At 42.1% G+C, this 122,803-nt stretch overlaps 2 protein-coding genes and 1 long non-coding RNA gene across 9 annotated transcripts; all 3 read right to left on the bottom strand.

Annotated features, from left to right (window-relative positions):
• Window positions 1-21,649: 21,649 nt before the first annotated feature.
• Window positions 21,650-50,627, bottom strand: NDNF (neuron derived neurotrophic factor). Of its 7 annotated transcripts, XM_087736535.1 has the most exons (7): window positions 50,567-50,627; window positions 49,869-50,114; window positions 49,459-49,529; window positions 46,094-46,160; window positions 25,788-25,973; window positions 24,631-24,755; window positions 21,650-23,703 (listed from the first exon to the last, which is right to left on the bottom strand). In XM_087736535.1, the coding sequence occupies exons 4-7, from the start codon at window positions 46,111-46,113 to the stop codon at window positions 22,310-22,312; spliced, it is 1,725 nt and encodes a 574-aa protein (XP_087592661.1). In that variant the 5' UTR covers window positions 46,114-46,160; window positions 49,459-49,529; window positions 49,869-50,114; window positions 50,567-50,627; the 3' UTR covers window positions 21,650-22,309. The 7 variants fall into 7 exon arrangements, with proteins under 7 accessions (XP_087592661.1, XP_087592663.1, XP_087592662.1 ...); XM_087736537.1 differs by lacking the exon at window positions 50,567-50,627 and having other exon boundaries at window positions 49,869-50,188; XM_087736536.1 differs by lacking the exons at window positions 49,459-49,529; window positions 49,869-50,114; window positions 50,567-50,627 and adding an exon at window positions 46,311-46,408.
• A 5,866-nt stretch (window positions 50,628-56,493) lies between these two features.
• LOC148051588 (uncharacterized) lies at window positions 56,494-63,557 on the bottom strand. Its single transcript, XR_015700146.1, has 5 exons — window positions 63,334-63,557; window positions 62,229-62,316; window positions 61,535-61,670; window positions 61,014-61,229; window positions 56,494-56,716 (listed from the first exon to the last, which is right to left on the bottom strand). It is a non-coding gene; the product is annotated as an uncharacterized LOC148051588 (long non-coding RNA).
• Window positions 63,558-63,636: 79 nt separating this feature from the next.
• On the bottom strand, window positions 63,637-122,309 carry TNIP3 (TNFAIP3 interacting protein 3). The gene is made up of 13 exons (XM_087737780.1): window positions 122,189-122,309; window positions 114,343-114,428; window positions 104,796-104,925; window positions 93,967-94,053; window positions 92,468-92,554; window positions 91,263-91,328; window positions 89,806-89,937; window positions 85,826-85,954; window positions 80,184-80,300; window positions 77,026-77,151; window positions 74,839-74,997; window positions 71,380-71,440; window positions 63,637-64,471 (listed from the first exon to the last, which is right to left on the bottom strand). Exons 1-13 carry the CDS (start codon window positions 122,189-122,191, stop codon window positions 64,440-64,442), a joined length of 1,215 nt encoding a protein of 404 aa, XP_087593906.1. The 5' UTR covers window positions 122,192-122,309; the 3' UTR covers window positions 63,637-64,439.
• Between the last annotated feature and the right edge of the window lie 494 nt (window positions 122,310-122,803).

Raw genomic sequence — 122,803 nt, 5'->3', positions numbered from 1 at the left:
TAATAATGAACCACAAGTAACAAAGAAAATTATGAGGCATAATATACAATTTGAACTGTCGTAAGCTTAACACAGAGCAATTCTTGTAAGTTAGATATTCTTAATTCCTTCTTTCATTATCTTACTTCCTAAATCAAGATACCTTTAATATTTACATAGTAAGTCCTTTTACATGTTATCTTGCAGACTACTTCAAACTGACTTAACAGAGGATGCCCTTCATACATCTTGCTTTCCTGTAGTTCTGCTTTTTACTTTAATTGCTTGGTCATACATCGAGTTAGTTATGCTTGGTTAATATGGAGCTATAAAGCTTTCTACGTCTATCCTAGGGCATATCCACAGCCTGCACAATGCCAAGCAGTTCAAAAAAATCTCACCCCTCCTCAAAGAGCAAACACTGAGCTATAACTCATTTGCAGTCTAGCACAGAGAAACTGAACGTGTTGACCCACTGTTTCTATGTTGTTCTCTGTAGTTGCTTGTTTAGAACTACGTAGAACACCAAGGAGAAACACAAGGGCATCCAACAGCCCTCAGATTTTAAGCCTAGTGGTGTCAAGAACTATTTACATAACTTCCTTGGAAAGAGAAAGAGGTATTTTCAGAAGAAAGCTCTTGTGTAGTCATGGAAGCTGCTGTGCCCCAAGTGAAATTCCATGGCAGGAATCCACGTGTGGTGACAAACAAAATAGTTACAAGAGTTGTTGTCTGGAGTTACAATACTTGTTGCAACATCATACCAGAAGCATGGTATGATACTCCCTCCACCCAAGGAACAGCTAATTAAGGCTCATACTTAATAAGTTAACATGTCACATTCTAAGAAACAAAGATTTAAGACAAAAATGGTCTTCAAGATTCCAGAAGTAAACATGCCAGCCGCTGAAGTATGCAGCTGCTTAGAAGGAAAATGTGTTCTCCAGAAGAAAGGATAGCTTTTCATAGCTAATCCCTTGTTTAGATGGTGTAGTATCATCCGTAACGGTTTTCAGGGACTTCGCATTTCCTTCCTTCCTTCCTCCCTCCCTCCTGCCCCTCAGGCAGTTGGACTGAAATCAGAGGTGCAAATGTTTTTGGTTTGTTTTTTTGTTTTGTTTTGTTTTTTTTTTTAATCCTTTTAAGAGTTCCTTGCATCCTTAAGTATTAAAATATCAGCTTTTCAGCATCCATAGCAATACCAGAATTTGATTCTGACAGCTGACAGATCCGAGAAAGGGTGATGTTCATGGTAATGGCTCCCCCTTCCCAGTTTGTACATTCACTGGTCCACAAAACATTTCTGCAGTGCAGATTAATCAAGTTCGCAGCTACTGGTTTGAAAACTTCCTTCCTGGATCTACATATCTCCTTTCCAGCCCCATCCACTTTCTCTTAACCCAGGAAGATCAGGAGCAGCACTTTAAAAGCAATCTTTGGCTTACATGGATTGTACCCCATTTACAGGACCCTTACAATATTGTCAGACTATTTCCTCTTTGTTCATGTATATCTGAATATTTCCAGTGTGCAAGTAATGTTTAGCTTTGACCAGGTATGCAAAGGTTTCGGTCAGATATTTCCCTGGAATTTGCCAAGCCCATTTCTCTGACTAGGTACAAGGTCACTAACTTTGTATGGGGTCATTGTTCTTTTTTCAGTGTAAATGACTTCCCAGACCTTCTACACTGCAGTATCTGGACCAAGATGGAAGAAGGGCTTCGCACTTTCCTCATTCTGTGTTGACGTTTTCAGGAAGCAAAAGGTTCAGCTTGCCTAATGACAGAATTTGAGGGGAAGACGAGAAGAACAGCATATAGACCTCTCAGGGTTTTTTGTTCTTTTCTGAGTTGTATAGAGTTCACCCTAAAAATTTTTTTTTTTTTTTAAAGTACTCCATTCCCCAAAGAAACCAACTAATATAGATGGGAAAAAAGCTCCCCTTCTTGAAAGCCAATAGCAGCAACTACTGTATACAATACTGACAAGCTGAATATGAAACCATGTTGCTTTAGTCCAGCACATGCAGACACAATGACTCTCCTATTGTTTCTGAAAACAAATCCAAGAAGTGTAATACTCTCAAATGAAAGATTTAGAAACAGAAGCAGCAAATTAACTAGCAGAGCTTAGTAAGAGCTGTGTATGCCTTTAAAGTCTGCCCTACTTTGGGGACAATGGCACCCTTGCTACTAGTAATCAGCAGGCACAGTGACTCTAAGTACCTGGAACAAATTGTGTTGACATGGAGTCAACTGAAACCATATGTTATACTACCAACTAAAAACTCAATCTCTTAGATCTAAGACCATCTACTTTCCTAAACAATGAAATGTGCCTTTTGTAAATATGACAATAAGCCCCATCTACTCAGTGTCTCAGTTTTTTTTTTCTTCCCAGTTCTAACAGTGTTTGTTTTGTCTGTATTTTCTGGTGATCTGAAAAACTTAAGCTATTCTTTCCCTAATGCACTTCAATTCGCTGAGGAAAATTCCTTTCAGAGCTATTTTTAAGGACTGCTTTCTTTTTTTGCGGCTTGTTTTTTTTCTACACCGATTCTTTCAGAGTTTTTTGAATTCAGTAAACATTCCAACTGAAAAAAAATATTTCCCCACCAAATCTCTCTTCTAATCAATGCACAGTTGGCTTTTTGATTTGTCTGTAAACCAATGCAGACTTCTTGTGTTGCGATACTCAAGGTCATGCAAAGCAGTAAATGGTAAGATTAGTTTTTAAACTTATGTCTCTTTCTTTGCTTACAAGTACAGAGTAGTTACTGTCAAAGTTTCTTTCTCAGATATTTGAAGTCCTGGAAGTTAGCTCCAAGATTTCAGAACTAAGAATTTTCTCCTTCCCCTTTGAAAATATTAAAATACATATATTTGTTTGCATTTCCATTCCCAAGCTGATTGCGTATTAAGTGTTCACTCCTATTGTTTCAGAGGTTTTTAAACTAGAGTGTAAAAAGAATTCTTAAGACAAAATATTAAGTGAATAAGTACCAGATTAAGCTAGTAATTCAGGTTTCATAGTGATGTATTAAGTATTGACCGCTTGATCCACATCCTACGGACCTAAAAGCAGCACAATATAATTAGGCTGTAGTAGATTTTTGCTGCTATCTCACATGACAACTTCAAGTAAGCAATATAGGAAGGACATCTAAACAGCTAGTAGAAAGTGGTTAAAAATGCTGAGTAGCAGCAACTCACTTAGACTAGCAGGCTCTGCCCTGAGCCTTGTAGTGTTTACATTTTTATCTTGACAAATTGAAGGTGTGATCTGATAAAACAGGTTGCAGTTTAATAATGAAAAGATTTCATAGCTACAAAACAGAAGTGAGAAGGATAGAGAATACAATTGGTATACTCATGTTATGCGCCAATATAAAAGAACCCAGAAAAACATGAACTTAGGGAATCTTGGAAATTCAGAAATCGGAGCACAAGACTCCAAAATACTTATTTTAAAACATTTAGCGTAAGCCATCTCCATTATTTTCATTAGCAACAGGAACTGACTGAATCACTTTATGCAGCAGCAAATGAACTCTTGGGCCACATCCTTACGCATTCTAGAAGTGTTTTCCTCAGCTCAGTGATATCCTGTTTCAGCTCAAGAGTGACTTCCTAAACTGATCTCACCCACCCTGTTTTTCCTGTTAGCCCCTTCAGGATCAGCTCACCCTTTTTTTTTTTTTTCCTTCATCAATGGAAAGTGACTTTCCAGATCCAGCTTCTCCCTGGTGAGCTACCTCCTTCAACCCTAACCATTCACATACATGCCCCATTGCATAAAGGTCATACCTTCTCAGGCCCCATTTCCCATTAGGCCTTGCACTGAGTCGATCATATGCTCCTTCGGGGAGCAATATGTCTTAAACTTACCTACTTCCTCTCCTACTTGCAACCTAATCTTGAGAGGGATCTTCATGTAAGACGAGCTTTGTCACCACGCCGATTCCTACTCTCTGCAACTATTTTTATTTGTTGAAATAACATAGAAATTAGGCTCCCTTTCAGTACCTGCTCTGTGCCTGTCATTGAACTCATCATATTTGGCAGTCCAACCACACAATAAATTCTTTATAAAACCTTGAAAGAGTTTTAACGCTGTGAAGTATTTTTCCACCATTCCTGAACAGGACATGGAAGCTGGAACACCGTGTTGGTTTTTCCTGTAGCAGGAAGACAGCTGACTACTGTACTATGAACTTACATTGTTAATATTATTATAGCAGATGGATGGCAACTCTTATTACTGACCTCTGCCTTTTATGTCTGCCACAGGGTATTGGATATTCATATTTTCATTTCACCATGAATCTTTAGCACTCCACTACATAGAGTATCATGAAGCTGCTACACAGAATGCTTTCAAATCCTTGGAGAATGGCTACATACACGCAGAAGATATTTCTCAGAACTGCCAGCTACGGAAAAATCACTTTGGCACTCTAAGCACGTTTTCAAAATCTGTCCTGTCCTTTGCTCAGAGGCTTGTCTCAGGTCATCTTTCACATAATTATTATGCCTTTTGGCCTCACCGTCTTCCTCCCATTCTCAGAAAAACAGCACTTGAGTTACCTTCTTTTCAACAGCATGAATGTCCACTACCTTCTACCTTTCAGTATTCTCTTTAGCTGTGTCTGAACCACCAGTGGAGGGCTTAAGCCCCCTTATTATCCTCACTACATACTTGTTAGTTTCTTCCCCAACTGTGAGCTGGAGCAATTTAATTCCCCGGGTCACACAAGAGAACAGTTTGCTCTAAGGCCTACAGGAAACAGGAACACAAATAGATCTACATCACTTAGTTGGCGAGCTAAGCCTAATTCCCAGGTCCACCTAAGAGGCAATACTTACATAGTTTTAATCATCTTAGACCAGATCCCACATTCAAGTATTACCTTCTTGCACTGCAGCCTGCATACCTGCTACTTTCCCTTCCAACCCCTTTCCAGCCTCTTTACTCACATCTTGCCTTCATTCCTGCTTCATTTTGGCATTTCTAGTACTCCTTTCTGCTGGAAAAACACCCTCAACTTTTAGCCACCGAATACTTCCCCTCACCACCCTTCAAAAAATTTAGAACTCTTTTTCCACGAATCCTTCTCAATGCACCACTGGTCTCACTGCCAGCACCACTTCAGTCTATCTTGTAGACTTTGAATTCAAAGAGATCACACATTTCAAGGACCAGCACATGCCTCCAGTATTTACAGAACCTGATTCCCCCCCGCTTTATGAAGTGTTGCGTTCCAGCTATCAATGGTATTTGACCCGAGATATTAGACAAAAAAGCCAGGTGGCCAAACCATTAGGGGTGGAGGCAGTAGATTTGAAATGCAAAGAGAATTCTCATTGACTTCAGGGGTCTAGTATCTGGGAGTAGTGTTTAGAAGGCTGTTGAATTTTTTTTTTTTCTGGGTTTTGGCTATTTTTAGAACAGCTGAAATCAGCACACCACATAATTTGAGGTGTATCTCATAAGAGGCGATATGACATTCAGCCCCATAAATGGAACGTTGTTTCTTTCAGGTTTTGAATCCTGTGCACAGTGCAATGTTGCAAGGAGGACTGTGTCCTGTGACTACTTCTGCGAAATAGAATTATTTTGTATCGAGCTCTGCTTTAACTCTAACCTGAAGCACATTCCTATACCATTCCTTAGTCATTCTGTAATTTTTTTTTTTTATTTTAAATGATGTTATATTTCTGGTAATTCTATGCCATCTATAAACTGCAAGGTTATAATAAAAGATTTGGGAAAGTTGCATTAACATGGCAAAAAAAAAAAAATCTTCTAGTCAATTTTAAGAGTACCATTTGTTTTGTTTTTGTTTTTTTTCTTGACAAACAGAAACATTGTAGAGTTTTTTAAATCCAAATATAAAAATTAAATATCGTTCTAAACCTTTTTGGAAGCGTTATGTGAACTCTTCAAAGAGCATTTCGTTAGAGCACACACCAAAATGAGAGCTACTAACTTAAGAATGAGCAAGAACTATCCTAAACACACCTTAGTGCTTTCCTTGGTTTTCAGTCTCCTACCTGCCTGTCCTCCATGAAAGCCACTTTCTCAGTTGGCAACATAATCCCCCAGGAAATACTTACTTCTCACTGCTATAACAAATTCTTCCGGAAGAATGGGAACTTCTTACTGCTTTAACACAGGCCTGGAGGACAGAGACTTGAATTCTTCTGTGGATCTTTGCTTCACTCCATCCAAACACATGTTGTATTCTGAAAAGAAGCCAGAAGCCAGTCCTGCATATAAGAGCTTAAAACAAATCTGAGAGTTTTCCACCCTCAGGCCTCAGCAGAACCAGCTTCACCAACACCCATGGTCATGCGCTGCTTTATATGGCCTAAGGGCCTGAATAATCAGGGGTACCATATATATAATCCTCATTATATTCCATCTGACACCATGGGTACTCAGCAACTCTGTCCCAAACATTCAGAATTCCAAGTCAAGTCAGCTGAAAACGTAGGATCAGAGACAAACAGAGCTGCCAGTTACCTGTTGGTATGTGCTGTATATGCTTGTTTTGTTTTTAAAGCAACACATCCAGCCACATAGCCTATAGTTTTGCAGAACTTCAAATAAGCAAAGAAGAGTTATCTTAAAAAAACAAATGAGATTGTGTATTGGTGATACTTAAAAAACAAATGTCATAACATTCTGAAGAACCGATTTCAAAAATTGTTCTGATTTTTGACCACTGGCTGAATCAATTTCTGTAAAATTAAGGTGTGTCCTCCCATATCCTCTATTAATCTTTGTAAATAACACTTATTTTTAGATCACAACTATCTAAAATTTCACTACGCATCAGACAAATAGAAATATTTTTTGATGCCATAATGTGCAAGTTCCCAGCTACTGCACTTCTTGGGGCACTGTATTTCTTGTTCACGTTACTTTACTGGAGTGCCATGAGGTAGACACAAGATTGTGAAATGCACTGTTTTGGCAATTGTATGCCAGACTCTAGAGACTGCCTAATTCCACTCCCCCACCCTCTGGATACAGTCACAATATCAAATAAGAAAACCACAGACAGTACTTCTGTTGTTATTCGAAAGAAAAATTACACACGCTAGTCTTTCACAATACTTAGTAGGATAATTTGTTTAACTGTAGGAGTCTTATTTCCAAGTCTGTATTATACAAGATGTCAGACTAGGCTCTAAAAAATGTAAGAAGCAGCAATCGTCAAGTCTACAACTCCGGCTCAAATGATTTTTGGATATTATTGCCAAGGTCTATAGAGATAAACTGTAAAATGACTTATGTACACTAGAAAAAACAATCAAGCAATAAAAAAAATGAAGAAAACCAACAGCCATTTTGAAGTTGTGTTATTACAAATACTTTGTGCAGCTTAGCACTGCTTAGTGAAGTTACTCAGTTTTGAAAGCACTTAGAAGGATTGAAAACAAGAATATAATTTTTCTTTTTATTCCCTTCATTATTCTTATGTTTTCAAAATTGAAACAGAAATATGTTCTTCCTTACAAGCAGTGTAGAATGATTCAAACAAGTTCACTCTTTCACACAAAGCCTTCTATTTAAACTTTACAGGTCTACTTCGCTTCACAAAGCAGAGATGTCTGGAGACTCTGAAACAATTGGGGGAAAGGATCTCACGCAGCACACTCTCAGGAACTACTTCCACTGTTCGCCAAGAACAGAAGCCAATACAAAAGCTTGATACAAGCCTGTTAAATCTACACCTTGGGGCAGAAGCCGATTTTGAGAGCAGATTAAAGTCAGCAAGGAGTTCTGTAACTATCTGAAATTAGTAGAGAAGAGGGAGTGAGAAAGAGGTATGTGTATATGTGTAGAGATTAATCTAATGATTAATAAGATGACAGGTGTACTTTGAAAAGCACGCTTTTTGAAGAAAAGCAATAGCTATAGAAAGACATTTGAAAGATGTCTGCCACTACATTGCTTCCTTTCTGAAGTATTCAGCCTTGGTTAACAAGACCAACAAATCCTACCGCTCAGTCTAAAGCTGTAGCTGGTTCTGTTTTACCACGTGCGAAGCCTGCCTGTATAAATGCTTTCCCTTAGCTCAAGTGTGTACTCCTCTCTGACGTTTCAGAGAGAACAATGGCACCCCTCTGGGCCAGGCTGCAGAGAGTTTGGGTTTGATACCGTTTGTGGGACGCTGTTCTATTTATCACACAATAGGGTTTCTGTTTCTCCATCAGTTCTATTGTGTTAAATCACATTGCTTTTTTTAAAGTTACATTTTAAGTTATAGCCTGTCAGACGCCTTAAGGCATCTAGACACTGGGTGCCCCATAAATTTAAAGTTATTACTGCTCAGTATTGCCGTAAATGAGTTAGTCATCTTTTCTCATAAAGCAGCACGGGAATGGACTGAAAATACAATGCAGCTGCATCTTATTTAAAAGTGTGTCTTTCAAGAGGTACAAGACATTAACATGCCATTTCTGAAACTGTATGAAAGTCTGCCCAAACTATAATAATTCATCACAGAAAGGCTGAACGAAGCCCTGTCTACACTCGAGAAGCAGCCGTAGTTAGCCCTTGTTGTACAACATGGCTGCGGCCAACCTGCATGCTGAACACGCTTCGTTGTTCTGTTAACGTGGATGAAAAGCATTAACCTGCGCAGAGTCACGGGATACAACACAACTAGCATGGTTTTGCCTGATCTGTGCCTAAGTGAGGTTATTTTTACAGCATGAAGGGAGCCTAAGAGAGAAGTGGGAGAGAGGAAAGCGCAGCGGATGCAGAGCGCTCAATACGCAGCTGCTGCTCCAGTCCTGCCAGTCTAGCCAGTGGATTTTTGAACCCACCCAATCTGCTCCTCATGGAGGCACAGGCACACATCTATACACACAGAGCCCCCAGCAAAGAACAACAGAAGCAAAGTCTCCCTTTCCCTTCTTGTGCTTTCTTAGCAAGAAACCATCTTTTTTTCTATTTGGAGTTGCTTAATTTTATCATTTGTGCAATAGTTCTTGACACTGCATTACTTCCATTTAGTTTACAAACTACAATAAGAGTTACTGGGCTATATACCATACATTTTAATTCTGATAAAACATGATCAAATAATGATGACAGTAGTATATTTTCATCTCATGTGGTTTGCATCTTCACAGACTTGTAGGCAATAGGCTTAACCATTATTTCTGATGAAATTTTGAAGGTTAGAGAATGGTTATAACAACTAACGTTGAACTATGATAAAAGACATAGGAGAAAACTAGAACAATCCAAAAGGTCGGGACCAAAACATTAAGTAGACATAGGTGAAGCATTTGTCCATTGCACGGATTTTAACTCTTAATAGTCTACACTTAGTTGAATGCAATTAATCTCTCATGCTCTTGAGTTGGCTTTTGAAAATGTTATTAATAGATATTGTTATGACATATTAAAGTCACATAATAACCCCCTGATTTAAGAACCAGATGGTTATTTGACCTGATGGATCCCATCGGTGAAAGCTGTTAGCAAGAAGTGAGAATTAAGAAGGGTTCAATAAACTAACAAAAAAAAAAAATCTGAAATACTTCCTTCATAAGAAATCTACTGTTCTGAGAAGTCTAAGAAAGAACAACTACTGATTTTGGTATCGTCCCACATGCTATTTTGTCCCTCCTCTCCAGCTTACAGTATCTGCCTAATGGGACAAAGCAATCAGAAACCCTGTCATCATATAAATCAAGGCATTTATCCATTTCAAATGTAATATGACATTGATGAGTGCTACAGCAGCCTAACATCAGTAGGAACTAGATGCTGGCTTGGACTAAATTCAAAGACAAGTCATTTTTAGCAGACTAAGCATACCTTTTACGACAGGTCATTTACTAAAAATTTTGTTCCCCCTCTCCCCTTCATTTCCATGCCATAAAAACAAGGGCAAGGATGAAGAAAACATCAAATGAGAAAAATTCATTCAAATGGAGAGAAGGATAGTCGGGAACGTGGATTCCCTGCAGCTTTGAGTAACCTGCAAGCTTTCACTTGTTCGTTCAGCCAGAGAGCACATACCCATAGGCCTTGTCCAAGGGACAGACATTTGGACTGCATTAAGCTTCCAGGGGGTGTGTGTGCAAAACTCCAGCGTGAAACCGTTATTAAAAAGGCTGCATGTTTGCCATTTCTGTGGTTTGTCAGAAAGGTCATTGTTTAATATGTTTTCATTTAATGAAAATGTGCCTCTATTCTTGTTATTGTTGTTTGATTGTTTCTTTCATGTACGTTCCTCCTCCTCAATATCATTGTTTGTCTTTGTATTGTGAAGTATCTTGCTGTTCCTCTAGTTGTCATGGAACTGGTTAGATGTTATAGACTTGTGTAACTTTTCATTACACTAGTGGTTCATTTACAGATGGGTATGTTTCTGCCATAACAACTTCTCTGAACTCATTAGGAAGTTTGACTGGAGTAGGACAAAAGCAACCATATTGATTGAGCAGAGTAGTGTGGGAGCTGCATTACTTTAGCAGACCAAGACTTGTTATACTTCTCAGGAACCCCTCATCAGATCATCACCCATCAGATATTTCCTCTTAATCTGATCTAAGCACCTACACTGAGCAGACACCTACACTTACATTCACACAGGAGGCCTACTGCAACAGTACCAAATGTGAGCAAAATTATCCATCCCATGCAGAAAATACACCAAATACTGAACCTCCACTCTTCAGTATGAGGATCTCTGCTGAAGTAGCAGAAATAAGCAGCCTAGACAACAAAAAAAATAGCAATTAAGGACTCAAAAGCACAAATTCCACCTGAGGTACAAGGCAGTCAGACATCTCCCAGTTAACCTTTGCACAAACCGGAGGTGTGGGTAACTGTACGTTTTCTCCATTACATGAGAACTCAAAACCCTGCCTTTTGTATTTTGAGATGGAAAAGAGTATTAGAAAAATCATATAAAGAAGCACACAAACAACTTTGTTTTCTGGCTGTTTCAAATGTTTCATTAACAGATGAGGTAACAGTAGCTAAATATTTATATTGTACATTTCACATTTATCACAACATACCCTTCTTTTTCCAGAAAAAAAGTCTCTGTTAGGGGCTAGGACAGACAGCATCCAATTTATTTGTTTCTCTTGGTGAATTATCTTCCTTTGAAGAGAGTGATGGAGCCAAGTGGGCCCCTCTGCAGGGAAAAGGATGCAGTATCTTCATTTGAGAGCTACTGGGTGTGCTTAAGGGGGGGGGGGGTAGAAGCAAACAGCAAGGAGACATGAGCATGCAGTTCAGGCTCAGGAGATAGCCAAGAGCAGCAGGAGAAGCTAGAAACAAGCCCCAGTGACAATGGAAAAAAAACTCACAAGGGACCAGAATGAACTTGCAGTCTGCTTCAAGCCCAAAAGCTACAGAGCTGACTGAAACCAAGACTGGAAGCAAGGACAAAGTGAGCAGCAGGAGATTTGTTTATAAACCCCTCCCCATGTCTAGTCTGTCTTTCCTCCCTCTCTTGTCTCTGTTTTAAGAGGTTTGTCTCATGTAGGCTTTGTTCAAAGAAAACCTGAGGTTTAAGTTTAAAAGCTCTTTGAGGGAAGAGGTCTGGACAGACCTACCTCAAAGCTCTGGTCAGAGATTTATTTTTTTTTTTTTTTTAAACAGAAGTATTTTGGTGTTTTACTTAGTTATGATAAATGCTTCGCTACTACGTGCAGCATGTAAGTAGTGGCTTTGTCAAGCTGTACCTCGTAGAGAAGGGCGAGAGAGTGACAGCATCAAACTATGCACAAAGACAAAATTCGAGCTCAGAAGCAGCGGTGATGTCAGAAGCAATTCCTTCACCCTTGGATGTAAAGTCATCGTAAGACCCTGGTAAAAAGTATTTTGTAACTTTCCAGTCTTTCTCCACTTCTCCCATATTTCATCCGAACTAGGAGCTGCTCATCAAAACCTCTGGGCAGAGCCTCCTGCAAAGCATGCTATGAATGCTAGACTGAGTTGTTATACAATCAGCTGTAATGCCACTTGAGCAAGGCCAGAGGAAAGTGACCAAACATCTCTAAAACATGATGAGAAAAGAGGCATGATTGTCAGTACCAACAGGGAACCTACGACTAAACAGGATCCAGAAACAGCTGTAACTTTCTTTAACCTACTGCTCAAACCAAATCAGCAGGCACTGTGTTTCCTCTGCATCCTTTAAGTCTGCTCCACCCTCTCTGGAGAGGGCATGAGACGAATTACCCAGCACTCAGCAGGCACCAATTACAGAGGAAAGAGAACCACTGTATTGTCTATACACTGTCGTCACGCATCATCTGCCTGCAAACCGTCTTGCACCAGCCATTGTCACTGTGCTGTCCTCCCTGGCAGCCAGCTGCACAGTTTGAACAAGAGAGGGTGAAAGAACATAAGGAAGCCATTAGAGGTCAGGAGCAGTTGCCCAACATGACTCCAAAAGAAAGGGATGTGAGGAAATTTAACCGAATCACTCGTGAGCAACTGTCTGTCCGGTCAACATCTGCAGGCAGGCTGCAGCTGCGCCTGCTCTCAAGACGGACTAACCCAGTTCTCTAGAACAGCACAATATATGCATTCATTTAGTATACCTGCCCATTAAACGTGTCAAACATTAAAAAAAAAACAAAAACAACACTACTTTTGGTCTGTGAAAGAACGGCTATGAAGAGACAGTACTTGAGAAAAGAAAAACCAAGAGGAGGAACAATGCCTCACTATCGAACAACAAAGGGAGAGAGTTGTCTCCAGCTTCTAATTATAACACTATGCAAAACAACTTGAAGTGAATGTATTTGTGTTTATTTCGCATTGAACTTCCCAGTTGTGTGATGGGAAATTGAGGAGAATAAACACAGTAATAATAATGGGGCCAGACTGCAGCTGGCGTATGCATGGGTGCGTGGGAGGAAAAATACCAAGAGTGCCCACAGCCTATGTGCAAGCCCTGCCTGCACTCAGCAGGGTCTTCATCTTTGTGTCCTCAAAGACTTAATTAATTCCCCAGGACACAGAGGATGAGTAAGTCCCGATTCCACCAAGGAGCGACATAAGAACCATGCTTAACTGCCTGAAAGGGAACACCCTCCTGCCAACATCATCCCTCCCTGGTAAGTTACCTGGCTTTGAGATGTAGCATCCTTTTTAACAGGCATACTAGTTTGTGTCTATAAACAGCAAGTATTCAAGTAATAACATTTCCACCTGTTCTTTTTCAGTTTTCTCACAGTACAGAGGAAATTACAGATCAGTAAGGAAAGTCTTCAGAGGAGGAAAAGATATCTTCTTGAAGTGAACGATAAACATTTATCTAACAGTTCATCAAAAGGTACCTCAACTCTACGCTTTTCAGCGGGCGGAAGTCAAAGTGTAGATCAGCAGACTTTCCAAAATACACAATGGCTGCAAGATCAGAATGCCAACTATGCCTTCCTTATTCACTCATGCATATTATGATATAGACAAGTCCTTTTTGTGGTAAACAGACAGATACCTACCATTAAAGAGCAAGTTGTGCTGGAAAGTAATAACTAGCCGCATCCCAAAACCTATCAGTGTTATCAGGTCACTTAAACTTGCATTTATAAATATTTCTTTTTAAAATAAATGGCTTAATAAAAAAGGGGGGGGGGGGAGAGTATGTTCCTGGTATCAGCAGTGGTTGTCCAGGCAAGCCGAGGATTATGATTATTATAACCAGTTACGTGGACTTTAGAGAAGCAATAAAAGCATTCTTCCAAAGTAGGCTTTGGAACCATTGAAGAGATTAAATGAAGTAAGAACTTGCATCTCCGACAGGATTAATACCACAAGTTTATAAGCCAGTCTAGACACTTATTTAGAAGACTATACCATCTCTGAATGTTATCAGTTGCTATTGCAGCCTTTCACAGATTCACTGACACTCTCTGTAAAGTACCTAAAGACAACAAATGAAAGGCTCTCCTCAATAACATGGAGCTACTGGGGAAGAGGTTGAATATGGAAATGATGTGAAAAGCCTAGCTTCTCCTCTACATATAGGTTTGAATTACAGAGCCAGAGCCAGCTGCAGCTGAACAGGAAAATGCAACATTCGTGGAACAGCAGCTTGAAAAGGCAGGGGGGTGGGGAAGTCAAGTAGAAATGAGTGTGCTGTAAACATTAACACTTGAAGAAATTGGGGGGAAAAGGGAAAATTAAAATCTTTTACTTTACAAAACTTTTAAGTCTCAGCTTTTGTTCTATATCCCACTGTTGCACATGAAATAGCGTGCAATCCCAGGTGTGGAACGGCATAGGTAACAAAACAGGTATGAATTAGGAATTAAGTTAAACGACTGAGCACCAGACATCAGATCATTTTCCAATCCAGACTCTCTGATCTTTTTCACCCATCCAAACCCCCCATACTTTTACTTTAGGAATAAGCAGAATAATTTGTCTCTCATTCTAGAAGCAAAGCAAGCTAAAGCAGGGTTTCCTATTTGTGATTTAATGAAGAAGCAGTCCTACTCTCATCTTACAAACAGGTTTCACCTGGTCAGTCAGACCCTGCACTACCAGACTTGCTAGGCTTAGAACAAGTATTTTGGCTCAACTAAAATGCGAATTCAGGTCCTTTAGGAAGGTATGCGTTATAAGATTAATAGTTAATAATCCTGTCAACATTTATTTAAGCTAACCCATTGGAGCAGAAATTTACAGTTATTTCAGCTGCCTGTTGCTACAAACACACATTTCTCTTAATAAAGTGAAACACCTAAGCACATGCCTGCTTACTTCTAACAGGTGTTATACTACATATTACTAATAACAGAGAGGTTTCACTTGCAACATGACACAAATAGCGTGTAACCTCTCCTGTCAAAACCACCCTGTCAAATTCTGTATCTGCCATCGTTTACTTGGCATTCAGAGTACCTAGGGCAGGTTTTTCAGAAGTGTTCAGTGATGGCTTGACCCTGCTAGTCGAGTAAGTTTGATGAGAACTAACACCTTCTGGAAAAGGCTCACATAAAACTAGTCCACACATACCAAACGTGATTTGCTCTAGCGGGAAGATGCATTAGCATCTGCTGAATCTAGGATGTGGCCTTTTTAGATTGCCTACACTGAAACCATTTGTAGAACAAGACTGATTGTAGCACAAGCATGATGTAGTCAAGAAAGCAATCCATTGACTTCAAAAAGCTGGAAATTTTACTTCAGCTGTCTGGAGCAAGAGATTGTTTCCCAGTAATACTTAGGGGCTGTAACAACATCAGAGAAAATGCTCACACCTCTGCCTGATACAGCAAAAGCCAAGACAAATTTTATATTTTTAAGAAAACTTCCTCCATGTCTTCCATCTTATTTCAGTCACTAAGTACATAGCTAGCACTGTAATTAAATAGCTAAGCAATACAAATACATGTATGCAAATCATACGGATAGGTTTCGTTCCTATTCAGATCGAAACAAATTAAGCCTCTGAATACCTGTAGCCTTAAACAGCCTAGAGCCTACCCTTACTGCCACAGAAGAAAAGCCTGCAGTACCATCTGAACCCAGCATTAAAATACAGGCATAGCAGGGGTGGACAAAACAGGTAATGGGAATCAGCACATGTGCCAACACAGCATTAATACCCACCAAACCCAGCAATTAATTATTTCCTCTGTATCAGCCTTTTAATAGCTTTGCCATTACATTATCAACACACATGTATGATATGAAGTACTTACTCATTGTTTACTCAGAAAGCAGAGAAAGGCTTCCAGAATTCTTTTGTTTGTTTTCTAAAGTAAGAAGACATCATAGTTTACATTAAACCCCTTAACGCATGAAGTTAACCAGCTCAGGAAACCTAGTACAGGCAAGAAGTACATACGCTCCTCAGACAGGAGTGAAGAGGGAAATTTTTCTTTCTTTTAATAGGGCCACATTTACAAATCACTCACAAATAACTGGCTGAAATTCCAGTATCACAAAAAGAAAAAATAAGTCTGCCTAGCAAAGCTAAAAAACAAGCCCAAAGCCCTACAGATCCAAAAATTCTCCTTTTACTTAAAAACAAACTTAAAAAGGCAAAGACAGACAGGCAGACTGACTTACCTACCTCTAACAACTTACTCTTACCTTCCCTCCTCCTCAGGCAGGACAGGCATCTTTTATAGTTCATGTTAAAAGGCTTGTTAGAGGAAGCAGGGTCACCTGGCCCCAGTGGTGGGGCTGGTAATGAAGCCCAGCTGCATCCTCCCAGGCTCTGCGGGGCCGACGGGGAGCCGCACGCTCTGGAGAGCAGGCTGACATTTCCCTGCAGAACTAGCTTGCGCTTTGTGTAGCCGCTTAAATCAGTGAAAGTGAGGTAAAAGCAGATGGAAAAAGCCATCTTCTTTGGTGTGGTTTTGTTTTGTACCCATACTGCCATAAAAAGTCTGTGTAAGAGGGAGGGCCAGCAGAGAAAGGGTTTTTTAAAGGGTTTTCCTCAGGTTTCTATGGCGTCAGTAGGTGGCTTTGCTGATAGGCCACAGCCCCGTGGTTTTTAACAGGATCGTTGTTACTTGCCTCCCAGAAGAGGAAGTGAAATTGCTCTGAGTTTGTTTATTGGGCAAAACTGGGCATCTTATTCTGCTGCACCTTCTAAGCAGATGTGTTTGAATGAAAACCAGCAGCAAGAAGTAACAGGCAAAACAATAAAAAGTGTGTAATAGGCAAGAAAAAAACCTTCACATTTCTCTAGCCTCCGAACATCGCGGGAATGCCAGGAGACCTTTTAAGTAATAGCAAACATTATGAAATGGAAGAGGACATAAAAGAAAATGTTAATACCTCAGGAGTACTCCGGTCCTTCCTAACTTTCCGCACTAGGGCAAGAACTTCATGTATACTTGGGCATCCAGAATCTTATAAAATATTTTCTTTGCATATGCCAAGACTTTATCTGTTCATTTTAGCTTGGACCTGCAGGAACGCTTGCAAAATGAAATTGGAAAAGGGAAACAGGAGTGGAAATACACAGCTAAATTCTCCACTTTATGTGGTTAAGAAGAATACAGATTACTATTGGTGGAAAAAGAAACCAACCGCCCTCCTTTTCCCAAATAGTAAAATACGTTTTTGGCCAGAGAAACAATGTAAATTAGTCTACACATATTATTTATCAAATGCTGTCAATTCACACGGTCCTTGTACTCTCTAGAGGGCCTCACAGTTTAAAGCCCAAATCCTGAAAGGAGATCTGCGTAGGGGAGCCCCTGCCTTAACGCTGACTTCCAGCCACAGCAGGTCCCTGTGTGGACACAGAGCATCACGTTACAAGACAGGGACCCAACTGATGTTAATTGTACCAGGTAGCTACTAATTACGTTGATACACAAACCGGGGGAAATTGCCAGACAGACTGCTTGGGGAGTCGTCCCCTGGACCAAAAGTCAGCGTGCAGCACTCTCAGCAAAGTAACCCTTCCCAGCAGAGTTTCTTCATTTGCTAATTTCATTCATTATGCCAAGAGTGAGTTTGTTTGACTTCTCTGGGAAACGGGCTTGCACTTCTGAAGCAGACAAAAACACTGCAAGGAGACACCGCACTTTTCAAACATGAATTATGTTCTTGGTGCTGGGCAAGCGAGAAGATAAAATATGCATTCATGCCGAAACTGTGGGTTTGAGTTCTTTTATCTGAGACATAAAAAGAAGGTCTCCCTGGAGTAACTCATTGACCTGAAGTGCTTGTTGATAGCGGCCTTAAAACCTGAGAAGGCTCGCTGGCCAGATTAGCAGAACTACATGACAATTGGTGTTTGAACTAAACACTGTACTCACGAGTACAAGGTTTGTTGCTGTTTTATTCGTAGCAGTATATTTTTTACAAGACAAGATAAAAATGAGTACCACTTGTAGAAAATGGAAGAGACGGCTTCTCTAACTGCGCCAAACGGGTGGGTGAATACTGACTTCTCCTAAGGCTCTGTCAAAGACCAACGGCTTACTAGGATATGAGTAACATTGGATGACTGCCAGTCTTTAACCTGTGCTAAAAGCTTTTCACAGCGTACACCAGCCTTCAGCCTCATGTTCCCTGCTCAGTACAAGCCAAGTGTAAACGATACGCTTTACTGAAATATGTCTTTACTTCTAAATAACTCTGAAGTCACAGTAATTTGAATTAATTAATAGGTAGAGTACCTCTGTGCAGATCTGGGACAATCTCTGTGTGGTCAGTCAGACCAAAGATGTGTGTACTGCCACAAAACTTGAGGGCTGATCTCTGCTATCACAAAGGTTTATGAATAGGTTTCCAAGCAGAGAGAGGGAGAGAAAGAAGAGTTCAAGGTTCCTGGTACACAGTTGCTCATCGTTGTTTATGTACTGAATTAGATAACATGCATTTTCACATCCCATTTAACTGAATGTATTCAAACATGGTAACTTGAAAGCTAAATATTCAGAAGACTTTGAGCAACCGCAACTATTGCATTTTTTTTTTGTCAAGTGCTAAGGTAAAAAACATGTTTGCTGTTCCAAATAAGGATTTTCTTTCTCCCTGTTATCAGTCTTAAAATTGCTACTTAGAACCCAAACAAATATGGCTTTGACACCCCTATGTTGTTTTTACAAGCAGAGTTCTTGAAATGAAGTTGTATGTCTGTGTGTGTAACTGATTGATTGATTCCGCAGTTTTGCTACCATCATAACCTTGTGTTCTGTAACTCACGGACCGTTTTGTCCTTTGGGCTCTTTGAAGCTTACATTGTAAGGCTGCTGCCAGATTTGTCAGTAAGTAAATCAGTAAAATTAGATAAGCTCCCCTTTGATTGATGAAGGTGTTGAAGATTATCTTGCTGTGGTATGCAATGGCTCAATGACTTTTTACTCGTTTTGAAACAAACACCACCAAAAAAATGTGTAAAGAATTTCTTCTCTGTTACACAGTCCTGCAGTAGATGGAGGCGCTGCCACCAGAGTGGGCCACCGTATGCTGCCTTCCTATAGCCCTGCGTGTTCCTCAGCTGCATATTCCGGCATGGCATTTTGTTTCCCAGAGGGACCCATACCATCAATACAAACGCTGAACTCCATTTAACCTTCCATTTCCAAGCTTATGTTTCTATTTTAATTACCTCTCCAGCCTTGTGCTTAAAAAAACTTTTATATGTTATATATTTGTTATATTTGTATGTGAATGTGATATACCGGGGTTTTTTTGACCTTTTATGCCAGGTATCCAACTATTATATTCTTTAAGAAGTTTTTCATATATGTTTTGATGTGAAACTAGAGATACAGATGTGACGGGATTAATAACAGGATCCAGATCTGTGACTAAGTCTGACCCAAGGCAGGGCAGCAGTTTGAAGTTACTGTTGTTCTGTGGCCCATGTAAAATGAGCCTGCAGATTTGTTTTATTTCTCGGTAGACAGAAAGCTGTACATTGGTGATGAGGTAAGCCAGAGAATGAAGGCACATATAGCCTGAACTGCATTCATGGCCAGGCTGACTGGCAGCGATGGGGCATGAGGAAAGGTCTTTGGTCTCCCATGCTGTGACTCCTTACGCAGGCTCTCTGCTTCACAAACACTCAGTCTGGAGCTTTCCCAGTAGACGATACCTATTTTACTTTAATACCCACTTCAGTCACCTCCCACTTAAGGGTGACTTGTATTTGCACTGTATAAAGACTGGTGCCCTTATTTTTACTCCAGCCTTCAAAATAAGAACTGCCTGTCTCAGAGCCACTTGACTCCATTAAGACCTGAATAATAGCAGGATGATTAGTAGATGTGATACTAGTACAGTCTCAGTTTCATCCAGAAGAATAAATAGAGCTAGTTGTTTGGGAAAAGAAGAATTCCAGTGGGAATAAAGACAAATATTGTGACATTTTTCTTTGAAAATGTAGCGTTCAGAAATAGAAGATGCACGCATCTTGGGGAATTTTTTCATTTTGTGACATACTGCAAACTTAAGTGGTTAGCGGGCAGAAAAGCCAAGTGAGCTGGATGAATATCCAAACAGAGAAACCTGGCTAAAGGGAACAAATAATGCTGGAATGGTGATGAAACATGTTTTCAAGTAAACATCATAATAAGGCAATGGGAGGGGTACCATTCCCCACAAAAATGGCAGTGGTGAACAGAGAAATGCTCAAAAGCGTTGCCTTTAACTAAAGGATTCAGTAGCTTTTTGGACAGCGAAATGTAGGGAAAGCATCCCCCGGCAACCAGTGATCTAACACACATACCACACTCCCGTTCTTGAGGGATTCCCAGCTGTAGTCACCTACCGCGCACCTACGCCCCGACACAGTCATCTAGCAGGCATGTGTGACTGAAGCCATTCACTTTAAGAAATCAGAGAGATGTTTTCCAATGAGGAAAGGAGATCATCTCTGGAGAAATCTAAATTTCAATTATTCGGTTTATTATATAAGTACATTAAACATAGCGGGCGTCTTCTGATCAGCCTTCATACAGTATCTGCCTTTCTTGGAGAATTGCCACAGCAAACTCGGCCTGTGGAACAGCGTGGGAGCTTGCGCAGCCACAAAACCCTGCTGCCGCCCACCTGTCTGCAAACTGAAATGTGCTGGGGGCAGCAGAAAGGAAAACCTGAAGAGCTCAGCGCTATGGGGCCAAGGAAAACTGGAGCTCACCTCTGCAGGGATGGAGAGTTCTTGCCTCCCCTGCGAGCAGCCTAGGAGGAATCTGCTTTCGGCCTTTACGTGGATTTTGGTCCCTTTCCCTCATCTTCAGAGCCCCGAGGGGGCTGCAGGTGCTAAAGTCACAGCAGTGAGACGTTTTGTGGACAGGCACCTAAGGAAGAGACAGAGACTGTCTTTGAATAAGCCCTGACATCCACTGCCTGACTGCTGCGGGCTGACACATAGAATGGGACCAAGAAAAAAAGGTCTCAGTTACCTGTCCTGAGGCCCTGACCCGTACTACATTGGCATTGAGGCAGCACGTGTCCTGCTCCTAGCCACTTGAAATGGGGCTGGTCTAGTTGCTTCTCAGAAGTGTGTTTTCCATTAAGCAACTCTAGACAAGTTTTTCAGTCAATAAAGGTGACGTGTGGAAAGACAAGTAAGAAAATTTAGAAAAGACGAGATCGAGACATTTCATATTTTAAAGAAATCTACACAATGGAAATAACTGCAATTTAAATGACAGTACACTTTTTTCCCTTAGCAGTACCATTTTTGTCACTGGAAAAAAATAATCCTCTCAGCTTATTATTACTGCGGTCAAAACCAGCAGCATCCAGAAAGCAAATGTTTTCAATGATAATCTAACAAAAATAACAACTGGTTCTCTGGCGTGTTATTTGTTTGAATTGTATGGTCTCTCTAACTTGGACTGCGAGCTCCTTGCGGAGCGCTGGCGGCACTTGCAACCGCGACGAAACAAGATCCATTCTCACCCGGGACAAGTGAAGCTCCTCTGTGCTGTCCTGCTCCTTTAGGGCTTGTAGCACTGCAGACCCAGAGCATGCCACAAATACCCCTCCTTCGCTGGCCTGCACTCCCTTGCAGATTTTGACTGACTCGGTAACATCATGAATTCTACTGGACTTCAGTCACCTTGCCCAAAAAGACGAAGAACAGCAAGAGAGAGGCACATCCTAGCTGAATTCAGTTCAAGTTTCAGCACGCCTCTTCTGTCCCCAAGTCTGTTTGCCCCCTTAGAATGTCAAGGAAAAAGAAACAATATATAATCTAATATTTTTAATTTTATGTACAGGAATATAACGTTATGGCAACTTTGTACATGAAATACATTATTTAAACATGAAAATCAGCTAGGTAAGAATTTACATTAGCAATGAAACTGCTTCATCTGCAGCCCAGTTAATACTTAGTTTAGATCTGTAATTTATTGGGAAGATATTTTAATAGTTTACAATCATAGAAACATAAACATTTAAAACAAGACTCTATAAAATAATTTACAGGAACCCTACCATCTACACTGAGAGAAAGGGTGTAGGTCTGTGAGTTTTGTGTGTGGATAACAAGGTGGACGGATGATGTATCTCAGCCTTTTAAGTATAAAATAATTTAGAAGCAGTTCATGCAATATGGAAGCAAAGGAGTGCCAATCCCTTCGAGGTTTCCTGCTACCTTGGACATCTACTGAGCATCACATGTGGGTCACCGGACACACGATAACAGCGTTGCCAGATGCTACCAGAGAGCACCAGCCTCAGTTCCTCCAATTACTTATGTAAACATAAATATACAAGCTGATATCTTTTCTACACAGTACAAATACAGGTCACAACTTCTCAGCTGTGCAAGTAGTCAATCTGTATACTTGGAAGTAGCATAGTGTTCAGACGGGAGTTCCATATATTTCTATGTACAGGGGCACTAACAGAACTTCCTCGTTTTCACCAATTTGCTCTGATATTTCACGGAGTGCCCGCCGTGCCCGATCACATAAACGTCCAGCAGGTAGGACTTGCCAGGTTGCAGGCCTCTGATTGTCTCTGTGGTCACTGCTTTCTGGATGTTCTGGCTGTGGAAGTATTTACAGAGAACCTTTTCCGATTTCTTCCTCGTATCCGGACCCAAGCACTGGTTCTGCTCTCTTTTCTTCTGCTCTTCATTGTAATTGTCATCCACTTCCCTTTTGTAGATGCAGAATTTGTTTCTCTCCTGCGTGCCCAGCCACGCCACCGTGACCGAAGAACACGTGCGGAGTTTGTCAAAAGCTTTGATTCGTGTATCTTCAGGAAGAGAAGGAAACGACTGCTTGTTAGGCCTTGTCGTAGCCAGGATCTTCAGCATAGAAGCACCTTTTTTGCTTCCTTTCAGCCTAATGAGGTATTTAGCTTTTGCTTTTCCCCGAAGCTGGAACTGCCGCACACCCTCCACGTTTTGAGACAAGAGAAGTTTTCCATCTCTTCTCACTTGGATCTGAACAGCATCCAGGCACGAATGAATGGAGAAGGTGACTTTTTGGTGAGATGAAACGGGAGCAAACCGTAGAAATTTGGCTCCCTTTCTCTTGATGAACACATCTGTAACTTTGCCGTCCTTCAGTTCGACTGTTTTCTGTTTAGCCTCCTCCTTCGTTCTGGCAAAGGTGCCAACATACGCGGTGCTCATGTTAGTGTTGGTATTTACCGCAAACATGTCAAAGTAGTACTGCGTATCGGGCTTCAGGTCAGACACTGTGAAGATGTTCTTGTTCCCGATACAAACTTTATGCAGGTCAACTCTCGGCTTTGAGGGCGTTTGGCGCCCAAACTTTGATGATGATTTCAGGAAACCACGTTCTTTGCCAGAGTTGTTGTCCGAGGGAAAGCCAAAATGGGCAAAGTCAAATGGACTGAAATCCAGACCTGGTTTTGGAGCCATCATGAAGGCATCATCAGAACTGAGCTTGGCTTCAACAGCACAGAGGCTTTTGAAATTGTGTTCTTTATTGATGACTATGCAATACTGAATTGGCTGCTTTAGTAAGGAGGCGGTGGGACTTGGTTTCCACGCCAGCGTCACTGTTGTACGTCCCAGAGAAGTGACATCGATTCTGGGATCGTAAGGTAATTCAGGATAAGGTTGGTCTGACTCTGGAGTAGTGGTTGCGTACACTTTGAAATGTGTATCTTTCTCTGTCGACAGCAGATCTAGTTGGTACAAACCAGATGGGGAACTAGAGGACACAAAGTACTCAACATCATTGCCTTTGTAAGAGAACAGCTCGGTGCCTTCCTCATTAGTAATCTGCTGTTTCTGTTGCTCAAGAGGTTCCGGTTCACCTAGATTACAAGCAAAGAAAAACATTTGTACAGACACAATCTGCGAATATGAGAAAATAAAACTCTTAACAGATTCTTCTACATAAAATACAAAAGTGAGATGAAAAAGAAAGGTTTTATCTTCTGAGGAAGATGTAATCAATACTTCTGTCAAATCAGAGAGGCAAATTGGTTTGGCATTCAGGTTAAAACCAAACGCAATAGAAATTGCACCTGACCAGTATTGATGGAGTCTCGTGAATGGTAGCTAATACCTTCCACTAGCGTGCTTCAAGAACCCAACTTGCAGATGCCATACAGTTCCCCAGGGGGAACTGACTCTGCTGCCTGTTTCTGGACCTGGGCCCTTAGCTTCAGCCCTCGGAGTTATGCTAAAATTTTGTGCCTAAATACAGTGGGGGCCAAAGCTGTGCATACCATACAATGTGTGTGTGACATTTTAGCACTTGTGTGAGAGGCTCTGGAAGCCAAAGACCTTTTCTCTCTCGAGTAGCAGTTATATGGCTATTTCCAAATAAGCTCCATGTCTACAGATGAGTCCCCTCAAAGGGGCAAGCTTGGCCCTGCTGCAATGCCAGCCCTGTCTCTCCAGTTCTTATCTTGTGTACGCAGCTCACAGCAAAGCCCCCGTGAAACTGAGTTGCTCTGGGCAAACACAGTTTGTTGTGGCAGCATCCAGTGCACTCTCTAACTACAACCTCAGCTTTTACTTTTACTTTCTTACAGCCCTATTGCTTGTCATTTTGCTACCTGCTGCCAGTTTCCTGCACAACGGCAGGACTGGGGCTGAAGATCCAAACAGCAGGAGATCATAAAGATGGGCCTGCTGTGAGACTCAGTGTCACACTGAGACCAGTTTGAGGGGCTTCAAATCCAGGAGAAAAGCAGGTCTCTGAGGTGCAAGGGAAGTTGTCGATGGTTTGTTACCTGAACTTTCTCCACTGGCTTCCTCCGGGAGCTCTTGCACACTCAGTTTCCACTCCAGAGGGGCATCGCATGGTGTCACTGTCACTGCTAAGGGAGTGTTGTCCTCTTCAACCACAAAGAAGTACCTAGGGGAAGGTTAACAGACCCACACGTCAGTAAATCCTGATGGCAGCCAACCGGCAGGGACTGACTTGACACTATCAAGGTTGATCTTGGTGGAGCAACAGAGACAAAAGCGTTACTTACAGGCAAGCGTGTGCAGAGGGAATACGGAAAGGCCGCTGGGCGAGAGCTAGGGAGGTGAGGGGAGTCCCCCCCCCCCTAAAACGGTGCTGCAGAGTTCACACTTTGCTTGCCAAGACACGGCAGAGGGGTTTCTGGCCGCCTGCCCTCCCCTCCGTCAGCTTCCCTTTTCACCCCTACACTAACTATATACAGCATAAATGGTCACAAAGGTATAAATGAGGGAAACGGGATCTTTCTGGAATTCAGGGATATGCTCTTCAAAGCAGGACGCTCATTTTATGCTATGTCCAGGTGAGTGCTCTAGAAGCACATACAGATACACACACCTTCAGCTGTCCTCCCGCATCCCTCCAAGCACTATGCGTCATTTATTGTAAAGTGTTTCTCACTGTGGAAGGCTGAAGGAGGTGTAAGCTATGAAGAGGAAGGTGGCAATGCTAGTTTTCCCTGAACTCTCTGGAGCCTCAGGTTCTTCCCCAGTCTAACCTTGGTATTTTCTGACCCACAGGGTCGAGTTTGGGAAGTGGGGAGTTCAGACCAGACTGGCTTACGCTGCTTCTTTAAAGCACAATATGAAATAATGAAGAGAGACAAGTGTGGTGGGGTAAGCCTGTAGTTTCTAATTTCCTTCCCGCTCCCTTTGCTTCCAGGCACGGTTTGTGGCCCCACTTCAGGGAACTTCTGCGGTCTGTGGGAGCTCTGGGTTTATCCCAGAAATCAAGTAAATTGGATAGACCCTCAGCTGGGGAGGCCAGATTGGGATGGAAACTCTCATAGTTAGTTACTTCACCAGACAGAACACTGGCAATTGAATTTTTCTGGTTTAGATCCAATTTTTATTTAAAAACACCCAGCAAATAAAGCTAGTATCTTCAAAGTACAACTTCCTCACTTGAGCCAGACAGAAATACCTTTTAGGGGTGTCTCGGAAGAGGTAGCTGCTAATTTCGGCTCCATCTGGGATGACTGATGAATCGTGAAAAAACGCTTTGTCCCGGATCTGCATTTGGAAGAGTTCCTCATCTCTGGTAGGTAACTTCTGGGGCCTGGAGCTGAGCGGCAGCAGCAGCAGCAGCGGGCAGCACAGCAGGAGCATCCTACAGCAACGAGAGGGAGTCCCACCTGAGGAGGGCTGCACCACACGCAGCAGGAGCAGCTGCCAGCTTGTCCCACGCTAGTGGGCAAGACTGTGGTGAAGGACTGGTTTATTCGTGACCCGCGGTGGCTGACTCGGCTAGCTGCAAACTTGCGTGGCTCTTGTGGGCTGATTTACTGCTGAAACACGGGCATACCTATAACAACGTCTCATGCATTTCATGTTTTGCAGGCACCTTCACTGTACTGCCGTACAAGCACTAGGAATACGTATTATAAGGACTAAGCTTGCATCGTCACAGTGCTTGGAAAAAGTATGTAAATAAGGGTTGTTTTCCATCTTGAACTGTAATTGAAAGCAAGCCCGCACACTGGTTGCAAATTGGTATCTCTCCTTCTTATTAACAAAGAGCAAAAGCCGTCCACATACTTTGGTAGAGCTACAGTTTGATGTTTTGCCATAGCAGAAACAGAGCTCGCTGGACGTGGGAGCTAGAGTATGCACAGAGCAGATGGAGGGTACATCACTTTCCTTCAGAGATTCTGGTTGGGCTTCTAACAATCCTTTGAAAAATAAATATTTCCAGTGAAATTGTTCTGTATAAAAATAGTGAATTAGGAAAACACGTGACATAAACCCACACATATTCAAGGCACATTGGTATTAGCATGTAATTCAGCAGGGCTTAATCCTCAAGCCTGATGGGAATTGTAAAACACAAAAGCAGAGAATCCCTTACAAATTAGGCATAATAATTCATAATCTCAGCCTTTCATTATTATGTCTACAACTAGGTCAGTAATGACTACCCATTATATATACCCAAATATACAGTGGGACAGACTGGAAATCTCCTTTCCGTACAGTAGATGATCTCATATGTAATGGCTCTGGTATGGGGGGGGTTACAGGGGGGGAAACAAAGCCCATTTCTGGTACGAATATAGTGAGTTCAAATTGCTAAATGACGACATTTTTTAAAATTAGAAAGAGGAGGTTTAAGCCATTACCTAAACTGGGTTAGCCACTGGCTTTAGGGAGAAGCATGACAAAAATCTGAGCTGGCAGGAACAGTTTTTATCTTGTTGTTACTTGGCTGAATGTGCGGTCATGCACCGCTCCTTGTACTGCACTGTAACTATGGCTTTGTAACAAACTCTTTCTTTTTACCTTTAAGATCAAATCTGCTGTTAAGATTGGGGTTTTTTTCCCCTCCACTTGACCTTTCCCTAATATTTTATGTAAAAATTGCAAACATAAAGCTCCTCCAGAAGTGGCATGATGTAGTCTAAGCCATAAGAAAATTGCTCTTCCCCTTCAAGCACTTTATGAAAATATAAACAGGCGCCCCTGAGGGAAGCCACAGCAGCCTCCTCCTTCCCCCTCCCACAGCTTTACCTTCCAAAAACCCCAAAGGAGCCACTGGAGGCCGGTGTGGTCACGGCGCGGGACCCTCCTCCTCCCTAGCCCACCCTCTCTGACCCTCTGGGAGCTTTCAGCAAGACTCCACTCCCCAGCGGCCCCAAAATCCCCGCATGCCCCTTCCCGCCCTCCTCTTCACAGAGGCAAGTGGCCAGCAGCCTGCCAGCCTCTGCCCCTCTCCTCATCACCACGTCCTTGCCGAAGCTTGCTGTGGGCGCCGGCATCCCAAATGTGGGAATTTGTGTCCGCCCTGCTCCCAGTACAGCTAAGCATAGCCGTCCACGTGTACGACAGCAGGTCTCCTGACACAGGCAAGGCCTGCAGAGGGCTATTTTCACCCTCATGTTGCTTCCTCTGCCTCTAACATCATTGTTATTTTACCTCAGCTCATTCCCGCTCCGCTGTCTACTGTTTTCTCCCACTCCTGCTGTCCAGCTCCGTCCCTGTCCTTCATCTCTCTATTTTCCCACTGAAACTGGTGATGCAAGAAGGAAGAGAAAATACGTAGCAAACCTCGAAGTATCTGTAAGCCACAAGTGACGCGTACTGAAAACTTCCTCGCCAGGGTGCAATTTTATCTTTGCCTCCTTTCACTCGTGCCTTCCCCCACACCAAGGGCTGCTACGCCTTCCTTGGCTTTCTCCCTCCCCGGCCCACCGCATATTCCTGTATTTGCAGCCAGATCCTCCCCTTCCTGAGTGGAAAACCACAGGAAAGATGAAAGCGAATGCTTGAGGTTCACCTGGCAGAGCTTCCCCTGCGGTCATGTCCCAGCTGGGCATGGAGACCGTGGAGGAGCCCCATGCCCCCTGCAAGCAAGCGGCAAGCATGCCAGGGAGCCTGGCCATGAGCTAGCCGGTCGATGGCCCTGCCATCTTGCAGGGAAGCCCTGCCTGTGCCGAGGCTGCCAAAAGTTATTTTGCAGTTAGAGAAGGCTACAACCTTATTTATTTGGCGATAACCTGGTGACAGCAACACAGAGCCAGGGCCCATTTGCAGGGCTTGTAATGCTTCATCTCTGGCGCTCACAGGTCTCAAATTGTGCGCTTTGTTATTGTTTGGGATGTCTTAATAACACGTTACTGCAGTGCTCTGCCCCACAGAAGGGAAAGGAGTAAAGGGCTTTACCTAAGACATGCAATTGCTACTTACAGTTAAATACTGATTTAGCTTTCCCAGTGTTTGCCAAAATTTATCCCAACCAGGTCCTGTCTCAGCTTTTGATGACAACAGACATATTTCCTCGCATTCAGACTGAAGTGTTGATACTTATCAGCAAAGTTAATGACATTTGACCTTTTGGAGCAAAGATCGTCCATCAAAATACTTGCTGACTTGAGTCACCGAAGTCAGCAGAAACCTCCTCTCACAGAAAGCAGGATGAGTTTTGTGTGCTCTAACACGCTGTTTATTGATTTTTCAAGTATTATCGTTGGCCAACAGGGAAGAAATGCTTTCCAACTTAATCACAACAGTTAGAGCAGATTATTTGGTTAGGTAAGAAACTCTGACGCTTTCTGCAGACAGCATCCTCCACATGAACCCCTTGAAATTGCAATCTCGTATATTCCCATAGTCAGTTCCAGTGCAATGTAACCGCTATTAAAATAAACATTTTTGATTACAGGACTACCCAGGCTAAGCTTCACTTCTTAAATAATTTCACTAGCTAATTCACTTAAAAAACTCCTGTAGACAGCGTTTCTGTCCCTGTTAACAACCACAGTGTGGCGACAAGGTACAGATTTGTCTCGGATTTCTTTAATTGTAAAAGCCTTTTGGCTTAAAAATAACTACAAAAGACACATTACGGTTAGCTCTGTGATCCCTGCCCAGCCTGGGCAGGCAGCACCGGCCCATCCCATACATGAAACATGTTGCAAAGTTGCCAACTGTTACTGAAAAAGAAAAGTTTTATAGTCTTTGTTCATTTACAAGAGAATAGGATTTTGAACGCTTTCATTTTCACATATCCAATTTTCATGCATGACACTTCCAAAAGCGGGACACCTCAACAGCAAAGAGGCATCCAAAACTCACTCACAGTTTTTGGAAACCGTGCTGTCAGTGTTATACCACCCTTTCACACCAGTTAATAAACAGATTTTATTTTTTGCAGTGCACTCATTATAATTTGGCAGAGTTTTAAGCTAAGCCCTCCAACGTTTACTCACGCAAAACATGAAGAGGAAAGCAAAAAAAGCATTTAGTTGTCCCCTGTTTCTTTCTGGGCAAGCTCACCGCTGGGCAATGACTTTGAGAGAGTCCCTCAGAAAATGCAGTTGCTAGATGCGAGCACGTGAATTCGTGCTCTCCCACCCAACCCTCGGAAACTTCCACCAAACAATTTTCTTGTCTCGGTGTGCCGTGCTCCGAGCCGGTTTCATTTTTAGAAGCCAGGTACGAGCTGAGGCCTAAGCACTGCGCTGTAAAGCCATACAAATTACGTGAAATATGTTGTGCGGTTGCTTATTCTCCAGACTGTGCCACCTCCTAAATGCCTTTTATTCCCTTTTCTACAAGTTTGTCTTGTTTTCTTTTCTTTTAAACTCTGAGTCAATATTGTATTGATATATTCCTGCTGACTGGAGGGATTTGCCTGCTGTTTATCACTGAATTTAAGAGAGCGCCAAAATAAACAGTCCTAAGTGAAATAATAAGCACAGTTTTCCTTCTCCAGGATTGCAAAAGTGCCCTCTAATGGCCCATCTTTACCTCTCGCTTTTTCCTCAAACTCTCTCTAAACCTAGCCTTAAACTCGAGCGCAAAGGCAAGCCTCCCCGTCAGTTTACTGAGGCTGGCTGCGGGGCAAGGAGCGGGGGCCGAGCGGCGGCTATGGGACAAAGCTGGCACCCCTGATCCCAGGAGGTCGCACCCTGGCACAGGGGAAAGGGACCGGGACACCAACCTTCCCTTCCCGGCATTGCTAGAGGGGGAGGGGGATCCCACGCAGCGACCACCAGCACGGCACGAAATGAAAGGTAAAAACCTGCCACGGCTTGGAGGGCCCAGGATGGCACACGCCAACACCACCGGCTTTAGACCAGCAACAAGAGCAACACTGAAAAACGCCCTTGGGAAAATACGACTTGCTTGTACATTCTTTCATTTCCAACAGAAAGGGAAAAATAAGTTTTCTTTTTTTCTTCCTTTTCTCTTTTTTCCCCCCCCTTCTCTTTTCCCTCCCTGCAGACTGACCCACTTCGGGGAGCCGGGCTGTGAGCGGGGAGCATCCAGGGGCTCTCCATCTCCTCCCGGCTAGGGCTGCGCCCGGCCCACCTTCCAGCTGGACGGGGCCACCCAGTTTTGCCCGCTGGCCACCGAGCCTGGGCAGGCTGAGCGATGCTGGTTTTCTTTTATTTTAACCTGGCAGGCGGCGGCCCTGTCCCCAGGTGAGCAGCTCCTGGCTGCACAAACACTCTGACAACAACAGCCACACCTCAGGAGAGGTTTACTTAATGAACCTATATGTATTTAAATAGATCAACAGATGAAAAATGCATGCTGTACATTTGGAGTGGGATATAAATTATTTTAAACACCTCAAAATTTACCACTTTGCCAGAGGTTTGGCTTTTTTTGTTCCTTCAGGAAGTATAAATAAACAAAAGCATCAGTCTGGCCATTTTATAAATTTGAGCTATAAGCACATACGTGAAAATTATCATTAAATCGGATCATAGGTTTTATGATGATTACAATTCATTCCTATCTTTTTAATGATTTCCACTCGGGCGGTGAGCCTCACCTGACCTTTCCAAAATCCCACGTACAGAAGCCCTCTGTCCAGCCATTAAGACCTTTGCGTAACAACCTTCATCTATATGAAAGGCCTGCAAATATCTAGGTAAACTGCAATTATAAGCAGAAATGGAGAGGATAATGGGATTTGCAACCAGCTTAGGTTCCAAGTCGGGGGACAAATCATCCGGAGCTGCAGCAGCACCTCGCGGGCTCTTCCTGCAGGCTGCGCACCCTCAACCAAAGCCAGAAACAGGCGGCCTCAGGGGCAGATAAAATCACCCCATTTTTGATTTTGCCCATCAGGCCTACAGTATTTTCTGTCTGCCCTAAGCAAGCTGTTTTCTTCCAGCAAAAGCACAGCGGTTGCGCAGGGTGTACCCCACAAGGTATCAGAAGCTCCCCGTTTACATCCCATCACAGAAATCCCACCCAGCGAGCCGAGAATCCATTTTGTTTGGCTGTTTGGGATCAAAGCAGTTGCGTACTCCTGTTCGGACTTCGTTGGGCATTTATTTCACACACAGACACGCACTCAGGACGGCGCCATGTCACCGAATATACCTACACTCCGTAAAAAGGGAGCGAGAGTATGAGATTCACCATGTGCGGTGCCAGTACTCTCCACAAGTCATCTTCAAGTGCCTGGATCCATGGAAATCATTTGCTTTACTTCCCAACTGTCTGCAGGTCACAGAGACCTGTAAAGGATTTACAATAACAAAACAAAAAAGATCTGGATTTACCTGAAGCAAATGCATCTGGAATAAATAAACCCTAATGTTTAATTACAGAGAGTGCAAAGTGCATGACTGTAATTTAGTGAGGATAATTTCAAGGCACTGCCTGCCACAGTGCTTTTGTGTTGCATTTCTTCTCTTTTTATTGTATGGATGGTTAACTTTTTTCCCTCCTTATGTCCTATTTTTAAACCCTGGTGTGTTGATTTTTTTTTTTTTTGGTTGTTTACATTACCCATGCTGCATCTCGTAATAAGTCTGTAGATTTATTGACGTGATTTAAGTCCAGCTTTGGAAATAAAAGAGCACTGTGTGACAACTTTGACTTCTAGGAACACTGCAAGTAAAGAGGCTGTGAGCTTTTCCATTATACACTTCATTTCCAGAGATATATAACACAAATATATGCACCTCAGCATGCAGAGTTATCACCTCAGCAACAGAAGAATTTAAAAGCACCTACCAATTTCGACTGTAATACAATTAGTTATTTTTAACTTGCAAACAAGGGAAAATAATGCCTTTGAAATTTTAAGTATTTACTGGGAGCTGCTCAGTTTGTTTGTTTAGGGGGAGACCAGAGGGGCAAAGGGAAGGCCTGCCATTTAATACTTACTATTCCCTAAAGGATCTGGAAAACATTTGGTATGCTTTTCATTTGTGGTTATTTTTTTTTTTTTTAAAGTAGCACTCCTGAAAACTTGTTGTCTGGTCCGGCCTGGTGCCTGGGGAAAAGCACGGGCCGCGCCGAGCTGTGGGAGCCTCCCCAGGAACTCAGCCAGCCCCTCCGCCCGAGATGTGCACCGGCCCAAAGCCTTTCCCCACGGAACAGGGTGGGGACGAGGAACGCAGCCCCGGCAGGGACGCAGGGGTGTATCGCTGTCTCAGTGGATTTTAAAAAAATATTTTTGGGTAGCACCACAACCAGCTTGACATGGCAGCTCCCGTTGGCAGGACCAGCTGTAACTGGGAGGGCAGGAGCATTTGCAGACCTGTAATCCACGGATTAAAGCTCCCTAAGTACGCACGGACACGATGGACTATAATGGTGCCTTTGAGGCGTTTAGAGTCCACCGTGTCAATAATCTGTGGATTAACTGACCGCCTCTTGCAATTCCAATTCAACCCACGATTTTCCTTTGCTGAGAGTGTTGTGTTAGCAAAGCAAATCACAGTAGCATGGGGAAAAAAATCCAACTATGTAAAAATAAGAAGGTACGAAGAAATAAGGGTACATTTCCACCAAATCTTAACGAACAACAGTGGCAACGAACTAAAATTTAGGGGAGAGGTTAACTCCAAAGGGGTAACACTATAAAATGCAGAGCTGTCTCAAATTAGACATGTTGAAAAGCAAACATACTCGGGGAGATATGGTATCAAAAATCAAATTTTTACATGGACTATTTTGTTTCTAAACTGAGCCTTATTTATTTTTCCACTTTTAGTGGAAACAGATTCAACTCTGATTACATCAAAATCACCATCCTGGAGCTGGTGGAAGCTGGGTGCTTCAAAAACCAGCTGAGCCAGGAGATGCCATTTGGGACACTTGAGGAAATGCCGAGTAGTTTTTCTTTTTTTAATCAGAGACCACATACCAACGTTTCTGTCCTTCACAGCCATCTCGACCCACGCGACTCAGCAGTGAGTGTCAAAACCAAACAAACAGCGACCTCTGCTACAATGCTCAGTTGTTCTCCCACACCTCTCCTTGCGAGGGGACGGCAGTGGCATGGGAAGAAGCGATGCGCTGGAGCACTGGGTGGCAGCCAGCTGGGAGCTCGCTCCCCATGCCGAGCTCCACTTCCCTTGGCCGCTCCGGCGCGGGCTGGCCTCTATCCTTACCATCATACTGGCCCATCCTCCCAAGCCCGTACAAAATCCCCAGGCGGCTGGACATCGCTCGCGGACAGGGTAAGCGTCACGGGATGGGTGACTGGTACCAGCTCTTCCAGAGGAAGATCTCATGTCAGATGCCCAACTCGGAGAAGGGGAATTTTTTCCACAGTCTCAGCAGGGTTTGAGCCCCAGCACGGGAAATAAGATAAGGCAGAGAAATCTTAGTTTGCACAACTCCAGGCCATTTAAGATAACCAACCCTGAATGCCACGCAGCTCTACCACAAATCTTTCATCGCAAGATCTGGAGGTGTTTTATAACGGAGAGTAATTATTATCCCCTTGTTACAAGCAATAAAAGTGGGGCAGCGACTTTCCTTGTTCAAGGAAATCCCAATATAATCCTTTCCTTTAATCATAAAACAATAGCTACTTTCCTCGGCCAAGTCGTTCTGCCTTCAGCACAGCTCTCTGAGTGTGTGTCACTGTCTCTCCATAATGAATTTCAGCAAGGGGATTAGTGGGGAGGAACACATACGAACAATTACAAATTACAACCAACACAAGCATGTTGGTATTTGGTACGGAGTTTCCCACTGGTTCTCTGGAATACTTCTGAATGACATTACGAGCAAATGCCCTTGCCAAAACCCACGAGGGACGGGGATGACTAAAGTGTCAGGGTACGATAAAGAGCAGGGGCAGAACCGGGGTCCATGCATCCTGCCGTCGCATCCTCAGACTGCCGGGGCTTACGGCTGGAGATCAGAAAGACCTTTGGAAAGCGCTAAAACATAAAAATAAAGTTATTAACTACATTAACTACCGAAGGAGTTAAAGTTGCTTGAGCCACTCCTAGGGCCTGGGGAATACCCCTCACCTGGCAGCTGCCTGCAGCCAACAAGGTTGTTACAGGACAGGGAGCTGCGGGAGAGGCAGTGACAGGCAAGGGGCTGCGGGTCACTGGCGCAACGTGCAGGGCAGGAGCAGGGGGAAGCTGAGACTCCGGCAGCTCCAGCAACAACCGGAGCGCTCATGTTTTGTGGAAAGCTGTGCCGTGAGCAGACTGGAATTGCTTATGTGCTTCCTCCCTTCTAGTTTTTGGTAGATGATTAAAAAAGGGGAAATCATTGACTACTTTGAAACCCTCTTAAGTGCACAGAGGCTGATTCCCTCAGCTTCCATCAGACATGCAGTTTTTTTCAGTGTCAGGAACACCACCACACACGTATGCAGGAGTACAAACCACAGCCAGCCCAAGCACATTAGTATTCATGCCCACTTCCCTACCTCTGCGCACATGCTTTTCCTGCAATGGCTATTCAGAAATTCTCATTTGCAATTTTACCGTATCTTCCTTTTTACCGCCTGGGATTTCTCAGTGCTACCAGGCTAACCAGTAACAACCAGTAATGCCTGCAATAGCACAGAGAGTAACAGCAGCGGCTCTCCAGAAAGCCCTCTGGCAGCTGGAAGAGCGAAGCAGGACAGCAGCTTCAGCGATGACCCCTATTAGGGTGCTCGTGCCCAAGAGGCGATTCTCCAGCCCCCGGGGAAGTGACTGCATCCCTGTGCTGCCGCCAGGACAGTGTCCCGCAGTGGTGTGCAGGGGCAGTGGATATCTCAGAGCAAAGACACAGCCACGGGAACTCACATAGAAACTGTAGCGGGCATCTGGCACCAAATGCAGTTGTAAGGTTAGATTCTAGGTTTTTTTCAACGCAGGAACACTTGTAGTTAACCAGATATGGGACACAGAGAAAACAGAATTTATATGAACAGGGGAAAAAAGTTATTTCTATTTTATTCTGTTCTTTCCTATATTTTTTCAATCTTATACTTGTGTTGCTTTTAGTTACACCCAAATTACGTAATCCAGATCCTGAGCTGACTTCAAAGAAACTATGACTTCTTCTACCAAATCGAGAGACTAGCCCATGACCACAGTAACACGTAATGCCGATAGGTGATCCCCCAAAATTTCCAATTCCTTAATTATCATCAGAATCCAAATTTTTCTGATTGAACTTGCTGTTCAAAACGGGATTCAGCTTTAATATCATCTGCCTTCAGCTTTAAAGGCATGTAAAGGAAATCCTAGGCCCTGCAAGTCCTTAATGAACCCTTAAGGTGCTCTCTCATAATGATTTGTTACATATCACAGTAATTCACAGATGCCATGTCTCATTTTCCCTAGTTGGAAAAGCATTGCTGAAAATATGTAAACATTTGTCAAGTGTTTGAAAATGAAAAGTATCAAATGTAGTGCTCAAGATATTGATATTTACATATTTCTACCAGCCTGCTCAGCGTTAGAGCTAGCAGACCTCAGCCACAGTTACAGCAGCAAAGGCTTCCCAAGACCCAGCGTGGGTATCGTCCCCCAGGCTGATCCCCACCATCCCTAGAAAGCAGCACAGCCCCTTTCTTAGTCACACCATTAGCTCTGGTGACTTCCTCAGAGGCTGCGGTGGCCGAGAGCAGAGGATGGCCCACTGCAAGGGAACCACATCACAGGGAGGACTATCAGCCTCGCCACTTCTCCTGTGTGTCGTTCAGAAAACTACCTCTTTTGCATGCTCACTTCTATAGGCTGTGTGGGTAGGGATGAGAAAAAGCAGGAATGCTCACACTGGCTAAATTTTGCCTACCGACATTTATTTCTTTAGCATCCTGCTTTAAAAAAAACACAGATTCCTATAGAGGCCAACTCAGTAAATTAGCGAAAATTGTCAGCAAAGAACATTAGCTGCTCCAAATTTCTTGACGCAGCTACCTGTGGTCACACCCTGCGGTGCCTGACACTTCCCGACGCCTCCGGAGAAAATCCAAATTTCTGCTTCCCCCAACAGCCTGCCCTTTGGATGGCGAGGTGGGGGAGATTCATCCCGCCCAGACCCGTGCATAGAGGCTCCGTCCCCCATTTCCTAATCCTCCTGCTAGTCACTGGGACAAACAACAGCACCCGATGTTCATGAGGGAGCGGGGACCCTCACAGGAAGAGAGTGCACGTATGGTGCAGGATGGCTCCCAAGGTTACTCAAGGCTGTTGCAGCTGCTGAGAAGCCAACAAAAGATTTGGGACAAGCGTGGTCAGGCACCAGAGGAGCTACAGACCTATGCAGCCCACGTGCCTGCCCTGAGCCGCTTAGTGGGCACTGCAGGGCACTGCTCACCCAGCATCACTGAATGTCTCCAGGGCTAAGGAGCCACGTGATGGAGAAAGGATTCACCTCCAAAGGGCAAAACGGTACATGCCCAGAGAGACGGTGAAGCACGGCCACGGAGATTGCTGCCACAGGTGGGCCTACGGTCAGAGCTGACACACGCTGAAGAGGTTACAAGACAATCCCAAGTCCAACCACAGCTCGCCAGCCACCAGCCCATCATACCAAAGCAGGATAGGAACGTGTTTGGGAGCTGCCAGTCTTCAGGGTGGCTTTCTAACACTTTTTGGGGTTTCTAAGCAGTGGACTTCTGCACGACCAAGCTAAAAAGTCTTTCCCAAGTGCGAAAAGATGGGCACTCTGAAGGGACGTGCCGCAAGAGTTTCAAACCTGCCAGGGTCAACTGCAAAGCTGTGATAAGGGATCTCAAAAATCAGATTATCGAAAGGGTCAGTTTCAGCTCCACTCTACTGCTGGGCCAGTGTTTATTTGTCCAAGCTGGCAGGCGAAAGGTTAGTCCTTTATCTAGTTACTGCGAACAAAAGCAAAGGGAACACATACGGGCGGATAGGCCAGACTGTCATGGGTGAGCGAACATCCAAACAACCCCAAAACCTTCAGGCCTTCTTAGGGTAACCATACATCCTCGGCTGACAGCAAGGAGAAGAAGGGAGAAGGGGAAAGAAAGAAGAGGCAAGAAGGGGAAAGGAATTTCTGCATTCAGAGATGGCTGAAATACGTGCCAAGGGCATTTCCTTTCCCAAAGGGGGAGGACGTGGTGAGAGCTGTGGCGTGGGACCCAGCGCTGCCTTCTGGGGGTGTCCTTTGCTAGCAACTAGAAACAGCTGCAGGATCCTTGGATGAAAGTTACTGCTAAAGGACAAAGCGTCATTTCAACATCACCATTAATATTGCATTGTAAAAACCAAAAAGCTGTAAATTCAAAAAAGCGTCTGCTCTTTGGTGCTTTGTCCCCTCAAGGCATTTCAACAGGCCCAAGAGGTTTGGGCTGGAGCTGGGCAGGAGGCTCTGCCCACGGGGACGATGCCCCCGGGTCCCGCTTTGCTCCCCACGTGCACATTTCGCCGAGGGCCGTGAGTCGGGGTCCGCGCAGTCCCCAGCTGAACAAAACCACGCCGAGCCCATAGTGCTGAGTGGGGACAGCCATGAAGCCAGGGAGCAAAAGGTTGAGCCAGAAGCATGTTTTGGCCTACTGGAAGTACGTCTTGCTGACGTGTATGAATTTTCTGTTTTCTAGCTAAAGCCCTAATTGCCTGGATTTTCTTATAAACGCTTTGCTTTTTCTTAAACGAGTGGGAACTAGAAGGTGCTCTGTAAATAGCACGTTTCTCTCCCTGAGCCTGCCGCCCTACTATCACACATTTGCAAGAGATGTCTTATACTCTTGCTTTAAAATACTTGCTTAATTCAAATGTTACATTAAGTTAGACTTGTTCATATGATGTGAAAGAGTCTTAAAACCTACTTACTTTTCCTAGTATGAATTTTTTCCAACTATTGTCCTATAACAGGATTATAAAAGTTTTAATTGACTGTCATTAAATCTTCCCTGCAAAATTGTAACTTTAATACTCCCTAGGACTATTAAATTTTTATTCATTATTTCTCATTACTGAAAAATCAGTTTGAGAGAGCCGCCAGGGTCTTCCCCAAATAAGGATAAGATCCTATTAGTCGTACAAATCATACTCAAGTAAGTAATTCTTACCCAGGAGAAAAAGCCCACGGGGAATTAAATGCAGATTTAGTAGCCAAAGGAAGAGAAAGAATAGGGACTAGAAACCGTTAACGCTGCTCACTGATGTTTTCCTTTGCATTCAGAAACCAGCTGGCAGCTCCGAGACACTTGGCTTTTCCGCACCATCATCATCCTGATCTGTAAACTGCTTAATTTGCATCAGGTTTCTGGATTTCAAAATGCTGAGACACATTTAGACTGTTTGACTATAAACAAATTAGCGGCAAATCTGCTGCACCTAAACAAAGTAGTGAGAGAGAGCGAGCGAGCTCATGTCTTCATGATATTCTGGTTGCTTTGTAAAACCATCTACCCTGTTTAATAATCCCTGCAGACGTGTGCAAGGAACCTGCGATCCCATCGTGCCTCCCACCTCCCCACCGGCCTTTGCAGCAAGAGCGGCGGCTGGTCTAGCGCTGCTCTATTTTGGTACTGAGCAAGATAAAAGTGAGAAAGATGAAAAGCATCATTATTCTCACACCCTAATAAAGTTTCAACCCCTTTAAAGTTACTTTTCCTTAAAAAATAAATAAAAAAAAAGAAATACACTCAATTAGGCGAACAATGCTTTTCCCCTGTAAATCACAGGGGAAGTGTTGGCCTCGGCAGTGTGTCACGTTGTGAGCGTGCGAGGGTCACGCTGGAGGGGCACTCATATCCGGACCCGCGGAGGGGGGAATGAAGTAGGAAAGATAAATTATTGCCTTTTGTTTTTCAGATTTCCAGGTGCTCGCAGTAAGTAACCACTGTTTCTTATCTCAGCTGTCACACAAGCAACAAACATCTCTCCAACTACTGAATTTAATTACCCTAAAACCAGAGCGGTCCCGATTTGGGCCAAAAGCCCAACAACCCCGCGTGCTCTTGAGCAATCTCTGGGAAATGCTGAAAATGCTGCAGTTACCTTAGCGCTCACCCCTGCCCGGGTGGAAGGACACAGCCCACCGAAAGATGCTCTGCGCAGGATTTGCCTGCATCCCTCTGCTAACTCAGGTATACTTTTGTTTATCGAAGCAGACGTGGACTGGGGGCTGGGTTCTCAGACTGCTCGTGTTGCTGGTTACTCGAACAGCATTTAAAACCCATCCTGTAAAATGTCCCCCAGAAGATCATCATGTTTTTGATGAAGTTATAGTATCAGCTATCTTGCACATGAACTGAAAAAGAGGACGCTTTGCCTGCTTCTGACATGTCCCACTCAACCGACACGCTCCCCAGGGTGCAATCAAAGCCATCTACGCAGTCACGAGATTTTTGGCTGGTTCCTGTTACAGCTTTGTGTTAACATTTATCTTCCTCTCGTTCAGTGGGTGTCCTTGCATACTGCAAATCAGAAAATTAATTCTGAAAGAACAAGCTTCTTTTTAATATTTACTCTCTCCCTCTTAATTTATTTCCAGCTTTAGGCACGTTCTCCTGGAGTTATGATTTATTACCCTGACCTATTTCCTGATCTAAGGGCAAATACTTCCTTCTCCTAATGACATCTTGTTAAAGTTTTCAAACATAACATCTCCTCAGCCTTCAAAGCTCCTTCCATCCATCCATAAGCATTAACTTATTTGAGTCATTTTCTCAGGCAGAAACTCTCCCTGTTTGATCTCCTGAAGATTTTTGTCATAGAAGTAGCGTATTCTCAGTCACGATGTAAAACAAAGCATGGGGAACACAGCTTCTGTACTCTGCCTTTTCTCCAAGGCAATGCTCACTCACTGCACCCCTCGTTACTTAACACAGCTCAAGCAGTACTTGAGTCCCTTCCCACTGGTCTTACCTAAGAGATTCTCTTTCCTTTAACGTAATTCTGATTTATTCTCCTTTCACTCCTGCCTGTACAGCCATTAACACCAAATACAGAGCTCAACAGCACTGGGTATCACACCGGGTTCTCCGTAAGCAAGGTAAACATTAGTCTCATGGGCTGTCTATACACTCTCACACAAGCCTTATTTTCCTTATTTTCTTGATATATAATTAGTCAAGGTTATCATCCTCAATGCTGGGCATTCCCACCAGTATGCGCACCCTTGTGTAAGGGCCTGCAAACTTGTTTTCTTACATGAAGGAGGAGGCCCTTCCCTCCTTCAGTCAGGTCTACCCTTCTCTTCTGCATTTTATAATGAAACAGAAAAAGAAAGCAAAACCTCCCCCGTTATTTTAACTCTCACGAGTGGTTGAACTGGTAGCCCAGCGCGGCTATATAATCTTCCACGTTAATAACATCAGCCCCTCTGAATGCACTGAACGAGCAACGTGCAGTTTTCATTAGACTGCCCTTAATGCAGAAAACGTGCACGTTCGGCAAGGTCGAATGGAAACCTGCCATCTCTGGTGTGTCCATCGATACAAATTAGTAAACCTGCCTCCCGTGAAAGCAAGACGGGGACTGAAAAGATAAATACCCACTTAGTAAAACAAAATCAAACCACCTCTAGAAAGATGCAAGACCCTGAAGGAGGACTGCAATAGCCCCTTGAAAATAGTGAAGTAATGGGCTTACAGTTTTATTATTCATATAAAGTTTAGTGACTTCAAAATGAACGCGAAGCCAAGCAAGACTTGTTATCCCACTAAAATCTGTGCTGTAACTGAAGCCAGTACCCAGATGTTCTGTGGCAAAATCCACCGCTTCGCTGCATAAAAGCACCACATACCCTGACGTACAGTCCTGGCTTGCCTTTATCCAAACCTGCTTAGATTCTGGATTATTTTTCTAGCAATCTTTTAAACTGCCATGGGAAGCATAAAAGGTGGTCTCCTACAAAACCGTTTGGTACCAGCTTGCAGAAATTTGCAGAAATAAATCAGGATTTCTTTTTAATAAACTGTTTATTACCAGCCTTTCGGAACATAAATTGTAGAAGAAAAAGCAGGGTCTGAGTTTAATAAACATCTCATCTTTTTATATATATGAAGGCAGAAGACCTTGGCACACTTCAGAGCGAAACGTCCGGCGAACAGGCTCCATCCAGCCCTACCGAAGCTGCGGGACGGGGAGCGGAAGGCCACCGCGCAGCTGGAGGCTCGAAACCACATTGCGCAGCCAAGGTGAGCCCCTGCTCCCCCGGCACCATTAACCCACCCATCACTAGTTTTGGCTCGCAGGGCACCTCCCAGGAAAGGGGTTACCCCTTCGTTTTCAGGGGGCTTCTAAAGTGGACAAACCTTCTAAGGAGGACAAAGCGGACCTGAAGACACCATTTCTGCCCCTACACACAGTTTTGGCGTACAAGCCGGGACGCTTCAGGGCAGCCTGGGCTCTTGCTGAGCCGTCCAGGAGCAGCGTGGCACTGAAGGAGGCCCAGGGCTCCAACGAGCGGGTCCTGGCACAAGCAGAGCTGTGTCACCGACCCTGCACCGCCACGTCCCCAGCCCACCGCGCAGGAGGAGGAAAGGCGCGCTGGAAAAACCGTGGCAGATAGGCCAGAGCTGCGTGCCGGGAGCTTTAAACGTCAGATGAACACCGAGTATGTGGTGAAGGCATTCGAGCCGAACAGGGAAGGCAGCACAGGCGTTACGTGATTTTGAACAGCTTGCTTGACAGTTTGCACCATATTGTATTTATAAACATTGGGGAAACCTAAATGCTTTTCTTCGGCGTTTCTGAAGTAGTCATCCACAACAAAACAGGCGTGCAGGGCGATCCTACACAGCTCTGCCTCACCTCTGCGACAACCTTCTTAAAATTAAAAAAGGGGTCCGGTATTAATCTCTGTGGGATGAGCATCCTACATGGCGTTCAAATTCCCTCTCAAACTGCGCATCTGATTGCCTAACCCCAAACTCCCCCAGGGGGCTGGGGTGTGAGGTAACCCACCGGCCAGTGACGCCAGCAGCACGTCACGCGTGTGCCACCGCCTGCCAGGTGTGGCTCGCGCCCTAGGACAGCCGTGTTTGTGTCGCTTTCCTGGTGGGGCTGTGATGACACGCTGTGGTGACACGCTGCGGCGCCCACCCTCCACAGCAGAAAAGTCAATGGGTTTTCTCTCCGGGGCCACGCAGAAACAAGGACAGCGTGATGCACCCACAGTCCTCATCACAGAAACATGAGAAGGCTAAAGGGATTTTAGATGTATTATAAAGCTCTTTCAAATTAAGAGGGGCTCGTTATCTGCCAACACAGAAAGTCCACAAGGAACAGGTATCATTCTCCTCACAACAGGACGAAACACAGCCGCAGGACCCCAAATACATCCATACAGTACCCGTACATGATGTGCATTTCTGCTTCATCACATTTTTAATAGTTGAAATAGAACATAAAATCTGTTTTAAAAAGTCCTCTCCTCCTCCAAATATTAACAAGTTTTAAATTCTGGACATTAAGTACTCACAGAGATTTGTAGTGGTACTAGAAAGCTGACCTCGGCAGCTCTCCTCTTGCAGGTATGCATTTTGCTACGAGGTAGGAGAGTGGGGCTGGGAGGATGAGGCATTCCTGACAAGAAGCAATCCGAAATGCCATTCCTAAAATAGCTAAGAATCAGCGATTTTTGAAGTAGGCTGAACAGAATTACAAAGTTTTTCTCCCTGCTCCCTTACAGCACAGCTCAGGGTGCTGACGATGTCTAACACCCAAGCGCTATTTTTACGAAAACCAGCTTATGGCCAAGCCAGCGGTGCCTTGCCAGGGTCACTAGCATATAAATCACTCGCCGCCAACCACCCAGGGAGGAATTCACCCTCAAATGACTCTCGTCTCTTCCAGTTTTACAAAGATACAACTCCACTGGCTCGACCAAGCATGAAATGGGCGCACCTAGGCTGGAAACACATCGTAAGACGGTGCCGGACGGAGCTGCCAAGGCAGCCTGACTGTAGGATGCTCCGATGGAGACGCGGTGCCACGCTTCTGTCACTGAACGGCGCCTGGTATCTGCTCACCAACAGCCAGCCGGGCCAGGGGGATCTGTGTATTTACGCTGGGGACCTTGCCTTCCCTCTGAGCTCGCCTCCTGCAGCTCAGTCAAGTCGCAAGCTCAGCGATACCATTTAAGCGTTTTAATTAAAGATTTTAACTAGATGCTAACCAGATCCTTTGGTGGGGAGGAAAAGTCCAAGGGAGGCGACAAGCTCACAACCCGCTCTCTGAAAGCAGCCTCACAGGGGCTGCCTCGCTCACATAGGTGCCCGCCGGGATGATTTCCAGAGCAGCCGCGGCACGGACGAGATCACGCTCATCCCTGGCACCAAGCTAACCCTTCTGAGGAATCGGGGCACGTTACCACTCAAGTGTTAAATACATCCAGAAAAAAAAACGCTCAAAGAATCACTGCTTTTCAAAAATCTGCGCTAGCCTTTAACTGTGGAGGCTTAAATACATAAAAGTTATATCTGCAAGTGATTAAACAACGCTTTGTAGCCATTGTCTCTGCACTGTCGAAAGAAAAACACGACCCAAGCTGCACGTAGCAAACCTCAGCACTTAAATCCCACCGTTGAGTTTTCCATCTACTTTTTTTGGTAGGCACTTTTTCTGTTTTTTTTTCCCCCCGAAAACAAAGTACGATGCTAGCGAAGCCGGAGCCGTTGCCCGCCTGGCAGAGACCCGCTCAGCGGCAGCCGCAGGACGAGCCGGGGCTCCCGGTGGCAGCCCAGGCTGCGGGGCACCGGCCGCCGCGGGCTGAAAGAGAGCAAAACCGGGGAGGAAAACCCAAAACCTCGAAGGGGAAGGGGGGATCCGAGAGGGCGCCCAGGTCCTACCGGCAGCATCACCGCGGAGCGGTGCCGGGACGAGAGGTCCCGCAGGCGGGGCGGGAGGGAACCGAGCCCCCCGCCCGCCCCCGACGGGGCTGCCCCGGCGGCCCCGCTCCCCCGGCCCGGTGCCGGTTCTTACCTTGCGGTGTCCGGTCCCGTCCCGTCCTGTCCCTCCTGCGGAGGGGTGGGGGGGAGGCTTTTTTTTTTTTGGGGGGGGGGGGGCGGGGGAGGGTGTGTTTACCTAACCCCCGCTCCGGCGGGGACGGGCTGCAACGGGGACTGTGTCACGCACGTCCCTTCGCGCTTTATAGCCCCTTCCCCTTCCCCACCCCTCCCCGCGGGGAAAGAAGAAAAAAAAAAAAAAAAAAAAAAAGGAAAAACAATAAAAACCAGGGAAAAGGAGCCGGGAGCCCCCCCCTTAGGGCACCCGCCGCCGCCCGGGGAGAGGGCACGGCCCCGACTTGGCCTCCCGGGAGGAACGGTAAAAGTTTGCAAGAGGGGCGCGGAAGGGCGCGGAGCGGCGCCGGTCGCTGCTGGGGGCGGGGGTGCCCCGCGGGCGCGGCCGCTCCGCCCCGCCACCGCGCCGCTCCGCGGAGGGGCGGTCCCGCGGGGGAGCCCCGGCCCCGGGGCTTAGGAGGGGGGGGGTCCCGGCTTTGTGCCGCGGTCGGCTCCGCCGCTGCGCTGGCAGAAGCTACTCCACATCCATCTTGGGAGTGTGATCCTGCCTGAAAGTCGGGACGGGGTGGCTCGGGGGGGAGAGGGGACGCCGTGGGAGAAAGGGGGGGGCAGCGCTCCCGCTTCGCTTTTTCAGGCAGCCGCCGGTGGAAGGGGTTGTGGGAACGCTGCGGAACATCCCAAGAGCGAGGGACGCGGGAGAGAGGGGTGGAGAGGCGGTCGGGGATGCGTGAGAAATGGGGTTGATGAAACCCTCCTGCAATTTAGCAAATGGGTCGCGAAGCTGCATGTGCAGCCCCTCGCCTTCTCCCGCCTTACGTTGTGATCAAAGGCAGCTTTCAGGTTCGGGGAGCAAGGGACATTTTTCTTACTATTACCTGGCAGCTGCAACGAAAAGGCAGAAAGTATCCTTTGCCATTTAAAAACACCCCCCTCTCTTTTTGTTTCTTTTTTGGCGCATCAGTCATAAAAACGTCAAGTGCTACATAAGCATTAAACAAGTTATTACCAATAGCAGCCGACGGGTAATTTCCCTGAAGGTAATCATTCCTTCCCTACTACTTCAACAGATTTGGGGAACAAAAATAAAATAAAACCTCCTTTTTTGCAAGACTGCTGAGCAAATCTGACAGCGAAGCCTCAGTGGAGGGATGCAAATTGTCATATTCTGTAGGCTGACAATCAGCTTCACTCTGTGAAGACACAGCCCCCAAAAGAGCTCACGTCTTCAGGGACATGTAGCTGTCCAGACCTCTGCTAATTGCCGTTAGTTACCGCCACTTACCTCCCACTCTGTCAACTCACAGAGTAGCCGGGTCGCTCACTGCAAGCCAGCGAGCGCTCTGCCCAAGGGTCTGCTCAAAAATATAAGTTCACCAAAAGAAACCCAGGATTAAGAAAAAGAGCCCCATGGGAGCCCCCATCCAGTTATCCTTCTGTTTTCATGTCCCTATTTTTCCATGTTTCACAACTATATTTATCATTTTCAAATAGGTTCAAGGGTAGGAGTTTGGGAAAGGGAAGAAAGACACAGAAGTTCAGAATTCATTTATGCATGTTTAAGGAGAACCTAAAAATACCTGGTATTCGCACACGGCATCCTGACTTCTTCCTTTCCAGAGGATCGTTTGGCTCCAACTGCAACACCTCAATAAAAAAAACAAAACAAAAAACTCAGTAAACTACATGTGCTCCTCTTCTGCTGCAGAAGATGCAGAGATTGAATCATCCAAAAATGGGAGAATCTGACTAAATAAGAAAGCCAAAACTAGTAAAGAAAACCCGATGCAATCTCACTAGTTTTTCCCCAAGGCTTTGGAGCGTGCAGGAGCCAGCCGAGAGGGACGTGCTCAGGTGAAGGCAGGCAGCTACCTTCGGGTACGATTCGTGGCACAACAGTATTCTGTAGAGCCTGCAAAAATGGCTGGCTCCGGTTTGAGGTCATTAGAGGTAAAATATTGCTACCCAGCCAAAGAGCTCTTGAGACTGTGCACTTCACACGCAGGCAAACCGATTATTTTTAACCCGAGGACAGTTTTAGTGCTATTGTTCTTAGAGGGTATTACTGTTTGTGATTTCAGGGGAAGGAAGATGACATCCCTGGGATATTATTTACTGCGGTATGCGAACACCGACTCCTCTGCGTATAGGTAACTCTTTTTTTGGATGCTTGCAGCTCCACTTCTATTGCAACTGTAAATCTCTATCATGATTTAAAGCATAGCACAGAGTGACTCCCAGCCAGAGGAAGAGTTAAAGCACTTTCAGAACAAGATTCGCTGTTCTCAAAATTTACAAAGTACAAAAATAGTAAACACAGATATGGAAGGCAGATTTGGGATTTAAATGCTGAAAATTACATGAATGCCTGGGAGGTACTAGGGCAGCCAGCTAAATGGAAACCAAACAATGAAAGCCCAAAATATGGAAAATTCTTGTGAGTAGGTGATTCCTTTTAAATCCATTTAACTGTCCCTATTCGCAGCACTTAGGAAATTGGTATTGAAATGCTACCCCCTGAATCCATTCAGGGATGATTCATGTTTGTACAATCTTTATAGGAACAGGTCTCAGGCATGGCAGTGTACAACATTCAGGGCGAGAAGTCTTCGACTGTAAAACGCCGTTCCTGAGAAAAATGAGAAACTAAAGGCGAAGAAGATTGGCAAGCCTCTAAGCGACTTGGCTTTGGGCACTCATCTTCTCCTTCCACTCTCTCTCAAAGGCTTCCAGGGAACTGAGTTTTACCAGCAAAAACGGGCGCAAGAATGAATGTCAAAAGCTGCACACTAAATACTGATGAGAACCAAATTATTCATTCGCGTGCAGTCGCAATCTTTGTCTGTAGCTGTGGATCACTTACTTGGGGGCTGAAACTGTTTTGCCTTAAGTGAGCAAATAAATATCCAAAATTTGGAACATCTGTAATTGGTTCACAAAGGCGACTGTAAACTGTCTGGGTAACAATTGCGCTCTTTATGGTTTCACCACGCTGGGAGACCCTATTAGAGCGGATGGATAGGTGCTACCAGAAAACAAGATGTATGTTATGTATTATGGAGAAAAAGAGGAGGAAATGTTTAATAAGCTATCCAGTGAATAAATCTGAATAATATATCTTTCCGAAACAAAAATGGAAATGGGCAATTGGATATTCTAGGAGGAGAGAAAGAGGGATAATTCATCATATAAATAATTCATTGCAAATTTTAGCACCCAGTGCTGCTGTGCATTTGATATGGAGGGCAGATGACACTGTCTGTGCTTGCATGAGTGTGTTTAATTGCGTGTATATATATTTTTTTCTGCCCAATTATGTGGTTCTCATTGTGATGCAGATCCGAAGGTCTGTTATCAGTAATCCATCGATAAGCGTTTGTTGCTAGGGAAGGGGTATCGTTTTTTATTAACCTCAGAAACTGAGATGCTAAAGCAGGCTTATCAATCAATTATGCCTCATAGGCCGTGATGGGTTTTAGTTATGCAGCATCACACAGTGCTCACTCTCTCAGAAGAGGAATGGGCTGGGCAGCAGGGGCCTCGAGAGGCATCTAGGAAGCGTCTGGCTCGGTAGCTGCCGCGACCTTCCTCAGCGGAGCGACATATGAAAGCCCAAGTGGGGTTGAAGCAGTGACAGCGTACAGGTAAGCGATAAAACTGAAATCATTTGCTGTAAGCATAGAGATGATGCTCCTACTTTCAGTAGAAATGCTGATGTTGCTTACTGGGTTTTGCTTGCCTGAGGCTGAGCCACAGGTTTCACCCGAGCAAGAGGTCAAGTTTTTCTTCTGCCCGTTAGGCAGCAAGCGGGTGCTGCTTGAAGCAGAGTGACCTGTGTGTGAGAGGCAACGGCCTTTCAGGTCTGGGCAAAGCACGAGCCTGTGAGAACTTCTTCCCCTGGTGCGCTGCTGCTTTGCCAAACGCAGCCCGGGCAGGCAAGGAGCAGCACGCCCAGCACACTTCCCCCAAAAACCCGGAGCTACTGCGACCAGCGGCAGGGTGGCGTGAGCATCCTGCAAACGCTCTGCCGGCTCCCTCCTTGCCTCAATTACGGTTTCTTGTTTTAATAAGAGACATTTTCTTTCCCCTATCTTGAGAAAAATCAAAAGCATGTGCAGCAGTTGGCATGCAGCTTGCGATTTAACTCAATATTTCTCCTTAAAAGTGCTGGTGGGAGAAGGATAAAACAAGACACCTGAACAGCAGAGCATGGTTAATACAATTTTGCAACACGCTGTTACCTGCCCTTTAGGCTTTACCCAGCTGTGGTGTAAACTGATGCATTGCCACTGACCCCAAGAAATGACACATTTGGGCTGCCCTTAACTCGTTACTTGCCGATTTTATCCAATTATGTTTTATTTATTGAGCTAATCTGTAAAATCTCTTGGTGTTGACTGTTTTACACCTCCAGTGCATTCTTTTTAATCCTACTGTTTTATGAACTGATTAACAAGATTTTTTGCTCCAACAGCACAAAAATAAAACACAAATCTAAAATGTGGTCCAAGGAGTCAGCATCGGCATTTCCCATATCGTCACTGGAAAACACCTGCTGTTAGACACTACTGTAGCACTTGTTTTATTTCCCCAAATTTGATATAATATTATAAAAGCAGATTAAAGATGAATGGTTTTACTGTAAAAACCCAAATCTGCATGTGAAAAATAATGACAAGCAGAGCTCTTGTGCTCCAAGCATTATTTCTTAATCCTGACTTTATTCTGCTATGAAAAATGATATTTTGCAGAATTTAAATAATCTAATCTACTTCCCAGATAATTGTTAACAAACCATTGATTTAATCTCGAGTGCCCAATAGACCTTAAACTCTGATGCAAAATATCTATTCCTCTAATTAAAACAAATGAATTTAATAAAGGAGAATGGTATGATAATTAAACATGTTATGAAGTACAGGCTACTTTGATCCAGAACACTCACCCTTTAAGTCTTATGCGACTAGGTGTTCCCACAGACACAGCCCAGACCTGAATTCTTGTTATATTCCTGTCCTGAAAAAATAATTGTTTTAGACATGTCACCGCAAAGTGTAAATTCAAGTCACTATTTTTGATCACACACTCACACAATGGAGCAACAAATTCTTTCCTTGGCAACAAGAATCAGCCGTTCAAAAATGGTATTTAAAACTAAACACTAACATTTTTTTTTTCCATTTAATGCTTCACGTGTCCTAAACTTCAGCTGTACGTACAGCTTCTGTGTGAACATGGACAAACAGGACATAGTGTTCATCATAAAAACTCAGTGCAGAAGTAGTAATTGCAATTTTTAGGGCCAGTTTGAGGACTCCATAAGTACTTATCTGAAATAAAAAGATTGTAACTTACGTGGCAGAAGACTATAACCAATTTGAAGAACTGATTTTGGCTTTATCTGATGACACCTGACTGAGAAGGATTTGCCTTCACACAGGACGGACAAAGGGAGTCTGTAGTGTCCTAATGCCTTCCAGGCCACTGAAGAATCCACTGCACCAATCTCCTCTTCCTCCTTTTCTTCTCTTTCCTCCCTCAAGGTGAAGACCAGCTTTCGATATCCTCGGCTCCCATTTCAAGACTGAGACTTCTTCCCTTCTGGTTAGCCAATGACAAGAAGAAAAAAACCCAATTTACGAACTCTACTCAGCAGAAAATCACCCTCATGACAACATTTTTCCTTTTGGACTTTCCTAGAAGATCCCAAGGTGAATGCAACATGACGATGCTCAGAATGCTTAGCATTTTTGTACATCTGTGGCACATAACGTTGCTGTGTGGAGTAGGGCTGGCTCTCTCTTGGTCAAATAGCCCTGAATAAGCATTGACCCATGTCCCTGTATTTAATCAGCAGACACCCATGATTCCTAGGAAATCGGAATATACAATTTACTTAATAGACAGAAAACACTGGAAAATAAAGAGCAAAGGGGAAATTGTCAGTCATTGACCAGATGACACCATTGCTGGGAGAATCTGAAATATATCAGAGCTAAGATTTGATTCTCCATAATTACTGATAAGGTCCAACGAGGAAACGAACTCTTAACCTTTCTCCTCTGGGGAGCCCCAGGTTTCAGCTTGATCCATTTTCGAAGTCTGCACTACGGGCTGTAACAATACAAAAAGAGATTACATTAAGCACGGTGCAACAGCTGGCTACTGTAAAACTACAACTAGCTGCCACACAGCACTTAAAGTATACATCCAGCTACGTTAACTCACGTATGCTCCTTTTTTCTTATCCAAGTGTACCTGGTAGTACCCAGCAATTAGCAGCAGTGTTTTGTGTGCTGGCATTCACTTATACAGACAAGAGGAGAGCTCCAGGCAACAACAGAGTGGGATGGCGAGCTATAAAATGGTTCTTCTAAAGGCATTATTGAAGGGAAGGTCATCCTACATGATTTAGAATAAAAGATCATCTGACTGTTTTTACTCTCACAAACCCAGAAATCCCATGGCATGAGGCAGTAGGCCTGCTTCATGTTGTCTGAAACTAGAGGTTGTTCAGTATGAACACATTTTTCGGTTGGTTGGTGCAGCTTAAAATAAATCTGATAGCAAGTGAGTCAAATTCAGCTTTACATTACCCCTAGGATATCCCTGGTGCCATCAGGATGGCTACGTTGTGTTACGGAGAATGGAGGTGGGCTGCAATGACTTGACTGACTCATTAGAAGGTGAAATTAGTGATATCCATTCATTTTGCTTTCCATGAAGAACATGGCTTATCACTACCTCACGCTGCATGGAGCAGGGGCCAAATCTCATCAGTGCTGGTACCACCCATGTTGAAGATAAGCATAATGTCCTCATAGCCGGAGTGTTTACATTGCTCTCTGATGTATTAGTGTAGTTGTTTGATTACATGAATAACAAATGTGCTTCTAAAAACGTGTTTTTAAAAGCTTTTGAGGCACAAATCTGAGAGGTGACGTGCATACCAAACTAGTGCGGTCCCGGTGGCAATGGCATGCAGCTGGACCTCTGAATTCACTGATGACATCGGTCAGAATACTTCACAGACTAAGACATGCTTAATTCTGCTTTCTTTGCCACACTCCAAAGTTTTATTAGCTGTCTTTTAGGTAACTAAGTTTAAGGTTGAATACTTTTCCTTCTCACACCCCAATTGTACATTTTTTTCCCCTCTAAACCATTAAGCAAGTTTTCCGGTGCTTTGATTTTATATGGGTTTAATAGCTAAGGGGTGTAATTATTATAATTAAATACGGGAAGCATACTAAGGGACATAAAGATTTGAGGGAATGAGTGCTAAAACAGTTCTGCAAAATAAGTCAGCGACAAGAAAATGAAAACATCAATGAAAGCTTCAAGCACTTCTAGCCGCAAAAATACATTTCCTTTTTCCATATCTTTAGCGTCAAACGTTTCCCGTTAAAAACAAGCGCTTGGGAAGCCCTGCTTGCTCAATTCAACCCCCTTACGTGAAACAATCCAATAAAAACGAGGTCTATGTCCCATTTTCTCAGCTTCTGCAGCAGCCTGCCAGAGCTTTATCCCTCAAACAAGAGCTCCATCTGGTGGACATTCCCCAAAACACCGAAGCATCCAGCTAGCCCTCCCAGGGCCAAATTTAGGTGGCTCAACGACACATAGGAATTTCTGCCATAATCTACTTCAGGGGATTGATTTTGGTCCTCAGGGTCAAACCCAGAGTTACAAACCCCTCCAACGAGAATCGACAGGACCGGCCGTCCAGCATCAGCGCTTTGCCACAGAGTTGGTCTGGCTTTGGTCCACCCTGACTGTGCGTTCAAAGGACAACTAACCAAAAGCTCACCCTGCCCAGCTGTTCAGCTCTCGCAGAGGAAAGGCATAAAGAGATTTGTGTCAGAGAGAGTCTCTGACTTTCTGTGCACTGAAGAGAACCTATGGAGTTCTCTTAAATGCATTTTCTGATGTCAAGCCTTACAACATCCCTGTGCAACCAGTATCATGGTCTTTACTGATGGAGAAAACAAGACACAGGGAGACAAAAGCTCCTTGAGTTTGCTGAGGAGAGGCACCTAAAACCCTCTGAGACATCTCAGGGGGTCTTATTTGGCCATAGCTGCCTGTACTGAAGGGCATAAGCCTCCCATTGCCCAGTACCATCTCTGCAGATGTTTTGGATACCCAGCGGCATCTCAGATGGCACTCGGTGACTGTCTTTAGACAACAAACTGAGCCAGGTGGGACTTACTGCTGGTTCCACGGCAAACCAGTGACAGGAGCCCTGATCCCTAAGCACCTTCTCCAGCTACTGCACCTGGCTGCATCGATGAGAGAGGCAGCACAGCTCAGGAACCACAAAGTTCAAAAGTTTGCACTTTGGGATGTTACCATAGTTTTTAATCCTCTCTTATTAAACACTGGATCCTGTTAAAGATATTTTGCTGAGTCTAAGTAGGACATCAGTTTCAAAGATCTATAATTGCTTCTCGTCTCAAGTGAATAGAAGATAAAGACCAATGCAGAAGATTAAAAGTTAATTGTAATAAATTGCATTGGCCAGGAAGGCAAAATTTAAAAACACACAAGATCGAAATGATACAGAACACAATTATGCACAGCTTAAAACCCAACATCTTATATAACAGCAGAAATTTGTCTCTGACTAAAGAATACAGCATGTGGGAAAGCATGCAACTTGTTTGCCATCAGAAGCACTCGCTGTGTTCTCTGGTAGGAGCCTCCACAAATTGGGCAGGGTAGCAGGATTCATATGGCTATGTGAATGGCTTGCACATAGCCTCAGATGTGCGTGTGTAGTCAACAAGCCTGACTAGTTTGTCTGTTTTTTCATAGTATTCATATGTTGTGAGGAGCAAAAAGCACAACAGAGATGCTTTCTATTTACAATTTCCTTGTACCTAAGCACATCAGAGCTATTCAAAAGAAGTTATTTGCGAGTCTTGATAAGTGCAAGGACTGCTTGTTAGAAGATGGGCAATTAACAGAAAAATGTGAGAAGAGAACAGAGTGTCTGTGTGTGGTCCTCAGGAAAGCCCACGGGAAAGCCTGCCTCAAGACATTAAGAAATTTGTGCAGATGAGCTTACTACCGAAGCCGTAAGGGCCAAGGAGGAATTGACGGGATACAGTTATTTAATCTTTCCTCTCATTTTTATTACACCAGCTGGAGGAACACAGGCAGTCAACTAAATCAGAGAGTCAGAGTGGAAAGAGCACCCCTGAACTAAGTGGCTGGAAATACTTTTGGGATATTACTATTCCAAATGGAATTGTTTGCTTAAAGATAATTATTTTTCTCAGCACCAGCTTTAAGGTTTTTCGTACAAGCCAATGAAATATTTTCCAACCCTAGTTTCTTCTCCCACCCCTCCACACAGAACCAGCATTTACTGTCTGTAAACACCACGACCTGCTGTGCCGGAAGGCTCTGAGGAATGTTACTAAGATCACTGCTTAAAAAACTCTTACACTGAATACAAGAAACGTGCAGGCAAAAATTTCACAAGCCCCAGGTTTCTTACTGGAATCTACTTTCTCCTGGGGTCCACGGGTAGCTCTTCTTTCTTCCCTTTCTCTTTTGCTAATGTTTCTGGGGATTATCAGAATCCAAACTTGGAAAAGGAGATCCCTGTGGCAAACAGGTGCCCCTGGGAGAGGACAGCGTTCCATCACACTGTATACAGAGTATTTGCACAGTGCTAACCAGCTAACACAGGCAGAGAGGGCAAAATCATGCAGTACCTTCACGTACAACCAACAGTTGATGCTACCAGTTGTCCCAAGGACAAGTCCCCAAAAATAAGGACATCCCCTACCTGGGATATCCCCAGCGTCGCTGAGAGAACAGGTCTTTCAAGGGCGCAGGGTTGCTTTCTAAGCTTTGTGAGTGTTGTCTCAGCAAGGAGAAAGAGAAAGGAAACAGCATTTTAAAACCAAGCAAAAGCCAAATAGGAAATGTACAGCTTAGAAGCTACTCATTCTCCCCATCAACGTCATAATCTTTGAAAGTGGGATAAGTTGCAGCACGTTTGTTTTCAAATGATATTTTGCTCCTGTTAAGAAAGAAATCGGATGATGGAGAACTAAAGAGGGAGACAGCATTAGCACCAGCTACAGCTTAGCCACAGCAAGGCAATGCCGCTTTGGTAAAGGTCTGGCACTCCACAGACAAGGCAGCATCCTCGGGTGCTGCTTATTACATCCCACTTTTCAGAGAAGATAGCGTGGTTTCTCGTGAAACCATCAAGATGATGGTGACCATGTCCACAAAATTCCCATTGCTGATTCAAGGGAAGACCAGCATCAAAGCACTTCAGCTGTGCTAACTTCAGCCTGGCATCAATGACATTTCAATTTATTGTCTAGATTAGCTGCCAGCCCATTAACTCACTTATCATTCGCTAATTGATAATGTTCTCCTGCTTTATTAATAACATTACAGATTTCCTCTGAATTGGCCTGGATCTGGATTACAAATGTTCTACATTTTATGTGCTCATTCCCTCTAGAACCAATAAAGCTACTTCCCAGCATAAAGTCACATATGCAGTTGTTTGAAGAATTTTATGATCTCCAAAACAGAGATGAGTCTGTACAGCAGTGACTATATTTTGATACCCTTATTCAGACTAAGTTCCCACTGATGAAAATGGATAGGTTGGACTCCATCTTCTGAAGCCACAATGCCTACAGAATTACATTTCCTGTCCTGATTTTTATGTATATGTACATGAATGTGCACAGATATTACTGACATTTTATGTTCTTATTTTACTGTCCTACTGACATGATTTCATCAATGAATGACTACCAAAAATATAAAAGCCTCAGTTCCCTAAATAGAGGAATGCACCAGGCTTAATTTTATACATGAGGTTACACTATTTCAGTATGGACTCCCCTTGGGATACACCTTCAAGGCGCTGAATAAAGATAGAGCTTTCTTTTGCTGAAACACTAGATAACCGGAAACACAGGAAAACCAGCCTATCATGTTACATGAATGTAACCTTATGTAACCCTGTCTTGTGTTACATGTCCATAATAGAAATAAAGATTGATCAGTCTTACCCACCTATCTGCCTTTTATGGCTTTATCAGGCAGCCTTCTGAAAGGCAGCTGTTCCTATACAAAATGAAGAGTATGAAACAAAATACTCTTATGGAAACAATACATATATCAGAAAAACGTGTGTATGGTCTGTAGTATAACCACTCAGGCAGAAATTGATCGCGTGCCTAACTCTGCAAGATTCAGATCATGCAGACTGTAAAATCAAGAAAAGCATCACACTAACGCCGTAATTATCTGAGTGTCCACAGTGCATAACATATACCTTCCGCATTTATTCGTTACGGCCTGCCTCTCTCCCTCAGAAAAGTCTCACCAGCTCTGCAACCTGTGGGATCAGGGATAGAGATCAAACTGGCAGCGTGGCCCTGGGTCGCTGAAGCTGGGTCTCCTAGGGACAGGTCTCACCTGGCTGAGGTCCTGTGTCGATTCTCTGGTGTCTAATAAGCCCAGAGTTCACACTGAGATTTCCTTGAGCTAAGAGGTTCCCCTATCTTCTGCCTGCCCACCTCTAGGAAGCTAACACCCTTGAGACCTGCTGGCTTTCTATCAAATTTGACTGAAGCTAGCAAATATGACATTTCATAGATGTTACAAAATCCCTGGGAAGGCCTGGCAGACACATGCATGCACTGTCAGGTACATGCACGCACACAGCCAGCACAGCTTCATAAACGCTGCCTCGTAGGAAATGAGGCCAAGAGCATGGACCTGTTCTGCCTGGGCCCCTTCTCCTCCATGCAAGGGTAAGGCAGGGTTATACCTGTGTTTGGGAACTCCTAAAAATAATCCACTCCCTGTAGTGAAGAGCTTGTGCCTTGCACAATGGAAACCAGCTCTGTGAGGTGAAGGAATGGCCTGGGAAGCCTTTGGGGAAGCCAGCTTTTATACTGTGCTTTCCCACTACAAAGGAAAGGTGTTTAAATTGCCAGAAGTGGTTTTTCAGGCTTGTCTAAAATTATGTAATTTCAGACAAATCCAGCCTTCCTCTCTGCTGTGAGCACAGCTCTGCTGGAGAGGCACTGACCTCCCTCCTGCTGAAACACCGCATGCCGCTGGGCGAAGGAGGCCAAGGAGAGGAAAGGTGTCCGCTGCCCATCGCCACTCCAGCAACGCTCACAGAGGTGCACCACGAGCCTTTCCACAGTCTGTGGGCAGAGGAGATGGTGGTTTAGCTCTGGAGGCCCCTCATCCCGAAAGGGAAAACAGAAGTGGAACAACAGTACGCTTTTGTGAGCGGGACAGACCGCTTTGGAGCCCAATTAAACTGTTCTAGTAAATTCGAAGTACTCTTATAAAAGAGTAAATAAAAATCAATGGAAATGCACTTTTCCCTCACCACTGTATAAACAGAAAGCCGGCGCTGAGAAAGCAAGCATGGTGGCAGGGAGCGGACTCTGCCAGCCCTGAATACAACACATCGTTAACACAGCCAAAGCTGCTCAGCCTGGGAAGACTTAAAAATTAGAGCCTGGTGAAGCCTGAACTCCAGATTAAAAAGAAATCTTCATCTTCTCTTACTACAACGCTCTCCCCTAGGAACATGGCATACTGACTCTTGTTATGTGGGCAGGTTAAAAGTTTCAGCAATCTTGCTAGATTTCTTTCCTAGAGAAAAGAGCAAGTATATTTATGGATTTGGCTCTTACGCTCAAACCTTCATAACTGAACACTTATTTTCTGTGTGTGTAATATAAATACGCAAGCACGCACACGAGCACAAACTGGGATGCGTTCACGTGTGCATGAAGGTCACCACCTGCACGTGGAGTCCTTAGCACCACCTGGAAGAACCTGAGTTATTTACATGCATTCTTCCTGTAGAGCAAGGAAAACCCATGCAGTTTAACGAAGTCAGAATCAGCCTGGCTCTGCAGAGCCCCACCAGGTTTCTGGGGACTTCAGAGCCAGAAAAGTCTGCAGAATTTCAGGGACTAATCTGTAGAAGTTTAAAAGTAGCCTGAAGAATTTAATGGAGATTTAGATGCCTGCGACTGAAACGTTGTATTTTTGAGAACGATTGACCAAGATGAATGACATCCACTTAGTAGTCATGAAACATTGTGTCAGTATTACGCCCTACTAGCATACGTAAATCGAGGTGCAATGTCTGTATCATTTTCTTCTCAGATGAAGAAAGGCTTATGGTCTTCATAAGATTAAGCTGTTCTAAAACGAAATGAAATATTGCTCGTAAACAGCAGTGATGTTTACATACAGAAACTAAACAAAATTGGGCGGAACAGGCTGAATGAATCAGAACAAACAAGAAACTCGTAAGAGATGTTCCTTCCTTATTAATATCCTCCCTGGTACTACTCCGAGGGTTTTTTTGTTTGCCTTTCCCACGTCTCTTGTCAGTGCTTTCAGATACAGAGAGCCTCACAATATGCTATAGCTTGAATGTTTGCATTCATCGAAGTGAAAACTTCTGTTAATAAGAATTCAGTTATTTGGAAAGGTTTCCTGGCGGTACAGCACCACCTTTCTAAGTTCACTTCCAATGGGAATTTTACTTTCCATAAACCTCGTTTGACTCATAAAATACAAATAGATGGTTTGCTGTGACTCCAAAGTAAAGGACCTCAGAGGAACGAGCATGAAAAAGTAGAGCCTGTCACAAGCATCTGTGGAACAGTAGGAAGTTATGGTAAGCTTGTGAATAGTAGCACTGTCTAAGGCTCCCCATGGGAATGCTATTAAATTAACAGCACATTCAGATTAATTGCTTTTTTTTTTTTCCTGGGGATTTTTTTTTTCCAGTTGCCCAACAGGTATCTTGTAATGCAGAATGGTGGTTCACAGAGGTCACCCTGTAACGCAGTGGGTTTGATTTGGTGGTGAGGTTTTCTGGTTTTGCAGCTTTTTCTTAGCTGTGTTTCAAAGTCCTGAGTTATTAATTTATCAGACAGAAATAGAAAAGCAGCTACAGTACTCTGACCCAACCACACACAAATCCTCAGGGAAGTCAGATGTCTCTTCAGAAGTCATGAATGGTGAGATAACAACATCACACACACGCTTTGAATTTTAATTGTCACTAGTAAGGATTAGGAACAATCCCTGTGAGCAATCAATTTTGCTGGCATTACTGAGCCAGACTCAAGCCTGCTTTTAGCTAACTGCAATGCAACATTCATGCCTTCAACCTGATTTTAGCAAGTTCCCTTCCGTTCTACAGCAACTACATCACTGAGGGCTCCAAGTCCCCGGTTTGGTATCCCCACCCTCACTAACTCATGACCACAGGGGAATTATAACAGGGAATAAAGTAATCCCTCCCTTGCCACTGCCAATGTAAGACAGCATTGTCATACCAGTTCATCAGTGACTGGCTTTTCTCCTGTACGGCCATAATGTTCCTTCCTAAAAGAAAGCTGAAAATACGGGGAGATTGACTGCCCCCCCAAAGCTGTTTTGGTGTCTGAACAGGTCATTTACGCAGAAAGAATTTTATTTGAAATATACTGCTCTTTGGTGTTGATGGCTGTGTTTTTCTGGTATCATTGCTAGTCCTTCCACCCAGCACAACTAGGATGGTTTCTTCTGGCACTTTATTTCTACAGATTCCATGCTGGGTCATGACTAGAAAGGACAGGCTGCAAATTTGGCATTGTGGAGAAAGAGGGAAAAAGAATAGGAATTACAAAAAGACCAGCTCTTATTTCAATTTTCAGAAAAATGCAGCTCTTTCCCAACTTTTAGCATAGGGAAATAATCTGGCTGGTGCTTTGTTCCTAGCCTTAAGTAACAGTTTTAAGTGACTGCTACATTTAGTCAGAGAGAGAACTGGTTTTGTGAATAACTTGCAAAGGACCTATGCGTGTGCCAGCTGTACAGGGTAATGCCGTTGCCTTAAAAGGATTAACTTGGGATTTACACGACTAAGAGCTGAGATACACGGTGCCTGAACACAGGAAGGCACAAAATGAAAACTTCCTCCAAGGAAATTAAAACATCTCCCTCTCTCTTCTCAACTAAATCAAATAATTAAATGAAAGAAACCAACCTGATGATGAAAATGCCAACAAAGGGGCTTTACCCTTCGTCAAAGCTGTGACTTCTCTCTTCATCAGGTCATGCGATACAAACATTAGGAGCACACATCCTGCTTTCGCTCCACGAGATTTCCCTTCTCCAAATCCTTTCCGTTGGCCATGGGAAGAGCTCCAGACCCCCCTTGGTCTGATACATCCCATTAGAGCAACAAAGTTGCAATCTGTGGTCTCAGCCTTGCAAGATCTTAACTCCTACAGCGATCAACAGATTGTATCAGGAACGGTGCCCCACCACATACCCTACCTGCCTGCCCTCATTGCCCTCAGCCCTGCTCTCACCACCACCAGCCCATTTCATGGTCGGTGGCCAGCATGGACCCTTTGCTCTCGCGTAAGCAGCCCTTCAACAGGAAGCACCTGGGTATTCCCCATTTATAGGGCAGGTGGAAGCAAGGCTGTTGCTGCCGTAAGTGAAAACACAGCATTAGCCAGCATCCTGGCTCCTGGTGGGAAATGTTTTATTAATCAAAAAAATACTTTCCACCCTGTGGTGTCTTGCAGACCTTTAAACTTGCATCTGCAAAAATCAGAGAAATTCTTCTGTTATTCTCACAACAAAGTTAAAACACAGAAACCATTTTTAAAACTTCAGGATTTTTTTTTTAAACAAGAGAGAGAACTTCAACCTGATTAGAAATACTCTCTAATCTCAACACAGGGTGGTATGGGCAAGGCAGAATTTCCAGTTCATTAGGGTAAAGCTGCGTTCCCAGAGGAAAGTAACATGATCCAGGATTTTGCTTGTAATCTATCAAATCATCCTCAGCTGTGATATCTAGCTTTTGTATTATAGGGTAGCATAGGTGTGTATTTGGGGCACTCCACGTGCTTTGCCTACAGCATTATCAAGAATCCACTCCCTCTTGTATCCAGAGTTTCTGAGGCAATTCAAACAGCTCCCAGCTTTTACCAGCAATTTCTAAGTAACAACTTTTCCTTCCTAAAACAAATGACAGCCTGAGACTAAGGAGCAATGCCATTTAGTGATTTATAAAGACAAACAACTTACTTATCACCAATGAAATCTTCATATCATGCCACACATTATGTAAGTATAAGAGTAGAAAGAAATATCTATAGAAATAGAACAGAATAAGCATTGGCCTGACTGTCACCAATAGCACTTCAGGCCTTCAGAAGAAAAAGACAGTTTTAAAACAGCATATATTTTTGACAAGGCACAGAGCTTAAAATACCTGGGAAGTAAAACAGTGGTGAATCAAAATAAAAAACTTCAAGTCAGCAAAATGCTGGTGTCACATCTGCTAGCTCCACAAGGGAAACGAACAAACAAAAAAACAAAACAACAACAAAAAAAAGAGACACACACAGAGGAAAAATAAAGAATGGGACAAAACTTCCTCAAAGACCCCAAGCTTTTACGTACCTCATTTGTGTTAATGACTCCAAGAGTTCAAAGGTGCTCCTATTTTAATGTTGGATAATTGCTGTTATGGTAATCAAAACATCATTTAGTGAATCCAGCATATTGTGTTGAAAATAATGTAAAATAATATTGTAAGCAGATAATTTAACTTGACAGATGAAGACTTGCTCTCATTCATAGAAATGAAAATTTCTCCACAACGTTTAGTATATAACACTGCAACCAAGTGGAAAAAGTTCAGTTTAGAAGAAAAGTCTACAGAAACCCATGCCAAAACATACATAAAATGTTCCCCCAGATCTGTTATTTAATAAAATGTTGTGTGTCTATTAGCTGTCATAACTCGTCATTCAGAATCCATACAAACACACGTCAACACGTGCGCTCCCACCAGAAGTAACAAGGCTTTCCAAGGGCTGATCATGACCAACGCCTGGACCTCCCCCATCATTTTAACATGCTAAGTAATCAGCTTCATTATGGGTCAGTTCCTTACCGTATACCTAAAAGTTTAACCTTACCTTGTAAGCATTTTTAATATGGCTGTTGAGTCAGTCGCACAGGGATACGATTCAAGCATTCCTGATACATCTCGACTGGTGGGCAGACTGGCCAGCACCGATGCAGGACAAACCTGGCCAGGTCACATTGGTCTTTCTGCTGGACAAGTGAAAATAACCCCTTAAACTGCTGAAAAGTTTTGACAGAAAATCACTTTATGCTTGTTTTGTTTCCCCAAGTCACGGTGAGTGAGGAAATTGGGGGGGCACAAACTATGGGTGTAGCTCATAGCTTCAAGTATTCGAATAAGTGCCAGGTCCAGTATGAAATAAAAGTTACTCTCTGTGTATGAATTGCTCCTCTTGCAACGTGCATAGTAATTCCAATATTCCCAAACCCGGAGCAGTTCCCACAAGAAAAGGAAGGAAAAAAGAAAAGGCCTTTCACAAACACATTTACAGCCCTTACTGTGAAATTGGTCTGCTCACCACTGATACACAAGACTATCGGAGAAAGCTAAATAGGAAGAAACAGATGGAAAATTGGGCAGGTGTTTGGAAAATAAAATACGTAACAAAGATTAGGAAATGCCAGAAGGTTCTTTAAAAGGCCAGAGGAAGAACTGGGAGTGCTGATGCCCAGTTTCGGCAAAGCTCGGGGAAGGAAAAATGCCTGTTATGAGTACTATGGTTGATTTTATCTAAAATAACTCACCCCCTCAAACTTGTCTGGGTCATTGCAGAAAGTGTATCCTTTGGGGGTGTTTGAGTCTGACAAGGCTAATTCAAATAGATGACAGCACCTGCATTTGGGAAACATACATCATTACAAGAAAATCAAGAGGAAAATCAACTGTACAGGCATTTTACATGCATATTAAAAGATACAAGTTCTCTATCATATAATACAAGGAATACTCCACACTTAGCATGATTAGAATCTGTGTGAGTCAAGGTTTACAGTCTTGTGCCCAAGCCAGCCAAACATTAAAAGCCTGTGACTAAACAGAGGAAAAAAACCAAAAGATAGCCCTGCAAACTCTATTTTCTGACTATGAATGGCTCACGTTGAATCATCCGCTTGGGCCAGATAATGCTTGCACAAGTTGTCAGATAATGAGTTAAGCGCCACAAATGGAAGGCGCAAACCTTCGCGGTTAGTTGGGGAAAACAGTGGAAATGAATGAAACGGGGGTTTGTTGCCTCCCACACCAACCACACAGAAGCTCGTCTGTTCTGAGGATTCACGACATCTTTGAGTGCGGGGTGCTCTGCCCACAGCACTGGTCACCTGCTGAGAGCTCGCATTGAATTAGGTTACATTATAATTGGATTTTCCGAAGGCACCACATTAGCATTTTCCATGATCTCACCCTTAGCCAAATCACTAATCAGGAGTAGTGTGGTTATATTGTTTGCTGGTTAAATTATCTGCTGCTATAGTGTCTGTAAGCCAGCTCCAAATTCATGCAGAGATAAACACTCCTCTCTCTCTAACAGAGACTCAGGAGTTTATTCTGTAGCTAATGTTGCAATCAGACTCTAATTTTCAATAGCTCATGAAAAAGCAATTTCTCTCCAGAGGCCGATTTGTTCGGTGCTTTGCTTGTGTTCTTCCTGAGTCCATATTATAAGTTCGGAGTGTCGTTTCTTTGATTAGTGTGGGCAAAAGCAGCATTGCTGTAAAATGTAACAGCAGAAAAATCCTTTCCCATGGGCTATTCCCTATTGTGTCCAAAATCAAGTGCTGAACATGTTTAATCCTATAAGGTTGTTATTTTAATGCACAGGCCTTTGTATATTGATGGGAATGCAAATACCTGTTCTAAAAGCAGCAAAGACACATGCAGGCGATCTCTGATGACTCTGTCTTCGTACAGCTCAAAAAGCCGTTTGTGTGGGAACTTAAACTCACATTAACTACTACCGAGCTATAAGAAAAGCACACAGGACATCTCATGCGGCCCTATGGTACAAAAAACTCAGTTCCTTCTTTCAGGTGGGATCCCATCGGGTTCGGGTACCTGCCTGAAGGGAAGAGACAATCTTGCAAGTAGATTATCAGGTAATGTTTGCTGAACATCCATTCACCACAATTTTCTGAAAAAATTTCATGGTTTAAATACCATTTCATTTAAAAAGCCAGGTTTTATTCTCAGGTTAGAGGTTACACAACGATGTTCAGATTCATTACAAGAATCATTTGGAGATTTTCACTGAGAAGTTAAACCCATTGAGTATTCCTACTAAAATTCTTCTGATACAAACAAGTACACACAGAAAAACTGTGATTACGTTTTTCATATCATTTTGGAGCCAAAACAAAGAGAGCTGGAGAAAGGATTCACACGAGCTGGCCTTGACTCAAAAAGGCAAGTAGGCACCTTCTACCTGGCCTGGTATCAGCGGTACCCTACTTACAATTACACAAATGTGTTAAAACAGTGAAGCAGATTTCCCTTTTTACCAAACAATCAAGAAAAACAGTACAGAATTCAAGATGGTATATCAACGAATCATTCCCTGGAATCAAATAAGAAAGACTACAATTCTCAAACAAAAAAATATCACAAAACTATTGGGCTTATAAGCTCTTGAATTCAAACCAGATGTGACTGCCTCTGAATCCCCAGCAATAGCTGCATCTTTTCTCATAAGGCTTTTTAACAGATTCTCATAGGCAGCACAAACAGCATCTTCAGAACAAAGGGCAGTAACGCTTCCCAGCAGAGTTTAACTGGATCATGAGGATCACTAGCCTGTATGATCTGCTTTTCTATTGTCCTCGCAGGGATTTCACGAGGCATAAATAACATGCACTGAAGAGATAAGGAGCTAGGGGCAAAAAAACCAGAACAAAACAGAATAATGAAGTTCCAAGACTAGCTTGCAGCCTTTGGTCTACACTTCTCCAGGTCACAGGCTGTCAGCGATGGGTTCCCTTCTCCGAGGATGAATCTGCAAAAGTGTATCAATACAAATTATTTTGACATTGAGAAATACAACTCGCTTATGATTAATTTCCCTCTATTGTGTAACATGTACAGACACCCCCCTCCGGTGCCAACACTGTACATCATTACAAGCCTGTAATCAATCCAACACAAATGACAGCAAGTGTGAAGAAGCAAAAGAGGGTAGGGCTATCATACAGTGCATTAGTAGTCTCTCTCTCCCTTGACTTTCATCTAGTCCTGATTGTTGATATAGAGCAAACAGTAGGGTCTTGTAACCTAAAGCCCCCATGTAAAATCTTTCTAGACCTCTAAAAAGAACAGCTGACATTCAGCAGTGGTCATCGGTATACATTAGCATTAGGTGCACCCAAGAGAGGAGGTAAGTATGACAGAGGGAAGAATTAGGTAGTAGTACCTACTGCTAAGTAGGTGTCTGTGGTTCAAAGATGTGTTTGATAGTAACTCACTTGAGCTAGAAAAACAAAATAAAAATCTAAGAAAGGAAATATACTATTGCCGGTGTAACACATACTTCCTTCCTGAAGTTTCAAAAGATTCTGGAAACGCTGTAACACATCACTAGTAGCACACACACAAGTGCACACAGTATTTTGCTTACAAGAGGAACATTAAGAGTGAAATATTTCCAGCGGGGTTTTGAATTTGCCTAGGAGAATTGCTCTGCAGCTGCTACACAGTAACCCCATCATTCATGTCCAAACCCACAGTGCTGACGATATCCAAATGTATATGAAAGAAAACTTGATCCAAAAGGTCCACAGTTGTAGCAAGCGGCAGTACCGTGAATCATTGATTTTGGTGACACCTTTTCCTTGCAGGTACTACCAGGGCTAAAATTCAAGTTATTTTTTCACAAAAGCCAGGAAGAGCAACAATTAGCAGACTGGTTCTTTGTGCAAGGTAGATAAATATAGATATTTGTGTGTTCATTTCATTTCATGCAAATAGCCTCCTATAACAACAAAGACAGTGGAACAAAACTTTTCTAACAAGAAATGTGCTTCCAAGCTTCACATCAAATGTTGGTATTCATATAACAATATAATTTGGGGGAAAAAAAAAAAGAAAAAAGAGAGGACTTGGATATTCAAACACCTCAGGCAGCTGTACAGTGGGGATGTCCTTCAATTATTTTTGTTCCTTCCCCATCCCGAGGCCCACTGGGACGCACTGAGGTCACCCTGCTTATGCCAAGATGCTTTTGGCTCCTAAAGTTCTATGCAAATGGCATAGAACGAATTTTTACGTCGCTTCCTTAGATGGTCAATCAGGAACTAAGGATATTTCCAGATAGCAGATGAATGCTTCATCGAGTCATCAGGAAAGAGAATGATTTAATGAAAACAGCCACCGCATCACCTATCACCAGAAGATCACCATCGACATCCCCTTTCAGGCAAGCCTCAATTCTTCCCTGTGTTTCATTCTCAAAGGAAAAAAAAATGCCAGTGTGTGTGAAGCCATTTAAAATCTAATGGGTACAGAATGATAAATCCCGATACATTGTTTCATAGAAATGAAATTATCAAATCATGCAGCTGATTAAATTACATATCCTGTTCCTCTTCACATGAGACTTTTCTGCCTGGTACTCTGAAAAACTACAAGACATTCTGTGATCTTTAGCTCAAGTTGACTTTTAAAAGCAATACCTTTCTAAAAAAGGCAAATTCTCATGTTCTGGAGTTAGAACTTAAAGGTGTGCTAATGGCCTTTTTGTTACATTGCAGTAGCAGAAATCACGTTGGATCCATAAAAATCCTGAAAATAATCACATTTTCATTCCCAGTGGGGATGGCAAGCTGCTAATTAAATCTGTCTTGACTGGTTGGGAGCACTGATAATTTCTAATGTAAAGTATGCACTGAGGACAGGCTAATACCGAAAATGTTTAGAGTCTAGGATTTTTTTCCAGGAAAATTAAGATGTCACTGACTTTTTTTCTGCCTGGTTTTCATTCAAGAGCTCCACAAATCCATTTTTCAGTTTTTCATTTTTCCCCCCTCCCTACAGATCTCATTATTTTCAGCAGAACACCCCACACTTCTCCCTCCTCCTCTTCCAATTAGCTGTAATTACAACAACATTAGCAGCCAAGTAGCTACCTTGAGGGCAAAAATCTGGAAAGCAGCAGAGTGTGGAAGGGAACAAGAGATGATATTATAATGAAAGTAAGCGGACACATCATGCTTCTTCATGTGCTCATCTGGGCATCCTTGGGGCTTTGCAGGTTGATTTCTGCTTTGCCTATGCGTGCCAAGACAAGGTGGTGACCCGCTGCTCTCACCTCTCCCACAAGCCTCCAGAGCTACTCCTTGAAACAAGAGGTAGGTGTAGGGCTACGTTTTGGCTTCTCCCTGTGCCTAACATAACTGGATCCAAAACAAAAATGTACTGTTGACATCAAAGAAATCCAGTAGTTATATCTGATGTTCTGAAGGGGTAACTGGGGTTCTTAAATACATGTACCAAGAATCTTTCTGCCAAGAAAACAAATACAGTAAGATTAATTTTGGAAGTGAAAAAGGCAATACATGCCAGCAGTTGTGGCATGCAAAAGGGTTCTTGCTCTGAGTAGGCTTTGAGCAATAAACCTCTTTTCCAGAGAATTTTTCATTAAAAAACTGGGTTCAGGGAAAATCTCCAAAATCAATCTTTTTTTCAACTGTCTTTTCAATTTTGCACAGTTGGATAAGGAAGGAAGTCAACAGTGCTTGCCAAATAAAGTGACATTAAGTACACTTGCTGGAAATCTTTCTGCCTTGCTCCTTAAAAAGAGGAAAAAAACCAAAACAAAACAACAAAACCCCCCCCAAAACCCTCACAACCAAGAATGAAAAGATCAGAATGAAAAGATCAGAAAAGTTCCAGGAATGCTGAGTGACAGCACGGAGAGACTTAGGAGCTAATGCCCCTCCAAAGGCAGCATCGCTGGTCAAACAAGGCTAAGCTGGAAGACTTTAAGCACAGTTTAGGCTTTCTGCACAGCAAAGTACCTGGGGAGGGACCAGCCCAGAGGCAGGCAGGAAGAGTTAGTCTCTTGGAAATACATTGCTGGTGCAGTGAGACAACAGCTCATCATCTTCTTCCTTAATCTCTACCTGCCTCTCATCGCTTACTTTTCCTCTTCTCTCTTTATTGTGACCTTCAAGGAAACACCTTTGCTTTTTTTGGAATCCTGATGATTTCCCCTAATCCTGCTTTGCAGACAGGCAGTTGCCCTGTGAGGACTATCTGAGTGGTCTTTCCCTGGCAGCCTGATTTCCTTTCCAGCTAACCTATGGAGCATGGCTGGACACAAAACGTTCCTATCCATCTCTTCACCCTGCCTGCTTTCAGCTGGAGTATTTAATCTTTGGGAAGATATGGAGAAGAAATACTTATGTTCACAGAGAAGCTGAACTCTGGTATGAGTTTTCTGAGTTTTTAAGCAGCTTAACAAGAGGTGCAACATGAAACTTTGTGGATGCAAATGGGAAGAAAATGCTAGTAAAATCAGACCAATAAACCTGAATACAGCCCACACCCTCCTATTTGCAAACCGCCTGTTGCATATTTCTGGATTCAGTTTGGATCCCAGCGGTCATGTGGAAAACTGAACTCTTGATGAGACTGCAGCATGAAAGAGCAGGAGGAGAGGAACCGGGTTAAACCCTCAGAGGAGGAGGGAGCTGATGTAGCCCTGATTAAGTAACAAGTGGTGTTCACTCCTCCAAACTCTGAACAAACACAAGGTTTTTGCATAAAGCCATACTTCATAGCTATAACCTTAGCATCTCCCTTTAGCGTCACTCTCTTCATAAAGCTAAATTGCAAGGATTTCACTTAGATAATTACCATTGTCTTGCTACCGTGGAATATCTCTTGTTCATTCTTGTTTTGGAAAGAAAGGCTTAATGGAAAAAAGAACAGAGGTTTGGTTTTGTTGTTTTTTCTTCTCATTTTGCCCCCCTATTCTTCTCATCCTTCCTGTATTCTGAAGAAGTTATTTCCAGGCTAATTAGAAAGGGCTCAAATCAAAAAGTGCCAGATCCAAACCATCACGCTACCACGGAAGTTCAGTGCTGGAGGCAACATTGCTCCTCAGACTTGTGCATAAGTGATCCTCTGCCAACTAGCAAAACATAGATCTGTGGGGAAAATAACAGACTAGAGTAGAAACTTTGGAAAATAGTCTCAAATAGGATTGATCAAATTTCTGTAGCAGATTTTTTTTTAATTTTAAAAATATTTCAGTTATTATCCTGTTTCTGTAGATACAGGCAAAGAGGTGCTTCTTACAGAAAACAGAAAGACAAACTAGGCTTCACAGAGCCAGCAGTCCCTTAAGATAGCCGCCTTTGAACACGGGAGCAGCTAAGAAAAACAGTGCCAGTCAGAAGAAAAGAACAGATGTGGTTACACAAGAAGCAGAAAACATGAGATCACAGCTGGTTACAGAAGTACCTGGAGAACTTAAGTCAGATGGCAAAGCACCTGGGTGCAAATAACTTCCTCCCTCACAAAAGAGGGGAGACAGGGAGGAAAACGCGATCTAGGTACATCTATACAAAACTGCAGAAAAAATTAATAATTCCTCCTTGGTGACAATATGCCTTTGCAGTCCCAATGACATTACAGCAAACTAGTTAGAGTTGATGTAGACACTCTCACAGATTTCAGATCTCTTTAAAACAGGCTTTTTTTGATGTAATATCATAAAAAAAAAAATCAATTTCCCAATTCATTTCACTTGTGTTCAGCTCTAAAGTTACAACCTGTGACCTGTATTTTGTAATTATTCCTTAAGAAAAAATACCCCGTGTCAAAGGAAAATTTGTTCACTTAAGGGAAACTTAATGGTTTTCCCAAGAAACATCAGTCTATTGAAATAGCATTCCTAAAGGAAACTGCCTCATGCCTAAAAGTTGCTGCATTGCTGTTTTGTTTTTCTATGCTGAAGCCCTATCTCAGAAGGGATAAGATTTATTGGTCAGTTTATCACCTCATGAGGAAATGAAAGCTGAGAAATGAGACTCGGGAATGCTGCTGCACGTACTAGCTCATTTAAACCCACCGTTGTAATTAGCACTGATACAAAATAGAACAAAGCAATTGGAACATCAAGAATACTTTCATCACATATTCTTGGAGTTTCTATCTTTGAAAGCTTTCTCAAAACACTTAAATGCAGATTTAATATATACAGACTATATACAGTACATAAACCCAGGCTAGTGCCTTTTAATTGATAGAAGTTGGACTTCTCTGATCAATGGCTAATAAAATAAACTTTGTTTTATCAGTGAAGATAAGAATAAGAGCCCCAAAGATGTTAAAACAGACATCCTACACAGCACTATGATGTGACTCATTGAGAATTCCTCTTTATGGGGACTGAAGACAAAAGGGAAGGGAGAAGTCTCCAAGTGTCCTGCTCACTGTCCCATTGAGAAAGAGGTATTTAGATGTTCTGGACAAGGAACAATAATAGAAAGACAGAGCACAGATTTTAAAAAAAGTTTTTTCAGGGAGCCAGAATTCAACTCATATAATCAAGCAGGGTAAAAGAAGAACTCTTTTTCTTCAGATCCCCTAAGTGTACTGCCCTGGACCACAGCTGCAGTTGGTGGCCGGACTTGTTTCATTCACTGTTATAAACCTCCTCCCTGTATTCTCTGGTGCAGTAAATCACTTGGAGTTTAAGTGGGAGGAACTACAAAATTAATCTCCTGTCCTCTCTTGCAGTCACAGCACTACTTTCCCTATGACCACATCAGAACCCTCCAAACAGTTGCCATGTAATTATGGGAAGCTCATCCTCCATTTTGGCGAGCTACGTTCCCACCCTACCCTCTCTTCTCTGCAAATGTGGACGACAATAAATTATGGAATAGTTCCTCTGTAGCCGCCATCTTCTAGATGTTACAAAACAGCTTTTGGTGATGAGTCCCTGCCACCCCATATGGTACCCACTCGCACCATGAAATGGCAGACACACGAAGCACACACGCTCCTGCAGTGTACACCAGCAAACTTTGCTGGTGGCCCTGCAGCACAGAGTGATGTGTCATGATGGTACCTCTACAAAAGGGCCACAAAACATGAGAACAGAGCAAAACACAAAACTTTAGGTGTCATAATTCTCAACGACTTTTGAGAGAAAAGGGGTGGTTTAGGGGAGTTTCTGAAGGAGAAGGTCCAGAGGGCGGATTCCCACCTAGAACAACGTCCCTTCTCCCTTGTGCTCTCTGGCATCCATCTTTTGAGTGGTCTGAAGCAAGTACTTCGAAACACCCAGAAACTTGGCATGATTTCAAATCCAGGTACAAATACTAAATACTCCTCCTGGTTTCCAAAAGATAGTTTGCACTGACACTTTGGCAACTAATTAACTTCGTCCATTTACATGGTTTTATTTTCAGACCTGGCACCTTGAACTATCAGAGCAGATCAAGAATAGCAATGGGCATTTCGCCTTTAAGGTGAAACAACATCCTAAAGCCTGTACTTTGTTACCAAGGGCTTCTAAAATCTGCCCCATCTTAGTCCCCAGGTTCAGCACATCATTAAATTCAGTCTTAGCTGGAGCAACAGAAGCTCTAAGGAAAACTATGAGGATGTCTTTTCTTTAGGACTATTGCTAGGTGTTTAATGAGGCAACTGTGTGATCCTATAACGTGTAATAGAGCCATTTTATGAATTGCAACGAAGCCGAAAGCCATAATGTAGATGGTATTACATTAGAAATCTCACCTGTGTTGCACATACAGCAACCTCATTGCTCTGAGGCAAAGCTGTCATATAAGCACTCAACAGATAAATAGGAAAGTTTATTCTACATCCCTCAAAAGGCCCCCATTTAAAAAAAGTACATTTAAAATATGCTCTGTACAGCTGTTGTCTTACCATTTGCCTTGTGCTGCACATCTGGCGGAAACTGGTCAGGAACATACCACTGATAGTCTGGCTGCACAGAACAATAAAACATTATTACAGCAATATGGACTTCATAGACACTTCAAACAAAAGAACAGTGACATGATAAAAATATAATTGCGCTGTGAAGTTTTTTATTAGTCATACAAAAGTAGTTTACAAAAAATCTTATATTTAGCTTTATATTTCCACTGATCGAGTCTTTCAGCTTGCTTCCTTTTTTATGACATGTGGTTTAGATGCTGCTCTCAGTAGAAATATTGGTGTAAACCTTTCTAGATCCCACAGATCAAAAGAAACATTAACAGAAACAAATTGGATTTTAAAAGGGCTAAGGAATAAAGTACACCAGAAGATACTAGCAGGCATCACATTCTCGATACTAAAGAACCCCAGAGAAACCTGGTACACATTGACCTGACAGGTGAAGCTGTTCCGGTTTGAATACGTGTAACATCTGTAACACGTTTCAGCGTGACAGGAATAACCCATTTAATAAAGTTCTCTCCCCTCCTCCCTTCCCCACAGGTTAGCATTAGTGTTACTAAAACATTAGCTGTTATCAAATAACTTCTGGAAAATACTGTGGGATGGGAAAAATTCCCATTTTTCTTATAAAAGGAAGTACTGGGAAGGTTATGTCTCTGCAAACGGTTTTGTCCAGGGAAATCCTGGAAGAGAGAAATATTGCATTATAGTTCATACCACACACCGTGGTGAGTAGCAAATTACCACCAGAGAAAACAATTTTGGGATTGATTGATTTCAGTTGAAGCTGTATTAAGCTGTCTATCTGGTTTAAGTAGCACATGCAAGCTTGTCAAATTCCAGGTAATTACTGCTTCAAATTAGTTAAATTGGGAAAATAATTATTCTCTTGCAGAAATTACTCTGACAAAATCCTGAGTAGTCCCAAGGAGACTCTTACAGATTTCAACTTGTAGGAAAGAAATTTCATAGATTTCTAAAGAAGTTTTGCCTAAATTAAGATGGCAGGACAAAGCTGTAGATAGAGAAAACAGATTTAACTTTCATGTATGCTGTCATTCATACTTACGCAGCAATAAGCACTCTCATATACTGTCAGGAAAAAAGGAGCTACCCTATTTTCACTTAAATTATACCATCCACAGGAATTATTAACTAATTCTGTGCTTGTGGGCAAACAAAACAGGCTTTGATACAAAGCAAGACACTGCTTTGCTTTAAGCACAGGTAGTTTTTCTACCAATGGCTCAAAATACGCTTATTTGCATTGCTTTTTTGAGTTCCTGTTGAATTTTCTGTTCTCTGATCTACTCTTCTCTTTCATATGTACTTACACTACGCAAACTGAATGAATTTCAGAAACAAGAAGTGTATTTCATGTCAGACTAAACAAAATGTTTCTACTAACAATGTAAAAAGGAGTAAAAAGGAATAAAAAGGTGCAAGCTATAAAAAGAACGAAAAAGCAAAAGCACAGACTAAACACAGGATTACGTACGTTAACTCAGGACACTCATTAAATTCTAACACCTTTCTTCGTTGCTAAACAAATTGCTCAGGGAGGTATCAAAAGCTCAGAGCAGCAACGCTGCACTCGCACAGACAAAGAATTTCAAAGAAAACTCAGAATGAAACTGGGAGTTACAAAGCAACCAGTCAAACTGACCCCGGTGCTCCGGCAGGAATGGCAAAGTTGTAAACCCAGTGATCCCTCGCAGAATTAGAAACCCAGATGATGAAAGTTCAGGGAGAAGAGCCAAAATAATCTGGGACAGTGTCCAAATTGCAGTGAAAAACATTCTGCAATACTTCCAACTCTGATAAATAGGCAGATAAGCACCCTCCTGAAGCACAGAAATGACTTGTTTGACCACAGCTTTTTCGTTGGATTTCTACAGTCTGAAAGCCTTATATGCGTTTTGCAAAAATTCGGCTGTAATTTCTCAAATAATGAGCATCTTTCCATACGTGACAGCTTTATAGCCAGAAACAGATATTGTGTATTTAAAATGACATTCACCATGTATAAATGCATTCTCACTAGATTTGAACAAGCACAGCCCACTTCGATAGCCCAAAGCACTTCAAAAATATCATTCTTTGAAGCAGTATTTTCCTTGAAATAGATAACTCCCCCTCACATAACCTGCCCTAGTGCAAACCTATTCTTCATGCTGAGGAAGACAGGACCCTGTTGTGTGCCAGGAAAAAAGGCAAATTGCCCATTGTGTTAGCCACACTCAGATAGAATTTGCACTTCTGCTGATTTTTTTTTTTTTTTTTCAATACATAGGCTCGCTTGGGAAAATTGCATTCCTAAAGCATTCACAGCCACAGTATTTCACCCTCAGTAGAACCTTATTCCTCACGTAATCCCATTTCACAGCAGCGTACCAGAGGGAAGACACTACTGGGTACAAGCCACAGCATCTGGGAATTCACCCTTACAGTTTAAGAGCATTGTGAATCCTGATTTTGTCTGCCTCCCCCAAAAGGCGTACAGGGAACCTTGGATTCTGCAGTCTGGTTACAGCAGTATTGCCTGGCGGCAGGACAGTTATATTACCTATGAACATAGAAGCCATAAGTGAAGAAGGAAAGTAATTTTCCAAAGACTGGGGCAGAGAAAAAAATACCCAGTGTAAGACACGGAAATAAGACATATTAGTCAACAAGATTTCTTAGACCAAATAGAGGGAAGAGACCAGAATAATGCTGACCACAGCTACGTTCTCATTTTTGTTATTATCATTTACGTTGAGGGCCCAGAACTGGGCTTCAGAGAGCAGATCTGTATTTATGAATTTGGGTAACTATATAGCTAGAAAGAGCTCTGAATGTGTGTCGTGGAAGTAAATTAATCTAAGAAATCAGCAACAGTCCAATCAAACAACCCTATTTTTTTTAATTAAGGAATGACCACCAGTATCATTGAAAACAAATGTATAATAATCCCCTTTTTCTTCTTAGTGGTATTGTAGATAAATAGCATTTGCCACAGTAAATTTTAAATATTTAAGAATACATACTTAAAGTATAACTCATCAACCATATATTTAAATTGTTGCAATTCTTCCTGTTTGTGCAGATTTCTGTTCGTTATACTTTGAGTTGCACATGGCAGTACTCTGTGCAATTCAGTACTGAAGACACTGGAACAGCAAGGATGAAAAGAACATGACTACCAAGAGAAAAATCACCATTTTGGGGCAGACAGTAAGGGAAGAGAGACTGTACAGAGATCAGGAAGGCTGTTCCAGACATAGGGCTCATTCTAAAACCAGTACAAAATCTTGATCCAGAACTGGCCAGAAACTGGGAAACGACAAATTTAGTTACTGGTGAGGATGGCAGTGTGATAGCACCACGTTATTCTCCTGTGGTCACCATGCTGTGAGAAAATCAGTGCCCTTGTGAAATGGGAGATGGTGGGAACCTTACTGAGGGCTGTTGCTGCTCATGTGCCCTGCGAGATGCTGGATGTGCTCGAGGATCTTGATAGTGAAGAACCAACCCACAACTCCCATAATTAACACATGGCGAGAGAAAGAGGGGAGGTGGGTAGCTGGGCCTCTCAGACTGTACCGGGAGGTCTTTTGTCTGTCAAAAGATAAGAAAAGCAAGAAGAAATGCATTAGTAGCAGGATACGATGTCCAACAGAATATTCACATACAAATTTATCAGTAAAAAGCAATGGGGAAGAAACCCTCCTCTCTCAGCATGGGTTGCAACGCTGCTTGTTTAGACCTTTCAGACTGTTGATGATTTTAAAAGTTATTTAAGAAAGCTGACTTATGCCACACCAGAGTCTTGACACTTCTTATATGACAAAATATTGGTTTCAAGATAAGGCAAGCACATTTCTGGGTGTTTTCTATATTCAAGAAACATTTTCATTACACACAGTAGCTTTCAATAGTTTGAAGCAGAACTACATGGACAGGCACTTGCATAACAAGAAAAATAAATAATTTTGGTAAAGGACCAAAGTCAATGGCCTCGAGATTTGGGTCTGCCTTTTCTTAGGCCCTCTGTGTCCCAGCAGAGTCAACGGGAATTTGCCTAAGGACAGAGCAAGGAGGGGTAAAAGATGAGCCACAACTAAATAATTTGACTTAAGAAAACAAACTAATAAATATTCTGTATGGTTCCTCTCATGTTTAAAATCCTTCACAAGCTCTGTTTAATCAAATCCCAAGGCAGGAAGAGACAAACAAGATGATCTCTAGTGTAAACTGTCGATGCAATGCAGGGACAGTCAAATTGTACATACACATTACACAGCACTTGTACAGCCCTTCGGGTGTGTTATACACGTGCAGCGCTGCTGGCATTTCTCCTGTTCCAGAGCAGCTGGGGAGGAGTGGGAAAGGTTTTTTAGCCCCATTTGTAGTCCTCCTTTTCACTGTCACTGCTGTGAGAAGTTCTCACAGCGTCCGTTGACCCATTGGGGTTGTACAAGAAATTTAGTCTTTTACAGTCTCTAGACAAAGCAAAAAATATATAGGAAGAAGGTGTCTTTGAGTACTTTGGCTCCTACAAAAAATTTTCTTTACCTTATTGAACCACCCAGGAGTGGGCTGGTGGGTGGGGGAAACATACCTGAAAGTTATTGCATGCAATGCTAACAGATTTGTCCAAGGTATTTCTACATGCCTGGGGTGCCCTGAGTGGCAAATCATGGCATTCCCTCTGGCATTGCTATTTCTATACTTGCATGAAATGCTTCCAGGTACCCATAAAAGCACTGACAAGTCTGGAGCCTTACTGCAGCAGGGCCCAGCATCGGCCAGGATGCCGAACCTGCTCTCCACTCCCGCTGAAGCCGATAGGAGTGAGGGGCACTTGACAGCACCTTGCCTCTGATACTACTGCAAGACCCTACTAGTATCAATGCATGGCTTGGTTGAGAATAACACAATACTGAAGTTTCTGTTTCACAACAATGTTGGGGAGGACAATAAATCATCACAGAACATTTCGGTAATTGGCCATTCTTTTAAAGCATTGCACAATTTTGTCAAGACAGGAAACCTCAAAATTTCATCATTTTTAACAAGGATTAAGAAAGCTCAGCATTTTGCATGCCATAATTTTACTATGGCTTCCTGAATGTCTGTGAACAGAGTACTGACACTACTGCTAAGAGATAAAAAGGATGTTGCAACAAAAAATTATTGCAGCGGCTGCTCAGCTAATTTGGATGGAGACAATTTTTTTTCCTCAGTGATATTAACATTACTCTAATTCCACTGCAGAGGTCAGGATTCATTACAGAAGCTTTTATTTCAAAAGTTGGTTTGATGTTACATCTCTTATATCAAGTGCCAGCGAAACAATCAACAGTCCTCTGGATTTGTTTTTGGTTCCCCCCCCTTCATTTTACGATATGTTTGAAGAGCTTTTGCAATAAATACTCCCTTCATTTACTTAATTAGGAAGTCATCTCTAATCATTTCTCATCTTCTTACTGCATTACTTCAGAATGATTTCATCCCAGGTGGTGACCTCATATAAAATCCAATGTCAATTAATGGAAGCCAGAAAACCTTGGGTTATGTGGAAAGTGAGAAAATAAAAATAAAATACACATGTGCTGGCAACGGTAACTTTCTTTTGACTCATACCTGAGAGTTTAGTTTACTCAGTTGAGACTGTAATCTCTCGTTAATTTTCTGCAATGCTTCTTTCTCCTCATTAAGTCTTTCTCTGTCAGATCTCTCCTTTCTGAAGTCTTCTTCATATATTTGTACCTGCAAATGTTATGACCGAGTATGTGAATTTCAGCGGAGCCACAATGGAAATTTTCATCCACTTTGTTGTTTGGTTGCTTTTTAAAAACTGGCCAAGCAGCAGGGTGCATTCCAAAAGGATCCCTCCTCTTTACAATCCTGCAACAAAAGGTTTCCCTCATCTTTTTTATGACTAAAGTGACAAGCAATGGCTGTTCTCCAATGGTACCCATCAATCAAAACAGTCCACAGCTTCAGTATTCATAGACCCTTGTAATTTAAAAGGCTGACTGGCAGATATCAGTTCTAAATATTATAAATAAGAGAGCGAGTACTAAAGACGTCGATCTTTTTAAAGGATAAACAGTAGTAGGACAAACATTTTACCAACATTCTTTCCAGTTTTCTCTTCAATTATGAGCACTTTTAACTCCCCCTGTATCTCAGATGCAAACACTTAGCATCCTGGTGGAGACAGGAGGTGCTGGCACAGCACAAAAAACTGACTTCTAGCACGCAGTCTGACAGAACATTATCACCTTATCCACCCTAATGATGAACCAATATCATCCAATAACTCCCTTTTTATAGCCCACTGAATACCGTTGGCTTTGAGCCTGCTTTGCTTTACACCTTTTCGTAGTTGTCTGCAGCTTTACCCTACCCACAGCGCTAGCTGTCTAGCCACATCCCAAAGGACTAATGTGTGCAGAATAAGTGGTAAGTATTTAGAGGCATGGTCACATATTAACGACCAGAAGACATGGCCTAGTCAGGACTGTCAAGGAATTTAGACCTTGGCTGGAACACTGTGGGGAAAAAAAAAAAACAAAAACAACCCAACAATAACAAAAAACAAACAAAAACAACGTAGGAGGCTATCATGCTCCAGATGTTAGAAACTGTATGTATAAAAAAATAATTGGCCCATGTACCTTTTGTCTGTAGTATAGGACTTCTAATTCATCCTCTCTAACTGCAGCCCAAGGACTCTACCTGCCCCAGTGTAGAAGTAGAAGGGAATGTTATGTACACAATTCAAAACGGAAATACAGAGGTTTGACTCTGTTCCTAGAAGATAAGCTGCCTTTCAAATACTGAAGGATGCAATGGCTTAGCTCTTCTTATGTCACCAGGAATCATAGTGCTTCATCCCATTAAAAAATATCTGATGACCCCAGGCACAGGCAGCAAACACACAGATTCAGAAGCAAAACACAAATCCATAAATTAATTGGTGCTAAGCTGACTGGCTTAACTCTTCAGCTAACGGGCAGGCATCCACCTGGTAAGAAGCCCGAGGCTGGTGGCACTTCTGCTGACAAATAACAGCAAAAGCACGTTGGGGTGGGAACCACCACCAGAACTTTCAGAAGTCCTTTCAGGTCCTCTTGGTTGGTCACTAAAGCCCACTGACAGTCTGTTTCCAAAGAAAATGCTTGCTGTGGCTCATGCCCTGCTAATCATACAGATCCAGTTTTCTTTTTGCTGGCAGTAGCACTATGACTTCACAGGAGGACTAAAGAAATGTTAATACCTCAGGGGAAGAAAAAAGTCAACACAGGGCTCTATAAATTATTTTCATGACTTGCCTGTTGCAGCTAATTTTTGCAAGGTGTTTTTCGGACCCGATGGTCCCCCACTAGATATAACCCCCTTCCTGAATAACACTGTGTAGAAGGAACAAAGGCTTTCTGTGTGGCCGTGTGGGGACTCGGCTCCACAGCCTGTACCTGCAGGAGGCATGCGCACCCCTGACCCTCTGAAGCAGAGGCAAACCTGTCGCTTGCAGAAATCTACGTCTCTTGTATCCCTTGTCCATCTACATGCTTCTGTCCTCAGTATTTCCTCATTTCTTCTCTCCTGATTCTGTCTCTGATGTCCCACCTCCCTCCTGCTCCCCAGTTGCACGATCTGCTGAAGCTGCAAAGGAACCACTTTGTCACAGTTATGCCATATATTCGGTTGCCCTGAGAAAGAGGGGGACACCTCCCAAGGAATGAATGCCTTCATCTCTTATGTGGCCAGGGATGGGCTGATGACAGGCAAGCTCTGGTGAGACACTGTCATGTTGCTGTTTGTCTCAAGAGTCCCTCCTCTGTACGGTTAGAGCCTTCTGCTCCATTTTGTGCAGAAGGAAGTCTGGACTCACTGTACTGATTTATACAACTAGAAAAAGACATTCATAAAATGGATACCCCATGAGAATTCTGAAAAAAATTGGTTTACTCTATTTTATTGTGTAGAATGAAATAACTCATTACTGTACAATCAAGTGCAGGATTTTATTCTCCAGCATGTGGCAAGCATTACATTAGAGAGCAAAATCTGGCTCTGCTGTCAAACGTGACAGAAACAAGTATTTTATTCCCATTGAATAAAATTCCCATTCTGATCACATCCATTTGTGTGTCAATAATGTTAGCCCTAACACTGTCCAGGATGACAGACCTAAAATGTAAAATTATCTGAGATGTATCACGTTTTTAAACAGATTCTTTCATATGGAAAGAGAGTGCACAAAGCACTTGAATTCCTCAGAACAAAGATGAAAAAAAAAAATACACTTCTCTATAGTGATTGGTATGCAGGTTATGGATGCAAATGTTTTGCCTCACACTTTGAAAAACTGCAATGCCAACGCTCTAATTTTTCAATACTAGGATTCTTAGACAATTCACTAAACTTTCAACTTCTAAGAAAAAAGGAGCAGAAGATACAAGCAGTAATTCACGAAGTTTAGCATTCCCTCTGGATGAAATTCAGCCCCTAGCAGAGAGCTGGCAGGACATCTCCAGGAGTCAGGAGAGACGTTCTGCTGCTTTGAGTACTACACAAGTCCTTGCTCCAGTCCTTTGCAAGGACTCAGTTTCACTTCGTGGACACTGCTATGATGGCAGCATCTTAGGAAACACCATTTGAATGGGCTACGGCTAAACTGGTTCCTCCTGTCAAAAGCTTTACATAGCAAGTCTACCAGGCACAATTCCTGGGAGAGAGGGCAAAATCATGCTGTATGAAATCCATCCAGGCTTACTTCCAGCTGTTCTCACCTGCTGTCTGAGAACTTCAAGTTGGGTCCTCATGTCCTCAAGGCTGTTCCTGTCACCCGTCTCTGAAGGAGTCCTGACACCAGGTGAATGCTGCTTTTTCAACACATCCAGAAGGGCCTGCAACATCAAACAGCAAAATTACTAAACAGAGATTCTCTACATCAAAAAAAAAAAAATCCTTTTAAATGATTAGCATGTTTGCCCTCTAAATAAACAGATTAGAATGAGTCACAGACTTGTGGGGGTTTTCCCTTCACTTGCAGTTGCTGCAATTATATACACTGGATATAAACCCCATGAATAACATATATGCATGACTAGGTCCAAATTTTCAAAGTGCCCACACTACATCCATGAATTTGAGACAGTGTCATGTAGGGGATTGTGCTTTTACTTGTAACCTTAACCAACATTTACCTATAGAAATCACAGCTGCAACTCTCATTCATAAACACCATTTCCCTGTGCAAGTCAGAATTTGGGAAAACAAAGACAGGTGTCTAAACTCAGCTGAGGCCGAAACCAAGTAAACAAAAAAACCAAGAACATAAAAGCAATATTCAAAGATGGCCTAAAAATACGACTACAGTAAAGTCTGACTGAAACATTTTTTGCACTAAGAGTACAAGTTTCTTCAACTGCAACCGAAGTAAACCCTCTGGTTGAGAGGAAGTTATGTAGTCTCTATAGCTTGTCACTAGAGGGAGTTATGAATACACACACTACACTGATAACACTCTTGCTCTCTTCAGTCAAATTCTGCCATAGCTCTCTACAGATTTAATTTATTTTTCACGGTTTTACACAGCTCTCCCTTGGACTGGGATAATTTCTAAATCACTCTTACCCCTCTCCATCAATAACCACACGCTACACTTACATATTTCTTATTTAATCTAGCACAAATATTCACCGTTCAGTACTTTTCAACGTCTCTCACATAAGATACGGACTCAGCTAACTTAACCCATTTTAGAAATTTCAATTCCTGCTAATGATCCCCAGCTCCCCCTTGCTGGCCACACTCCATTCATGCCATAAGGGAAGGAGGGAAGAGGCAGAGGGGGAAGTGGCCAAGCAGGAGAACCTGTATCTGAAGTAACCCAAGGATTAGTATTAATTATCAAAAGGCCAACAAAAAAAATTAACAAAAAATAGCACTGTCCATGGAGAGCACAGAAGAGAAAAGGGAGGCTTTTTATCTAATGAGCTACTGTCTCTAAGAATAGAGCAGAAGAGAAATTGGTATAATAGTGGCAAAGTTTGTGGGCCATGTCAATACATAAATAAGGTTGAATATAAATGTTGCAAGATAAAGATTACTGATTAATCCTCAATAAGCTATCTGCAATTAATTAATTAATTAATTACAGGCAGTTTTCTGATTAATCCTCCTTTTGTCCCTTTGGGCCACTGCTAATCCCTTTTAGGCTATGACATGGCAGTGCTCTGCACAAATAGTAAAACAAATAATAAGTTTCACATTGGCATTTAGATTGGGCATGGATCGCCAGCAGCAGCAAGAGTCAGCGAAGTCTGACAATATCGCAGCACGTATGATACGTTCCCTTGCTGACTGCAACCCAGATCCTTTCCCAAGCGTGTGGTTTGCTAAGCGCACTGCTGAGGACAAAGATGAGTGAAACATGCATTTCTTTCCCCTGCCTACGTGGGATACATCTCAACCTTGCTGACAACTGCAGAATCATGAGACTCACTTGGGTGGCAGGGACCTCTAGAGGTCCAAGCCCCTGCTCAGAGCCAGGCCAGGGAGGTCAGGTTGCTCAGGGTCTGTCAACTGAGTATTAAGCTCCTCCAAGGAGGGTGATTTCACAGCCTCTCTAAGCAACCTCTTCTAAGATTTGACCACCCTCAAAAGAAAGTGCTTCAGATGCTCTAATTCAAAGATAACTGAGTGTCCTACCTTCACAACATACCATTTTCCCAGTCATCTGCTGTAGCCCCTTTTTATATGGCTGTGTCTTCTGTTAAAACTCCTTCACTAGGATAGTATCTTACTGATTATGGCCATCCTGACGTTAGCAAATGGTAATGCACCTCTACAATTGAAGTATGTATAGTCATAAACTGTTGACAGTTCTCCTAATTCTTGAACAAATGTCACTATATTGACGATTTTTCTTGCAGCTTACTTCCTAGAATCATATAATGATATAGATGTATTAGGTACTTGGACAGTTCTTCAGGGTTTTTTGTTTATTTGGTTTTTTTTTGAGGAGGTTCTACATCTCAGAATTATGGTGAAAAAAACCCAGAAAAATCCAGAAAATTCAGTCTTCAAATGATTAACAGTAGAGAAAAATAAGGTATTTTTTTAAACCGCTTTTGGAAGCAAGGCTGTGAGACCCCATTTTATTACTTCAAATAAAATAACAAACTGTAGCATGAATAAAGCTGAATTGGTTTAGGGTCATATTAAACTGAGATCAAAATCTTTGAGGAAAGATTGTAAGGGACATGCTGAGAAGTGCTAGGTATGGGGGGAAAAAAAAGTAAAATTTTGTAATGTTGCTATTAGATCAATAGCAAATTATTGAGCATTATGTCATTATAGGAGATTTGGGTTCCCAAGTATAAAATGGAGAGTAAACACTACTAAAGCTAATACTCAAAAATGTAACTGGAATATTTTTCTTTCAAAACTCCCATTACTCTGAACTGACAGAAGGTGGGGCTGGTTTAGAGTAATTTACAGAAGAAATGATGATATTATTGTTCCCCTGGTTTTAAAAAACAACTGTGAATAAAATTATCATGAGACACTTCAAATTAAAAGTAAATAAGCTATTTTAAATACGTAACTAAGATTTGTAATTTCAAATTAGCAAATTTGAGAAATGACAAAGAACTTCTAGGCACCTTCTATAATTGGTCCTGTATGCAATTTTTGCAGATCATTTGGCTATTCCTACTTCATTAAAAATCAACGTACAAAAAAACCCAACCAAACAAACCACTCCCCTACCCCCCAGAAAACCATATCTCAAGGAAGTTGAAAAAAAACTGTATAGGAAAATGCTCGAGGGACTGCTAGATGAATAATTTCAAGAAGAAAAATTAAAATGCCTTTAGGGACTGGAGAAAGGATTTGATCCCAACAAAAGCTACCACTTTTGGTAGCTTTTAGATGAAAGTGCAGGGTAAGAGAGACAGTCACACTGAGATGTATGTTGCAAAAGAAATTAAATTATAAATTATATACATATAACTATACATTTTTTTCCCCACTACAAAAATCAGTACAATGAGGAAGGTATTATAGAGGAAAGCAAGACTAAAGACAGTAAGGAGCATAACGTAGAGCACTGTGGCAGCGGCAGGATGGCTAACAGCAAGGAAGACATACCAATGAGAAAGAACACACAGCTCACTGAGTTAAACTGAGCTTAACTTAATGTGGTGTTAAATAACATTCATTCAGAAGTACTGAAAACTGAAACCTAAAATTGCAAGACAAGCAGCACAGAGGTTTTCTGAGTTTTTCAACATCAAAAATGGAACTGTATGACTGAAAAATAACTACCTTGGTTTCCAAAGCTACAAAAAGGATAAGTGGTCTGTGCACCTAGAAACCTCTTAATCTAATCTCAAGAGTGTCCCAGGCTTGGGAGGAAATTTTGAAGAGAATTGCAGTATAGACATGAGAAGTGGCATGAAGTAAAGCACTTTTTAACCTGATGTCTTTCATAAAAAACAGATTTTCTTAACAGGGGAAATACATTAGAGTTTATTAGTCTACGTTTAAATAGCAATTGAGGAGATGATGCAGCAAAGTTATGAAATAAGTCAGAAGTTTGGCTTGTACTTGAACTATATGGTGAACATAGAAACAACCACAGGAAAGCCAAGAATCTTGGGATATAGCATTACAAACTGCTATGGCATTGCAACATCACTTTCATGCTGCAGACATCAAAGTAGGATCAGATTGGACTCTATACTTTGGGTACTCTGGATGATGCAATCAAAGTGGGATGAAGCCAAAAGTAAAAAGATCAAAGTACTTGAAGTAAAAAGGTTAATGTACTTAGAAAGAAGAAGTGGCATCTTCCATAAACGGAGAACTAAACAGTTTAAAATGACCAAGATGAAAAAAACATGCATATTAGCAGGCATAGTTGTATTTTAAAAGACCAAAAGAGCTAGGTCAGCTTAGCTAAACTGTTCTCTAGCAGAAATATGATTGCTCTCTGTATCTATCGTGAAGGAACAAGTGCCCCTGACAGCAATCATATTTTCACCAGAGGAGAGTTCTGCTTTATGGAGAGGACAGATCTGCTTCACGCAAGGAGTGAAGCAGATCCGTTCAACACTGCTATCAGAAGAACAAATGAATATCATCTGGCCAGAATTAATTCAGCCCAATTGAAACAGATGAAAGCATCTAATGAAAGAAGAGTTACAGTTCCAGAACAGTCTTCCAAAAGAAGCACAGTAGAAGGAGCTTAAGGAAAAAGTTGTTTGATTGCAGAGAATTTGTAAGAGCTTCAAGTCACTGAACCTGCAATAGCAGGGGACTAGATTTAAAAGAGCACGGAGGTTCCCTTCCAGTCCTATGGGCATTCATGACATGAGATTTGAAGAACACAAATACACAGAAAATCAGTAAAGTATTACTTGTGGGAAAGTGTGTTACGTGAAATTGATGTTTCATCTGAAAGTATGGTCTATTTACCCACCTGTCTTAGTTCCAACTGCATTATAAGACAGCAAAATAAAACACTGAAATAAGTTGTTTTACAAACAAGACCTTGAATGAAAGTTACACTGAGGCTTTGAGGAAGTTCTGTCAATGCATTTCAAAAAGTTAGAGATGATACATTCTGTCAGATTTTTTAAGATGGCAACGTTACTTTTTTGCCTTGACTTTTGCATATCGTGGCCCTTTAGCTTGTGTATCACTTAAAGTTACACAGCAATGGTTACTGCCATGCATTTCCTCAGGAAGTGTTTGTGGTTCACCATGAAATACAAAATTGTTAGAAAACACCCACTGCTTTGTGTGATCTTTTGATTAAACAAAGCTACATTTATTTCTTTCCCTCAATTAAAAAAAATAAATCCCATTTAGCTATTTTATGTCAATTTCCTCAGTGAGACACATATGCACATACATACTTATATGAGTGAATATATATATGTATGCATATAAAAATTAAGACAGGAGCATGTCTTGTGAAGAGAAGCCATTTTTCTCAAAGACGAAATATATATAAAACAACAGTTTTTAAAATGTCTTATTTTTTTTTTTAATCAGTGTTTCACTGGATGCATATGGAAGCATTTTTGTGCCATTTCCCTTTTGTTCTAAGGAGGGAGATTGTAGAAAGAGCTTAGATACGACACATAGAGAGGTTTCACAGCAGAAGCCAGAGATTCTCTTAACTTTCCTCATTACACTGCAACCCTACTACCTACCAAGAACAGCACGCACAGGTATTAGCTAAAGTACATTCTTGCTTGTTTCCCCAGCTCCCTAACAGTGATCATGAGTTTGCTACCGTGAACAGGTTGTTCACCCAGGATTGAAAAGATGAGCATCTGGTAGTGTCACTGCTTGACAACAGAGACCCTAGAATTAAAGGAAGAGGCCTTGGTCAGTGGCTCCCTCTCGTTCGTACCTTATTGAGACGACTTATTTCACACTCATAGTGTTCTTTCTTTCTGATCATTGATGCATTCTTCTGCTTCAGGAGCTTGTTCTCTTCCTTCATCTCATGGAGAGCTTCACTAAGGACCTTCGTTTCTTTCTGGGATGCAAAAATACAGAAAGATGCTGCTGAAATGCAGATGGAACCATTTTTCAAGAACAATTTTCAGAATATCTGCTGTCTGGCAGATGTGCTGCATTTTTGTTGTCCCAAACACAGCTGGGAAGGGAGGGAACAGGAAGGCAGATGGTTAGTAAAACCCAGATATGATAAAGTCTGTCGAAATTGTTTTGACCACTCACCATATGGTGAGACAGAGACAACATGCCAAACTAAGTCCCTGCTCTCTACAGTTGCACAAAGCCATGAGAAAGCTGGCAGGCCGAGCAGATCAGTACCGTACAGATGATCATCCCAAACCTGCATTACTCTTATGTACTCATAGCATAACGCCAGGGCTAAACGCTGGTGGAGTCCCAGCCATTCCCAGTGTCATACAACATTAAAGACAAAACCAGAGCTCAGTATCACATAGTCTGAGGGCTTTTTCCACAACACAAGAGACTGAGGCAGGTCTCAGCCTGCTCAAGAATTACCAAGCTACCAACCAAGGCTTAAAAATCCACTTTCTTTGACCCCATCACAGTTGTTGTTGACTTGAGCTTGACCCTTCCTAATGCGTGTGCCTACGCTGTTGCCACCCCAGCAAACTACCAGGAAGATGTCCCTATTTGCAACAGGATTTATACACTAGTCTTTCAAGATGGTATTATAGGAATTATTAGGACAGATTTGCCAAAATTCAAGTTTGAGGGTCTTCTATCGCTTTCAGTGCAGCTATTTTCAATTTACCATGAAGGAAGCTAAGATCCAAATCAGGCCCTGAAGCAAGTGCCATTGTGTAAACTTCTCTCCCAGGGTAATGCATTCCTCACTAGCCCGCTTTTGCCAGACTGTCTTAGACTAAAGCTGTTTAGACATAGGAAACAGAATGGCCCGTTCTACAAAAAAAGAAAGTATTTCAAATATTCTTTTGCAGCTGCTTTATGTGATTAAAAAATGAGATCCAACAACCATATGCACAGGACACCATATGAATGCTTTTTTTCCCATGGAACTGGCATATCTCTGTGCAGCCAGCGACTACGCATTTATTGTTCGGGCTCATGAGAAGTGCATCATCGTGTGCTAATTGAGCCACAGAAAAACACCCTTGAAAAACTGTTGCTTACAAATGAGTTAGCTATATTTTCCTTTGTTCTAAGTTAGTTGGAAGATTTAATTTTCTCCAAAAACTGGGCAAGATTAGCAGGGTATCTCTGCATTAAGTATAGGAACTCACCCAGGAGCTAGCTCAAGCTGGCATGTGCATGTGTGTTTTAAGATAAAGAAAAACAAAACACTAAAATCCATATAGGCTTTTAGCTATGCTCTTCTCTTCACCTTTGCCATCCTCTTTTCCTAGCACACATTCTCCTTCTTGGAGGCTGTCATCTCCGAGAACATGGTCATTTATAACTAAAAATTTCCAGTTTGTTCAGGTTTTTGGACCATCTGAATTCTTACGTCTTATTGCTTCTTATTCAACACTGAATCTTAGGTGTTATGGCACCTAGACTTTCCAGTGACTAGGTTGGTCTTTGATTCCTGTCTATGGGTACATAGTCATGCCCAGAGAGAACAACAACAACAAAATTTAAATCTCCAAACCAGTCAGTTTTCCTCTGTGGGCCATGGAGGACATGGGAACAGATAAAGTTCACAACATTGTCATTCTGAGAGAGCCATAACTCCAGGTGCATTAAAAAAAAAAAAAAAAAAAAGCTCTGTAAGACAGCAGCAGCATGTAATCTGTCTCAGGGTTGTTTGGTGCTGCTGGTTTTCCTAAATGGCTCAGCAGAGCACCCAGAGAACTGCCACTCTGAGTAAACAAATTTAAAAGGTACTGTCAGGCTGCTGGACTAGACAAGCAAGTAGAGAACAAGCATCTTATTACTTTGCTCTGGCAATTGCCCTGTACAATCCCTCCCAGCTCTGTGGCGACAGGGCAGTAAGTGAAACATTTAAAAAAGAAAGGGTTGTTACCTGTCAAGAAAAAAAAACAAAAACAAAAACAAAACAAAAACACACACACACACACATATGTATAAAACCAAATGCAGGTACAAAGAATGTTAGCTGCTGCAGAAAAAAACCAACCCATAAAGCCCTGGAAATCTAATCTTGGTAGATCTGTTGGCTTGGGCCTCTTGCGCATCTGCTGAACTTTAAAGCAACAAGACTGCTCATGTGCTTTCAAGCTGCACATATCTTTATGCATTTTTCTGAATCATCTCCTGGCACTGCTTTTTCTTCATCCTGCTCCGTGCGCAGCATAGGATAACTTGAGTTGGTACATCTGCTGACATGGGTGTTACAATCCTTGCTGTTCATTCAAACATCTCTACTTTTATCAGCTACCTCTGCAAAGGTATAATCTCCTGCATCCCTGCATGACATCCAAAAAGTAAAGAAATTCAGAGTAAACAGAAGCACTTACTGGCTGAGTATATAATTCTTAAAGAAATTGTTGATGTAAGGCTGAAGTTCCATGCAGGTTAACCTGTCCCCATAAGAGATTTTTGGATTATATTGTCATTTTGTTCATTATTCATGTATGTAGTAAAAAAATTGGGCAAGTGTACTGCTCATCCTTACCTTTTCAAAAAGGTAGCTAGGGCTATTTTTCACAGCTATCATATATTAAAGGGCAGGCAGTGAAAACCTTAGTAATACGAGCAGGAAGATGCATTGTCTCGCATTGAATCCACACTCAAAGCAAATACAGGCAGTGATTCAGCAAGTATATAACAATATAGTTTGCTTTAAAACATATAAACAGTCTTATTGGCTGGAAATCAAGCACGGGCTTAGCTAAGACCATACCATAATTGATAAGCAAGTAAGATGAATGTTCTGCTTATGAAGATAAAAGCTAAGGGCTTTGCATTTCTTCTCCTGCATCAGCTAACTTACATCTTACCTGAGCCTGAAAATTATGATTGCCACTTGTTTTCAAGTTTGTTTCATGTTATTAAGCAGATAGAGAAGCCCGACTTCAGCCATCAGAGCACCATCCAGAAACTTAGAAGAGATTACAAAGTGTGTGATACCATGAAGCAGAATGAGAACAGGAAGCACCACTCTGTGGTGCTTGTAGAACGGGGCACAAAGTTTTGTGTATATGTTGGGCATATATATGCCAATCACTCAGGTTGGTGGTTTTACTGTGGTGGGAATTCAGCTTAGGGATCTAGCTTTAGATGTGAATGCCTACACGAGTCAGTGCCTAAGCAGTCCTGATAGAGGTGCCCAACCACTCTCAGGGCGAGGTGAATGCCGCTCTAGAGTGGCTGATCAGCCCAGGCACTTTCAGCCCTAATAACTGCACTGACTACATCACTAATATTTACGGGGAGCTGAGAGCGCTAGCACACGTATAAAAGCCTATATTGTCACTACCAAAATGTGGATGTTTGGAGCTGACTTCACTCCTTCAAGTATTTATTGCCAAGCACTTCATCTAACATCTGCAATGACGTTCCTATTCCATTTGAAATCACTGTAGCATTTTTGTTCAAAGGAATTAAAGCAATTCACCCCGAACTGAACAGCAAGGACAGAAATCTCTGCAGTATTCATATCAATCTGCTCTTTACTCTCCCACGCACACTAAGGCCATGCTCTCTGCCAATTTGTATTGAAATGACTCTCTCGCTATACATAGTTCTCTGATCAGACAGAAGATCAGCCATTGTCTTGGGTACAATACTGAAGAGCACTCAACACCACAATCTCACATCACGGCTGTGCAACAACCCACGCCCTGCCTCTTGCAAGAAGAGAAAGGGGAAAGGCAAGACAGCATTCCACACTGAGCACAAACAGGGTAACAGAGTGCACCCTCCTACCGTTTCCTGCAACGGCCTCTCTCTGCCCAGGGCTCGCAACCTCTCATCTTCTGGATGCTGTTGATGTCTCTCTTCCTCCAGCTCGCTAACTCTCCTCTCTGACACGTCCAGTTTTGCTTTCATTTCTGCCAGCTGAAAAGCAAGTGACAGACCATGGTGGGCTGACTGGGGATCCTGAAAGGCACAGCACCTCGAAGGTGCCTTCAAATCCTTTCAGCTCTCAGCAGATCGGTGTGAAGGAGTGGATCTGGTTGCGTGTAAAGTCCCCAGCCACGGACTTTCCCCTCCCCACCTCCAAGCTCTGCTGCTCTGCCTGCAGTGGAGACTCTTAATGATCCTGGGCAAATTCTCTGTTGGTGTTAACCCAGTTGGGTCTCACACTGTTTTGCTGCCGAAGGACAACTACCATGGGTCTGTCTCTCCAAATGAATTTTCCATTTTAATATTCTTTTTTTTTTCCTTTTGCAGTTTGGACTCCCTCTGTAGGGGTGCACATCCAAATGATCTAGCCAGAGGCATAAAACGGTCCCATATTAAATGAGGAAGAGCCATTTAAATTCCTCTTCTCTTTGGGGAAAGAAAAAAAAAAAAAAAAGAAAGAAATGATCCAGATCTCAGTAAAACTTACTGGAAAATATTAAAGAGAAAATTTTCCTGATAAGCACATGAGGTCATTCTGCAAACTTCCTTTCCACAGAAGGAAACAGGAGATGAGAAGTGTCAGTCAATGAACAACTTGGTTTTTGGAATACCTGGCAAAATTGTAAGCAGCCAGCTTCATTAGGCAGCTGATTATAATGTCTGCAGCAAAGATGCCACACAGCCACAAGCAAGGAAGGAAAGCTATGCCAACAAGATCTTGACAAAAAAAAAAAAAAGGAAATAAAAAGTATTTGTTTATTTATTTTTTTAATGAAGAGCTTTTGTACAGAGCGGTTTCTTGAAAGGAAAAAAGTCTCTCTGCTTATAGAAGGCAGCATTCATGGAGGATTTATCTGAGAGCTCCCCCATCACAGGAAGCCCCACTGAGCTTCCAGGCTTCAGAAGACAGCCATAAGAGATGGGACAAGAACCAACAGATATGTGATGATGCAGGTCAGTGGCTGGGCACACCAGGCACTGCAGGCTAATTTTCAGTTAATTGTGCTCTGAAGTATGAGCAATTTTTACTACCTTGTGGAGGCCATGAAGATCTCTGCAGTCATGTCCACCCTGGTCCCTTCTATTTTAGAGATGCCCTGCTTCTCTGGTTATTTTGTCCTACTGAAGACTGTACACACATTAGCTTCATTTTTATGTGATGAAGCTTTTGTAATTTGTCAGCTAAAGACAAAGTAAACATGATGTCTTTCCCCCCTAAGATATTTACTATAGCTATGGCTGGTTGGTATTTAAGCACAGACTTAGCTATGAGCAGGTGGTATAAATATTCCAATAGAAGTAGTCAACATTGTTACCTGTTTTTCATAAAGCTGTTTCATATTTCTAAATTGATGATCCCATTGCTTGTTCACCTCCAGAAGCTGTAATTATCAGGAAGTCACAGTAAATAACTCTTATTTCAACATTGGCAATAAATAAAAAAAAAAAAATTGGCATTCTAACCCTCCAGCTATGAGTGTTCACAACCTCCTCATTATCTGGCCAGCTCATTTCAGAAAAAGCAAGTTTAAGGTTTGGCAAGCTTTATGGCCCATCTGCCAGTGCTTTGGTATTTCAGTTAAAGTACATGAACGTTCAGGAAGTAACGTTCAGGAAGCATGCAAATACACAATAAGCTACAGGTGAATCATTTGCAATGCTGTACAAATCCCAAGCTGCAACTCCTAAATGGCCAAGGACTTTCTTGTTAGTTTGCTTTAAGTTCCATAAACATATTTCCAATTAGAAGGTCTCTGACTTCAAACGAGTGAATTGAAGACTCCTATTGACTGCAATTACTACTGGGTGCAAACTCCACTTGCCTTTCTCAGTACCACTAAACTGAGCAAGCGTACACATGCAAGACGGGAAGACTGGCTAACACCACACATGTAAGTGGTAGGAGTGAAGTCAGTGTGCATGCATTTTTATTGGAGAAAGCCAAATAGGTCCCTCTGACGCATTTTGCTTTGTAGGGTATACGGTCACTCTTTAGGATGCTCAGCAAAAGAACAGCTTCCAGTTTGCTGCTACCTGTGACTAAGACACCTCCGGCTACTACTCATGGTGGTTCCTTGGCCTTTACAATAGTGATCATTAAGAAAATTTGCCCTTTGTACCATATAAATCTCTGCTCTTCTAGATTCACAGCCGCATTACAATAAGTCATCATTTGTTTTTAGGAACAGTTCTCCAAATATAACTCTGCCTAGCTTGGTAGAGAGAAGTAGGACTATAGGAACTAGTTTAAACAAAATTTTAAGTGCTTGCACACTTCGGGCTGTGAAGAAATGCAAAGCAGAAAGTCTCCACATAGAAATTCTCACAAGAGTGCAGGATGAGAGTCCCACAGTAAAAACATAGGCCTCGCTGGACTGGCAGGTAAAACCAACTGCAGCATAAACACAGTGTAAGTAACAGTGATAACACATTCAGTGATTACCTGCCCCGGGCATATTACTGATGTAATGTCTGTCCTAGAGGTTATATCTGTAAAGGTTAAGAGTAAACTTAAGACTACCTCTCGCCTCTGTCTTTCCAGTGAGAGGATCTGTTGTTCCAGAGAATTGGCTGATACAGTCTTCTTGGTCAGTAATACGTGCCTTGACTGAAGAAAAGAAACGTTAAAAAATGAACGCTTTCAGCATCCTCTCTTCAAATCATGATTATCATATAAAATTCCCATCTACACTGCCATGTGCATGCAAAGAAACTGTAACAGCAACATTTTCCTACATTGCATTTCTATTTCAGTACCTTTACACCTGCTGACAGCAGATTCTGAAGCATACATCTGCTTTAACCCTGCCTAGTCTGTGTTTTAATTGAAGCATTATGCAAACGGACACAGAAATAAACAAAATTATGTCTATTTGTACCATCTGAGACACAGAAGACAAAACAGGATTTTAATTATCTTACAGATGGTAATACACACAAGTAGTACAAGCCACAAAAATTGAGCATAAGTTGAAGTGGGCGTAAGTAATTCCCTTCATTTACAAGAACTAGAATAATTAGTAGTATTGCCGCTGGTAAGTGCTTGCAGGCCCAAGGCAATAAACTTTAGCACAATGGGTTCAAAACAAGCAATACAGAAAACGAATAGGCCATTTGGAGAAATTAGGAAATCAGTCTGCAATTGTTCCATTTTTTTAAATGTGGAGTTTTGCCCATGCAGGACAACAGCAGCTAAACCCTCATTTTTATAACAGCAATGTCGTATATCATAATTTCCAAGAAGTTTCTATGGATTGTCATGAACATGTGACCTATTAGAGAGAGACAGAGAGAGAGATATGTAGTTATATATCAAGAGAACTGTACTGGCAAAAAGATACATGCTCATAAAAATAAAACATACTATGTTCAGATACCTAGTCAGGGATATTTTTTTTTTTTCTCCCTAAATTCTCCACCAATCTATGAGAAACTAGAATAAAAGCGTGAGCACTTCTGAGGTCTTAAATCTCCTGAAATAAATTTATTTTCTTCAGCTAGAGAATTTAATGACAAATACCAATGAAGAAGAACAGTTTTGTTGTGTCTTTTCACAGGCAAAAATCCTGACCACGTATTTGCCCCATGGCCAGTCCTGCTGAGCTCTAGTGTGGAGCACTCAACTTCCATGCTAGAAAACACTTAATCCCTCTTCCTGTAGAAGTTCATCGACATGTTTAACTTAAAGTATCTGAAGCAATTACCTGGCAGTCAATGGAGTTATTCACATGTTGAATTGTTTTCAGAATCTGGGCTTCCATCACAAAATGACCAGATACTTTTGGGGGCAGGGGGGAAACACTAGGGCACATTTTCTTTCTAAGAATGCCGTATCCAAAAATATTTCTAACATTTCCTTCCACTCTTAAACAGCGCAAATCAGTCAGACAAATCTACTGGAACACAAAAATGAGCCCATAATTGTCAATCTACAAAGTGACACACATGATACCTACACCAGCTCAAGGCATTCCTGATAATCAGACAGCACTTCAGAGGACAGCCAAAACAGTCACTTACTTCTAGTGGATCTGCTGGGGCTTCCATGTCACTCACACCTGCCCATGCGCATCCAAGACGGCCTTGAGCATTTGTTTCACTACGGATCTTTGGAAGAAGAGCAGCAATGAAACAGATACTTTACATTGGCTAAAGGAGCAGGAGAATTGCATTAAGACCCATCTGCAAGTGCTGCCTGTGGAAGCAGCCAAGGTTCAAAAATAAGTGGTGGAATTTTGATTTTAACCTTTTCCTCCTTCCTGGCGGGGGCTTCCCAGAAGGGTTGAAGCACACTGCCTATGACTAATATGCTGGGCAAGGCAGTACTCTGCCTATTGTGCATGTAAATTGCAATCAACTGGCCAATTCACCCCGAGAGAGGAAGTTGCATGTATAAGGGAAGGAAGGGTATGTTTTTTCAGTAAATAAGAGGACCGGGTTTTCTGTCCCTGCTTCCAGTTGTAAAAAAGGACTTACATAAGTATGACAAGTATTAAGTGACACTAAGACAGTGTGAACTATCATGATAGAAAAATTAGTGAGTCATGCTTATAAAAGAGTAACAGCGAAGTCTGTTAACAGCTATGGGGAAAAGCACTCTCGTACAAACTCCAAGATATTTAGGGGAAAACCGTAACTGGAAAATTGATTTACTTTCCCTGAAGAAAAGCTGCACAAAGATGAAGAATTACTGGTATTGTTATTCTTCTCCTATTGTGTTTGCAGTTCTAGTACTTACCTTATCTAAGCACAGATCTAGCTTCAAGCTATTTGTGTCTTCACTTTAGTACTCAAGGAACTCAGCACTTCAGACTTGTGTCTTAGTTTCCCATTTGGAAAAAGAGGTTAACCTTAGCAAGTTAAACTCACAGGAAAGATTAACAAAGAGGCCTCCACAGACTTCACATACAAAGTCAGGATGAAATAGAAAAGCGCAAAGCATTGTTGTTTTCAATCTTGGAATTCTGAATAATGATGGATTGGAGAAAGAAGCGTGAAAGAAAAAATCATTTTCCTTATTGTGGAAAGATCCCAGGGTCTGAGGCTTTTTCAGTGGGGGCAGAGGTTCCTTATTTCCTTTTGAAGGAATGGAACAAAAGCTAGTCTATGAAATTTGACATAAAATAATATAAATCTGTGGGAGTTCTTTCAATTTCCAAAAAAGGATTTAGACAAAGTAAAGTAATCCTGTGAAATGCTGGAATTTAACAGCCACATTCCAGATCTCTGGTCCATAATGTATGACTAAGTAAATCCTCTTTTGCAAAATACAAACCCCAATTTGGAAGAAAGCTACTATTTTAGAGTATTTGCGTACAAAATATATCCTCCCTACCCTGATGTTCTTTTTATTTTTTCCTGGTTTATGGAGCAGCTGGAAAACTCGTGGGGTACAAAGAGAGAAATTAAAAAACAAGCGTTGTTTTAATAAAGACATTTTAGATTCTACATAGGACTCATCCTACCCATCACAAAATAAAAGCATTTCATCTGTACCTATACCAAAACTAGTCTTTGAGCATATCCCTCCCAGGTACAGCATCAGTTTACAGAAGGAAGAACTACTGGCTGATAACACAACAGAAATTTCCACAATTGCATTTCTTGACATTTCTGTAGTGATTAATATGTTGTAAGAAATACGAGCCAGTAGCTGCCAGGCAATGGAACAAAGTAAACCTCTGTACATGTATCACGAAAGCAAGGTTAAGTGAAACAGGAAGGCCTTCCCCCGGGAAACCGACGTGCGAGAAGGTCAGCTTCTAAAAATGAATAAACGTACTGTGCTACCTGAGAGAATATAGTAACAGATAAACCATAAAATCTCCATAGTGGAGAAGGAAGAGGAAACACCACGGATTTTAAAAATGAGACCAAGTATTATAATATTATTAAAAGTTTATGTCAAATCAAAGCTTACACCTAATGACTTCAAAGATCTTTGCAGAAGTAGGCAATAACCCTCTTATAGACATAGGGAAACAGACCAACTGAATGCTAAAGGTCATCCAGATGTTACTGTCAGATCAGAGAATGATGATGTCTCCTTTCACCCACAGTCTGTCCATCTGTCTGTCACAGCCGTGTCTGCAGCATCCATTAGCAAGCTGCCACTGCATAATTTTTTGTTCTGACTGTACTAAAGTTAGGGCTGATGAAGAGTCAAGAGGCAGCTGCTGAAGGAGAGGGTACTGTAACTAGGCACAAGTGACACAAACAGCAATGATCTATCATCTTCTTACAATGTCCTGCTACCTTGTGCTGACCTGCTACAGTCCTATAGATTATAAACTCATGGAAACAGAGTCTGACTATAAAGTACCAACATTGAACATCTGATTCATAAAAATACAATCAGAGAACTTCCACGTTGCACATCTGCTCTCGAGGGCAAGGATTCTCAAGCACAGACACCTTCCCTTATGCCGGCTCCCATGCTCAGCAGTCCCACCCCCATCATTCCAGCAGCAGCTAAGCTTTGGGAGAAAGCTTAGGTTGAATGGCTGCATTTTATGGTCTGGCCTACTAAGGTAAACCAGCCCCAGTTTCTGATTTCCTCACAACAGCCGCGCTGCGATATGCTAGGTGAGGTGCCAAGTGGTCCCTGCGGCAGGGACAGAAGAGCAAACCCAGGGCACAGCCCTACTTGAGAATCACAGCTCCCACCTGAAAGATATTAGTGCTCAAATTACTTTGAAGAGAAGATGAGGCTAAGCCCCTGGAGTGCACACAGTTGTTACCATTACCTAGTTCAAAAGAGTCTCCTGGAAAGCTAAGTAGTTTCCTGGAAAGCTAGGTGGGCATTAGGACACCAAGTCCTTTGTTGTTGATATCTTAATGACCATATTAACCACTACTGAAAGTGAATGATTCTCTCTTGGACTGAAGGATTTTAAGGTGCCACTTATAGGGACTTTAACTAGTTGCAACACTGTTCCTTTCTGATCTTCCCCCCTGCCCATGACACAGAGAGAGCTGGGGAGACCTGGGGGAAAAGGTGAAGCTCCTAGAAGAGTAGAGGCTAGAACAACAACAGCATCTCCACATCTCCCCCTTTCCATGCCAAAATGACCTGCACATTCACCCATTTTCACTCTCTGTGAGCCTACCATAGTGACTGAGCAGCCATAGCTGTTGTCCTTTCCCACACTAGGGCTATGCATAAGAGTTTTGAGTCAAGTTTTGCTGTTTGCTGAAATAGCTGTTGTTTGCATGCAGTTTGGCACTGTCAGTGAATGCAATTTATACTGGCCTCATTTATAGGGCAAATCTTTCACCTAACATTACTGTCTTGTTTGAAAGACATATTGCTCCCTGCTAACAATCAATAAGCTCTGAGCCAGGCATGCCTGTGTGGAAGCTCTTAGCTTTGCTACTGGCCTTCCACCCTATGCATACACGTTAAAAACAATGCCAAATTTTCTTGCATCATCTTAGCTGTTGCTCCTCACTACAAGTATTTTATACAAAACATGACAGAATAGAAATGACATTAAGTACTCTTCAGTGCCTAGCTAGGCAAGATTAGCATTCATACGGATAACGCTGATGCCCCTTCGCACAGTGCCTAACGTCAAATACCTTGTAAGAGACTTGATAGGAAATACATCTCAAGGGTGACAATGTGCTGTTCAAGAACAACAGTGCTGTTCAGTTGTGTGAGCAGCTCGGTGGGAGATAGGTACCTTGTTCCCTCCCTCACAAGTGCTTTTCTGTACTGATTGCCACATAAGACGTATTCCACGTATTGGAAAGAGAAGAGTATGTCTGAAATCTATATGAATAGAAGAAATACCGATGCGTAGGGAACAAAAGCTCAAGCTTTTCAGAGGTGGTGGTATTCTTCCAGCAAAAACTGGGAGAGGTTGAAGCAAAATTGTTGTCTCTCTCTTTCCTTCATAGCACTGAAAAGGAAGACAGGGAGATGACAACATCCATTTTCTTTGGTATTGCAGAGATAAAGACACTACATTTGTTTACCAGTTTACTGCTACACAATCAAAAACAACTTAGTTGTACAACAGCACTTCAGAAATCTGAGATACATAAAAATCCTTGAAAGGAGGACTCTTTTTGACAACCGTCAAACTTCAGAAGTCAAAAAAAGAAAAATATTTTTAAGGCATTTATATTTGGTTTGAAACTATTGAATCAAATATGCAGTTTTAAATTGCTTGGATATTCTAGTTGAAGACCAGACGGTAAATGCAGTCGCAAACCTAAAAACTGTTTACAGATCCAAGCAAACTTTCAAGAAGCTATTAAAATTTTCCAGCCTGCAAAACATAACCAGACCAGTTGAAGATTTCAGAGGAAAATTTGTCCTAGTGCTACCCCGTCACAGGAAGCTCAGGAAACTTCACAGGAAGCAAAAATGACAGCTGAAGAGGGTGTCTGCAAAGTCTGAACAGGTCTGCACAAAACACCAGGAAAGTAAATTTTGGAGGAAAACACAGACTTAGCAGTGTTGTCCAAAGGCAAGGCAGTGTATGTTTGCTAGGTGTCACACTGTTTGGAAAATGCCTACAGAGAAGACATCCGAGGAGAAACTAAGTGTGCGTGTTCTGCACAGTGGGAACGATGTCAGCCATGCGCTGTGCTAAGAGTACGTCCATCGGTGCTAACGAAGGCGAGTGCTCCCCGGGAGCTGCCTGAGCCACTCTGGCAGCCACGGACAGAAACGGCACCGCAGACGTGGGCAGTACCCCAACTACTGGGTTGGACATGCTGGACACTGCCATGCAAATTAGCACCACCTCTAACACTGCAGTAAAGGGCTTGGGGGGAAAATCTATTCACTCTCTTGTCACAGACAACTAAAAATCAGATTTTACCGTGGTGAAATCATACCTACTTTAGCCACTAACATGCAAAATCAAGACCTGCTAAATGTGATGTAACAACAGTGACAAACTGGTCAGCAAGTTTTATAAATCCCAACCTAATGCTTGCATGAACCTCAATTTCCCTGATTACTTCATCTCTTCCTCTTTAAATGAACAAGTCAGTCTGTGTCACGGCATTTACTGGTTACACTAAAAAAAAAAATTCACGAGAAAACAGACTACAGGGAATAGTCTCTGAGTGGAGAAATATAAACTTGGCAACTTCTTACAGTATAACTGCCTCTGACTTCTCCATAAACACGTGTAAAACCACACCATAGTTTGCAATGGATAGAGTTGTATTACTTTTTATAGCCTCCCTAAAATACAGAGACATACAGGCCTTTATCTAGCTGGGGTCCATCACACATTTTAGAGCAAGAGCATAAGTAACTTACATTCTCTTTTCATCTTTTTCTCATGCCTTACTTCTCCTTCCACTCTCTCTCCAGAAAGTCACTTCCTTTGCATGTTCCATCCCAAACAAGGAAACAATACATGCTTACTCCTGCTGCTGGGCTGTGACTTGTAATTGTATCATCAACCACTACTGAATATAAATAAACTTTTCTTTACATTTGAGAATAGTTTAAGTAAATATGGAAAACAAAGGAGAGAAACGGAGCAGAGTCTGCTCTCCAGACGAGCAAGTGGAGTTTGGTAGCTTAAGAAAATGAAGTTAATACAAGAGTGATCACATTCTGTCTTTGGAGAGCTGCTCATATCTGGCTCCTCCTAGAAGAATGTTTGATAATATCTCTTCTATGTGTATTATAAAAAATGCTTTCTTAATGTCCACGTGAGCCCTCCTGTTCCTTGACTTCCACTGCTCTCTCTATTACAGTGACTGATCAAAACATGATTAAATGTATTTAAGAAAATATTATAGTGAGCAAACCTGCACCTGCAAGTTTGACTAATAGCCTGAAATCTTCTGTAATGTCTGTGAATCATAATTTAAAACATTTAAATTTTCTTAATCAGCATGAATTCTTAGTAAGACCTTTACCCAACTTTCTCCCACGCTTCACACTCTTTTTTTCTCCCCATTCATACTCGCCTACTTAGCCTATGAAGCATTACCCTTAGCATTTATCATTTTTGTCCATGCTACAGGCAATGGTGACAGAAAAGAACTGGCCATGTATTTTTCAAAACTCATCAGGCAGCTCTGATCATTATGACAGATGGTACCTGATTTACCTTTCATTTTTGTTCACAGCTGTCTTGTATTACTTTAAAGACTGAGGTGAAGAGGGAAACATCCTCTTTTATGGCAATCGGTTTGAGCACACTCAGGGAAGAAAGTTCCAGATACTTTGGAGTGTGGCTGCCAGGAATGCCTGTCAGGGAGCTGGGAGCCAGAACCTCCTGTAGAGGGACTGCTGTGAGGAGTAGGAATAAGCCAGTCAGCTACCAGCTATGGAAAAAGCTTCCCAGCAAGCAAATGGGACCAGGCAGGATTTGCTGCCCCTCAGAAACTCAGAGTTAACTCACTAGTGGCAGCATACAACCCCACCTGCAAGGCCAAAGTGGGCTGAAGTGCTTAGAAGCCTTCTATTAATTTCTATTCTATTTCTATGATATTCTGTAATTTCTATTAGTAGCAGCTTTGAGGTTGGGTTTTTTTTTTTTCCCTGTTTAAAAAAGAGAATTATTTTAGTTTGTATTCTAGGAAGACCTGACCTCTCTGAGCATAAAAGCCTTTTAGTCATCTTTGGGAAGCTTGCAATGGGAGAAAAAAATCAAAGCCCTGGAGTTGTGGCCAACACTGAACCCTCTCACAAGCGTCAGCACCACAAGAAGATAAAAGTTCTCATTTTCAGAGTGCTGGATTTTTATTCTGGGAAAGGCTTCTGTTACAGTATTACAAAATAGGCACTCACAAATTAAGATAATGAAAGCCACTTGTCACTTCTGAAAATTCTGTCTGTTCAGTAACTGCAGTGAAACCAAGAACCATCAAAATGGTTGATCCAAGTAAAATGGTAAAATCATAATTATTTTTTTTTTCTTCCTTCCTAGCCAATCAGGTATCTGCTGTGAGCTTTGTTAGGGTTGTTTGTTTGTTTGTTCATTATACTGTTCAGTTGCAGAATTGTAGAAGCTAGATTTACTCTGAGATTACTTGGGTTAAGATGTGGTAGCTTTTGGGGAGCCTTCTGTTTGCTTACATTTTGGTCGAGCTTTGCTTTTGGCTTTATTCCTGAAGCTGTTTTTATGCCAGCAGTGCTTGCTACAATGTCCATTGCAACCCCTTTTCCAATTCTGGTGCACATGGTGAAACGGTAAAAAATGAGAGATTTTAGTTGAAGAATAAAATCAGCTCTTAAACCAGAAGAAAAATCTGCCCTTTCCTGTCGAAACCTGGTCCACGTGCTTCACCCAGAGAAGTGTGCTAGAAAGGGATTTTCCCTTAAATAACTATGTCAGCCTCAACCTTTTGTGCTGTTCGGTTAGGTACTCGCTCTGACAGAAAAATATGCGCAGATGCAAATGTGTGCCTTAATATGTGGGAACCAGATAAAATTAGAGCAAGATGTGGTTTCAGAGTAAGTAAAACACAGCACAGGCTTCTGTTTCAGGATTTCCTTTATCCACTGTTTTCCATCATCGCCCATGAGACTAACCATAAGAGCATGGCTACTCAAGTACCTAAGCATTTGCAAGCTCAGGCCTGATGATGAAAATCCCAGTTTCATGGAACAATAATTGGATGATAATTTGTGACTGTAGCAAAAAGGCTATTTTGAGTTTTACAACATAGTTGTTGCAAGTACAGATAGCCCTTAAATGAAAATTTTTTTCTTTCTCACTTCAATACCCAAACCAGTTTAGGTGCTTGAAAGCTTATTGTTTTGGTTTTTTTTAGGTTTTTTTGGTTGGTTGGTTGGTTTTTTTGTTTTGTTTTGTTTCTAACAATTGATCCCATAAAATATATTATCTCTGTCAGCTTTACTTTATGTTGACACACTGCTAATTATTTTAGTTGTTGTTCTTCCCTTCCTATTTGATACTTTTTTCTACCCTCGCCTCCCCTGGAAAACATCCTTCTTGTGTGTAGAATCTTGATGAAGCCCTAAACATACTGAAAACACTGCCTGAGTACTTTTTAGTAATATTTGTATTTTGATGCATAATATTTAGTCTAGCTTATTCCAGTTCAATGTAATCAGCTTTATTCTTAAATTTGAAAAAGGAAGCTGCTTTTTTTGTGGTAAGAAATATGTTTCTTTGAGTTCTTATATTAAAACAGCAAATTGCTTGACGGTTTTGGCCTTCAGTTTCACCCTCTGTGGAAGACAGAACAAGGAACTCTTTCCTTCCTGAGGCACATTTTGAGGACAGGCATTTTCACAGACTATGGTCTCTGCAGGACTGGAGCTTGCAATCCTTCTCGTTCACATACGCTCCTGCTGCACATCGCAGCAATAAGTGATGTTACAGAAGACAGGGGGAACAGATAAGCAGATCTGAATTAGAAATTATCAATTGTTCTAATCAGTGAAAGATTTCATTGTATGTTTCCCTTTTTTGGTCAATGTCCCTAGCAAAAGTAAACACATTTCATTAAACCGAGAGCTTAAATCAATGTAAAATAATGATGCCATACTAATGTCTCACCTCTCATTTCAACTTAACACTTAAAAAAGCCCAGACAGTTTGCTCACCTAGACAAACTACATACAGGGACACAGGCACTCAAGTCCCTTATATTAGACCAATGAACCATATATGGGTGTCAGGGACCAGAGTACACCAACAGGCTCTAATTGCTGTGACCTGCCTGTAAGGATGTTTCTCTGTAATCTCCTTCCTCTTTTCCCTCTCCCAGAGCAGGGAACATAGCATCATGACAAGCTGCAATTAAAGTACTACAGATAAAGGAATCATAGGCTGAAGGATGTGCTGAGAATTAGTTCATTCTGTAGACCTACATTTTCTCTTTCTCAAATATTTGCCTTTAAAACCACAATAATATTATATATTTTAATGGAAAAAATCCTGGTGAAAAAGGGAATTTGTTTACAGACACTTCCAGATAACAGTCTCAAAAGCAATTTAAGCTCAGAAGGAAATGACATTTTGCAGTGTGCAATTTATACTCTTCACTCCAGAAAAAAAGTTACAGAATAAAAATTACTTGCTGGCTCTGCCAAATAACTTCCTGATGAATGACCAACACTATAGGCAAGAGTACACTTTTGTTTCATTATTATCTTTTTCCTAATTCCTAAAGAATTCTCCCTTCATTTTAAGTCTAAATCAGCATTTCATTTCATTTCACAAACTGACATTTTCTGGTTTGTTTTTAAATACTATTTTATAACCTTTGTAATTGAAAGTATACTAGGTTTGTTAAAAATATTACCTCATTTTCCAAAACACAGAATCTGATGTATGTACTCTAGCATCTTATACTGAAGTTGTTGGAGCTTATCATCACAACTGTCAAGCTGTCATGCACTTGAAGTCCAAGTCAATAACCAGCCAAGCGAAAAGCTGTTTGACTTAAAAGCATAGATAAAAAATAGCCAGTATATTTCTAGTGCGGAAATATCATAAACCTTCCTCCTTTAACCTATGAAAACCACACACACACACACACACACACACACACACACACACCCCTTTCACAGGCAAACAAGTGCTATAAATGCAAAAAGCATAAAAGCACTACGGATGAAATACTGCCACAGTATTCTGTTTCCATGGAGTGCTTCAGCACTTCACACAGTTGAGGTGAGCATATCCTTTCTTTTTCCTCCCCACACCCCCCAAATCTTTTCCTACATCTCCTTCTGTTGGAGGGAGGCTAATATGGAGGACCAGGCGTTTCCACAGACAATTTGTGGCTTGCTGTTCTGCCTTGTAATTTCATAGCTCAACGCTACTCTATTCTGCACTGACTTCTGTTTCACCGTGCTGATTTCTCCCCTGGGGCCAGGAATCCCCATTCCTCCCTGTGGCTTCGCTCTCACTGTTTCTAATCCCACTAGTCTGACCCTGGGGCATCTCCTTAGGCTCAGCTCAGCTTCATGCCCTGAGGTCATGAGTCATTTTGGAGATGGCGGTTTACATGCAAAAGGAGCTATGTGTAATTTCGGATTTCATAGAAGAGAGTCATCTCTCCTTTACCTCCTCATCAATTTCCTGCATCGCGCCTCGGGGCGCAGCCTTCAGAGGTTTCCTCCCCCCCGCCCCCCCCCCCCCCCGTAGTGGAGTCACACACACAGGTGTGTCATCTCTTGCAGGTGGATGGCATTCATGGCTTAATCACTCCTCTCCTCCACACCTCTCACTCCTCCCTTTCCCAGTTTGCAGAAAATAGGAATTTCCTTTTGCCCTCCTACTGCATGATAAAAAGCAGCTTGCTATTTCAGGGGAGAGGAGGGAAACCGAGAGGGAAACCTAGAACAAGTTTCTGTCATACTTGTTAACCGCTGCTTCACTGCAAGCAAAGACGACCATCTTAGCAGGTGGCTTACAATTTTCTGTTTGTAATACCACAGAAGCATAGGTTTGAATCATCGTTTTTCTTCTTCTTTCTTCCTATTTATCTAAATGCCTTTCTGACACCCCGAAGATCTTTGGCCCCGACACCTCTGCTCATCCTCAATTAAATCAGAACTACCAAACACAACAACCTAAAGAAATGTCGGTGCTCTTGGGATGTACAGTTTTGTGGATCTGTGTTATCCAAAAGGCACAGCTGGCTACAGTGGGTGGCACTTTGGATAATCAGTGGGGTTAGTTGACCCTTTAAAGCACTATAGAACGTATCTTCTCACTCAGTCTTCCTCATAACAGTAAGCAGCTGTATCAGGGAAAAAAAAATGCGTAGCAAGTTCATTGCATCATTTCAGAAATCAAAAAGTTTCATGCATAATCAAGTCACCCAGGGAACATCCCCTGAACGTTCTTTCCTGGCAGATAAACATTGCAAAAGCAGACTGCATTTACCTTAAGGGAACACAAAGTTCTGTGACGGTTCGGACTCTCTTGGGCAATGGGTTCGGGGTCCTCGCACAACTGATTAACATTCTTCTCTATCAGATTCCTTATTGCAACATCAAGCTCTTTACTTTCACACCTGCTTGGAAAGAAATAGCAATGTTAAACTTTACACCAACACTTGAAGCGCAGAGAAGGTAAATTTGTCAGCTGTCTTCTGAATGTGACAATGCAGACAGCAGAGCTAGTCCTGCACCGAGCTCCTGCTACCTTCCTCCCTGCTATGCAATCAGAGGGCATTACAGCAGTGTCACACAGGCAATCTCCAAGTGCTTTGTGCCAGAAATTCATTTAAAATATTTAAACAAGCAGTCTTCATGAATTTTACTTCCTTGTGTCTACAAAGTTGAAGTCAACCCTTTTGGGAATTATATGAAGACTGTCATGTGCCCTCAACCCCACCCACCCAGAGTTTCAAGAATTTTATATTCAACTTCAACAAAAATGCAATCAAAATGGTTAAATTGGTTTTGAATTCCAAAACTAGGTGCTCAGTTCACAAAAGCTTTTTGATGGCACATTTTGTTTTCTGTAACACTTCGTAATGCATTTTCAAATCTTTTTTCCTGAAAGGTCCTTTTAAAAACATTCATATCTTATAAAAATTGCTCTGTTGTGAACACTAAAATGATATATGTTTGGTGGGAAAATTCTCTTCTTTCAGTCTCTCTGTTAAGGACACACAGGACTTAAGGCACTTAAGGGCTTGCTCCAAATTCACAGAACTAATTAGCGATTAGGGCTGATTCACTTGAGACACCGTAATGGTGAAATGTGACTTTCAGAGAATGGACTGAGGCATAATTAAAACAAACCCCGAAGAGCCCTAGACCCAACCCAAGTTTTCAAGAAATACTCATGTCTTTTGCAAGCTCCGACCTTCATTTCCTAATCAGCTTAAATCAACACTAAATGTAAGTAATGCACGACCAGAAAGCAAACTGCAAGGCTCAAAAGGATTACCAACCTGTTATAACAAGATTACTTCTTGATTTAGGCAGAAAATACTAAATTCTTCATTTGAACTACCAGAAAAACTGAAAGCAGTAAGAATTTATCAGTTATACTTATTGCAGTTTAGACAGGCAATCCACAAGGATCACATTGCCGGTTCTGAGGAAACTCTTGGAGGGCAATTGATAAAATTATCCAATAAACAAACCCATCTATCCAAATCACAAGAGTAAATAAGTCTGGCGAATTTCGTGCTGATAGCATAAAATGATTCATTTTATTGTCTGTATTTACAACACAGAGACTATAACAGAAATGTATTTTCACTTAGCATGAATGCAAAATCATTTGCAGAGGTACTACAATAAAATACCTACAGTAGCAAATAAGGACAAGTAAAACTCAAGTGGTTTTTTTGTTTGTTTTTGGTTTTTTTTTTTTTTGACTTGCTGCCTAGTAGTTGGACAAGCTGGAATTTCATGGCAGTTTCAGAGCTACCGTGAAGCCAGCCTGCACCAAATAAAAAAAAAGTTTCATGGCAGAAACAAGATATTTGGATGTGTTTTGAGAGCTAGACCTATGATATAGGGAAATAGGACTTTTACACAAGGAACCAAGACCAGGGCTTTTTAGCGCTGGAAAGTCCTGAGGCACTAGAACACATCACATAATTTTTCTTCTCTGCAGAAAGATATTTCTTCGTGCTAAGCTTTTGCTTTTTTTTTTTTAAAAAAAAACAATATAGCAACTAGTGTGAGTTCAAAGAAACAGAGTACCCAACTGAAGAGAGTATTGTCTTTTGTTAGACCACTTTAGCCATAAGTCCCTTTTAAAGCCATGACGATTAAGAGAAAGACCTTCTCGATGCAGATTTTCACGAGCCTTACGGCGGTGCAGCAAACTGCAGCTGCTCTGAATGCTCGTGGCAGTTTTCAAAGCCTCAGCTGTGTGTGGGTGGCAGGTGAGCCCCAGCAGCATGGGCGCCGTGTGGCAGCTCGTGAAGAAAACTACAGAAGGAAAACAACGAACCTTGCAAAAGAAATCCAGCCCTTCTCCGTCTTGCTAAATATTGCAAAATCCTGGATAGACCAGTGTGAGTGGCATTTTTTCTTTTTTAAGCAGCTCTGTGCTAAGGTTCCCGGGCAATAAATTCTCCAGCAGCAGCATGAACAAGCACTCTGCTTATAGCCTTCATTTTTAATCAGATACATAATGCAAACTTTGCAACATAAGTAGCAACACCCCTTTTCTCTCAAGTGCACTTCCCTGGAAAACAGCATCTTCAGCTCATTTGGACTCCCATGCCTGACCCAGCCTGAGATTGCTTTGTATAACAGAATTGAATATGCACTGTGGAGAGCACTCGGTGCTTCTGAGGATGCTCAGGAGAGTCAAAAAGCCACAGCACAGAAGCAGTCACTCGTAATGCAGTTTTAGGAAAAGTGCATTAAATTATATTTACATAGTAAGGGAGAAATTATCACTGCAGCCTCCTTAGAGCCCCTAGAAATGTGGCAAAAGGAAGGGAGAGGTTAAGTAAAGCGAGGTGAAACGTTACTGAACAGTACTGAGGGATTTAAGACAGAGCTGCTAAAACCACAGGCCGATATTTTCAGACTTAGCTTTCAAAAGATCATTTTTTTTATCTGTCCTTAGGCAACGAACCAAAGGTAGGCTAGTTGCTCTCCTCTTTCCTTGCTCCACACACCTCCTGTGTGAGATCAGTAGGGAAACCAGCTTACTGCTTAGCTGAGAGAACAAACTCTGGCCCTGCACGTGGCTTCTGGTAAAGAGTATTTTGCTCATTGCCCAGGGTTGCAGTCGCACATCCTGCTCCAGCTGCAGCAAAGTCAGCCAAAGAGTTTACCTCCTCTACAGTCCCAGCCACTTTCCACCTTCACTGCCTCTCCACTGCAAATTATCATCCTCAACTGCCAGCACAACCCACTCACCTGGCTTGGTCAAAGTAGTCAACGTTTCTTAAACTCTTTTAAGTCAAATAAAGCAGCTTAGACTAAAACAACCATTCAAAATAAAGGAGCGATGACTAGGTGCAGTCCTGAGGACAGTGAAAGACAGGCAGCAATCTCTGGCAAGAGTGCAGCAGCAAGTATTTAGGCAGGCTGCACTCATCTCTGCTGCTGGTTCAGCCACAGCGAGAGGAGATGTGTGACCACAGCCTCCCGAGATCAGAGCGCGAATCAAGCTGGGAAATACCCCATAAAGATGGTGGGTTGGCTTTCAATACTTCTTTTCAGCCAGGAAGTGTTCATTCCTCTGCTCTGCTCCCCATAGTTTGTCTGATGCTGTGGCTGTAAATCATGTTCACCTCTGGCTGCTCCCACCCTGTCTCTCTGCTTTCTCCTTTCCAGGCTTAGGAGTACCTGGGCAAGAGCAGGAACCAGCTGTGCCTGCGTAAAAGAAAGGGAACTGCAAAAGACTCAAATCCCTACAAATTGATCGCTACTCTGTAATATCCATTTGTTTTGACATCATCACAAAAGTCAGAAAATTACTTCATTGGCTGGATTTCTCAGTGCATTTGGTTTTCCCTCAGTTTTTAGACTAAGGTTTTCTGACCAGAAACTATTACTCCATTTATCTGTATTTTAATATTAGCCACTTTGATAATTGGAAGGATATATTTATTGTGATGGAAAACGTTAATCATATCTGGGGTATAGATCCATTTTACAGTCTGGACTTTCAGAGCACACAGATGATCTGAGTGCTTGAATACGTCTTCAAGATACTGGTGATTAGGAGCTACCCCAGAACAAGACAGTTCTTGATGATTACCTGAGCTTCCCCTGGTGATCTCTAGAGGGCACACAGCATTTAGCTTCTGCAGAAAGCAATTTCTTCAAACCACTTTTGGTTTTGTGAAGTTCACAGGTACGTTTCTGCACCATTAATACCCTTGCTGTTCTACACTGTTGCCAACACTTTCTAAAATTAGGTATTTCAGTTTTTAATAACTAAATTATGCAAATAGGCAATCTGTTAGGAAAAATCAGAAAAATGAAATCCATTCAAATTTGGGAGATACAGTTTTTCATGTTTTGTAAAACCAATCATCAGAGAATATTAAAAGCATTTTCATGTGGTCATATGGGACAAAGTATATCCCTTCTATGTGCAAAAGCTTTCTAAACTATATGAAGAGACATAAAATACACAACTCATCCTCCTTACATAGCATGCTATGATTAATGCAGAATCCAATAAAAGATTAGAGTATTAACTCCTCTTTGTAAACTTTGAGTTAGTTGCTAAATTTCCTTTTTTGGGAAAATTAAGACATTTCACACGGCAGCAGAACCTACAGATGTAATGAAGGGAGCTGGTCTCCCAGCATACATTTTAGCAGCTTGCAGGAAAAGGAGAGAGCCCAACCTTACTCATAATTTCCATGTCATATCTGAAAAGTTGCAGCCAATAACCTCTAGCCATGTCCTCCAAGAATAAGAAATTAGGTCTGTCCTCTTTGGTTTACAAGTTGCCATATCCATGCAGGATTACACTGCTAGAGACTAAATGCGTACCACATTAAAGGTATTTTCATTTCTCCCACGCATTCTCCTAGCTGCCTTTAAAATGGTTTTCACTTTTTGCTCTATGGTACATCTTTGCATCACTTCAATTTCTAGGCTCTATCAGCTTTTTGTAATGAATTATGTATAAATGGTTGCATACTATTTACAGCAATTCAGTTTTTTAGCCAGGAGTCAGAACAAAAATTGTGCCCAGCACATGCTTTGTGTGTGAATGGGACTGAAATTCCTACTAAATAAATAATGCTGGTAAATAAACCATGCTGATCTGTCTGCCCTCACAGGGTTAGGCAAAGAAGTGTTGGTTGTATGCTCACAGGGAATTTTATTAAATTATACGTGTAACTGAGCCAGAGCAAAACCTGTATTTGGCCCAAAACAATCACTAAAGCCAGAATATGATGGCACCAAAAAGGAAGCATGAGGTGTGGACACCAGCAGCTTCTAATAGCATCAAGGGCACTCCTTGCAGTCCATCTTTTCCTGGTCAGGAGAAGCAGCAGAAGAGGGAACAACTCCCACTAATATGCATTTTCATAATGGAGCAGCAACCAGTTCAGCTCCTGGTGCCCTGCTCCATGCTCTTTTGATGAGTCACATGCTTTGGGCTTGTAGCAGCATAGATTGATGGCCAAGAAATATATATATTTATCAAACAGCCAGGTACAAGCCCCATGCAGAGTCCCAGCTCTGCAGCTGGTACCATTTCTGAGCTCTTGGCTCTCCCTGGTTTTCACTGGACACTGGCATTATTACTCACTAATAGCAGTTATGTGGCAACAATGGACATACCTACAAAATGTCCCAAGGCATTTATTGCAAAATATTAACACCAAAGGCATGTAACTCTATTTGAAATAATAATTTCAGGGCTAGTATGCTGGGATCATTCTCCTGTGATTGGTGAAAGCACAAATACACACCATAAACAATTGTGATAAAAGGTTTTAAGCCAGGATTTACAGCCAGACCCCAACGCCACGGAGTCATATTTTGACGGGAAATGAATTCCAGAGTCTAGGGCTTAAACACATGCTTCATCCCCTTGGGTGGGCATTTGGGACGTAGGATTCTTGCTTGGCTAAGCCTAAGGACCAGATCCACAGAAAGAAATACATTTCTGCATTTGAATTATGGACGATGAACTGCTTCGGATAAATTAAAAAACGTGACAAATTTCAAACCGTTTCAGCTAATATTTCCCCTACTAATGATAATACACTTCATTTCAGAAAGAGGCCTTTAGAATATAGGAGAGAATCAGACCTGGATTACAGAACATTTAATTTATACTAGAAATAGACTTAAAATAGAAATAAAATTAGACATATAATTCTTAAAAATGATAGTTTATCTGTAGAACTAGCCTATTCTTTTATGTTCCGTATGATTTTACGGGATTTTCGCTCTTTTTAAATTCAGTTCTGTAGAATTCTTAGATTTTTGTCATGTAAATACATAGGGATTTTTATATTAAAATCTTATCCAGTTAAGACCAAATAACAAAGAATTTCCAGTCCAACAAGCAATGGGAAGAACAAAATTTTGCCAAGTAAACAAAAAGACTTTTGTTACAGAAAAAAATTTTTGCAGCCTCATGAGCTCTCACAAGTTTAGTAGATTCTGAGCTGATAGAGAATAGTTACAATGTGGTGCAGCTCCCTAAGGATCAGTGGTGCCATTCCAGTACTCAACACCCAGCGAGCGGATCTCCGCTCAGAGTTTAGGCTTGGGAATTTGAGCCAGATCTCCTGAAATTGAGCTCCACTAGTTCTATGTCCCACCTCACATGTACCACCATAAAAAACAGTTTATTGGGCATAAAGTGCACTGTGCTGGTACAAACACAAAAAGAACACCTGCCTTTGACGATTATGAGGATATACTTAAAAAGAAAGTTGAAATAAAAAAGCAACACAACCACATTATTTCAAATTATTTCCAACTTAATTTTTTAACTCAAGTTTCACAAAAAAAAAAAGAATCACCCAACATTTCAAAAGCATAGCTGGAAAGCCAGCCACCAGCAGCAGCTGAGATCCACCTAGCTGAACTGCATTGTCTTCGGAGTGAGATGTCCCAGACGTTGCAAAAAAAAGTGCTGGCACTGTCGCTTGGGAGGTTAAGTGTGAGATTAGCAATAATCTCACTCCAGTCCCAAGAAGAGAGCTCCATAAGGCAAGGTGTATGATAGGGGTTAAAACATGTATGTGCAACTGCAACTATAGCAGAGAAACCACTTAAACTTTCGCTCAAATCTGATGTAGCCAAAACATCTGCCTATCACCCCATAAACGTCCCTACACTTCTGTTCCCTTTACGACAAAGGAATGGAGCTTTTAAGGCACATTTAATAGCCAGCAGCTGTTTGGCTGTCAAATGCCACATCTGGAGAAGCTGTGTGCTGTTAATGTGAACAGAAACAATTATTCTTTAATAGTTTTGCTTAATTTTAAGAATTACACAAATCACAACAACAGAAGAGGTGCATGTTCTTAATGGAAACACATCTGGTTTCTCTGAAAATAAGCCAAAATAAAAAAGGCCCCAGTGATTAATTGAAGCTGCACCTAGAATCTGTCCCATCTCAGTGAAGAGAGAACTAAAGCTACTGATACACAGGCACTTAGTGCCTCCCAGACTTTGACTATTCCCCTCAACAAATATGCAACATGCAAGAAGATGACGACTAGCTGGTTTGCATTAAATGGCATGTTACTTATCACACAGTGCTGCTCCCCTTCGTGCCTGGAGGTTCCTGTCCTTCGGGACTGGGTTTCAATGCTGCCGCCTCACTTCTGTACCCTATACAGCCTGCACGTCAGGAAAATAACATCAGCCCCCTTTTGCTTGGATCTTCTGCTTAATTATACTACCAAGACTGCAACTGAATTTCTTCCTGATGGATAGCATTTGGGCTGAGTTCAAACCTCAGGAAAGCCAATTAAATTATTTTCACCAACTTTCTCAGGCTTTAAATGAGCCATGAGCGTCTTACAGATGACTGTCTCTCTGGAGAAGCAGTAAATGGAGCACTGTCACCCAGACTTATCACCCAGGACTCATGTAGCTGCGTGTGGATCACTAGTGGAAAGGGAATTGAAGTTTTGCCATGAAAATCAATCAAACAGAAAGCTCTGCCAAGCACAGCCACCAAGGAGTGTGTGCTTTCTGAGCAAATGAATTCCCCCACTGAAATGCACACATGCAGAAAGCTGGTGAGAGATGGCAGGAAAGTGTTGAAAGAACTGAAAACTAAGAGTTAAACAACAAGAAGGAAGACAAGTCTAGATGTTTTCAAGTGCTTGCTCTTTTTCTGTGAAGACCAAGAGCTAGAAAAGCTTGCACCCCTTTTAGGACACTCTCCTAGACTCAGCCTTTTTGAAATGGTTCCCCTCCCATGGCCCTTTCTGGACTGGCTGCTTGCCCCACAGCTACAGCTTGACTGGCTGCTCACTCCGCAGATACAGCCTGAGCACCACGAGTCTATTCAGATCTTACGTGTAGTCATTTCTGTGGAAAGCTGTGATTCTGATGTAATTACATGGTTGTCATTTTTAGCTGGTACTTTACACCACTATTCTTTCTTTTCCCAAATCAGGCATCACCACAAACAGAACAAGACCTACGCACAGCCCATTTTGCCTCCTAGTTCAGCCTTGGCCAGGATTTGGATGCGTCACCAACCCCTTACTGACCTGGGCTCACAGCTGGGCTGCACCCTTGGAGGAAAACAAGTCTGTGATTCATTTGGGTCAGTGTCTCCCACACAGACCTGAGATATTTTCAGTGATCTGCTAACAGCACAAGTAGAATAAAAAGATGAACACCATTTGGAAATGCAGCCAGGAAATTTAATATACAGTAGCTGACAGAGGACAACCAGCTCTGTTAAGTCAAGCCAACTTCTTGCCTGTGCTGGCTGTTAGGCAGCCAAGCTGAAAGGCAGAGGAAGCTCGCTGCATGGCTGTCTGCGTCACTGGTTCAGGGCTTGAACTGTCAGAGACTGGCATACCAGGGATACCATTGCCAGACAGGAACGTGGTGCCTCCCTCCCTTCACAGAGACAGGCTGGAGTCAAACTACACAAGCAGCAGCTCACAATGTCTTGAATAAATGGGAAATCCCAGTCCACAAGGGATTTCAAATCCAGTTATTTCACAATAAACTAACCTGAGAAAAAAATGCTTCTCACAGGAAGAAAGAAGGGTAGGGTATTATTTCTTAAGCTTCCCCAAACAATCTACAGTTATCTTAAAACAATTTTTCTTTTTATCTCTCTCTCAAATCCATGCACTATACTTAATACTTTTAAAGCTACCTTTTAATCACTCAGCTACCTCGAATTTTTTTTTTTTGGTGAGAAATTATTTTGCTGAATACAGCAGCATTCACTGAAGTACTCAGCATTATTAATTTTCTTAAAGCTCCTTATTACTCACTGACAGTCTTAGAAAGGCATTGCCATCATCACAGCCTCATTAGAGGATGTAGCCATAATGTAATCTCTTTATCTGTAATCCTACAGCACAACCTCTTTTACTGCCATGAGCAGTAGAACTAGTATTAGTCCGTGAAGAAGCAGGTGCTCAAAGAGGTTGTGAAATCTCCCTATTTGGAGATATTTGAAACTCACGTAGACAGGCCCCAAGTAACCTGACCCAACTAGCCCTGCCTTGAGCAGGAGGTCAGTCCAGATGACCTCCAGAGGGTCCCTTCCAACCTACACTATTCTCTGTGATTTTGTTCTTCTCAGTACAGAAAATTTCCATCTTTCACTTATTTAAACAGAACTGATACAGATCTCCACAGGACAGATTAAAGCAGAAAATAGAAGTATTGACCTGGGTCTCTGGAAGATAAATTGATTGACATATGCAGGAAACACTCAACTATATATTTCCAATAACATGATGTAAATTACTTTATAAAAAAATAAAAATAAAAATAAAAGAAGTTTCTCCATGTAAAATTAAGATAGTTAATACCTTTCCATCTCAACACACTGATGGGGGCACAATTCTAGATGATCCTCTGCATCTTTATTCTTCCTTTTGAGCTGCTCAGAGTGAATCTGTTAGAAACAGGGAGGAAAAAAAGCAGACTTTAAGAGAAAAGAAGAAGATTAATGATCAAGAAAGAAAAATTAAGTACACAATTACAATGAGAAGAGATAATCATGTCTTGCCTTCATTTCTGTTTTCTTCTTCATATACCATAAATGGCTGACAAGCAAGCCAGGAATCTACTTTCTCCTTCCCAGAATCATCCTCTCTTAAGTCCACCACTCTGTCAGGGACAGTTTTGCAAGGGTAGGAGCAATAACAGCTTCTGGCTGTGGTGGCAAGAACGTACCCAAGGAGCAAAGCTGTCAGCAGTTGCAGGAACATTGGAAGTGTTGCAAGAAGGGTTTTTATTATTCATCATAAAAGAATCAGCTATCTTAAATACTCTAGGGTTCAAGCATGTCCTCACATTGACCCGAGAATTCATATGCTTCATGGAAATTTTCAGTAAAACTACTGCTCCAAATTTAAGAGAATTTGAGTAATGAGTCTGATCTAGATCACTTGGAGCGAAGAGAAAAGGAGCCGTGTGTGAGTTATTGTGCACGAGTGCAGTGGTCAAGAACTATACAAGCTCCTAACAAGCTTCCCTCTGGTCAGAGACAGCTAATGTCCAGCACTGCATTTCCAAAGAGAAAGGAGAGAAGAAAAAAAGCACCCCTCCCAGAGAAAAGGACATACATCAGGGTAACAGTAAGCAGTCCACATTTAGATATTCCCTTTTGGATGAAAACTCCAAACAGGGGAAAAAAAGCCATCCTTTTTTATTTTATGACGTACCACCACCTCTCCATCACAAGTGAGAGAACAGATGGTACAAAGAATAAGCCAACACCACCGCATCCCCAGGAGTCATTCTGCTCCTGTGCTGCAGGCTGGTAACAGCCCTGGGTATGTTTCTTCAGGCTATTTGGGACATCTCTAGTTCATCAGATAAGGAGCCCAGAAGTCTCATTCTTCTCTTTAGATCAAAATGACAAACAATAGCATTATGGTAGTTGCTGGAATTAGAAAACTGGCAGGTTTCGTAACACCTATCGTAAGGACAGCAATGTGACCACTGCAATGAAGTGGGGAGCCATCAAGAGCAAAACCTGCTATTTATAAGCAAATAAAGTTTTCAATTACAAGTCGCTCTCTTTATTGCTAACATCAACTTAATGTGAAACCACAGCTGAATATTTCATAGAAACCATGCCGCTTCACCTATGTCCAGAGCAGAAATTTAAAATGAAAGGTTGCCAGGAGAAGATCTGAGGTGTTTGGTACCCCTCCCCCCTCTTAATTCCCATTCCTGCAGGCACTTCACACATTTAAAATGCATCTGGTAATCACTAATTACAAGGATCCTATTAAGAAAACACGTCAATTCAGTTTCACATGAAACTTGATTCCAGCTTGTCTGAGTTTTATGACTGTCTGTTTAATCATAATAAAAACATGTTAAAGTATGGAAAGCTGTATTAGTTTGATTTCAATGGGAGCTGCAGACACTGGGTACTAATGAGAATTAAGCCTTATTTCAGAGTGCCTAAACTTGGCCTTTAGGTGTCTCACTTAAAAACATAAAATTTGAAAAATGTTGACCTAGAATGAACACTCTCTACTACCACTGAAACAACAAAAAATAAAACAAAATGACTAAATGAAATCTGACCATACTCGTCTAAATTAAAAATAAAACAGCCAAACAAACAAAAAAAAAAAACACACCACAAAATTCAGACTGCTACTCCATTTCTAATTTATCCCACTGGGCTTAGACCTTTCAGCAGTCTCAGATGCATTTGCCAAGTTACACACAGTATTGCCGCCCGTGTGCTGAAACATAGGCCACGTTAAAGGGACACAGGTTAGATGTTACTGAAAAGAAACCTATGTTGGTAAAATTCATGCAAGAACCAAAGAAAGTTCTGAAAAAAATGAAAAGAAAAAAAAGCAGTGAAGAACAGAGAAAAAGGCATTTATTTATTAGACATGTTGCTTCCTGGTTCTGCAGTGACTGGATGGTGAGCCAGATTCGGGGGCCGGCAGGGAAGGGGTTCTGGACACTCCCTGCTGGGGAGCACCCTGGGATGGTATAGTGAGTGGTCTGGGTTTTCCGTGGCCCTGCTCTGCCAAGCCAGGGAAGCGCACAGAAAGGAGCTGCTAAAGCCGACAATTCCCAAATCACTGCGTGGCCCTGCTGCACACCCAGCCAGCATAAACAAGCAGTTCTCCAGAAGTCCTACTGCTAACATCTGCTGGGGTGGGGGGGTCCCCTCCCCTGTGGCTTGACGAGGTCCGTTGTACATATCTCCTGACTCTTAGTCACATGCAGATTTTGCAGCGCGTCCCTCAGTGATGGGCACCTTGATTTAATGCATGTCTATACAAGCCAGCCCAGCTATCAGAAGCCATTTCGTTATCGTAGCATGGGAGTACATCCACCCTCTTCTACCCAGTCTGAGATATGAGAAAAAGTAGAAAAAAAGTTATCTGCAGTGATAGCTGGCATGATCCACCCAGCTGAGCATGGTCAGGCTAGTGTCAGCTAAGCAGCATTGCCACCTGCTTTGATTTGCCTCCGCTGTTTCCCAAACTATTGAAGCGCAAGGGACTGTTGATACAGAGTAACAGCTTTGCCTTTCATTTCTTATGGGTTTTTTGGTAAAGTGTGTCAGTTCTGAAAGGCTTTTTTTTTTTTTTTTAAATCAATTTTTATTCTTCACAACAAAAAATTTACTGCAATGAGTCTGACCTGTGTTGGCAGCACAGGTTATGCTAAACCTAAATCGTGATGAAACTGAACAAAAGAGATGCAACTAGGTTATTGTACCACGAGCAAGTGTTTGTAATTAAAACAACCATAAGTTTTTACAACTATGATATGCTATTTAATGCTGTAGGTTTTCATTAGATTAGACAAATTGAAGCCGAGATAGATAAAATTCAGCTACTTCAAAGAATTAAGGCTCTGTAGAAAATAGGGGGTTATAATGGTCATGCAAAGGATTGCTCAGAATTACATAAATTTTCTGCTTTCTGTCAAGGCTTTTAAGAACAGGAACACCCTGAAGTAAAACAGGATCAGTTTTCCTCACAGATTTATGGGCTTTCACAATAATTGAAAATGTTTGGTAAAAAGCATGCAAAATTTCCTTTGTGCTTGCCCACCAAATTTATCAGTGCTCCAAGCCCTAAGTACTTCCCAGATATACCCAATAAGGCCAAAAAAAAGCACTTTTTGGATGGGGTATTAATTTGCATTAGAAACAAGTAAGTTTTTCATGAGAAAAAAAAAATACATTGTTCGAGAATGACAAGACTCACTAATTCTAATAAAATCTTAATTATAAAAACGATCACAGCCAGACAAGGCAGTCATCATGTTGGAGTTTCAAAATGTTATCCAAAATGCGTTTCACAACCATCTGTACTGTAAATGTTAAATCCTGTGCTGCTCTTGGCCCATTCTGTTTCTTTCTCCAAGTCTAGTTCTAGCTTAAGAGCATCCTATTTTCCCAAACCTTTGCTCATTTTCCCCAAAGTCACTCTGTAATTCACTTGTTCTTCACTCGTACCAAAGCAATATTTCATGGGAACACCATGTAAAATGAATGTCAGAAGTGAGCCAGCCTAAAAGAGGCAGAGAAAGGAAAGAAGAAGATTTTTGTTTTGTTTTGTTTCTCCTGCCTAGATCAGCTCAACGATTCAATTTTACAGACCACTACCATAAACAGACATATTGTCACAGTGGAGGGAGCAGAAAACAGACACCATGCCAAATAAATGGAAGTACATACCAGCAAATTATACATAAGGAATAAACCCATTAGCAAGTTACCCTTTCAATGATACCCATTTTTGTATTGCGCAAGATCCAGGGCCTGTCACAGCCAGGCCGAGTAAACTTGCCTCATTTAAGTATTGCCCATATTGCAAAATAGCTCCAAAACAAAGTGGAACATATATAATCATAAATGCTGTTGATAAACAAGCCAGTAGGCTATACATTATCTGTGTGTGGCTGTTGCGTAGGAGGAGTGGGAGGGAGAAATGGACTGTTACTGTAAATGTGATCAACATGGAAGAACAACTGAAGAAATAAAAAAGCATTTGATGAAAGAGATCCTAAGCAACACTCACTGAAACTGATCTGAAACAGGACTAAAGCCTTCAAGATTTTTTTGCTCTGAAGAAGTCAAATGTAATATTTCTGTGATTTCCTCCTACCTCGATATTCCCAGGTTTGGTACTCGTAATAGCACGAGTGTGCAGTGCAGCCAGCCTTGAACCAGCCCTTGCCTTACACATCTTTCTGCTTTTGCATCCAACACTCTTCACTGAAAATGCAGCTTCAGTCATGTAAATGCAGCACGAGAAAAAGCCACAGACAAACACAGCAAGACCTGCCAGTCCTCTCCTCCCCCCTTGTTTCCTGATAAAGTGCTGTAACTTCAATATTAGACAGTTTCTAACCAAAATTTAAAATATGAAGCTTGATTTTTGCCAAAAATAAAGAATAGTTAGGTTCCTCAGTTCTGTCTTGCCTGATTTGCTTCAGATAAAATGAAACTGGTACCTGTCCTGCGTGATGCAGGAAGATTTAATGCCAAATACTTAAAACTGATCTCACCGTTAAGTACAATTCTCCTTGGTCAGGGTAAGAGTAGATTCAGAATAACAATCACCCCAAAGAACTTAATTCACAGATGCCCTCCTACGAAGCTGTGATATCCACAACTTGATAAGCAGTCTATTTATGTTTCTTGAGATCATCTCAAACTACTGAGCAACTGAAGCAAATTAAAACCCAAACCAACAGAAACCCCTTGAAGTGGACCAGACTGAGGAATGAGCCAATTAAAGGCTGAACACACAATTTCTACCCGAAACTGAACACCAGGCTTTCAGCATGGAGCAGATGGGACTCCAGAGAGACTCTGCACTGTGGGGTTTTTGGCTCCGGTCCAGGAAGGAAAATGTGCAGCGTAATCTCTGCATTTGCTTTGTCGTACTGGATGTAGCAGGGTGACTTCGCACAGATAGACAATGCCTGCTGTATAGTTCTTCGATCCCACAAGTGCTGGTTCTCCACCACTGGGTGTGTGAAAATACTTCCGTTGACACACACAAACTAGTTTAAATGGTGGGTACAAAACACTGTTTTAAACTACATGGCCTTGTTAAAAATCAACATATCCCTTTTTTCTTAAATTAAAACAGAAAGAAAACCAATTTTCAGGCATATTTCTCTCTTTGGAAATCGGTCCATTTAACAATTTTTAAACATCTTTGGATTGAAGATCTCGAGAACTACATCTAAAAGCGAGAAAATTATTCCCCAATGAGTATAAATCCCTTCTTCAAGTAGAAATCAGTGGCACACGTTACCGAAAAGCAACCGCAGTCATACCCGCGGCTGGGGTGACACAGACTTCTGCATTTGAGCTTACCACGTCAGTCATTCCACACAGGCATCTACACAGATGAGTTTAAAGCATACAAGCTAATTTGAAAGGCTATGAAACATAAGTTCAGTGCCAAAAATATCATGACTGCAATTCCAACATGCAAAAGAGTCGGGTAAGAAGTGACCAGAGGAAGTCATAAATATCATCAAGCCATCAAAGCCACGCACAGCATACCTCAAAACACCCTCAGTACTTCTCTGGATTCTGGCAGTCACCCTCTCTCTCCCATCATCGGAGGCCATTAAAAAAAAAAAAGAAAATACTAACCTCTAGTTATTATAAGGTTATGAGTTCAGGAGTTGGGAGGATTTAAGCTTTTCTATTTTGGGGGAAGTTCACAACATGTTAAGAAGTTGCTAGAAGATGCATGATGACAACCAAAGATGTCACCTAAAGAAAATCCCAACATTTTTCCGTGTTTTGAAACAGATGTTAACTTTCAAGTTATTTGAGCCCCTCCGATATTTAAATGCAGCCTGTCACTGATTTTCAGATACTGCACATAGACTCCTCATTTTTAATACTTTTAGAAGAGATCTTTTCTTCACTGGGAAATGTTAGGTTCAACTGAAGTCAATCAGTGTACACAGGTCTGGGGGCAAAGTCGATGATACTTTGGACATACCTGTTATATGCAATTTCTGTGAAAGCAAACTGTTGTTAATAGAATACAAATTAGTTCAAAAAAAGTATAATATATGTTGATAAAATAAAATCCTCAACAATAAATATTATTATTAGCATCACAAATTATTTGGAGGTGGGCAAGATAAGAAGGAAATACTTAGGTATTTCTTAAATGTCATCTTTAAATTATGCAGTAAAAAAATGGCTCTATTATTATTCACTGCCAAAGTACAGACAGGAAACTTTCCAAGATATAAAATACAGGAGTGAGAAGGAAAAATGCTGCAGGATAAAAGCAAGATTAATAACAATGATATTCATTGATAGTGCCCAAGACAGTTTTTCTGAACAATTTTTAATGGAGCTCTCACTACAGTGAAACTGCGATGTTGTGATAGGAAAGAGAAGCGATAGAACTTTCTTGTGCCATCCAAGCCAAGAGAGAAAAGATTTAGGATCTATCAACTCCAATGACTTTGGAATCGAGTCTCTGCAGTATAAAGAGGTAGCACAGTAACAGAAAGGACATCGCTCCAAGGCTGGGAGAAAAGAATTCAAGATATAAGCAGACCTACCTACAACAAGTTGTGCAACTGCAAGAACAGAAGTTTTACTGAAAAGTGAGAAGGTAAGAAGGATCTGATTTAGATGAGGAATATAGCTCTATTTAAATTTCATGCTCTCCAGCCCAGCTTCAAAATCCCAGAACAAAAAAAGAAAAAGAAGAGTCCATAGAAAGGTAGGAACAATCTAACAAGCCAGTTGCAAAGAAACCTTAACATTGCTTGGCTGGCAGGAACACCAGTCCTAAGCAACTCCAAAATGCATGTAGCTTTCCATACATTCTAGTATGCCCACACTTCTGGAAACACGGTACTGCTGCTGCTAGAAATTAGGACTCTGCCGACAGCATATCATGGTGTACTAAGGATCCAGAAGGAAGTCAAGGGAAGATGACCCTTTAAGAAGCTCCCATTCTCCAGGCTTCTAAATGGTTTGCTGTGTGAATTTTGTAATCCTCACAGGTGTACTGACAACTTTTGCTTCATTTTGAGAAGGGGGAGGTAGAGCAGTCTGGAGTTCCTACAGCTGCCCTAGCACAATGGGTATGTGTGCCCTCTGGCAGCAAACGCCACTGGTTCTGAAAACAAGGGTTACTTCTCACTACGATGGATAGAAGTACTACAGCTTTACATTTTTATCAAAGAAATAATTAAAACAAGGAGGGGAACAAGCACACACGTGTTTGTTTTCTTCTCCCTCTACACAAACCTCATCTAGTCCTCACAGCTCACCTCATTTATACTTATTAATCCGAAACAGACCACTTGAAATTTATCATACTGTGACTCCAAGTATTCCTTACTCACGGTTGGAATGCATCAAAACTTTTTCCAAGACACAGCATTAATGCCAATTTACAGCAACAAGGCAAGCAAAATACCACCTAGCCCAGAGTCCTAGCCCACCCTCAAATGCTATATGGATTGTAGAAAACAATTTGTAGCAGATGTGGATAAAGGGCCCATCTCCTAATGACAGATTCCTAAGGGAATCCTGAGCCTGCTCCAGTGGATTTGAGGTCTCTTTGGTAGATGACAAGGGAAAAGAGGCAGATGACTTCATTCTGAGGCTAGGTAGAGACCCACTGATACAAGCTTCAAATTAATGCAGAGGTTACTCACCATATTTAGGGAAGGTGCTCCTCTCTGTGCTGCTAGATTAGGATGTACTAGTCTCAATAAAGGTCCTCTGAATCAAATGAGAACTAAGTGGTTTGGAGGCTAATATATATATAGATCGATCTCTCTCAAGGTTTAACCTACACCCCAGGCTTAGGGAAACCCCTTTCTTAAAGTCATTCTAACGTTGAGAGCATATTCATATCTCTCAAACAAACACAGCCCACACAGATCTACTTGAAAGCACTGCTTGTAAGAGACCACAGAGGATTCCCTCTCGTTCTTCAGATTACCATGGAACAGTGACACAATGGTACGCCCACGCACCAGCAAAAGCTGCTCTGTGGGAAAAGCGGCGGTCTAGCACGGTGGAAAAGTTGCATCAACTCAAAAGGTATAGAACACAAATATTAATCTAGAAGTAGAATAATTTACTGTAAGGGGCAGATAGGTCAGGGACCCATTTCTAGGAATGCATTTTAGTTAGAAGTTATTCTAAATGTTTCCCTACAGAATCAGCGCTCAGTTCAACCGGCTACAGTCTCCTCATCAGAAGTGACATTCAGCTCTGCCCCCAACGAGAAACACTACGTTATCGTATCTGATTTCCTCTCTGAG

This window comes from Nipponia nippon, unplaced genomic scaffold (assembly GCF_047370975.1).
Source record: "Nipponia nippon isolate SJK-2023a ecotype South Korea unplaced genomic scaffold, ASM4737097v1 scaffold_6, whole genome shotgun sequence".
Classification (NCBI taxonomy): Eukaryota; Metazoa; Chordata; class Aves; order Pelecaniformes; family Threskiornithidae; genus Nipponia; species Nipponia nippon.
This window is presented reverse-complemented; position numbering and strand designations above follow the sequence as displayed.

What these genes read in the sequence shown, in the direction of transcription:
- NDNF (XM_087736535.1), bottom strand. Translation starts at nt 46,113, where the DNA reads ATGCCGTGTGCGAATACCAG. An exon ending in ATGCCGTGTGCGAATACCAG is followed by an intron (nt 25,974 to 46,093) that starts GTATTTTTAGGT and finishes TCGTTGCTGTAG; the next exon opens with GATGCTCCTGCTGTGCTGCC. An exon ending in TTCCGAGACACCCCTAAAAG is followed by an intron (nt 24,756 to 25,787) that starts GTATTTCTGTCT and finishes ACCTTCCCCTAG; the next exon opens with GTACTTCTTTGTGGTTGAAG.
- TNIP3 (XM_087737780.1), bottom strand. An exon ending in TTGAAGTTCTCAGACAGCAG is followed by an intron (nt 77,152 to 80,183) that starts GTGAGAACAGCT and finishes TAACATTTGCAG; the next exon opens with GTACAAATATATGAAGAAGA. An exon ending in TGAGTAAACTAAACTCTCAG is followed by an intron (nt 74,998 to 77,025) that starts GTATGAGTCAAA and finishes ATCTTTTGACAG; the next exon opens with ACAAAAGACCTCCCGGTACA.